The 121,896-nt window shown below is 37.0% G+C and overlaps 2 pseudogenes; one reads left to right on the top strand and one right to left on the bottom strand.

Moving 5' to 3' along the window:
* Nucleotides 1-377: 377 nt before the first annotated feature.
* Nucleotides 378-99,297, top strand: LOC144615316 (EF-hand calcium-binding domain-containing protein 13-like; annotated as a pseudogene).
* On the bottom strand, nucleotides 62,416-62,542 carry LOC144615339 (U4 spliceosomal RNA; annotated as a pseudogene).
* Nucleotides 99,298-121,896: the final 22,599 nt, after the last annotated feature.

Here is a 121,896-nt window from a genome sequence, read left to right as displayed (position 1 = left end):
AAGTGTTCATCATAATGTCTAGTATATAGTAAGCATTAAATAACATTGGGAATTGCTGCTATGTTAGTAGTTCTGTTTCTCTGGGTTTATTTGAATAAATAAATATAACTGGATTTCTCTGCCTTTTATGTCATTTGTTTTGGATTTCTCTACTTCTTATACCACAAAAGGTAAAATTAAGGTACAGTGTGATCTCCTGCGAATTACAATCTACTAACTGCTTTTTCTAGTTTTTGTACACATATATGGCTTGGGGAATATCTATTTGGTATTATACTGTGTTACATTACAGGGATAACCAGGTAGGTAAATGTAATTAAGTCTCTTAAGCAGGCATATGATTTTTTTCTTATCTTTTTTTTTTTTTTTGGCAGGAAATCCTTTTGTGCTCATTCATACTTGTTCATCAAGACCTTTGAGTCCTCAAGGGCCGAATTTATCTCTAAACTGAAAAATGGAAAGTAAAGTACCTTTATTCTGCCAGGTATTTTTTTCAAAAATAGTTCCTAAAGGCTGCTGCTGCTGCTGCTGCTGCTTCTTCTTCTTCTTCTTTAAAAATAGTTTACATTAAAAAATTAGTTTATATTTATCTCACACCCATAATCAGTAAGCAGATTCATAGAGCAATATAATTATAGGATCTTTTAATAACTAAGGTGAGTTTTGAGTTCTTTTAGTGGGCATATAATGAACTTTCATCCCAGCAATATCAAGAGGTCTGTGGTGTATGTTGAGAGTATTTTGCGGGGTAGGGGACTGGGATAATTTTTTAGGAGAATAAAGGATTTAAACCTACATAAATGGTTGTAGGTAACATAATTAATGATGTGGGAGTCTAACCAGAAGGTAATCTAAAAGATACCAAGTGTCTCTAGCCTTCTCCCCTGTGATTCAGGAGATGTTCTTATCCATTGGCCAGTATTGTGTCAAACAAAAAACAAACCCGGACTTAGTAAGGAGAGACTTTATTCGAAAGGATTATTCCAAGGGAGGAAAGGGACTATTTATTGAAATAGGAGAGGGAAGGCTGTGACCATAAGATCTTCAAGGAGCTCAAGGGCTAGGCAAAAATGGCTTTTCTTTCATGGAGAGGAGTCAACAAGGCTAGGAACTGGATTGGGGGAAGTGGGATGAAAGAGTGGCATGATGAGATAAACAGATCAGAGAATATTTTAGGGGCCTGGAGGAAGGAGGAAAGCTTAACCACATTTTGGCTAATAATCCTTTTGTTCTAATTAATCAGTGGGGTTAAAACAGTTTAGCAAATCATTTCGTAGAGCAAAGAAAAGGAATTTTGAAGATATTTGGCCTTGACATAGGTAAACAAGGGTGGCATCTGTGAGTTTTATCTAAAGCTTATGGGGGAAAAGGGTGATTCCTTGCAGCAAGCCATTTTTCAGAACACAAAAGGGTGAAGGGATTCCTTTAATCTTCACTGTTTTCCAGGAGCACAAGGCTCAGGAAAAATTCAACATTGTCAACTGAGAGTCTTAACCTTTTAAATATACGCTTTCAATGGATCTGGTGCTACCATATGACATGTACCTATACTGTAATCCGAAAGAAATTAAAAAAAAATTTTTTTAACGTTTATTGATTTATTTTGAGAGAGAGCACATGTGCACTAGAGAGAACATGAGTGGGAGAGGGGCAGAGAGAAGTAGAGAGAGGATCCCAAGCAGGCTCTGTGCTGTCAGCAGACAGCGTGGTGTGAGGCTGGATCTCACAAACTGTGAGATCATGACCTGAGCTGAAATCAAAAGTTAGGGGCACCTGGGCAGCTCAGTCGGTTAAGCATCCATCTTTGGTTCAGATCATGATCTCATGGTTCTTGGGTTCAAGCCCCACGACGGGCTATGTGCTGACAGCTCAGAGCCTGGAGCCTGCTTTGGATTCTGTGTCTTCCTCTCTCTCTGCCTCTCTCCCACTCATCTGTGTCTCTTTTTCTCTCAAAAATAAATAAACATTAAAAAAATTAAAAACAAAAGTCAGATGTTTAACCAACGGAGCCACTCAGGCGCCCCCCCACCCCTGCAAAAAAAAAAAAAAAAAAAAAAAAAAATTTCAAGGCTTCTTGCTAAGTACCAAGAAGTGTGATATGTCTATTAACCTGTTCCACTTTTTTATACCTAATACTTAGTTGATTGTATCCTCATGAGCTGATTTGGAAGAGCTGATTCTTAAAAGTTAAAATAATTAACAGCATTAATATATCATACCAGTTTGTCTTCCTTAGACTGTGTAGTTTATACTTCACAGACAGTTCACCTTTAACCACAGAATTTCAGAGATTATTTTCTTCCTTTTCTGTATCATCAAAGTTTCTGTTCACTATTTGACTGCTTCTGTTCATCTGGTCTTTGATAACAGGTTTTTGTGCCTCTCTGTCTTTTTAGATCTTCCTCCTTTTATTTTCCTGGTTTCTGTTTTGAGTCATTTTTCTCAACATCTCTAGGAAACTTTTCATCATTCCTAATAAATATTAGGGCAGCAAATCAGATTGCCTTTTTGAAGCAGGTTGTTAAAGGTGTGCCTCTGTTGTAAGATGAATGTATGCAGACCCTAAAAGTCACTGAAATAGTTCCCTTAATTTACATTTTGTGTAGAAATAGAGATTCTCTAAACTCCCTTAGTGATCTGCTTTATACATGGCCTTTGTAATTTGTTCAGGGGTTAAAAACTAATATACCTTTGATCAGCTAGATGCAGTCCAGTTGTTTTAAGCAAGCAGCCATGTTTTTTTTTTTTTTTTTAAGTTTCTTTATTTTTGAGAGAGAGAGAGAGAGAGAAAGTGAGGATGAACAGTGGAGGGGCGGAGAGAGAGAAGGAGAGAGAGAATCCCAAGCAGGCTCTGCACTGTCAGCAAAGAGCCCGATGCAGGGCTCGAACTCATGAACTGTGAGATCATGTCCTAAGCTGAAACCAAGAGCTGGATGCTTAACCCACTGAGCTACCCAGATGACCTGCAAACAGCCGCATTTCAAAAGAGTATATTTCTCACTTCATTCCTCTTTTTCTAAACATGTTCATTGCTCGTAGGCCCTAGTTCTTTTTTGGAGGGGGAGGTGTCTGTTTAGAAGAAATATAGCTGCTTTATTTTTTTTCTCGATAGACTTTTATTTTTTAGAGCAGTTTTAGATTCACAGCAAAGTTGAGTGGGGAGTTCCCATATACTCCCTGCCTCTATACATGTGCAGCCTCCTCCGCTATCAACATCCTACACCACCGTGGTACATTTGTTACAATCAATAAACCTACACGGACATATCTTTATCACCCAAAGTCCATACTTTACATTGGGGTTGATTCAGTATTGTGCACTCTGTGAGTTTGGACAAATGTATAGTGACATGTAGCCATTATTATAGTATATAGAATAGTTTCACTGCCCTATGTATCTTCTGTGCTCTGCTTATTCATTTTCTCCCTCCTCCACTGACTACCGCTGGTCTCTGTAGTCTTCATAGTTTAACCTATTCAGAATGTCATATAGTTGGAATCATATAGTATGTAGCCTTTGCAGATGGGCTTATTTTACTTAGCAATATGTATTTAAGTTTCCTCCATGTCTTTTCATGGCTTGATAGTTCCTTTCTTTTTAGTGCCAGATAGTATTCCATTTTCTAGATGTACCACAGTTCATGTACTGAGTCTACTGCCATTCATCTGCTGAAGGGCACTGTTTTTTTCCCCAAGTTCTGGCAATTCTGAATAAAGCTGTTTTAAACGTCTGTGTGCAGGTTTTTGTGTGGGTATATGTTTTCTACTCCTTTGGTAAATACCAGTAAGGTGTAATTGCTGCAAAATATGGTATAAGTATGTTTAGTACTGTCTTTCAAAGTGGTTGTACCATTTTGCATTCCCACCAGCAATGAATAAGAGTTCCTCTTGCTCCACATCCTTGCCAGCATTTGGTTTTGTCAGTATTTTGGATTTGGCCATTTTAACAGATGTGTAGTGGTATCTTGATGTTTTAATTTGCACTTTCCTATTGACATGATGTTGAGCAAATGATCTTTTCATTTGCTTGTTTGCCATCTGCACGTCTTCTTTGTTAAGATCTTTTGCCCATTTTTAAGTTGGGTTGTGCTTTTTCTTATTGTTAAGAGTTCTTTGTATATATTTTTGAATATACAGAATAACAGTACTTTGAGTAAAGCCCATTATCAGATATGTCTTTTCTAAGTATTTACTCTCAGTCTGTGGCTTGTCTTCTCATCCTCTTGATAGTGGATGTAGAGAAGAGTTTTTATTTCTTTTTAATTATTTTTTTAAATTTTACTTTATATATTTTTAATTTGCATCCAAGTTAGTTAGCATATAGTGCAATAGTGATTTCAGGAGGAGACTCCTTAATGCCCCTTACCCATTTAACCCATCTCCCCTCCCACAACCCCTCCAGTAACCCTCTGTTTGTTCTCCATATTTAAGAGTCTCTTATGTTTCGTCCCCCTCCCTGTTTTTATATTATTTTCACTTCCCTTCCCTTATGTTCATGGAGAAGAGTTTTTAATTTAATGAAGTAAGTTTAAAGATGCCTTAAGAACTAGATTCCACAACCGTTAGCTATGTTCACGAATGCTGGGCATTTTATAGCTACATAATGCACTAAGGATAGTTGGTGACATTTAGAACATGTACCTAATGTGAACTAATGCACTGATAATTAAATCCTTTTCAACAAAATTCTGTCTGGTAGCATCACTTTAGAGAAAATATTTATCTACAATGAATTATTTGACCCAGAAGGTCATACTGAACTTACCTGTGCAAAGAGAACATGGTTGACTGTGGCTCTTGGTTACTCCCCAGGCAGAAGAAAATAGCGATTTATCAGATGAAGGCTGTAATTCTCTTGCAACCAACTTGCCATCGAGACATATTGACAACAAGAAAGACATCAAGTTTTCTCAAATGACACAGAAGACAATTTCACATGAAATTAGGGGTTTGAGGCTAGAGCACAAAAAAAGGTAAGTTAAACTCTGAACTCACTTAATGGAATTATACTGCTGCAAGCTTGAGAGAACCAAAAATGTAGCTCCTGTGTTCTCATAAGGTACTAAGTGTGGAGGATCATGCATATTTGTGGCCTTTCTTTTGGTATAGTTTTAACTCCTAGGTAGCCATTCTTTTCATTTTTTTTCTCATTTCTCTCACAGCTATGTGGAAGCCTATAAGCCACCATGGGCTTCTAGTTACAGCAGAGCAATTATCCATATGCCTGCAAGTTTGTCTTTTTTGACAAAATAATGTATTTAAGTCTACAATGTGAAGATTTAATATATGTTTACATTGTGAAATGATTACCACCTTTTACTCATTTCACATGTTTACCTTATTTACTTACTATGTTGGTGAGAACACTTAGGTTCTACTCTCTTAGCAAATTTCCATTGTGCAATATAGTGTTATCAACTATAGCCATGTTATACATTAGGCCCACAGACCTTATTTATCTTTTAACTGAAAGTTTCTACCCTTTTACCAGCCTCTCTCTTTTCTTATTTCCCCCACCTCCATCCCTGGAAACCACCCTTCTACTCTCTGTTTCTATGAATTTGGCTTTTTTAGAGTCCACATATATATAAGATCGTCCAGTATTTGCCTTTCTATGTCTGACCTGTTTTACTTCACATGATGCCCTCAAGGTCCATCCATGTTGCATGGCTGGGTAGTATTCCTGTGTGTGTGTGTGTGTGTGTGTGTGTGTGTGTGTGTGTGTGTGTGTGATGACACATCTTTAGCCATTTATCTGTTGATTGACATTTATATTGTTTCCATACCTTGGCTGTTGTGAATAATGCTGTGATGAATATAGGAGTGCAGATATCTCTTTGAGAGTGTTTTCATTGCCTTCAGATATATAGCCAGAAATGGAATTGCAGGATCATATTGTAGTTATATTTTTAATTTTTTGAGGAAACTCCACATTGTTTTCCATAGTGGCTGCACCAATTTACATTCCCACCAGCAGTGCACAAGTGTTTCCTTTCCTCCACATTCTTGCCAATACTCGTTTCTTGCCTCCTTGAAAACAGCTATTCTAGCAGGTATGAGATGATACGTCATTATGGTTTTGATTTGCATTTCCCTGATGATGAGCGATTGTGAGCCATTTCATATACCTGTCGGCCATTTGTATGTCTTTTTTTGGAAAAATGTCTATTCAAGTCCTTTTAAAATTGGATTATTTATGTTATTGAGTTGTATGAATTCCTTGTATATTTGAATATTGACTCATCAGATATATGGTTTGCAAATATTTTCTCCCATTCTATAGATTCCCTTTTCATTTTGCTGATGGTTTCCTTTGCTGTCCAGAAACTTTTTAGTTTGATGTAGTCCCGCTTGTTAATTTTGCTTTTGTTGCCTTTGCTTTTTGTGTCAAATCCAAAACATTATTGTCCAATGTCGAAGAGCTTACTATGTTCTACAAGTGTTACTATTTCCTTTTCAAAATTGCTTTAGCTCTTTGAGGTCTCTTGTGATTCTATACAAATTTTAGGATTATTTATTCTACTTCTGTGCAAAAAATGCCAGTGGAATTTGGACAGGAATTGCATTTAATATATAAATCACTTTGGGTAGTATAAGACATTTTAAAAATATTAATTCTTCCAGTCCACAAACACAAAACATCCTGCCATTTATTTGTGTCTTCTTCAGTGTTTTTCATTAATGTTTTATGGTTTTCAGTGTACTCATCTTTCACCTCCTTGGTTAAATCTGTTTCTAAGTATTTTGTTTTTTGATGCTATTGTAAATGGGATTGTTTTCTTAATTTATCTTTCTGATAGTTTCTTGTTAGTGTATAGAAATACAACTGATTTTTGTCTATTGATTTTGTAATCTGTTTGACTTGGGTACAAATCAGAGGTCCCCATGACCCCTACTCAGGTTTAATTAATTGCTAGAGCATCTCACAGAACTCAGGGACACATTTATGTTCAGCAGTTTATTAAAGGACATGACTGAGTATACAGAAGAATAGTCACATGAAGATATTCATTGGGTGAGGTTTGGGAGGGTCCCAAGCACAGGAGCTTCTGTCCCCATGGGGTTGGGATGTGTCACCCTCCTAGTCTGTGGATGTGTTCACCAACCTAGAAGTTCTCCAGAGAGGGGAAGGGGACTGGAAATGGAATTAATAATTGATCCTACCTACATGAATAAGCCTCCATAAAAATCTCAATAGTATAGGCCTATTCAGAGATCTTCCAGGTTGGTAAACACATCCACATACCAGGAGGCTGATGTCCTCCCAAATCCTTGGGGACAGAAGCTCCTGTGCTAAGATCCTGCCAGACATTGCCCTATGTATCCCTTCATCTGGCTATTCACCTGTATCTTTTATCATATTTTAAAAAATAAACTGGTAAACATATGTAACTATTTTTCTAAGTTCTGTGAGCTCTTCTAGCAAATTAATCAAATCCAAGGAGGGTCTTTTGGGAGCCTCTCATTTATAGGTGATGAGTCCGAAGCACAGGTCACAATCTGGAGTTGTGATTGGCACAAGTGGGGTGGGAGCAGTCTTGTGGGACTGATCCCTTAACCTGTGGAATCTGACAGTATATCCAGGTAGATAGTGTTAGAATTGAGGTAAATTGTAGGACCCAGTTGGTGCCACACCCAGTTGGTGTGGCAGAGAATTGCTTGGTGGTGGGGAAGAATACCTCACACATCTGGTGTCAGAAGTGTTGTGAGTGTGGTAGTCATGGAGGAGTAAAGGAGAAACACAGAAGAAGAATGGGTTTTTCCCTATATTGTGGGGTATCACATTTACCTTTTTGCCTATGTTGAACCATCCTTGAATTCCAGAAGTAAATCCCACTAGATCATGGTCTATGATCCTCTTAATGTACAATTGAAATATTAGCATATTGTACTAATACTGTACAATATTAGTATTGTATTGTACTAATTAGTATTAATATTGTATTGTAATAATATTGTACTAATATAATGTACTATTGAAATATTGCGTTGAGAATTTTTGCATCTATGTTTATCAGGGATATTGGACGGCAGATTTCTTTTCTTGTAGTGTCCTTGTCTGGTTTTGTTACCCGTAGTGTTGGCCTCATAAAACAAGTTTGGAAGTGTTCCCTCCTCTTCAGTTTTTGGGAAGAGTTTGAGAAGGATTGGTGTTAATTCTTAAATGTTTAGTAGAAATCACCAGTGAAGCCATCTTGGACTTTGTTGGGAGGTCTTTGATTACTGATTCAATCTCCTTACTAATAATTGGTCTGTTCACATTTTCTATGTCTTCATGATTCAGTCTTGTATGTTTCTAGAAATTTATAAATTTCTTTTAGGTTATCTAATTTGTTGGCATATAATTGTTCATAGTAATTTCTTATGAGCTTTAGTATTTCTGTTATCAGTTGAATGTCTCCTCTTTATTTCTGATTTTATTTGAGACTTTTCTTTTTTTCTTAGTCTAGTAAGATTTGTCAATTTTGATTATTTTTTCAAAAGACAAACTCTTAGCTTCTTTTATCTTTTCTATTGTCTTTTTAGTCTATATTTCTGAGCTTTGTTATTTCCTTCCTTCTATTAACTTTGGGCTTAGTTCCTTTTTCCCTTCCAGTTCCTTGAGGTATAAAATTAAGTTGTTTATTCGAGATCTTTCTTTTTTCTTTTTTTTAAGTTTTATTTTTTAACGTTTATCCATTTTTGAGACACAGAGACAGAGTGTGAGTGGGGGAGGGGCAGAGAGAGAGGGAGACACAGAATCCAAAGCAGGCTCCAGGCTCTGTGCTATCAGCTGTCATGTGAGATCATGACCTGAGCCGATCGGACTCTCAACCAACTGAGCCACCCAGGTGCCCCTCTTTTTTCTTTATGTAGGTGTTTATCTCTATAAACATTTTTCTTAGAACAGCTTTTGCTGCATCCAATAAGTTTTGGTATACTGTGTTTTCATTTACTTTGTCTCCAGGTATTTTTTATTTCCCTTTTGATTTTCTCTTTGACCAATTGGTTGTTCAGGAACATATTGTTTAATCGCTACATATGTCATTTTTTTCATTTTTTTTCTTGTAATTGATTTCTTGTTTTATACCTTTGTGGTCACAGAAGATGTTTGATATGATTTCAGTCTTCTTAAGATTTTAAAGACTTGTTTGGTGGCCTAACAAATTATCTATCCTGGAGAATGTTGCATGTGTGCTTGAGGAGAATGTATATGCTGCTGCTGTTGGATAGAATGCTCTCTATATGTCTGTTAGGTCCATTTGGTTTCCAGTATAGTTGAAGTTCAATGTTCTCCTTCATTTTTCTCTAGTTAGTCTATCTACTGTTGAAAGTGGGGGTATTTAAGTGTCCCTTACTATTGCTGCATTGCTGTCTATTTCTCCCTTCAGATCTGTTAGTATTTGTTTTATATGTTTAGATGCTCTAATATTGGATACATAAACACTGCAATTGCTATATCCTCTTGATTAATTCACCCCTTTATCATTATGTAATGATTCTTGTTTGTCTCTTGTTGTAATTTTTGGCTTAAAAACATACATTGAGGGACACATGAGTGGCTCAGTCGGTTGAGCGTCCGACTTTGGCTCAGGTCATGATCTCACAGCTCGTGGGTTTGAGCCCCACATCAGGCTCTGTACTGACAGCTCAGAGCCTGGAGTCTGCTTCGGGTTCTGTGTCTCCCTGTCTTTCTGCCCCTAACCCACTTGCATTCTGTCTCTGTCTCTCTCAAAAATAAATAAACATTAAAAAAAAAACAACATCCATTGATGGGAGCACCTGGGTGGCTCAGTCAGTTAAGCGTCCAACTTCAGCTCAGTTCATGCTCTCACGGTTCGTGAATTGGAGCTCCACATGGGGTTCTGTGCTGACAGCTCAGATTCAGATTCTGTGTCTCCCTCTCTCTCTCTGCCCCTCCCTCAATCATGCTCTGTCTCTCTCTCTCAAAAATAAACATTAAAAAAAAAACACGTATTGAGGGGTGCCTGGGTGGCTCAGTTGGTTAAGTGACTGACGTTCGCTCAGGCCATGATCCCATGGTTCATGGGTTTGAGCCCCGTGTTGCTCTCTGTGCTGACAGCTCAGAGCCTGGAGCCTGCTTTGGATTCAGTGTCTCCCTCTGTCTCTGCCCCTCCCCCGCTCACTCTCTGTGTGTCTCTTTCTCTCAAAAATAAACAAACATTAAAAAAATTAAAAAAGCAAAAAACAAAAAATATTTATTGAAATTTATTTTGTCTAATATGACTATAGCTAGATTTGCCCTCTTTTGGTTTCCATTTTCATGGAATATCTTTTTCCATCCCTTCACTTTCAGTCTATAAGTGTCCTTAAAGCTACAGGGAGTCTCTAGGAGGCAGCAGATATTTGGGTCTTTTTTTTTTTTTCTTTTAATCTATTCAGCCACTCTGTCTTTTGATTGGAGAATTTAGTCCATTTACATTGAAGGTGATTATTGATAGGTATGGACTTACTGTTGCCATTTTGTTGCTTGTTTTCTGGCTTGGTTGCTTGTTTTCTTTGTTCCTTTCTTCCTCTTACTCTCTCCCTTTGTGATTTGATGATTTTCTCTAGTGATATACTTAAAATTATATTTTTTAACTTTTAAGTAATCTTTACAACCAATGTGGGGCTCAAACTTACAACCTCGAGATCAAGAATCACATGTTCCACTGACTGAGCCAGCCAGGTGCCCTTCTAGTGATATACTTTGATTCCTTTCTTTTTATCTTTTGTATATTTACTGTAGGTTTCTGCTTTGTGGTTACCATAAGGCTTATATAAAACATTGGGGCGCCTGGGTGGCTCAGTCGGTTAAGCGTCCGACTTCGGCTCAGGTCATGATCTCGCGGTCCGTGAGTTTGAGCCCCGCGTCGGGCTCTGTGCTGACAGCTCAGAGCCTGGAGCCTGTTTCAGATTCTGTGTCTCCCTCTCTCTGACACTCACATTCATGCTCTGTCTCTCTCTGTCTCAAAAATAAATAAACGTTAAAAAAAAAAAATTTAAAACATCTTATAAGCCTATTTTAAACTGGTAACAACTTAACTTCAAATGTATACAAAAGTTCAGCATTTTAACACCTCACTCTCATTTTGTTTTTGATGTCACCACTTACATCTTTTTATATTTGTGTATCCATTAACAGATTATTGTTGTTTTTAATACATTTATCTTTTAACCTTTATGTGAGAGTTATATGTGATTTACCTTCCACCATTACAAGATTTCAGTATTCTGAATTTAACTATATGTTTACCTCTACCAGTGAGATTTACACTTTCATTTGTTTTCATGTTACTAATTAGCATCCTTTCATTTTAGCTTGAAGAACTCCCTTTAACATTTCTTTTTTCTTTTTTAATGTTTATTTATTATTTTTGAGAGAGAGAGAGAGACAGTGTGAGCAAGGGAAGGGCAGAGAGAGAGGGAGACACAGAATCTGAAGCAGGCTCCAGGCTCTGAGCTTTGAGCACAGAACCTGACATGGGGCTCGAACTCACGAGCTATGCGATCGTGACCTGAGCTGAAGGTGGACGTTCAACCGACTGAGCCACCTCGGCACCCCCACTTTAACATTTCTTATAAGGTCAGTCTATCTAGTGTGATGAACTCCTTTAGCCTTTTTTTTTTTTTTTTTTTTGTCGTCTGGAAACTATCTGTCTTTCGGTTCTGTAGGACAGCTTTGGGGAGTAGAGTACTCTTGGTTGGCAAGTTTTTGTTTTTGGTTTTTTTTGCCCCCAGGATTTTAAATATACCATACCACTGCCTTCTGGCCTGCAAGGTTCCTGCTGACAAATCTGGTGATAATCTCATGGAGAATCCCACTATTCCTTTATGTTCAGTGACAAAAGGCAAAATAATTATTTCTAGAACATCGCAATAAAACTTGTCACCTAGGAAGGAATGGGAGATGGTGGAAGTGTTCCTTTACATTCTTTCATTAGCACTGTATAAACTAGGTTACCTGGGAGACACAATGCCCTAGGAGAATAGGATACAGAACAAATGTTTTCACTTATTCATTATTTATAGTAAGTCATCCCAATTCTGTAAAATGTTTGAGGCAGCTCATAACATAAACACACTTATACTTTAGAAAAATAATAAAGGATTTGAAAAATCATGTAGTAATGTGGAAATCATAATTATTCCAGAAATATGAAGATCTCAATGGAGATATATGGGGAGAGGATGGGTGATATAAAGTAGCAGTAGATTCTAGATTATGACTCACTTGTGTGTTATAAAATCAACTTAGGAGGTCACTAACTGGTATTTTGTTTAAAAAGAAATTTGAATAATATTGAAGACACTAGAGTGTTTTTCACATAATAAGTATTATTTTGTGAAATTACTTCAGTTCTCTCTCTTTGTATATGTGTACTACATCTCAATAGAAATGTATTTTATACTCTGGGTCGTAATCAAAAGAGTTAAAGTCATTCCCTTTGTGAGTGGAGGACTGCAGAGGAGACTAATAATAGGGCAGATTCAGGGGGGCTAAGAGCAAGGTAATGGCACTCTCAGGGCAGGAATTCATGGGATTAGATTTAAAGGGATAGAGAGTCAAAAGGGCAAGGTACCTGCTAAGGAAGGGCAGTTGAGGTAGGTGCATGATAAAAATTACCTCTACATCACAATTTTGCTTGGGGCCAAATTCATCTGAAGATGTTATAGATTCAATCCTATCATTGTCCTTTGTATTACTTAAGTAGCCCTTGTATAGCAGGTTACTCTAAAAAGGAGCCACTTCTGCTAAAGAGCTTTTAGTTTTGCTTTTAGTTCCTTTATAAGGAAGAATAAGGTATTTCTTATAAAATACTGAGTTATAGACCAATTGATGGGAGTTCTGAATAGGAACAAGCCTGTGGTTTGCATAGTGACTATCAAATTTATCTACACGTTAAAATCACCTGGCTATCTTTTTTAAGTTTTAATTTGAATTCCAGTTAACATATAGTATAGTACTAGTTTTAGGTGTACAGTTTAGTGGTTCAACACTTAATCTGTTGAAGTTAATCTGATCAAGTCTTTAAAATTCTACAACCATGGTGATATAATTAGCAAAATCCAGACTGGAAAATCTATAGTACAAATTGCCTGGCAATAGTGATAATGAGGATGATAAAAGACTTGGAAAAAGAGCCTATAGATAAAAAAAAGAGATCTAAAAGACACATCAATCAACAAACTGTAATGGTGACCTTACTGAATCCTTACGCAGAGTGTTAATAAATTTTGACATTTATGAAACAATTGGAAATTTGAACACTGACCATGTTTGATGATACTAAGAAATTATTGTTAACTTTTAGGGTGTCATAATTGTGTTTTAAATGTGGTTTTTTAAAAGAAAAAACACCTTGGGGCACCTGGGTGGCTTATTAAGCGTCTGACTTCTGCTCAGGTCATGATCTCGCAGTTTGTGAGTTCGAGCCCTGCGTTGGGAGCCTGGGGCCTGCTTCGGATTCTGTCTCTCTTTCTCTCTCTCTCTCTCTCTCTCTCTCTGCCCTTCCTCTGCTTGTGCGCTGCCTCTCTCACAAATAAACATTAAATTTTTTTTTTCAAAAATAAAAGAAAAAGCACCTTGTAGAAATTAATATTAAAATTTTCACTCATGAAATAATATGATGTTGGAATTTGCTTCAAAATAATAAGAAACTGGAGTAGGGATATAGCTGAAATAGGATTGCCTATTATTGAAGCTGGGTGATGGGTACATGGGAAGATTGTCACATTATTCTTTTTCACGTCTATTTATTTTTGAGAGACAGAGACAGAGCATGAGTGGGGGAGGGACAGAGAGAGAGGGAGACACAGAATCTGAAGCAGGCTCCAGACCCTGAACTGTCAGCACAGAGCCCAATGCGGGGCTCCAACCCATGAACCATGAGATCATGATCTGAACCAAAGTCACTTAACCGACTGACCCACCCAGTCGCCCCAATCATCACATTAGTCTGTCTACTTTTGTATATGCTTGAAATTTTCTATAGGTAAAAGATGAAAAAAAGAAAAAGTAAGAAAAAAAGCAACTCAGGAATTATTCCAATTTTCTGTGCAATTTAGGTATGAAACATCAATATTCCTCTGTGGAGAAGAGAAATCCTCTGATTTTTCAGGAGAGAAAAAGTTCAGAAGAAAGAAAAGTTTACAAGTACAGTTGCATACTGAAAGAACTGAGGTACATATGATCTGAAAATGTTTTACTTTTGAGCATTGTTTTTAGCTTTCAAACATTCCATCACATTTTAGTCCAAGTATTGAAATGTCACATCAATCAAAATCATTTTTTTTTTGAGAAGAGAGAGAGAGTGTGAGCAGGGGAAAGGGGCAGAGGGGCAGAGGAAAAGGGAGAGAGAGAATCCTAAGCAGGCTCCACACCCAGCCTGGAGCCTGACGTGGACTTGATCTCATGACCATGAGATCATGACCTTAACTGAAATTTGTGCAGACACTTAACCTACTGAGCCACCTAGGTACCCCTGAAATGTCACAATCTTAAATATTTCTTCTTCTTTCTCTTCCTTCCCCTGTTCCTCCTCTTTTTCTTCCTCCTCCTCCTCCTCCTTCTTCTTTTTTTTTTTTTTTTTTTTTTTTACAAAAAATGTAACAAGGAACCCATTCAGAAGAATATGACATTTTCCCCTTCCTTCTCCATTAGATCTTTATTTTTATTACTATACTCTCTGTTAACACTTCTGCTGTTGTAACAGTGACCCTGAGCATTCCTTGGCTGTGGCAGCATAACTTTAATCTTGGCCCCCATCTTGCTCTATATATGGTCTTCTCCCCTGTGTTTATATCTCAAGTCTCCTTCCATTTTTATAAACACTTCATTGTATATCTCATCTTGAGATCCTTAACTTTGTTCCCTCTCCACAGACCTTTTATCCAAATAAAGTCACATATACAGGTTCCAAGGATTAGGACATGGACCTATCTTTTTGGGGCCACCATTCAGCCTGCTTCATTCACTATATGATGTACTTAGATATACTGTCTATCTCATCTGGGTAATTTCTCCCATCTGCTTTCTCGTTTATCTTTCTCCAGCTGAATATAATCTCTAGTTTAAATTGTCTATTGAGAATTTAATTTCAGTGCTTATATTTTTTACCTCTAGAAACTTTATTTGGTTCTTCTTTTTTTTTAATTAAAAAAAATTTTTTTTTAACGTTTATTTATTTTTGAGACAGAGCGAGACAGAGCATGAACGGGGGAGGGTCAGAGAGAGAGGGAGACACAGAATCTGAAACAGGCTCCAGGCTCTGAGCTGTCAGTCAGCACAGGGCCCGATGCGGGGCTGGAACTCATGGACCGCGAGATCATGACCTGAGCCGAAGTCGGACGTTCAACCAACTGAGCCACCCAGGCGCCCCTGGTTCTTCTTTTTAAAAAGAATTTTTTTTTTAACATTTATTTATTTTTGAGAGACAGAGAGAGACAGAGCATGAGCAGGGGAGAGGCAGAGAGAGAGGGAGACACAGAATCTGAAGCAGGCTCCAGGCTTTGAGCTTTGCGCACAGAGCCTGACGCGGGGCTTGAACTCACAAACCGCCAGATCATGACCCGAGCCGAAGTCAGACGCTCAACCGACTGAGCCACCCTGGAACCCCCATTTGGTTCTTCTTATAATCTGCCTTATGTCGTGTTTTTTGGTCATGTTCTTTAGTTGTTTCAAGACTGATACCTGATAAATATAATATAAAGTCCCTGGTGGATCTAAATCTTCTGTTTATTGCTTTGTCTGCTTCTTACTCATTAACTTATGTCCTTGGGTGCTTTGTACTTTTTGTTTATTTTCTCATATATTGTTGATCTAAATCTGTGGGAATCTCACGTGAGTCTGGATCTAGAGTATTCTCCTCCAAGAGAATTTGAATTCTCTTCTGCACTGCACTTCAGAGATGTGATGAACATGGGACAACTTTAAATGACTTTTTTGGTTTCTATTCTCCTACCCCACATATTTAGTGTAGATTTGAGTTCTGTACTTGTGTGGGTAGATCTATCACTATAACTAATCCAGAGGAGTACTCTTTCTTCTCTCTCTCTCTCTTTTTTTTCCAGCCTGGAGCTGAGACAAAGACAGATTTTACTCTGCATACTTCTGTGCTTCAAAAGGGGCCTAGACTCCATGTAAACAAGGTTCTAGGCTCCACGTAAAATTGAAGACACCTATTATTACAGTCCTCATTTTCTAAAGTGATGCTTTTCTGTCTACCCAGCTACTTGCCACTTTTGAATCATGCTTATGCATATACATGTTAAGTGGATAATTTTCTCAGTCATGAGGATGATTTAAAGCATAAGTACCTGTGTTATTTGAATAACTGTGTTGATTCTCCACATTATTTTGCTCATCTAGTCAAAGCCCATATATGTAGCCTAGAATCTGGTGGTCTTCTCTTCACTATACCATAGATTTGCCCTGCTTTGTGAAATCCACTATTTTAAATTGACACGACATTAATAAGGTGGTTTAGTTGCATACTTAGAAAAACATGACTCTGCAAAAAAAATTCTATAGTTTATTTAAAATTTTAGTGTATGTAAACTCTAATTCCATTACAAAAAGCAATTTTACATCAGTGAGGAACCCAGATATGATTAGCTATCTTTTTAAGAGGTTTATTTTCCAGTAATGCTGGTTTACCAGTGTGATCTCAGGCACCAACATTCCTGCATTTGGCTCTAGATTGCCTCTTCCTCAGTGAAGCTGTTGAAGGAGAAGATGACTAAGAAAGAAAGGTCTTCACTCAAGTTTCCGAATCAGTACAGTGTTCACAAGACTTTATCACCCCTTTGTACATCTTCCTCAATTATTCGGTATTTAAATCATTGTTGTTGTTTTTTTTTTTTCCCCTTAAATGTTGCATTAAGATTTGGGTTTTTCTTTTCAGAATCATCTATCATTTCCACATAAAGTATGCAAAATAGTTTGTGCAAACTAAGACTATGCTCTAGGGAGGGTGGCGTAGAGCTAAGATCACTGTATGTGGAATTCAAAAACTTAACGTTGGGTCCTTATTGACCTCACTTGCTAGCTTAGGCTCTTGTACAATTCACTTTATATCTCTGGGCCTCAGTCTCCACATCTGTACAAGAATCTTGTACTAGACGGACCCTTGAGATTTCTTCTAACACTAACATTCTATGATTTGAGTTATTTACATGTTAGGTGATTAGATAAATCATCTTTTCAAAAAATTTTTACTGACAGGTTGTGGAATCTGGGATTCTTTGCTATTTAAAGATACTCTTGTTTTTCCTTTCTATAATAACTTTCTATAAAATTTGCTGTGACTTGAATTAAGAGTAGCAAAAATTGGACGACAGCCAAAGGATAGTGAATCATGGGCACTGCTTACTGACCAGGGTAAATTCTGCTCCATAGAGAGATGTCTAAAAGAAGCAAGGTGGGAATTCTGGGATGAAGAGTATATAATTCACTATCACTTGGATGGTCTTTTAACAAAGGTTTTTATGGAGTAAGAGACTGGAGAATCTCAAACTGTTGATAGGTTTGCTAATATTTTAATGGAAAAATGGCATAAATATTTTGTGTGTGTGGTGTTTTGTTTCGTTTTTGTGCTGCTTTCTAATGTGGCTGTTTCTTTGACAGGAAAAGGGAAATGGTTTCTAGCCTCTGCAAGACATCATATAATGAAGTACCTCAAGGACACTTACACTCACAAGAATTAAGCGGTAATAATAGATTCTAGAACTTCTTGAATAAATTACCTGATTGTGTACATTTTAGAAATTGTTTCAGTGATTAGTGTCGCTTTCTTTACTCCTAATGGCATATGATATCAACTAATATTACATGATGTGACAAATGCTGTAGTCTGTGAGTAAGCATAAGCAAACTAGGTAAAATAAGGATTCATAAATGTCTTTTTTTAGAAATATCTTCTGTTATATTGATAGGCAAAATGTAACATATGTGCTTATTTTAGTTAAAATATTTTGGGAAAAAAGTGTGAATATTACATCCAATGAATATATTAGTAAGCACTAGAGTCACTGATTTTACTAGGACTTAGTTCTTGGTACATAGTACCCTTCACTTCTTTTTTTTTCCCCCTTCACTTCTTGACACTGAACTCTCCCGTATCTTGGGCCTCTCCTTTATATTTATGGAGTCATTTAGCATATTTTTCCTTTCTGATCATCATATTAGGCATCTTTTTATTTTTTTTTTTTCATAAGTAATCTCTGTGCTCAACGTGGGCCTTAAACTCACAACCCTGAGATCAGAAGTTGCGTGTTCTACTAACTGAGCCAGCCAGGTGCCCCTATGTTAGGCATCTTTTCCTTTTTTTTTTTAATTTTTAATGTTTATTTATGTTTGAGAGAGAGAGACAGACAGACAGAACGTGAGCAGGGGAGGGGCAGAGAGAGAGGGAGACACAGAATCGTAAGCAGGCTCCAGGCTCTGAGCTGTCAGCACACAGCCCAATGTGGGGCTTGAACTCACGAACCACGAGATTATGACCTGAGCTGCAGTTGGATGCTTAATCAACTGACTCACCCATGTGCCCCAGACATCTTTTATCCTCCAGTTTTATTGGGATATAATTAAGATGTAGCACTGTGTAAGTTTAAGGTGTATAGCATAATGACTTGACTTACATATGTTGTGAGATGATTACCACAGTAAGTTTAATTAATATCCATCATCTCATATAGATACAGAAAAAAAGGAAAAAAAGTTTTCCTCATGAGGAGAACTGTTAGGATTGTAAACAACATCCATAGCCTTCCCTATTTTCTCATTGGAGAAGAGTCCCTTTCATGTCACTAATCCCTTCACTCTTAATTTTCTTTCATTGAATTTTCTTATGCTTCCTCAGGGACTGTGTCAATATTATACTCTATGTTTTTCAAAGAAGCTTCTTGAAAGAGTTGGTTTCCTTAATTATTTATTTACTTCCTATTTCACTGAAACCTGGTTTCCACCCCTAATACTCTACTAAAACTCCTGTTATTAAAGCCATCGTGGGGCGCCTGGGTGGCTCAGTCGGTTAAGCGTCCAACTTCGGCCCTGGTCATGATTTTGCAGTTCATGGGTTCGAGCCTCACATAGGTTGTTCTGACAGCTCAGAGCCTGGAGCCTGCTTCAGACTCTGTGTCTCCCGCTCTCTCTCTGCCCCTCCCCAGCTTGCACTCTGTTTCTCTCTCTCTCTCAAGAATAAGTAAACATTAAAAAAAACACATTGTTATCAATATGTTAGTCTTTCTCTGGTATTTAGCACTGTCATCTAGCACCTCTTTTTCTGAAAACTAAGGGTAGTACCCACTGAACTAAATTCAGTTTAATTCAACAGACATTTTTTGAGGATCTGTTCTGAAGTAGACACTGGCACTTGAAGAATGAAAAATCTTGCCCCCTAGAGCCTGATAGTTGAGTGAGGGATATTGACATGCAAGCAATCACAATACCAATAGCTTTGTCTGAGATATGTACCAAGTGATATGGGAGCATGGAAGAAGGATTTAAACATTCCCAGGGAAAATGGTGACTGCCTTTGCTATGTGAGCTTTGCATGACTTTTCTCAGTTTCTGAGAGTTGTTTAGGAAACTTGTAGACTTGGAGGTCATTAACTCTAGACATACCTAAAGAAATCATGAGATTGATTTTAAAGCAAAGAATTAGAACACAAAGACTTGCTCCTCTTTCTTCCTTTACTGATCATTGTTGTTTTTTTCATTGGGAGAGAGTGTAGCGGGGTTGACGATAATTATTCGTTTGAATTAATTAACCGTTTTGTCGTGTGTATTTAGCACTTCAGAAGGCCTGTAAAATTTTTAGCAAAATTCAAAGTGGTAAAATTTATGTGAATGATCTGCCAATGATCCATCACACCTTGAAGATTTTTATAAGTGATTCGGAAATGCAAAAGGCACTAAAGACTGTTGATATTGATGGTAAGTTTTGTGTTTTCATTATTAGTTTAAGGTTTGCAAACATGGATGTAAGTTCTATGTTGGTCAGATTAATTACACATCATAGGAAAGCTAAGCTTTATAATATGTTCTAAAAACTTTTTTTGCACATTTACGATAATATTAAAAAATTGGGCCTCCGGTACAATTGGATTGGTTGATTACTAGATTGGATTATGACATACTTTCATCAACATCTGATATTTTTAGACTTTTAATTTTTGCTACTTGCATACGATAGGGAAGATTTCTTAAGGCAAAAGTGTTTGAGTATAAAAGACCAGATTAATATATTTATGTTAAAATTAAGAACTTTTATTTATCAAAAGACACTTTAAAGTAAAAAGACAAGTTATGAACTTGGAAATATTTGCAATTCACAGAAGTGACTAGTGGTTAGTTTTCAGAATGTGTAAAGAACTCATACAAATTAGTAACAAACAATGGAATAGAAAAGTGAGTAAGACACATGGATAAGAATATCACATAAAAGAAAATATATGTAGCCAATAATCATATAAAAATATTTTCCATCCTCAGTAGTCAAAAAAATGCAAATCAAAATCCTAATAATTTTATTTTAAAACCTCTGGAAAAGTAATTGTTCTTTTGTTGTCAGTGTCCAATACTTAAAGAAGTAAATAATAAATAGAGAACTGATTACATTTACAGATCATTCCAAGCTTATTAAGGAGGAGAGATAAGTTTAGAATAAAAATGGTATAGATAAGTTGAAGGATTGGTCAGAAATAAAATAAACTTAATACCCACAATGACACAGTAATACTCTGAGGTTAAAAGCATCAAGCTACTCAAATAAAAGATGTGGATTGGTTATTATAAAAAATTTGTAGATGGAGAATACTAGGAGTCAAATGGACCACCAATAGAACGTTACTTAGCAACCTAACAGGAATTGACAAGTTACAATAGCGTGCATTCGTCTATCTATCCGAGTCACCCCAACATTTTTTGAGTGTCTACTGTGCACAACTTTCAGAGGGTATAAAAATAAAATAATAAATATAAATCTAACTTTTAGAAAGACTAAAAAGCAACTCTATTTTTTCTGACATGTTTATTTATCCATATGTTAATTCTCTTGACATATAATTTTTTGGAGATTTATTATTAAAATAATTATTCAAAGTGGAAATAACTTTATTCTCTGAAAGCATAGGAGAATAGAAAGGAGAAAATAAAACTTATGTGTAATCCCACTACCCAGAGCTGAACTTTGGTATTTTTACATATATTTTTCTAGGATTTTTCTAAGCATGTGTGTGCGTGTATGTGTGTAACTGTGGTATATACATATGCATAAACACATAATTAGAAAAAATATATGTTGACTCACATGCATACAATTTTGTTACCTTTTTCTATTAACTTTATATGTTAGGCAACTTTCCATGTAAATAAATACAGATCCACACTGCCTTTTTAAATGTTTAATAACATTTATTCATTTTTGAGAGAGAGACAGAGCATGAGTGGGGGAGGGGCAGAGAGAGTGGGAGACACAGAAGCAGAAGCAGGCTCCAGGCTCTGAGCTGTCAGCACAGAGCCCGGGCGTGGGGCTCGAACTCACAAACCGCAAGATCATGACCTGAGCCGAGGTTGGACGCTTAACCGACTGAGCCACCCAGGCACCCCAACACTGCCTTTTTAAATGGCTGTGTGCCAGGGTCCAGCCCCAGCAGGTCCTGGGGTTCCTGAAGGATTCACGGTGTCGGCGAAAATAACAAATGGACACGGACAACAACAGTGTGTTAGACTGGCCGCTTTATTGCGGCAACCGTGGCATTATGTTTGTTAGCAATTTCCTTGTAGCGTGCGTCATCTATGTTTCTTGGCTTTACCTAATTCTAAAAATGTTCCTTTGTGTAATCACCCATTAAGGGACAACATGGTTATTTTCTTGTAACGTTACAAGAAATTGATTAATTTCTTCATATTATTTTCATTATGTATCTATGTTTATTTATAGTCTATAAAGCATTTGCTTTGCTATTTTCATGAAAGGTCATCTATCTCTCAACACCTCAAGTGGAACATTTACAGGGACATGACTTCTTAATTGTTTCTTTGAACCATTTGCGTATAAGGAACAAAAGTTATTCGCTTTGGTCCGGGGTGCCAGGAGGGAGCCAAGACGGCCCTGGGAACCCACGCCTTATGCGCTCCCAGGGAGACAGTGTATACCTAGGAACTAATGAACCATTCTGTACCTTAACCCACCAGGTCCAGTTATCATCTGGAATGCCTCCTGGGGGCCAAGTGGGCCTAGGGTTGGAGTAATTTGTATCCATAGATACATTCCTTTGTTGCCAGGGTGGGGATTTCAAATCCATTTGTCCCCCTCCCTGGCTGGGAAATATATGGGGCTATCCTTCCTTTAGGTAGGGGAGTCTTTACAGGGGGTGGCAAGGGCTGGATATAGGCCCGCATAATTTCCCTGCGGAATCTTATTTCTTTCCCCCGTGGTCCTTTTCCCAGGGGGCCTGTCATGGGCAATTCCCCAACCGACAAATCCCCAGGTACTTTCATTGGTAGGGGGGCTTCCCTGACCAATGCTAAGGCCAAATTACATAAAAGCAGGAGTACGAGAAGCTTCGCTGTCGGTGCGCCGCCATGCAGTCCCGATCCGTCCACCGCCCGGGCCCTGCCATCAGGCTGGTTGGAGAGCTTGGCTTTTGGCAGCTGTGAATTATTCTGTGGAACAGATCAAAGCACAAAAACAAATTGTTTTGAAAAATAAGCTATATAACAAATAATCTAAATAAATATGTTATTTCTAATATTTTTGCTGTTATAAGCTGGGTTTTTTCTCTATCTCATCAGGCAAAAGATAGGTTACTAAAATTGAAATTGCTAGGTCAAAGGATGTGAACATTTTAAGGCTTTTAAGTAATACTGTTATTAGAAATTCAGGGGCACCTGGGTGGCGCAGTCGGTTGAGCGTCCGACTTCAGCCAGGTCACGATCTCGCGGTCTGTGAGTTCGAGCCCTGCGTCAGGCTCTGGACTGATGGCTCGGAGCCTGGAGCCTGTTTCCGATTCTGTGTCTCCCTCTCTCTCTGCCCCTCCCCCGTTCATGCTCTGTCTCTCTCTGTCCCCAAAATAAATAAAAAACGTTGAAAAAAAAAATTAAAAAAAAAAAAAAAGAAATTCAAAGCAATAAATCTTTAGAACTTTAGATTTCAAGACTTCAGATGGAGTTTCTTCCAATTACCTGGATTTACCGTTGGGGAAACTGAGGGACAGAAAGATAAAAGTCTACTCCAAAGCCATACAACCTATTTTACTTTATTTGTTTTTATTTTATTTTAATTCCAGTTAGTTAGCATACAGTGTTGTATTAGTTTCAGGTGTACAATATAGTGATTCAGCAATTCCCTATATTACACAGTGCTCATCAAGATAAGTATACTTTTCATCCCCTTCACCTATTTCATCCATCCCCTCATCCACTTTCCCTCTGGTAACCCCCAGTTTGTTCTCTATAGTTAAGAGTATGTTTGTTGGTTTGTCCTGTTCCCCACCCCCGCCCCCCACCACTTTGTTCATTTGTTTTGTTTCATAAATTCTACATGTGAGTAAAATCATATGGTATTTGTGTTTCTCTGACTGGCTTATTTCACTCAGCATTATACTCCCTAGCTCCATCCATGTTTTTGCAAATGGCAAGATTTAATTCCTTTTATGGCTGAATAATATTCCATTGTATGTGTGTGTGTGTGTGTGTGTGTGTATATATATATATACACACACACACACACACACACACCACATCTTCATTCATCTATCGATGGACATTTGGACTGCTCCCATAATTTGGCTATTTTAAGTAATGCTGCAATAAACATAGGGATGCCTATATACCTATGAATTAATGTTTATGTATTCTTTGGGTAAATTCCCAGAGGTGCGATTACTGGATCATATGGTAGTTTTCATTTTTTGAGGAATCTCCATACTGTATTCCACAGTGGCTACACCAGTTTGCATTCCCACCAACAATGCACAAGGGTTCCTTTTTTTTTTCTACATCATTGCTAACACTTGTTTTTTCTTGTGTTTTTAAATTTAGCCACTTTGATAGGTGTGAGGTGATATCTCATTGTGGTTTTGATTTGCATTTCCCTGATGATGAGTGATGTTGAACACCTTTTCATGTGTCTGTTGGCCATATGTAGGTCTTCTTTGAAGAAATGTCTGTTCCTGTCTTCTGCCCATTTAAAATGGATTATTTGTTTTTCTGGTGTTGAATTATATAGGTTCTTTATATATTTTGGATACTAACCCTTTATTGGGTATGTCATTTGCAAACATCTTATCCCATTCAGTAGGTTATTGTTTAGTTTTATTGGTTGTTTCCTTTGCTGTACCAAAGCTTTTTATTCTGTGGTAATCCCAGTAGTTTATTTTTACTTTTGTTTCCCTTGCCTCAGGAGATGTATCTAAAAAGATGTTGCTATGGCTGATGTCAGAGAAATTACTGCCTCTGCTCTCTATTAGGATTTTTATGGTTTTAGGTCTAACATTTAAGTTCTTAGTCCATTTTGAACTTTTGTGTATAGTGTAAGAAAGTGGTCCAGTTTCATTCTGTTGCATGTTGCTGTCCAGTTTTCCCAACACCGTTTGTTGAAGGGACTCTCTTTTCCAAATGCATATTCTTGTCTCCTTTGTTGAAGATTAATTGGCCATTTAACTGTATGTTTCCTTCTGTGTTTTCTATTCTGTTCCATTGATCTATGTGTCTATTTTTGTGCCAGTACCACACTGGTTTGATTACTACTGCTTTGTAATATAACTTGAAATCTGGAATTATGATACCTCCAGCTTTCTTTTTATTTTTGAAGGTTGTTTTGGCTATTTGGAGTCATTTCTGTTTCCATACAAATTTTAGGATTGTTAGTTCTAGTTCTGTGAAATGCTGTTGGTATTTTGATAGGGATTGCATTACATTTGTAGATTGCTTTGGGTAGTATGGATATTTTAACAATATTCTTCTAATTCGTGAGCCCGGAATGTCTTTCCATTTGTTTGTGTTATCTTCACATTCTTTCATCAATGTTTTATAGTTTTCTGAGTACAGATCTTTCACCTCCTTGCTTAAGTTTATTCTTGGTATTTTATTATTTTTGGTGCCATTGTACATGGGATTGTTTTCTTAATTTCGCTTTCTGCTGCTTCATTATTAGTGTCCATACAAACAATTTTAGATAACATATGTTAGTTTAAATTTTTATTCCTTAATTTTTACATTGAAAAAATGTAGACCTATATTGAAGATCTTGGTAAAAATTGCAAATACAAGAAAAAGTTTAATAACTGAATATAAAGGTTTTTTTGTTTTAAGTTAGTATTTTTAGCTTAAAGAAGTTTACAAATTACAAAACGAAAATTATCTCTTCACCTCAATCTTTCCCTACAATTCTTCATAGTACACACTTAATAATTTGGTAGGTATTTTTCCTGGATATTTGTTATATACATTTTAATTGGTCTCATATTGATTAATGGTGAAGTTACCTCTAAAATTTTTGCTATTACAAATAATGCTATAAAGAGCATCCTTGTTCATCAATTCTTGCACATTTGTGTAAATATTTTTATAGGATAGATTTCTAGAAATGAAGAAGCTGGGTCATAGGATATGCATATACCTATAGGAACATGGTTTATGTCAAGTCATGTTATCTTGTCCAGCTTTATTGAGATATAATTGACAAATATAAATTGCATATATTTAAAGTGTACAACATAATGATTTGATATACATATACATTGTGAAATGATTACCAGCTATCAAGTAAAGAACATCTCCATCACCTCACATAGTTACCTTTTTTGTGTGTGATGAGAACACTACTCTCTTAGGATATAGTCTCTCAGCAAATTTCAAAGATACAATATAGTATTATTAACTATAGTCACCATGCTGTACATCAGATTCCCAGAACTTGTTCATCTTATACCTAAAGTTTGTATCCTTTGACAAACATCTGCCCATTCCCTCCACCCTCCAGAATATGTCATATACATAGAGGTTACATTTTCTTTATTCATCTGTTGGTGAGCATTTAGGCTGTTTCCATTTCTTGGCTATTGTGCATAATGCTGCAATGTTTGAAGTGCACATAGCTCTTTGAGACAGTGCTTTTATTTCCTTTGGGTATATATCCAAAAGTGAGCTTGCTGGATGATATGATAGTTCTGTTTTTAATTTTTAGACAAAACCTCTGTACTGTTTTTGGAATTGGCTATTCCAATGGATTTTAAATTATCTGCATATTTTATAGTTTTATTGAGGTATATACTTGACATATTTAAAGTATACAATTTGAAAATTTCTACATATGTATATACTTGTGAAAACTCAATCCCATTATACCCCTTTGTAAGCCCCCATTCTCTTTCCACAACCCCCCCTCACTACTTCCCAAGCAAACACTAACCTGCTTCTGTCACTACAGATTGTTTGTATTTTCTAGAACTTTATATAAATGATATCATGCAGTAAGTACTCATTTTTTTAGTTTGATTTCTTTCACTCAGCTTAATTATACTGAGATTCATCTATGCTTTGGTACATATCAGGTTTATTTCTTTTTATTGCTAAGCAGCGTTCTCTCTTATGGATGTACCATGATTTGTTCATCCATTCATTAATTGATGATGTTTGGATTGCTTCTAGTTTTTGGCTATTACAAATAAAGCTGGTGTAAACATTCATTTATGTGTCTTTGTGTAGTCATATACTTTCACTTATCTTGGGTAAATACCTGATGGTAGGATGACTGGGTCATATGGTAGGTATATTTGAATTTTTTAGAAACTGCTAAACTGTGCTTGCAAAGCAGCTGAATTATTTTACATTGTTATGAACAATTTATGACAGTTTCAGATGCTTCTCATCCTTGTCAATCCTGGAATTGGTGAGCCTTTAAAAATTGTCATTCTAATAGATGTATGGTGTTTTCTCGTTGTGGTTTTAATTTACATTTCCTGAATGATCAAATGATTTTGAATATATCTTCATGTGCTTTTTTTGCTACCTGTATATCTTATGCCCATTGAAAATGTGTTTGTGTTCCTACTATTGCATTTTGAATGTATATATTCTGAATACGAGTCCTTTACTGGATATGTGAGAGAGAGCACAGGCAAGGGAGGAATAGAGAGGAAAGAGAATCCCAAGCAGGCTCTGCCCTGTCAGCACAGAGCCCTATGCGGGGCTTGAACTCACCAACTGTGAGATCATGACCTGAGCCAAAATCAAGAGTCGGAATTTAACCAGCTGAGCCACCCAGCCACCCCAATTTTTGAAGAATATCTTTCAACTTAAGTTCATACTTCTGAAGAAGTCTAGTCTACAACTATTTCTTGTATGGATTGTGCTCTTGATGTTTTATCTATAAGGTTTTTGTTTAAACCTAAATCACATAGAAGTCAGAAAACAAATCAAAATAATTGATTGAAATTTGCACAAATGTTTCATTGTTTCTTTGAAGGAAAGGAGAAACCACTCTCAAGTTATTACACTGAAAAAAAATTTTTGAGGTAGACAACTTGACAAATTTTCCAATCCAGAAAGTGTTTCTGTGGTTTAGAAATGAGAACAACTAAGCCTTGTCAATTTCTCTGAACGTAGAAGCCTGCAGACCACCAGAAGCACTGAAATGTTCTTTTATAAGTTACTTTGTTCAGATTACATTAATTTAAAATGTAAATTTATAATAAGTTTCTTCCAAACACAGATAAACCCTTTCAAAATTGGCCTCATTTACTATATGAAGAGGAAAATGACATTAGAGTTATTTAACTTGAAGAGTCTTGAAAAATTAAGATGTTGCTTGACACAGATCTATGCTTGTCTAGAAAATGAGGCAGAAGAATCCTGATTCTGTGTTTTGTCACACTTTGTAAATCTGGATTTTCAGCTCTAGCTGCTCATCAGAGATGACCTGTGCATTAACATGCAGAAAAAAAAGCTCCATAATTTCAACTTCTCACTCAAACCAAGCAATAATTTCTTACTGAAATTTTCATTTGTACAATTTAGATTTCTTTCTTTCTTTTAATAAATAGGCATTACTTTTTGCGTGATAAATGAGATGATTTTTTGGATGAAGATTTTAATATTGTGCAATATTTTGTGCATTTGTTTAATGCATTTTGTGTGTGTGTGTGTGTAATGAGAGAGAGAGAGAGAGAGAGAGAGAGAGAGAGAGAGGAAAGGAGGAGAGGAGAGAAGGAGATGGAATGATTTGAGGCAAAGCTTTCATTAGAGTCTCATCTGGATCTGTAATCTCCCCTAAAACCACTGGTATAGAGGGTCTTAGCTAGAACACGATGAAATCAGTCCTATTCTTTTCAGGTAAAACCATTATATATGTAAAATTGACAAATTGCATGATTTTTTTGCACCTAATGACAAGTATAAAAATTAGAGCTTTGAGTAAAGAATATTGCAGTATCTTAAATTCTAATCTATATCATTTTGATTATTGCTGGGCACTATTTACTATATAATTAAAATGTGTAATTATGTTTTTATGATAGGTTTTCTTTTTACATTCTATATTTAATGTTAATGCTCCTCTAGACTATCAGTTAATTCTATTCACATTTTTAGTTTGCATTTTTATCTTATGTTCTTAATGAGTTTGCTAATGCAGTTTTTTTCCTTCTGTTTCTGAACCATTATTATAGTTAATGGAATGCTGGATTTTTCAGATTTCCTTAAGACTGTGAATGATGTTTGTTATTTGGTCTCCCAGGATCCAGGTAAAAAAAAAAACGATTCTTCAAAATTGCAGAAAAGAATGATTTTGATTGTCACTGATTTTAGGGTGGGATGGTTATATGAATTTATGTTTTTTTCAGATCTCTTACATAGTTTTTTCCCCTGTAGCCTAGGTTGAGAAAAATTAGACACGAGTTATTTCATAAAAGGCACTAAAAACCTGTCCACCCCAATGAGTATCCTAATTTTCTATCCATAATCTCCACTTATTCCTGCATGCAACTGCTAGATTTTCTTAACACACGATTTTTGTCATATCATTCTCCTGCTCAAAAATTTAGATGCTTTTCCTGTGATGAAATGAATGTGGTCCAAACCCTTATGCTTGACATCCTCACCCCCTTATAATTTTTCTTGCCACTTTCCTCTTGGTAGAATCTTTTCCAGGCAAGAACCCCATGCTCCAGTTATAGACACAAATGTCTATACATGCCAATTTCATTCTTGTTTCCAGGCCTTTCTTTGTTCATGTGTTTTTTTCTTTTTTTCCCTTTGAAATCTCATATCTGTTTTCTTCTCCATTGTGAATAGTACTTTCTTTGCTCTCTTTGGAATCTGCTTGTATTTCTCCCTAAAAATTTCCGACACTGATGGATCTCCTAACAACTTTTAGTTTACACTCCTATAAATAGCAAAGAAAGTGATTGGAAGAAATATTCATGTTACTGATAGAAACAGTGCTTCCAATATTCTGAGATCTCTAGGGTTTGCGACCTAATTTTAACAGTTCTTTGGGTTAAAACAAATCAAAACAAAAACCAGTTCCTTGGTTTTGCCATTAGGCAAGATCAAATTCCTATGATCTGTCCTTGGGATTATATATTTCTGTCAACCAGCCTGTATTTTCTTGGAATCAAGGATATATGAATGTGATAATCTTTATATACCTGGATAAGAAGCAAGAGGCAAGAAAAACTCTTTAATGTTTATTCATTAATGTAGTGAATGTTATTTAATACATTACCGTATGCATCAGTTAGCAATATAGATGTGATGCTTGGCTTGCTTTCCCTCTTTGAATTTCTTCCTACTTGGCATTTTGATTAACTCCTATAGCACTGGGTTTCCTCTTTGTCTACTTGGTTTTCAGGTTATAGCTTTTTCTTGACTAGATTTGTAAGTGTGTTTGGGTACCTAAGTACTGCCTGCTTGTCGAGCCACAGTTGAGCTATCATGTATTCCTTTGTTTTTCAAGTTCTGGTTTTCTATTTTGACCTTATTTATTATTTATGGTCAAATGTTCTGAGACCAACCAAGAAGTGCCAAATTTCTTTTCTTCCTCTTAAAACAGTATGCCTAATTCTCAAATACACTATTTTTAGTAAAATATCCAAGCAATATAATAGTATATAAATGTAAAATACCCTCTTTAATCCTTCCTATATTAAAGTTAATGTTGACTTTAGCATCTTTTATTATATGCATTTATGAATGTATATATTTACATATTTTGTAAGAGAAAATGAGTTATCAGTTACTAGGCAGAAGAGAACTAGAGTACCTGGGTCTTATAGAGGCAAGTGAAAAGATCAAGCATACAGTTAGAAATCAAGAGACCCTAAGAAAATAAAAGGGAAAAATATGATCATCTTATACTTTAAGAGAAAGGGATCATGCTATGTACTTTGTTGTCTAGCATGATTTTTTTTTTTTTAACTGAGTAATATGTCTTGGAAAGTTTTCCCCATGCCAGTAAGTGTAGGTCAGCCTTTTACTTAAAAAAAATTGTTTTTAAGTTTATTTTTATTTATTTTGAGAGAGATACAGAGCAAGTGAGGGAAGGGCAGAAAGTAAGGGAGATAGAATCCCAAGCAGGCTCCATGCTGTCAGTGTAGAGCCTGATGTGGGGCTTGATCTTACAATCCATGAGGTCATGACCTGAGCCAGAATAGTCGGATGCTTAACCAACTGAGCCACCGAGGTGCTCGATCCTTTTATTTTTTAATAGCTGCATGGTGTCTGAAAAATGTAGATGTACTATAATTTATTTAACTAATCCTTTATTGATTCTAATTATCTTCCTATTATAGACACTTTCACAATGAATATCTTTTCTTATATTTTATATTTTATACATATTTATTTTCACATTATAGTTTATATATGTGTGCTTGTGTCCTTAAGTTCCTTTCAAGGCAAAATTAGTTGCCAGTTATTAGGTAGAGGAGAACCAGAGGGACCCCTATGTGTGCATTGGGGCATGCCTTCAACACTCAGACAGATAGTTTTCAACTCTTCCTTAGCCTTCACTTCCTGCGTGTGTATATCCTCAACGTAAGCCAGACCTGAGAGTTCAGAACCTACTCTGGTATTCCTGGGTACAGACCTGTTTATGTGTGTGGCCATCTAGATGCTCAGGAATATGTTGGAACTTTTCAAAGGCCTCTACAGATGTCTCATTTCCCAGATTTTCCTTTTAAGCTTGTTTGTTAGCCTATTATTTGCCCCAATTGTTTTTTTTTTTAATGGCATGAATCTACATTTATTGACTTGTAAATAGGTCCATGGCATATTTTTAGTGAAAAGGCAGTATACTATATGTACTGTTTTAATTGAGTGAAATGTTCACAATCGTTGATGAACGTAAAGAGACATAGAAAGGTATCCAAGTAGGATATTAATCAAAATGCATCATTTTTTGCATGCCCTGGTTGGGAAATTTGTGTTGCTTTTATCTTTCTTCTTTGTACAGTTGTGGGTTTATTTGATTTTTAAAAATCAGTGGGTCGGGGCCCCTGGGTGGCTTAGTCAGTGGAGTATCTAACTCTTGATTTTGGCTCAGGTCACAATCCCAGGGTTGTGGGATCAAGCCCCAAGTCAAGCTCCACATTAAGCATGGAGCCTGCTTGGGATTCTCTCTCTGTCTCTCTCTCTCTCTCTCTCTGTCTCTCTCTCTCTCCCTCTCTCCCTCCCTCCCTCCCTCCCTCTGCCCCTCTCCCCTGTTCTCTCTCTCTCTCCAAAAAAAAAAATTTTTTTTAATCCTAAAAAATATTAGTATGTCATTGGAAGAGCAGCAATAGCATTTAAGAGCAGGGCTCCTGAATCTGACTGGTTTTTGTTCATTTGTCTCAAGTTTTTACTTAAACTAATTAGTTAGTATATAGTATAATACTGGTTTCGGGAGTGGAATTTAGTGCTTCATCATTCACATGTAACATCCAGTGCTTGCTCCAACTATTACCCACCACTTCAGACCGTTATAATGTTAACTAATTGCCTCTGATTGTGTTTGAGGAGTACTTCCAGGGAAAAGGCTCTTTGCCTTGGGCAAGCTTTGAGTCCGGTCAAATAAGGCAGCTTGGCAAGTAGGGTCTTCCAGGGAGCCACAAGACAGGTCTAATAATGACAGTTCTTAGAGAATGGGGCTTTGAAGAAGTTCCAAACTCATTCTTCTCCATTGGCTGTCAGGCGGCTGTTTTTCATCATGAGGGTAGGCTCTTAGTTTTCAAGGCTCCTGGGAAGCTGGGATGGTAAGATGGGAATAATGGCAAGCTAAAATGCCACAAAGCTCACTATTACTGAAGTTCAGCCGTTTTTCTGAAAGAAAACACTCTTTGGATTACTCTAAGCCTTTGATTTATAGCCAGAGTTTTGAAAAAAGTTGATTCTGACAGTTTGCGTCCGTGTTCTCACAGCTTTTATGGAGGAGAGGATTCCCAGAGGTCCTTCCTCTGCTACTTTTGCTCGCCTGGTCAATAACAACTGGTTGGTTGGATGAGTGAATAATGCCCAGTTCTTCCGCCATGATTGTGCAAATCTAAGAACTTGTGGATCACTAGGCTTGTTATATCCTGAATTCTGAGAAAATGTAGTCTGACAAAAAGTGATTCGCTCTCTGAAGTTGATTATGGGAATTGTGTTTCCTTATCAAATTAAGGGGTGCGGTAGTCGGAGGATCACTTAAATTTAGCATTAGGACACAGGTATCAATCTGTTTAGATTTTAAGGAGGACATCTGTTTAGGGAAAATTCTCTCATTAATATGAATATTTTCATTTAACTGTGTTCTGTCCAATTCATTTTTAAAAAATTATTTATTTAAAGTCAAATTAGTTAACATACAGTGTTGTATTGGTTTCAGGAGTAGAATCCACTGATTCATCACTTACATATAATACCCAGTGCTCATCCCAACAGGTGCCCTCCTTAATACCCCTCACCCATTTAGCCCATCCCCCATCCACCTCCGCTCCAGCAACCCTCAGTTTGTTCTCTGTATTTAAGAGTCTCATTGTTTTTATCTTATTTTTCCTTTCCTTCCCCTATGTTCATCTGTTGTGTTTTTTAAATTCCATATATGAGTGAAAACATATTTGTCTTCTTCTAACTGACTTATTTCACTTACACAATACACTCTAGTTCTATCCATATTGTTGCAAATCTTTCCAATTCATTTTTGATGTTAAGGACTGTTAGCATAAGAAAATGAAGTTTCTGTGGAGAAATAGAAGACCTTTAAATAGTGGTTAAACCATTGCTAAACTCTTTGTAATATAAAAAATCTGAAGAGAAATTTTGCATCTATTCTGTTCTTTCTTTTACACTATTTTTTCTAAATTACATTTTAAAACAATGATGCCCTCAAATTTTAGATTAAGCTGCCTTGCTATTATAGATTATACCACTGATAGATATGAAATTATTTTAGTTACAAGGCTTAACTAAGCGGTGAATACAGAATAATCAGATAATCCAGAGCTTTTTAGCACAATGCCTATAGCTTTTAGCACAATGTTTGGCATATAGATAGCATTCAATAAATACCACCTATCTTTGCTAATATTATATCAATAGTGATAATAGCAAATATTACATTTTATATTAGGAATGTGGTCCTAATATAAATTGGGCAAATGGAATTGGGCAAATGCCTACTTGCAGGTAAATTTTTAGAAAACCCTATGCCTATGTAAAGGTATTGTACCCTGGTAGGCTGTTGACACAAAATCAGCCCCTCCAAGAAAAGCTGTTGATTCTCATGATAAAATAACTTCTTTGTTTATTATATTTTTGCAGCATTCCAGAATGCCTTGAAGATTTTCTGTAGGATAAAAAGTGGTCGAGTTGCGACTGATGAACTGGCTGCTGTTTTGGATAGCATGGATATTCCTGTAATTCCTGAAACTTTTCCAGGAAGTGATAAAACATGCTAGTATAGACAGTGAGTTATTTGAATTACTATGTAAATATACCTTTCTTGGATATCAGTGCTCTGATTCATCCTTTATCTCTCCTTCTTGATTCTTACCTCTTGCCACCTATCAATGTTGCTTACTGGTGTCTGTGGTAAGAGATAGTCTAGAAAAATTAAATGAGAAATTTCTAAAATTATTAGATTTTGGTATGTTTGATAAAAATCTAAGAGAAAAATGTATTTATTTTCTTTTCAAACTTTCCTCTCTTTTCCATTTCTTGTTTGTGGAGAGATGGTTTCTTTAATGTCAAGGGCATTGGCTTCACAAATTAGGAGACCTAAATTTCTTGAATTTTTAACTTTATTAGATAGCTTTGATTACACAATCTTCTCATGCTATTCAGTTACTCTTTGCAAAATGTAGATTTTTAAAAAAACATTATGAATATATTTAGCAGATGTTTTGTATTACATGTTTATATGTCACCAGGGGTGTCTGATAATAATGGATTGATAAATGATTGATTCATTGATTATCCATGTATTTAATGAGTCAGTCATTTAATATCTACTGTGCTTGGAACTATGCAAGGTGATACAGAGATGAATAGAACACATTTCTTTTTCCAAAGGAGTTCACATTCTAGCGTGGAAAGAGTCAAATAAAATGAAAATTTAATGTCGTATATAGCAAATACTGTTACAGAATGTAGTTAGGCTGCAAATGTATACTGGAAACACCAGGGAAAGATAATCAGAGAATGTGATGTCTGAGCTAAATCTTGAAGGATCAATAGGGGTTAGTTGGTTGAAGGTGGTAATGAAGAATGAGAAAGACATTTTAGACTGAGGGAACAGTTTGTGTAAATATGGCAGGAACATTATCAGACATGGCATCCTTTTCCATGGGCTTCCACAGGTTTTTGTCATTTGTCAGTGGTGGCTTTTAGGGGGTCTTTGGTGGCTGGGATGTAGTGTGAAGATAGAACCAGGCTGCATGGATTTTAGTAGGTAGTCATTTATGGTGAGTTCTGGGTTGATAGACATAAGTGGAGGGATGTTCTGGAGCATAAAGATGCCCATAAAATAGGGATTTTAAAGCTTAATCTCAAGTCATATTATTAAATAGCCTTTAGGGCATGCTCTACCAGAAGCAACAGAAATTACATATGAAACCACTGTGGCTTTTTTTTTTTTTTTTTTTTTTTCTTTTTTTGGCTTATGGAATTCTGGTCTGGATTTCTAGGCTTTGTACTTGGGGAGCTAAACTGAAAAATTATGCTGATTTCATAGATTGTTGTAGGAATTAAATAGAACCCATTGGCACTAGAATAGTCTCAAGAAATAGGAAGCAGAAACCTGGGAATTATCCTTGACAACTCTTGTTTTCTCTGTTCTCCTCATGCAACCGTTGTGAATTACTATTATTTTAAACTTCTAGATATCTCTTAAATCTCTCTATTTTCCACCATTTCCTTAGTCCAAGTTACCATAATTTTTCCTTAGGACCATCACTGTTCATCCTAACAAGTCCACCCACATCCAGTCTTTTTTTTTTTTTTTTTTTAATGTTTATTTATTTTTGAGAGAGACAGAGACAGAATGCGAGTGGGTTAGGGGCAGAGAGAGAGGGAGAATCCGAAGCAGGCTCCAGGCTCTGAGCTGCCAGCACAGAGCCCAACGGGGGGCTCGAACTCACGAGCTGTGAGATCATGACCTGAGCCGAAGTCGGACGCTCAACCGACTGAGCCACCCAGGTGCCCCCACCCACACCCAGTCTTATCCCCCTTAACACTATGGCCAGAATGATCTTTTCAAAACACACATCTGTGGGGCGCCTGGGTGGCTCAGTCAGTTAAGTGTCCGACTTTGGCTCAAGTTATGATCTCAGGCTTGTGGTTTCAAGCCCCATGTTGGGCTCTGTGTTGACAGTTCGGAGCCTGGAGCCTGCTTCAGATTCTGTCTCCCTCTCTCTCTCTGCCCCACCTCCCCTCTCAAAAATAAATAAACATAATAAAAAAATAAAAAAACCCCACACATCTGATCATGTTACCTCCTTGCATAAACTCTAATAATACTTCTTGGGATGAAGAGCCCTTTAAGGTCACGTACAAGGACTTGCAATGTCTGGCCTTTACCTTAGATCTCCAGCGTCATCTCAGACCACATTCTGCTTTGCTTACTGTGCCCTCTTAGAGTTTCAGTTATATACCAGGCTTCCTCCTGCCATAGCCTTTACATATATTCTTTTCTTTTCCTGGAGCATTCTTTCCCTCCTAGTGAATTACGACTCATACTTTGGATCTAAACTCCACTCTATTCTTTAAGGATGCTTCCATGACTTTTCTGACTAGGTCAAGTTCTCATACACTCTCACAGCACTAATCACAGTTGCAATTTTTATTTCTTATATTTTTAAAAATTTTTTTCATTGTTTATTTTTGAGAGAGATAGAGAAACAGAGTGTGAGTGAGGGAGAGGCAGGGAGAGAGAGGAAGACACAGAATCTGAAGCAAGGTCCAGGCTCTGAGCTGTCAGCACAGAGCCCAATGCGGGGCTCGAACTCACAAACCACGAGATCACGACCTGAGCCAAAATGAGACGCCCAACCGACTGAGCCACCCAGGTACCCCTATTTCTTATGGTTTTGTGAAGATCTGTATCTCAAATAAGACTAAATACCAAGAAAGCAGATATCATGTGTACTTTTGCTCAATATTGTATCCTCAGTACTCCATACAGTGCTTGTGGCACATATTAACTGCTCAACAAATATATGTTGAATGAATTAATAAGTCTCACCCTTCACTCCATCTCCTCCAACCAGAGAGAATAAGATTTTTTCATTTTGTCATTTTTAATAACCTGGTTGTGACTTAAGGTAAAATTCCTCATAGGGGAGGTCCTTGTCTTTTGACTAGGAAAATCATTTTAACAGGTATGTTTGATTATGAGAGCTAAAGCCTATTGGGAGATACCTAGTTTGAGCAAAAAGGTAAGGTAAAGTACTCTATATAAGACAACAACAGGAACTTAGAATACAACAGTGGCTAATCGGCAGCTGGAAGAGGAACACTGAGGGAACCTAAGATTGGATGGGGGTCTAGCAATCAATAGAGAGTGGCTGTAGAACTTTAGGACAATACTATGTAGTGCTTGCTGTGCTATAAAGAAATCCCTTACTCTCATTAATTTCAAGTTATCTAGTAAGAGTTGGTTATATACAATAGCCTTGTGTTAGTCATGTGGTGGGTGGATTTAAAGGAAAAGGGTCTGTAGGTTCTGTGTTAGGTAGGCTTGGGGTGGAGAGAAGATAGCACCTATAGGATGTGATAATGTGAGAGAGATCAGGAGTCCACGGGAATAGAAAAAACGAAAATCAACTGCCAGAGTATAAAACACTCAGGAATCTTCAAATTTTGGAGGGAGTATTGATTGCTGTTCATATAATGTATGGTGTGGGGTCGGGGCTATTTTACTTAAACATTAAAGGAAAGGACACCCTCAGACTGCCAAAAGTTTTGGGTTACCCCGGTAAGAGATATGGATTCTTCTGTAACAGAATTTTGAAGTAAGGAGTGATATAAGTCGGTTATCCTGCTAGTAGAAGTCGTAGCACCCTGGTATAGGTACTGGTTTTTTTTTGTTTTTTTTTTTTGTTTTTTTTTTTTTCAACGTTTTTTATTTATTTTTTTTTGGGACAGAGAGAGACAGAGCATGAACGGGGGAGGGGCAGAGAGAGAGGGAGACACAGAATCGGAAACAGGCTCCAGGCTCCAAGCCATCAGCCCAGAGCCTGACGCGGGGCTCGAACTCACGGACCGCGAGATCGTGACCTGGCTGAAGTCGGACGCTTAACCGACTGCGCCACCCAGGCGCCCCAATATAGGTACTGTTTTAACATCTTGTTTTTGTATTTGGTTTGGTTTTTTGGAGCAGTACTGATAACATGGAGAATATCTTCATGAGTATGCATGATGAAGAGGAATGCTGCTGGAATTTGCAAGGAAGTCCAATAAGCATTTGCTTCATTAAGATCTGGCAAGAGGAATATGGAAAATCACTTGATGACAGTTCTGGTAGTTTGGTTTCTGAGATAGGATATTGGTGCAGTAGTTTTTTCTCTCGTGGTATTTACCGATCTAGTAATTGAATTGGGTGAAAAGTAGTAACTAGTGCGATTTTTGATGAGAAGGTCTCTGATATTGTGGAGCTATTGTGGAGATTATGGAAATGTGTTAATAGTCATTTAACACCTTCAAAGTAATGTTGCCTTGAATATGACTTTGATGATTAGGATACTTTTTTTTCACATTAGATAGTTACATTTTCCAGGTTGAATGGAAAGGAAAGTTCCAATATGAGCTTCCTCCAGAAGGACAAATGTAAGAGTGGGAAGCTGTTTTGAACTTCTCTTATGAAGTAAATGCTACCTGTAACTGTACTGATTGTCTCAGTCTCAACCAGGAATTATTCATTGAGGTTTTGATAAGCTAGATAGGGGTCAAAATAGTAATTTCAGATTCTGTAATGCTTATTTGGCCACCAGAGACTATATAAATGGGTAGTATTTGTCTTAGATGTGTGTGAGAAGTATTTGTCATTGCATAGAAGAAGGAATAAATTTGAGCGAGAGCTAGTAAATCTATACATGGTTGGCTACTGCATGCTCACTGGTCAATGTTGGACCTCTTTCCAGAAAGGGGAGTTCTTTAAGTAGAGACCAGATATAAACAATACAGCCTTCTCCATTGGATTAATTTTTGGATGATCCAACAGAAACTTTACACTGATCAAATTCACGAGTTTGAGGGTTGAAGCCTTGAATTATTTTAGGACTTATGCTTTGATCTAAGAACTTGGGATATGGACTCTACAGAAGTTCCAGAAGTTCACTGGGGTGTTAGAACCACAATCAAGAACAGAATGAGAATAAATACCAAGAAAATAAAAAAACAGAATGTAAGAGTGGCGCCTGGGTGGCTCAGTCGGTTAAGCGTCCAACTTCGGCTCAGGTCATGGTCTCGTGGCTCGTGAGTTCGAGCCCCACGTCAGGCTCTGTGCTGACAGCTCAGAGCCTGGAACCTGCTTCAGATTCTGTGTCTCCCCCTCTCTCTGCCCCAACCCACTTGCATTCTGTCTCTGTCTCTCTCAAAAATAAATAAACATTAAAAATAATTAAAAAAAACCCCAGAATGTGAGAAGCAGTTCTAATCAGAAGGCAACTTAACATCAATTGGTGTAGCACTTCTTTGGTTGGGTCAAATACTTACTTGCTTTGCAGTGATTTAAAGTCCTGGACCTGACATAGCTTACCAATTTTCAAAGAAGCAGAATGAATCAATCTTACCCAACACCAAAACCATAGTGTATATAATAATTCTTGGACTCAAAAGGCACATTAAAAACTGGCATCTTCTTTTCAGGGTCTTTGCTTATGCTTATAACTGAATAGTTGATTTTTTAGGCATAGGCTGAAGAACAAACCTAGTATTTTTATAAGTAGGTAAGTCAACACCTGGTCTTTCTCACCTTGAATGTCAAGCGAAGTTAGACATTTGGAGGCAAGAACTATTGGGTGTCCAATTGGAACAACATTATTTGAGGTCACTGTCTCTGACCCCATTCTCTGTCATACACTGTCCAAGAAGGAAAATGGTTTTAGACAGAGGCAAGGGAAGGAATGGTAGAAGTTATAATTATGGGAGTGCTGTACATGTGTAAGATGCTAAGTAAATGGTTTACTGCTATCCACAATGTAGACATTGCATGATTCTTTACAGCCTTTAGTATATTTATTCATTCAAAAATATTTTTTTTATTTAATTTTTTATTTTTTTAAATTTACGTCCAAATTAGTATATAGTGCAACAAGGACTTCTGGAGTAGATTCCTTAGTGCCCCTTACCCGTTTAGCCCACCCTCTCTCCCACAACCCCTCCAGTAACCCTCAATTTGTTCTCCATATTTACAAGTCTCTTATGTTTTGTCCCCCTCCCTGTTTTATCAAAAATAATTTTTAAAAAATAATTTTTTTAAAGTTTATTTATTTATTTTGAGAGAGAGACAGTGCAAGTGGGAGAGAGGCAGAGAGAGAGGGAAAGAGAGAATCCCAAGCAGGCTCTGCACTGTCAGCACAGAGCCCAGCGTGGGGCTCGAACCCATGAACTCTGAGATCATGACCTGAGCCCAAATCAAGAGTCAAACACTCAACTGACTGAGCCACTCAGGTGCCCCTCAAAAAAATTAGTTTTTAAGTGCTAGGAAGTATATAATTTGCTAGGCATTGGGGAAACAAATGACATCCTGTACTCTTGAAGAGCTCACAATCCAGTGAGAAAGACAAAAGAGCTAAAACTTGAAATTCTACCTATAGTAAATTCTCAAAACACTATTTGTTAAATGAATGAAATATTAACCTGATTACCTAGCTGTGGAGCTTAAAATGTGACTAATTTCTTTTGATGGGAAACTCTTTTATTAAGGGAAAAAGAAAATAATGGTCTTTTATGTTTCAGTGTATACTGAGCTATTAACAATTCTAGATATTATTCACAACCTCTGTTCCTACTTTCACACATCTCTGTGTTGTTTTTGTATTAGAATGGGATGGAAACTAGATTTGTGTTCAAAAAAGAAATAACAGCACTTGAACTTACTCTTTCTATTACAGGTAACCACATGGTGGATATTAGAGATATTCTATTTATTTTGGATGAACTACAGCACCAGTATGAAGATTTTTGTAAGTGAGCTCTTGTTGCTACAGCAAGTTTTATTTATAAATAAATTGCCTTTAAATTAAATCCTAATTTGTAGGTTTTATCATATGGAATCTGAAAGCCTTCTCTGACCCCATTAACTCTAACTCTTTTAAATTTTTTTTTATGTTTTACTTATTTTTTGAGAGCAACAGAGACAGAGCGTGAGCGGGGGAGGGGCAGAAAGAGAGGGGGAGACACAGAATCCAAAACAGGCTCCAGACTCTGAGCTGTCAGCACAGAGCCCAACACGGGGCTCGAACTCACAGACTGCGAGATCACGACCTGAGCTGAAGTCAGACGCTTAACCGACTGAGCCACCCGTGTGCACCCCCCCCCCCCCATTACTCTAACTCTTTAGATAAAAGTTTAAATCCTAAATATACCTAATCAGTATTGATTATGTAACTACCATAATTTTCTTTTATCTTTCCCTTAATATTTTGCAACATGAAGTCAACTTTAAAACAAAATAATAACACTAAGAAAAAAAATGTAATTTGCAATTTGTGGGTCATTCTGACATCCTGACATTGACAGTTAAAAATTTTTAATATAGGGGTGCCTGAGTGGCTCAGTCAGTTAAATGTCCAAATTCGGCTCAGGTCATGATCTCATGGTCCGTGAGCTCGAGCCCCTCATCAGGCTCTGTGCTGACTGCTCAGAGCCTGGAGGCTGCTGCAGATTCTGTGTCTCCCTCTCTCTCTCTGACCCTCCCCTGCTTGTGCTTTGTCTGTCTCAAAAATAAATAAACATTAAAACATTTTTTAAAAATTGTTTTTAGTATATTATTCAGTATCATTCATGATTAGTTTTGTTTTTCTCCATTAAGTATGTTTTTAAAAATCTCTTCCTATTACACATGGTGTCACTCCCTTTTCTTTCTCTGTCCGGACATCCTTTGGTCAAGATTATCTATGTGTATAATTTTAAGCTCAATTTGGCTCAGTTGGTTGAGTGTCTGACTTCAGCTCAGGTCGTGATCTCACGGTTCATGAGTTCGAGCCCCGCATTGGGCTCTGTGCTGACAGCTCAGAGCCTGGAACCTGCTTCGGATTCTGTGTCTCCCTCTCTCTCTCTTCCTCCCCTGCTCACAGTCTGTCTCTGCCTCCCTCAAAAATAAATAAAGATTTAAAAAGATTAGAAAAAAGAATTATATAGTTCTAATAAACTTGCTACAAATAGAGCAGCCTCTTGCCTGATCCTTTCCTCAGTTTCTCCAGAGGCAAACATTTTAGCTGATTACCTGATATTTGTTTTCATGACTGTAAATAACATGTTTGTATTGCTTCTTGTTGATTTTTTAAAATTTTGGGTAGACCTAGTAAACTCCTTAATATGAAAAATAAGGATTTAGCTCTGTTTCATTTTCCCTGTCCCCACCATATCCACTTCCCATACCTATCCATCCTCCTAATATAGTCATAGGGTAATTGAGTAAGTTTTAATTCTGTATTTATGTTAATATATTTATGTACACACTATTCACTGCTGAGCCACATGTAAGTATCTTGTGGCTGCTTTCTCTTTCTGTACAATTTTTCCCTCTTTGAGTTGTCTTATTTACTTATTTGCTTGGTTTAAAAAAAAAGTATATATATTACTGATTGAAGCTTAGACTCTGCCAACTGTCTAAATATCCTCTTCGTAAGTTTGTCTGCACAAGGTATTCTAGTAGTTTTGTCTTCTTGAAGAAATCTTCTTTAGAGTATTTTGATGTTCTTCAGTATGAATTTGTTGCCCTCTACATTTTGTGTGCAACTGTCATCTTGAGATGTTTCTTCATTAACATGCTGGAGACTTTTCACTTCTCTCCTCCTATGACAGATTCTGTCTTCATATTTTATTGATAGTTTGGGTACAGAATTCTAGATTGTAAATAATTTTCTATGTTTTCTACTTTTCAGTATTGCCATTGAAGTGCAAAATTTTCTGACTCTTGACTTTGACACTGATTTTTTTTTTTTTCAAGCATATAGGATATTTTCTAGTCTTCTGAAAGTCTCCTTGAAAGAAGTTTCTTTGTAACGATTGTGCTGAATACAGCGTCCTTTGATTCTGGAAAATTAAAATAATTTGTTGATGATTTCCTTTCCTCTATTTTTTCTGTCTCTGTGGAACTCTTGATATTTGGATATGTGACATAATGGGATGATTCCTTTTTTTTTTAACCTTTTTCTCTTATCTCTTTGTTATGCTTTATTTATTTATTATTTATTTCATGAGTGAGAGTGGAAGAGGGGCAAAGGGAGAGGGAGAGGGAATCTTAAGCAGGTTCCACACCCAGCGCAGAACCCAACATAGGGCTCAATCTCACGACTGTGAGATCATGACCTGGGCCGAAATCAAGAGTCGGATGCTTAACTGACTGAGCCACCCAGGTGCCACTCTTTGTTATGTTTTCTGAGAGAGTTCCTTAAATTTATCTTCCAATGCTTCTATTTAGTTTTTCATTTGTACTTTTAAATTTCCAATAATTTCTTTCCCCTCTGTTATTTTATTATAATATCCTCCTCTTATTTCATGAGCATTTCTATTGTTCCACAAACAATATCTTCTGTTGCAACTAAGAACTTCTGTTGCAATGCTTTTGAGATTTCCTTTTTCATTCATATTCTGTCTCCTCCAAGGTATTTTTTTCTGTTTGTTTTTCATTTTAGGAGTGTTCCTCAAATGTCTGGTGATCTTTGGTTGTCTACTCATATTTGAGAATGGTGAACTCAAAAGCTATTTGGAAGCTCTGAGACTGAGGGCAAAACTAGCTGATTATGAGCTGTAGGATAATGATTCTTTTTTTTTTTTTTTTTTTTTTTTATTTTTTAATATATGAAATTTACTGTCAAATTGGTTTCCATACAACACCCAGTGCTCATCCCAAAAGGTGCCCTCCTCAATACCCATCACCCACCCTGCCCTCCCTCCCACCCCCCATCAACCCTCAGTTTGTTCTCAGTTTTTAACAGTCTCTTATGCTTTGGCTCTCTCCCACTCTGGCCTCTTTTTTTTTTTTTTTCCTCCCCCTCCCCCATGGGTTTCTGTTATGTTTCTCAGGATCTACATAAGAGTGAAACCATATGGTATCTGTCTTTCTCTGTATGGCTTATTTCACTTAGCATCACACTCTCCAGTTCCATTGTAGGATAATGATTCTTAACCAGAGATGATTCGGAGATTTCCCCCGCCCCCCGCCCCGAACTTCCCCTTCCCCCAGGAACATTTGGAAACATTTGGAGACATTTTTGGTCATCACAATCTGTATTACTGGCATCAAGTGGTGAGAGGCCAGGGATGCTTCTGAGTATCCTACAATACACAGGACAGCTCTCTCAATAAAGAAGTATCTGTCTCAAAATGCCTGTACTGCTGAGACTGAGAAACCCTGCTATCGGGTGGTCTGGCTGGGCTATTTGCCTGGAAAACCCTTAATATGACTGTCTTTAGGGTATATTTCCTTTTGAGATGGTCAGAGTGTTCAAAGAAACTTTGAATATCCTTCCCGCAGGTATAGCCTTGCTTCATAGAATTCCAGGTGTTAAATAAGACGAAAGACTGAAGTTCCCATTATTCAGTGTAAGCCTCCCTCCGAGTTTTGCAGGTAATACTCCTACCCTCTATTGTGTTTAGTATTCCATAATCCAGAGCCCTTGTGTTTAACCCTTTCTGATGAATTGTCACTTTCCTGCTGGAGTAGGAGAAGATCAATAACTGGCTGTGCCCAGTGGATAAAAGTGAATATCTGGCCGTGTGAAGAGACCCTAGGTATCAAATTACTACTTAAAGGGATTTTAACCAGTTCTTTCTTTTTAGCTTCACTCTTACCCTCACTTTTAGAGATACCTAAATGCTACTAATTTATGAGCTTTTGGAGTTTTTGTGTTATGAACTGGGTTGCTTCTTGGCTTTCCCCATTCTGCCTTATGGTTCAGCCTTTTCAGGTCTACTAAGTTCATCAGCTTTCCAGATTCCAAAATTTAATTGTAGTAGTTTCTTTTCCTCTTCTTTTTTGTTATTATGGATTTGTGATGTTTTAAAAATTCCTTTAGTTTATTTTTGAGAGAGAGAGAGAGAGCGAGCCGGGGAGGGCAGAGAGAGGGGAAGACACAGAATCCAAAGCAGGCTCCAGGCTTCAAGCTGTTAGTACAGAGCCTGATGTGGGGCTCCAACTCACAAACCGCGAGATCATGGCCTGAGCTGAAGTTGGACACCTAACTGACTGGGCCAGCCAGGCATCCCCAAAATTCCTTAGTTTAAATGGAGTGTTTGAAGGCTGTTCAATTTGCTATTATTACCTGAACGTTTCAAAGTTTATTTTGAATTCTAATTTTGTCTTTGATGTGGAAGTTTTTTCATTAATTTTTCTTTTCTGACATAGATATTACTAATAATCACATACCCACTCCCATGCATAATAATTCATGTTATTCATTCTTCTGAATCCTTGCTGATTTTTTTTTACTAGTTCTGTTATAGAGAAAGGAATATTGTCTCCAAATATAATTGTAGATTTGTCTATTTCTCCTTTCAGTTTTGTCAGGTTTTGGTTCATGCATTTTGAATCTCTGTTGCTAGGTGAATTCACATTTAGAATAGTTCTATCTTCTTGGTGAGCTGATTCTTTTATCATTATGCAATATGTATGTGATCACTGGTAATTTTCTTTTCTCTCAAGTTTACTTTTTCTGATTCTAATATAACTCCAGTTTTCTTTTGATTAGTGCTTAGATGGTAAGTATTTTCCATCCTTTTACTTTTAACCTTCTTATATCACCAGTTTTGAAGTATTTTGTAAACCACACAGAGTTGGGTGATGTTTTTTGTATTTATTTGTATAATTCCTGTATTTTAATTGGAGTGTTTAGATCATATGTAATGTAATTACTTATACATTCAGACCAGGTGTACCATATTATTATTTGTTTTCTATTTTTTCCTCTGTTTTTCAACCATTTTCTCCCTTCTTTTTTGGGGAGCATTTTTTTAGTATGTGAATTTATTCTATATGTATTTTCACTATATCTCTGTATTTTTCCAGTGGTTGTTTTAAGGATTATAGTATACATACTTAACCTTTTCTAGTATGCTAAAATAAATATTTTACCACTTCAAGTGGAATATAGAAGTTTTACCCTTATATAGATCTTTTTACCCTCCCTCTGTTAAGCTGTAATTTTATTATGTATTACCACTATACACACTGAAAACTTCAGACAATGTTTTATAAGTTTTGCCTTCAATGATCAAACATATTTTAAACTTCTAAGAGGAGAATAATAGTCTATCATAAAATCAAGTATTATAACATTTGAAATACTTTAAAATGTGTTATTCAAATGTAAGGTACTATTCTGAGCCATCAGATGAATTTTATAAAGGAAGCCCCAGTGGGACATTGTATTAATATTTTTCTGAAGAGGTTATTTTATATACAAACTATTTTTTCCCACAAGTACTGAGAATCTTTAGGAGGGTAAATATTTGTATTCTGATGTTAAATGAAAAACAATTTTTTTAATGTTTATTTTTGAGAGAGAGGGAGACAGAACGTGAGTGGGGGAGGGGCAGAGAGTGAGGGAGACAGAATCTGAAGCAGGCTCCAGGCTCTGAGATGTCAGCACAGAGCCCAATCTGGGGCTCAAACCCATGAGCAGTGAGATCATGACCCGAGCCGAACTGGGATGCCCAACGAACTGAGCCACCCAGGTGCCCCTGTATTCTGATTTTATAAATAAAAATTTCCCCACTCCAACTTCCTTATACTTCAGTATGCTCATAACTAAGGGATTTGTAGCTGTATTGGCATATTTAGCCTATAATCTTTCAAAATTGGCAGAGTGGGGAATGAGAACTACAACCTTCAGTAGGCTATCACTTTTGATTTGGTGCAACTTCAAATAGCTTTGGATAAAAGAATTTAAATATATTAAACCAGAAGATTATATTTAACCTAGTTAATATTTCAGTCTTAGTTATCAGCTCTGTTAGTTTTTCAACATATTAACCTTATTTAACTTTTTAAACTTTGTTTATTTAAGCAATTGATAATTTCTTGAATAGTTTTCATGAGGACTTAGTTGTTACTTTTTAAAAACTATTACAAATGGTACAGGTAAATAGAATAATTAAATATGTTTCTCTTGCTTAGCAGGTATGGAATCATCTGCCTTGGATGAATCTACCTCAAACAGAAAGTTATCAAATATATCAGAATGTTATCCACAGTATAGGATGAAAAGCAGTTTCTCTTCCAGACTACGTGAACCATCATTATTCCCAAAGTTAAATGGAAAACACCTCCAATATCATAAAATTATGGAGGATAATGATTACCTTGAACTTAAAAGATCAAAAAATCCTTTGCAAATAAAAAAATTCCTAAATGGGGTTGATAGCAGTGATACAGGATTCTGGGAACCATATTCAAAGGATGGCATAAACTTTAAGAAAAGTTCAGAGAAGATTGAAATTCATGACTCAAAGTCTACGTCACATAGCTTGAAGAGCATTACAAGCCTCAAAAAGTCTCTGGATAAAAGTGATAATTTTAGTATCCCGAAACTTCAGAAGCCAGCTGTGAGAAGGCATTCCAGCCTCCTAAAACGGGTTTCGTCGAAAGAAAAGATTGCAGTGAATGCTCTGGGTCAGTATCATATATGTAAGTCAAAATATAGGTCCTTGAGTTCTTGAGTCATCACAGAAACAAGCTGAATTAACCATTGATTAGACAGTTGTTTGCATTTCATTTGTCAGTGCTATTGAGTAATCACCACTTCTGGTATATAGATCAGTGTATACAACACAGTGGTTTTAAGTTGTGCCTTTTTAGATGGTTGTGTTCCCTTTTTCAGATGCCTAACTTTGACCAAGAAGTTTATTCAGAGATTAATTCAACTCACTCAAGTTCCCTAGAAATAGAGGGCCTGTTTTCTTTTGGAAATGCTTATTTTATAATTTTTAAACTAAATATGTAAGGAGTCTATGTGAAATTTTTGTTCAGGTTCCGTAATTTAAATATATGATATCCATATCCAACATGATATGATAATGCTTCAGATATCATCTCTTTTGGACATGGGAATATGAAGAAAGATAAAATAACTACTATTTTACAGTTTGGGTCCCCAGGGCTTTATGGTCTTTCTCAAAGATGAGCAAGGTTTTCCAACCAATATATAGTTTCCTCCTTCCGTGGTACCTCTATCACAGAAGTCCTGTGTTTGGAACTTAATTAAATACTCCTTCCTATAGTCCTTGGCTGAAGTTACTCAAGTTGTTTATTTTCTTGAAAGAAACTTATCTTTTTATTGCATTTAATATTGAAGGTAATTGTTAAAATGAGTGCTTAGTGAAATACTAGTGGTTCTTACACAGTAATACAAATTTTAAACAACTCAGTTGAACAGAAAATGTGCTCTTTTAAGGAGGCACAACAATGTTCTTTCTGATTCCTTTACTGATACACTACTATTACTCTGTGCCTCATTCCTAATTCTGAGTTCTTTATATTCCAGTAAGATTAAAACACTTGTTAAAGGAACAGTGGAATAGTAGGCATTTAGCCCATGGGTAGAAGCAGCCTGTGGAAGAAAGTGCTTATCTATCTTGCTGGTGTCGCCAACCTTTGCCATACTTAATATTCTTTGTAAAGAGAAGTGTGAAATAGTTTATCTGGTATAACTTCTCAAGATAAATTGATGGTAATTGAGCATTTCTGAAATGTGACTGTCATTTGATATACATTTTAAAAACATTTTTAACTTTTCATGTTATGATAATTTTTAAATCATAAGAATTACACAAAGGGAAAGACATTTCTATATACTCTTCATCTCGTTTTCCCAGGTATTAAGATCTTGTATAATCACAGTACAGTGAACTAAATCAGGAAATTGACACTGATACAATATTATTTACTATTTCATCTGAAGACCTTATTCAATTTTTTTCAATTGGTCCATAAATGTATTTTTCCTGGTTCAAGGTCTCATCTAGGATCACACGTTACATTCAGTTGTCATGTGTCCCTTAGTCTCCTCTGATCTAGGATAGTTTCATGACCATGACACTTTCGAAGAGTATTGACTAGTTAATTTGTAAAATGTCCCTCGTTTTGGGTTTTCCTTATATTTCTTCGTAAGTTCAGGTTATGCATTTTTGGTGGGAATTACAGAGAAGTGATACTATGCCTATCTCAGTGCATGATATTAGGGGACTCATGACGGCCATGCGTATCTACTGCTAAGATTTTATGATTTTGAAGATTGTGAACTGAAAACATGTAGCCTAAAATGATGGGAAGGGGAAGAACTCTCATTGTTTGCTTGGAATCCTGGAATTTAGACAAAACACTTTGTTGTTGTGATCTCTTGAACTCGTTCATTATATTTTAATCAGAACCAAGCAGCATTGGCTGGGTCACTGGAACAGGCTGTTCCTCCAAACAAGTAGTTTATAAACATTTATAGAACTTCAAGATTGTTTTCTGTTTGAGCTATATGGGAAATATTTAGGTATAATGTAAGCTACAACAGAAATATGAAGAAAAAAGCAGTCATATGAGGTAATAATAATTAGATAAAACTTGTTTTCTAATTGCTAAAGACTTTGGGGGCTAATTATTGCTTAAGACACATAAATTCTGTGGCTGAATAGTCTTCTACATTTTGTATATTTACAAAACATCTGTGAAGCTATCAATAAACTCCAAGAAAATTACATTGCTGCAGAAGAACTTCAATCCATTTTGCCTTCAATAGGAGTTACTTTATCAGACAAAGAGTTCAAGGAGATTGTGGCAAAGACTACTCAAAATGGTGAGACTGGTAATACCAAACTTTTTGAAAAAATTAGATACTTTTATGGGATAGTATTAAATGATGGAGTAAGTTCTCAACTAGGAATGGAACAGAATGGGCCATGCTAAAGAAGATTCTAAAAGAACAGATATAAAAATGGAAAGTGGAAAAAAAAATTCCTGGAAAATCTGCCCTAATGCATTGGTTTGGAGGGACTAGGCCTTTTATATCTCAGAATTGTTATGTAACACTCTATCACTATCCCTAGCTATGCCTTCCCGTATGGGACAGGTACTGGAAAGGCTGGCCCAGTTGTAGGGAGGTTCAGGCAATAAGAGCACAAAATCCAAGGGGTACAAAAATCTCTGAGCAAATAGCCTAAAGCATCCAAGAAGAAATAACCGGAGATTCCAAAATGGTAAGGAAGTGCTACAACTAGGAATTTAGGGCTAATGGTACTTAACCAATCAAGGCAGATGATTAGCATCTAGATGTTAAATAGCATATCCCGGTCACCAGCCTAAGTTCAAGGCAGATTTTAAGTTTCCAGGAAGAGCTTTTGTATTGGAGAAGTTGTTTTATCATTAAGTAAGACCCATCCACAACAGAAGTTCAGCTGAGGAGAGGGCAGAGGCAACATTTTGGGGAAAGACTGACTTGGGAATATGTTAGAAATGAATTCTTAGAACCTGAGCAAAATTTCTTAGCTAAGGCAAATGGGAAAGAAGATTAAAAAAAAAAAAAAAACCTAAGGTGTAGGTGCTACTAAAATTATTGAGCCCTTTCATGTTGCTTATCAGGATTGGTAGGATCACTGTGGAGGGTGTATATCTAAAAATAGGTAGTTAATTGGATCAGCTGATAGTAATGGGGACACTTGGGTCTGTCAGGATTGGTCAGTATTGTCAAGGTGTCTTAATGGATAGCATTTTGACTGGGTTTTCATGATGGTATGAAATAGACTCCTTAAGTTTCTCATGGTCCATCTATATGGTCACCTTTCCTTTTTCCTATATCTATCAAAAATTGAGGACCTAGCTCAGTCCATTGCACTTTATAATAGGTATTTAAAAATTATTGAGTAATTATCAAAATGAAACGAACTGACCTAATTCAGAGACTCATCTAGGGAGACAGGATATGAAAGGAGAAATAGAATTATGATGAAGTGAAGAAGTAATTTTTTTCATAGTTGTATGAAACTATGAATTTACCTTTTATGCAAAAATATAAAGAATGCATGATCTAAAGTCTTTATTTTACAGGAAATGGAATGGTGAAGTTAGATGACTTTATGAGCGCTCTCTCCAAGGAGCAAAGTCTTCCTGAATGTGATGGTAGGTAGGAAATTTATTTTAAAATGATTTGGAGGAAAGAAGTGGTTAGGTTGAAAAGAGGTTCAACTGAACTGAGTTTGCTTTTTGGGTAGATACTTAATAGTTCTGAAATTCTCAGGCAAGCCATGAAAACTTGATGTATTAGGGTAGTGATAGCTAACTTGCTTCCCTCACAGAATTGTTAGATGGATTTTAAAAACTGTAAAGTACTACATAAATGTATAGTAAGGTAATGAGGGATTCCAACAGGTGATTAGCCCCATTTTTAGCAACTGATGGGTGATTTGATTTTTAATTTTTTTATAAGGAACTTGTTTGAATGAAATACTGGTTTTGTTTCCCTTGTTTTAGAACATTTCTAAAAAAACTGTATTAAGCTATAATTTACATACATAAAACTCACTCATGCACTAATTTTCATGAAATGTATAGAGTCATACAATCAACACCACAATCAGTTTGTTAAAAATTTTGCTTGCAATGATTTGGGTTTTTATGCAAATAATTAAATATTTTTCAGCAAGATTAAAATGAGAAATGAAAGATACTAAGCCTTGCTGTTTTTATTTCCTTTTGTTTATTCATATGCTAAAAATGAAAGATAAGCTTTTTGTGTCTTCCCAAAGGATTTCTCAGATAGAGAAAAATTAATCCAAAGGAAGAGATTTTTCTCTTATACTTACATGAAGTCTCATGTTAAAAACTACATTATTGTGGCGCCTAGGTGGCTCAGTCCATTAAGCGTCCGACTCTTGGTTTCGGCTCCGGTCATGATCTCACAGTTTGTGAGTTCAAGCCCTGTGTTGGACTTCTTGTGGGCAACACAGGGCCTGCTTGGGATTCTCTCTTTCTCTCTCCGCCCCTACCCTGTGTGCTCTCTCTCTCTCAAAATAAATAAACTTAAAAAAAAAGCTACATTATAATTTGTCAGTTATGATGAATTGCTTAAGTGGTGTTCTTAAAGACAATATTAGCAAATTTCTTGAGTGCTTTACCTTGTAATCATTCATTCACGAACTTAGTCACCGTTTCATTGCTGTTTTGTGAAGTAGTGTCGTGGTTGTAGCCGACTTCTCCCTCCCATTTCCCCCGTTATACTGTTTTTAAAATTTATCTTATTTTAACGTTTTATTTATTTAAATAATCTCTACACTCCACATGGGGCTCAGACTGACAACCCCAAGATCAATTGTCTCATGCTCTTTGGACTGAGCCAGCCAGGTGCCCCTAAAATTTATTTTTAATGGTGGTATCTAACACGTAACATAAAATTTGTCATCTTAACCATTTGTAACTGTACAGTTCAATAACATTAGGGTTACGTATATTCACACGGTTGTACAACGAATCTCTAGAACTTTTTCATCTTGCAAAACTGAAACTCTATACCCAGTGAACAACAACTACCCATCTGTGCCTCTCCAGCTTCTGACAACCATCATTCTACTTTCTGTTTCTGTGAATTTGCCTACTCCAGATACTTGAGTGGAATCATATAGTATTTGTCTTTGTGAATGAATGGCTTATTTCACTTATCATAATGCCCTCAGGATTCATCCATGTCGTAGCACGTGCCAGATTTTTCTTTCCTTTTCGTGCTAATATCACATTGCATGTATATGCCACATTCTGTTTGTCCATTCATCCATTAATAGACACCTGTGTTGCTTCTACCTCTTGGCAATTGTGACTAGCGCTGCTGTGAATGTGGGTATGCAAATACCTCTTTGAGCCCCTGCTTTCAATTCTTTGGGATATATAATCAGAAGTGGACACAATCCAGGTTTGTAACGTTTCCTTCACTCCTAAAATTCTCTTGTGCCCATTTATCATTAATCTCTACCTCCATTCCCAGGCAACCACTGATCTGCTTTCTGTTTCCATAAAGTTGCCTTTTTTTAAAAAACATTTAATATAAATGAAATCATGAAACATGTGGTCTTTTGTGCCTGACTTCACTTTTTTTGAGGCTAATTCATGTTGTTGTATGTATCAGTAGTTTGTTCCTTTGTATGGTTAAATAAGTCCATATTACATTTTATAGGTATATTCCATTTTGTTGATGATTCACCAATGTATGACCTTTGCTTATTTGCAGTTTGGGACTGGTATGCGTAATGTTGAAATTAATATTTGCATTGCAGTCTTTCTGTGGACATGTTTCCATTTCTTTTGGGTAGATTCCTAGGAGAATAATTGCTAGTGTATATGGTAAATTTATGTTTTACTTTTAAAGAAATTACCAAACTGTTTTCCAAAGTGGCTATACCATTTTCATTCTCACCAGCAATGTGTAAGGATTCTGGTTTCTTCCTATCCTCCACATTTAGGTATTATCTTTTTGTTTATAATCATTATAATTAATAATTGTGTAGTGGAATTTCATTATGGTTTTAATTTTGCATTTCCCTAATGACTGATAATGTCAAGTTTATTTGCACATGCTTACTAGCTGTTCATATATCTTTGGTGAAATATATATTCAAATCTTTTGCCCATATTTAGAATTCCATTTTGATTTATCTATAGTGTTTCAGAGTATATCTCTTTTAAAGTTGTTGCTTCAGGTATATATACATAACTTATCACACTATTGGTGTCATCATTTTTCCAGTTCAAGTGAAATACAGAAGCCTTATCTCCATATACATCCCTCCCTCCTTTATGATATAATTACCTTAAATATTTCCTTATATATATTTAAAACCACATCAGGTGGTATTATTTTTACTTCAACCATCAGACTTGATTAAAAAATTCAAGAGAAGGAAAGCCTACTATATTTACCCATATTTTGACTTACCATTTTCTTTTTTCCTTCTTGATATTCCAGAGTTTTTTTGTTTTATCCTTTATTTTCTGTTTAAGAACTTCCTTTATCCATTCTTAGGTCTATTGACAACAAATTCTTTTAGTTTCCTCTCATCTGAGAACATCTTGATTTCCTCTTCATTCCTGAAAAATAGTTTTTCTGAATATGGGATTTTACGTTGATAGTTCTTTACTTTCAGCACTTGAAAAATATTGTGTCACTTATTTCTGGCTTCCATGGTTTCTGCTGGAAATTCTGTCATTCAAATTGGTTTTCTTTCCCTATAGTGTTTTTCTTAGGCTGCTTTCAAAATGTTCCCTTGTCTTTAGTTTTCAGAAGTTTAATTATGATGGATCTTGACATGGATTTCTTTGGATTTATCCTGTTTGAGGTCCACTTTCGTCTTGGATCTGTAGGTTAATGTCTCTTGATAAAAATTTGGGAAGTGTGCAGGCATTATTTCTTTGAGTGCCTTTTTAAGTCTCTTTTCTTCTGGGACTCTGATGGACACAAATGTTAGATCATTTTTATATTCCTACAGGTCTCTGGAACTGTTCATTTTTTTCTTCAGTTTATTTTCTCAGTGTTGTTCATTGGATGATTTCAGTTGCTTTCAATTCATTGATTCTTACCTTTCTCTCCTCCTTTTAGCTGTTGAGTCCATCCACTGAACTTTTAATTTCAGTCATCATATTTTTTAGTCATTAAATCTCCATTTGGACTTTCTGTGTTGGTGTTTGTGCAAGAGAAAAAGCAGGCAGCTCTCCCAGTCCTCACATACTGTCCCTATACAGGAGAAGACCCCCACCCATCGGCCCAGCCTGATAGGCCCTAGGCCTCTACCACCTTTTTCCTTCCCCAGGCTCTAGGACTGACAAGATAGCTGATGGTTCTTTGGGACGCCCTGAAAAAGTTGATGTGCTGGATAAACTCTTTACCTCTCCAGGAGGAAACTAACAGCTCGGAATTTTAATCTAATCCTGTGCTGAACAGAGGGGAAGATCACTGCTTTCTACCAGCCCAAGCCATCGCTTTATTCTACCCCAAATACTGGACTGTGCTAGACCCATCAGAGCTCCAAGGCTGGCAAAACAGACGCCAATCTTCTGGGGAGGCATTTTGGAAAAGCTGAATTTCTGGATATGTGGACCAAACTCTTCTTCCCCTTGGTTGAAGCTGGGAGCTAGAGTCTTTTTTGGATCATATGGTGCTGCATTGGAGGCAGCACTTGTGGGAGGGTGTCCCAAATCTCTGTACCAGCTTCAGTACGTCTGGTTTTGCATTCTCCTGGGATACAAGAGCCTGTCCGTTAGTTTCTAATTTCTCACAAAAGGAATTTATTTTTTAATTTCTGCTGAATCAGTGTGTTTGTGGGGAGAAGAAGGGTCCAGGGCATCCTACTCAACCATCTTACTGACATCACTCACAAGCTGTTTACTTTTTTAAAAAAAATTTTTTAATGTTTATTTATATTTGAGAGAGAGAGAGAACGAGAGTGGGAGGGGGCAGAGAGAGATGGAGACAGAATCCGAAGGTTTCAGGCTCTGAGCTGTCAGCACAGTGCTCAACACAGAGCTTAAACCCATGAGTCATGAGATCATGACGTGAGCTGACGTCAGGTGCCCAACCAACTGAGCCACCCAGGTGCCCAGTAAAGCTATTTACTTTTAAGTGAGAATTTTTTTCATCTAAAAATTCCTTTCACAAGATAGTATCATATATCTTGTTCTACATATTTATACATAAAAATTACCTTTTTAAGAATCATTTTAAGAATCATCTAATTCAGACATCATTTTGATCATTTCTTTGTTTAGTAATCCATAATGACATCCAGTGACTGCCTAAAGTCGATTAACTCCTGATAATGGCTTTAATGCCCTCCACTGCCCAGCTTCCTCACTTTCCCTATCCTAATCTTCTATTAGAGAAAATCTATTTGAGTTTAGTTTGTTCCAAAATTTACACAAAAACACACCCGCATGCATACCTGTCGACCCCCTTAATAATTCTATGTGTTTCTAAGTTATTTTAAGAAAATTTTATTGCATGGGCACCTGGGTGGCTCAGTTGATCGAGGGTCCACTTTGGCTCAGGTCATGATCTCGCCGTTCCTGAGTTTGAGCCCCATGTCTGGCTCTGTGTTGACAGCCTGGAGCCTGCTTCAGATTCTGTGTCTCCCTCTCTCTCTGCCCCTCCCTGACTCATGCTGTGCCTTTCTCTCTCTCTCAAAAATAAACATTAAAGCTTTCATTGCAGTAAAAATTTGTTTAAATTTAATGGAGGGAATACTGCCCAAATTTGTGAAGCATATATTCCAAAGTATCATAAAAAGACATGTGGGATAGTTATTTCCAAGTGATAATATTTATGTACACAGAAGATAAACTAAGATTAACCAGGGACTGAGCCATGTATTGCTACAAAATCTTACCCCAATTCATTATTCAGGATTGAAAGTTTTCTACTTATTTCTGTATCTGCTACCGAGAAACAGACTACTAAGAAATTTTAAATTGTTAGAAAATTAAATGGGGAAATTGTATAATATTTTTGTTCCTGTGCACTTAAATTGCAATTAAATTGGCACTTCCTTCGATACAGAGATTATAGCAAAGTAGAATATATTTTTGGCTCTCATTTTGTACTTTGTTGGTTTTCAGTATTAAAGATTCTGGTAATTCTTTTCATATATAACATTTCTGAAGTTATTTTCTATGCTTGTTTATTTAGTGTTAGAACTAAAATTCATCTTACTATTGGTGTTTTCTTTTTGACTTATATTTAATACTCATTAGCATACTGCTTTATTTTCAGTGTTGACTGATGTCATTAAAGCCATTGATAAAATTAAAGATGAAAATATTGATTATGAGGATATGAATACTTGTCTTCAGCATTTTGGAGTTTACCTTTCTAAGCCAGAATTTGAGAAGATCACAGAGTTGACTGAAGCTGACAGTAAGTGAAAACTGGGTTGACACATGTGAAAAGATGGTCACTTTGCTATTTTTTTCCCTCAGAATAATGACTTTATTTTTTTGATTAGAAAAAAGTCCATTAAAATGAAGTCAATACAGAAAAATACTCAAAAGCACAACAAAACACACAAAATCCCATGATCCAGAAATATCCAGTATTAACAGTCTTTCCAGACATTTTTTTCCTATAGGCAAAAGTACAAACAAAAAGAAAGTAGAGTTTGTGGTTTTGCTTTCTGACAAGGAAGAGGTCAGGACAGAAGTCATTAAATGGGACAAATGACTCTTTATTATGCCAAAGCCTATAATTCATAAGGAAGGTACTAGTTTTGAGTATCTCTACCCTTATAACTTAGCAGCATCTTTTCTAAAGAGAAAGGGTGGTTGTGAGATAGACAAGTGTGTGGGGCTATCGATGAAATAAGAATGGCCATGAAGAGTATGTGAAGAGTACAGGAAGAGTATGTGAACTTTTATTACAATATATTTCTTATTTTGTGTGTATTAAAATTTTTCCATAATGAAAAGCAAAAAAAGAATAGAACAAATAGAAGTTATGTGCCTTACGTGAGAAAATAAGACTTTGTTAAAAGACATTATAGAATACCTAAATAAATTGGAATATATCCCATATTAATGGACTCAGAGACCCCCAAGTCTGCCAATTCTCATAATTAATTTACTTATCTAAAGCAATTCTAATAAAACCCTGACTTTTTTGATGAATTGATTCTAATATTTGTATGCATAAACAAAGATCAAGAGTAGCTAAAACACTCTTGAGGAAGAAAAACGTGGATAGGGTGTATGAGTGGTGTTGGAGGGATCTTGCTACCCTGGATATTAAGACTCATTATAAAGTTACAGTAAGTAAAACAGTGTGAAAATGGCACAGGGATAGAGAAATTGACTGATAGGACAGGATAAGTAACTTCCAAATATATCTACACACATATAAGGAAACATATATAATGAGGTGGCAGATTACTGGGGGGGGAGGGGAAGCACCAGTTAATAAATGGTGCTGGAATAATTAATTATTCAAATGTAAAAAATAGAATTGGATCCCTACCTATATATCATATTCAGTAATGATTTCCAGATACGAACACTAAAATTCTCTTTAGAGAAAGAAGAAAAATTTTCTGACTTAGAGTTACAAGGAATTATTTTTAAGATACAAAATCACTAACCAGAAAAGAAAAGATTTATACATTTGACTACATTAAAAATAAGAACTTCTCTTTATTAAAAGGTAATACAAACAGAATGAAAATACAAGCCACAAATGTAGCAAAGATTATTATTAAAAAAAATTTTTTTTAATGTTTATTTATTTTTGAGAGAGAGAGAGGTGCAGAGTATGAGATGGGGAGGAGCAGAGAGAGAGGGAGACAGAATCTGAAGCAGGCTCCAGGCTCCCAGCTGTCAGCACAGAGCCCTAAGCGGGGCTTGAACTCATGAATTGTGAGATCATGACCTGAGCCAAAGTTGGATGCTTAACTGACTGGGCCACCCAGGCATTCCAGAGTAAAGATTATTTGTAACACTCATAACAGCGAAAGATCATTGTGGAGAATAAATAGAAAACCCCTATAAATTAACAACCCAAGAGAAAAATGGCCAAATTACAAGAACAGCCATTGCCAGATGAAGAAACATAAGTTGCTAATAATCATATGAAGTCTTTTTATACATCATAGTAATCAGGGAAATGCAAAATTTAGGTCACAATGAAATACCTTTTGATGCTGACCAAATTGGCAAAAATTAAGGTCTGTTAATTTAATTGTTGGTAAATAAGGCAAAAGTGGTGAAAGAACTTTGAAAAACATTATGTAGTATTCTGTAAGGTTTTCATACTTCATGGCTTAGAAAATCCATTTTTTAGTGATACATCCCAGAAAATCTCTGCACTGATGTGCAAGGAGACATGTTAAAAGTGCTCATAGCAGCTCTGATCCTAATAGAAAAAGGAAGGAAGGGAGGAAGGAAAGAAGGAAGGAAGGAAGGAAGGAAGGAAGGAAGGAAGGAACAAAAAGAAACAACATGATCGGTGATAGAATGTATAAATAAATTGTGGTATTTACCACTGATGCATGATGAAATACTGATAATGTGTACGTTAGTGAAAATGAACTATAGCAATATACTATATGGATGGTTCTTGGAAATATATTGAATGAAAAAAGCAAGTCTAGGTTGCTATAGTGTGATTATTTTTATAGAGCTGTAAAACAAAATTAAGGAATATTTTGTTTATCCTGTGTAAAATTTTATGTAAAAAAGCAAGACCTTGGTTAATTTTAAAAAATTCAGCAATGTTCTCTCTGTAGAGAAGCAGTAGAATAGAATGGGGGAAGCACAGACGCAGATGCAGTGGTGTTAATAATGTTCTTCAACTGTGAGGGAGAGGAAGGGGGAAAAATGTTACAGAGAGGGAGTGAGGCAAACCATAAGGACTCTTAAATACTGAGAACAAACTGAGGGTTGATGGGGGTGGGGGAGAGGGGAAAGTGGCTGATGGGCATTGAGGAAGGCACTTGTTGGGATGAGTACTGGGTGTTGTATGGAAACCAATTTGACAATAAACTATATTAAAAAATAATAAAAATAAAAAGTAATTTTGTCCTTAAAACAATAATGTTCTTCAAATGGGAGGTGGGTTCAGTGGTTCAGCTAAAACATTTGTGTATCAAATAGACATTATCAAAAATAGGGAATCTATTGCTTTAGAAAGTTATATGTTCCTGTTAGTGAATGTAAATCTTCATTAACTCTAACATTCGCCTAGAATTTTTCAAAGTCTCATTTTTTTCAAGTCTTTAAATATTTGGTTAAGAATACAAAGTAATTTGGTGCTCCTTAAAGTAAACTTCTCAAAGATTCTTTATCTTGGAAATAGGCAATAGGCTGTGCCTTATCTTTTATAGATTAGAACTGGAATTTGATTTTTTTAGTGGGATAAACAAAGGAGTAGTGTTATCAAAAGCTCATCCTATTTATATAAAACCTTTATATGCGGCCTTAGAAAATTCCTAGAAATCTTTATCCATTCTAATATTGGGATATTATATATAATCAAAGAAAGACATTTTCTAAGTATAGAATGACTATTAAAATGTTTAATAGTTTCAAAAGCATACTGGAATAAAGATAACAATGTGAATGGTAGCCTGAGGTGGGAGAAACCAGAGGTCAAGAAAGCTCACTTCTAATCTCTGATCTTGTATTTCCTTTTGTGACCTGGGGAAAAAAATCATGATATCATGTCTAAGTATTTTTTAAAATGTATAAAATAATACACTAATTCTTTACCGACATATCTTTGAGTTGTTGTCAGGCCAAGACAAGATAATGTAAGTTAAAATTAAAAATGTTGTACGCTTGTAACTAGAAAGATTTTGATTAACTTTCCTGGCATTTTTCAGTTTTACTTTCTCCTTGTGTGTTGAATCGCTTTTTCCTCTTAGAACCATATATTTTTAGTGGTATTAGCTGATGGCTATAATCATGTTATCTCCCTATAATTTAGTTTACATAATTCTATAGTTGTCATAATTAACATTTGAAGATATTGAAGAAAATATTCTTTTCTCCTTAGAAACGAAAAAAGTGAATTTTAAAGATTTCATTGATACAATGATGACCAATACGGAACGCTTCTCTGAAAAATTATGTAAGAACATCACATTTTGTGCTTTTATTTGCTTTTTCAAGTTTATTTATTTATTTTGAGAGACAGAGAAAGAGCAGGGGCAGGGCAGAGAGAGAGAAAGGGAGAGAGAGAGAATCCCAAGAAGACTCCACACTGTCAGTTACAGAGCCCAGTGCACAGCTCGATCTCACAAACCATGAGATCGTGACCTGAGCGGAACTCAAGAGTTGGACACACTTACCCGACTGAGCCACCCACCCCAACATATATTGTGCTTTTAGTGGACCAACTGGTGTGACAAACTTTAGAAGAGTGTAGCAGACTAGAAGAGGTAGTCATCTTGTAGATCATCAGCCAAACAGATGCCTGGCTTACTGCTGATGTTTGGTTTCAATCTTCTCTGTTAATGATTTCTAAATCTCGAGCACTTCCATGTGCAAATGAATTGAAAGTTTTTACGAGCTTCCTGTTTATCCTCACACTTACTATAAAGAGCTAGAACCGTGTATATAAAATTCCTTTTCGGAAGATGTAAAACGTCTTCCCAGTTTGGGGAAGTGATGCCATCTAGTGACTAGCGCTGAGTACTCATATGCAGAATTTCCTCTTTCATTTGTTTATATATTTTTTTCCATCTTCCAATTTATTCAGTAATATTTACTGAGCCATTGTTATATATGCTTTCTGTTAAGCTGATGAGCTGTTAAGATGAGAAAGACAGTCTTGGCCACTCAGAAGCTCACTGTAAAGAAATACAAGGTCTTATATGTACATTTTAAATGGAGTGAAGCTAGTTTAAAAATTGAAGCGAAAAGTAGCATTTTGTTATTTTGTGCTTAGCTGTTGGGTAATAGTGCATTTTAAGTAACAGTTATTTTACCTTACACTAGAAATCAATTTAATTTGCTTTCTATACAAGGTGGAACATAATAGATTAATTGGATGAAGAGATTATTTGCATTGTTAGTCACTTCATTTATCCTAGGAATTTTAGTTTCGTGGAGATAAAAAGTTTTTGTTTTTGTTTTTAAACATTTTTATTATTTTTGAGAGACAGAGAGAGCACGAGCCGGGGAGGGGCAGAAAGAGACAGAAACACAGAATCTAAGCAGACTCTAGGCTCTGAGCTTGTCAGCACAGAGCCCGACGTGGGGCTCGAACTCACAAACAGTGAGGTCGTGACCCAAGCCGAAGTAGGATGCTTAATCAACTGATCCACCCAGGCACCCCGAGTTAAAAAGTTTTATTATCACGGAGTTGTATAGTATATTATCTTACTCGTATCTATAGTTAAATTTCCTTTCTTGTTGTTAAATATTGCACATTTATATTCACTGCTTTCCTTTTTTCTTCATCTGGCTGCTCATTTCTTCACCAGACAGCTTATTGGTTCTGTATACCTCATTGGGACCTTCTATCCATTTATCCCTCAACTTTGTCCTTACCCACCAGTCTCCCTGTTTTCACTTTTCTTCCTTATCCACTTGAAAATCACTGGTCTGTGTACCTCGAATACCCTACAGTCTTCAGTACCCTAAATTGCCCTTTGGTTGCACCTGTCTTACAAAACTCCCAACCCTGGCTTTTCCTCGTGGCTGACATCATTTCTAGAGAAAATTATATAGCTCAGCAGATTGAACACTTTGAAATCTTGACCATCAGTGTCTGGTGGCCCTCAGCACTACCTAGGAATTATGTGATTCCCACCCTCTCCCAGTTAGTTTATTCTTTTACTCTCTGAAATAACTAATTAACAATCTCCATTCTCTCAAACTTCCATTCCTACTCCAACCTTAGCCCTTCTCACATTTAGCAGATAACTTAGCCTTTATAAGGAAAATAGAAGCCTGTCACTATTTTGAGGACGTTAAGATATTTCCCAATATTTTCTCCTAAAAGTTTTTAAGTATTTCTTTTTCATAGTTAAGTCTTTAATTCACCTGAAATTGATTTTTATGTTTAGAGTGAAATTGGGATCCAATTTAATTTTTTTCCATAAAGATATTAGCTGGTGACAGTTTTATATTAATTCTTTGAGATTTATGTATTATATAAATTGATTTGGAACCTGACACTCACACATGATGGCCTTGGGATTTAGGTTATCATTGGAGATTTTATTCCTTCTAGTCATACCTCTGGCAGAGAACAGGCTTTCTTCTTGAATTCCTAAAAAGGTGACTAAAGTGTTTTTATTAATAATTTTCAGACGGAAAGATTTTCCGGGGCCCTGTCTTTTTTGGGAAAAGTTTTCAATTAGCAATAATCGCGCCTCGGATAAACCTCATTGGCTATGATACTGCCACTGTGCAAAGCTGGGCCCTGTCTTTTTTTTGTTTGTTTGTTTTGTATTAAATTTTTTTTTAATGTTTATTTATTTTTGAGAGAGCAAGAGACAAAGTGCGAGCAGCAGATAGGCAGAGAGAGAGGGAGACACAGAATCCGAAACAGGCTCCAGGTTCTGAGCTGTCAGCACAGAGCCCAATGGGGGACTCGAACTCACAAACTGAGAGATCGTGACCTTAGTTGAAGTCGACGCTTAACTGACTGAGCTACCCGGGCCCTGGTGTTAAGTACGCACCTCTATAATTCTAGACTTGTCTGTATCAAGTAATAACAATAATACTTATTATATTACTCACATTTATTGAGGGTTTACTATGTGCCAGTACTGTTCTAAATAATTTTTATTTATTAACTCACTTAATTCTCACATCAACTCTATTATTTTTATTTTATGGATGGGAAAACCACAGCACAGAGGGTAAAGAAGTCACATAGCTAGTATGTGGTAGAATTAAGATTAGAACTCGGGTAGAGTGGTGCCTGGTTGGTTCAGTCAGTTGAGTGTCCGACTTTTGATTTTAGCTCAGGTCATGACCGCAGCGTTGTGAGATGGAGCCCCACATCAGGCTCTGTGCTGGGCATGGATCCTGCTTAAGATTCTGTCCTGAGAGGCCCTTTGTCAGCTTGGCAGAGTGGTGCCACCCCAGAACCCGGGTGTGTGGAGTGGGATCCTTTAAGACGTTGGGGTTTGAATCCCAGCTGAGTGCCTGGGAGGTGCAGGAGACTGTGGAGCGGGACAAACTGACCAGATCGTGCCTGTGCTGTGCTGTGAGGGCTGCCTGAACAGGGTGGTTTGGTCTAGGGAGGAGAAACTGCGACGATGCCATTTTCCTCCAATCACCAACATGGTGGGGCTTCAGGGAACAGGACAGCAGGCCCCCAGTGGAGGTTGGACTGCTTACACCAAACCCTGCCTCACCATGCCTGGCAACTGCATATCTGCTGGAGGGAGAATTGACCCTTACCCAACCAGAGGGTCCCTCCTCCAGACCAGCACAACCACTGGTTCCAGGGCACCATCGGACAACGGTCCGGCAGTTTTTCATTTTCTGATTTGATTTTTGGAAATACATATTTTCTTTTCTTGTCTTTTCTCCTTCTTCTTCTTCCTTCCCTTCTCTATTCTGGTTGTTAATTTGTTTAAGCAGGCATTTTTAATCTATGCATTTTACACCTCTTCTGTATCTCCTCCTTCTTTATTTTTCTCTCTCTCTCTAGATTAAGCCATATAGTTTCTCTGATTCTCTGCCTGCTCAATTTTTTTTTCTCTTTCCCTGCTTCTGTCATTTCCCTCTTTCTATGGGATAAGGCTTCTTCCACCCCCTCCCCTTTTTAATTTTTTCCAGGGTTACTTCAATGAACAAATCAAAGCACGCCTGGTGGAAAGTCCAAACCACCAGTGCGAGTAGGGGTATAAAGCAACCAGAGTCACAACAACAGAGAGCATGTGACACACTCCAAAAACACCTCCTGAAGGGTCAGGCCCTGGATAGTATATGACCCCTTTTTAACATAGTAGTACTCACAGGGGCAGGACACATAACAAACTATTAAAACACGTAAAAGACAGAAAACTAGACAAAATGACTAGACAGAAGAATTCTCAAAAATTCTAGGAAGAAATGACAGCCAGAAAAATTGCTCAAAACAGATATAAACAATATATCTAAACAAGAATTTGGAATAATAGTCATAAGACTAAGAGCTGGGCTTGAAAAAACTATAGAAGACAGCAGAGAATCTATTGCTGCAGAGATCAAGGACACAAGAGATAGTCATGATGAATTAAGAAATGCAGTAAATGAGATGCAAAATAAACTAGATGCAGAGACAGCAAGGATGAAGGAGCAGAGGGAAGAATAAGTGAAATAGAAGATAACATGGAAAATGATGAAGCTGAAAAAGAGAGAGAGAGGAAAATATTAGACCACGAGGGGAGAATTAGAGACCTAAGTGATTCAATGAGATATAATAATATCTGTATCATAGGAATTCCAGAAGGAGAAGAAAGAGACAGGGGCAGAAGGTTTGTTTCACCAAATTATAGTTGAGAGCTTCCCTAATCTGGGGGAGGAAGCAGACATCCAAGTCCAGGAGGCCCAGAGAATTCCCTTCAGAATTAACAGAAGCAGGTCAGCCCCAAGGCATGTCATAGTGAAATTGGCAAAATACAAAGATAAAGAGAGAATTCTGAAAGCAGCTAGGGACAAACGGGCCTTAACCTACAAGGGCAGACACACAAGGGTAGTAGCAGACCTGTCCACTGAAACTTGGCAGGCCAGAAGGGAGTAGCTGGAAATATTCAATGTGCTGAATAGGAAAAATATGCAGCCAGGAATCCTTTATCCATCAAGGCTGTCATTCAGAGTGAAAGGAGAGATCAAGGCTTTTCCAGACAAACAAAAACTGAAGGAATTCATGACCACTAAACCAACCCTGCAGGCACTCTGTGAGTGGAATGCTGCAAAGACTACAAAGGACCAGAGACATTGCCACAATCATGAAACCTACAGATAACACAATGACACTAAATCCATATCTTTCAGTCATAACTCTGAATGTAAATGGGCTAAATGCCCCAATCAAAAGGCATAAGGTATCAACATGGATAAAAAACCAAGTTCCATCTATATGCTGTCTACAAGACACTCATTTTAGACCTGAGGACACCTGAAAATTGGAAGTGAGGGGATGGAGAACCATATATCATGCTACTGGAAGTCAAAAGAAAGCTGGAATAGCCATACTTATATCAGACAAACTAGATTTTAAAGTAAAGACGGTAGCAAATGATAAAGAAGGGCATTATTGTCATAATTAAGGGGCCTATCCATCAAGAAGAGATAACAATCGTAAATGTTTATGCCCCCAACTTGGTAGAACCCAAATTTATAAATTAATCACAAACATAAGCAATCTTACTGATAATAATACGGTAATTGTAGATGACTTTATTTTTTTTCAATATATGAAATTTATTGTCAAATTAGTTTCCATACAACACCCAGTGCTTATCCCAAAAGGTGCCCTCCTCAATACCCATCACCCACCTTCGCTTCCCTCCCACCCCGCATCAACCCTCAGTTTGGTCTCAGTTTTTAAGAGTCTCTTATGCTTTGGCTCTCTCCCACTCTAACCTCTTTTTTTTTTTCTCCTTCCCCTCCCCCATGGGTTTCTGTTAAGTTTCTTAGGATCCACGTAAGAGTAAAACCATATGGTATCTGTCTTTCTCTGTATGGCTTATTTCACTTAGCATCACACTCTCCAGTTCCATCCATGTTGCTACAAAGGGCCATATTTCATTCTTTCTCATTGCCACGTAGTATTCCATTGTGTATATAAACCACAATTTCTTTCTCCATTCATCAGTTGATGGACATTTAGGCTCTTTCCATAATTTGGCTATTGTTGAGAGTGCCGCTATAAACATTGGGGTACAAGTGCCCCTATGCATCAGTACTCCTGTATCCCTTGGGTAAATTCCTAGCAGTGCTATTGCTGGGTCATAGGGTAGGTCTATTTTTAATTTTCTGAGGAACCTCCACACTGTTTTCCAGAGCAGCTGCACCAATTTGCATTCCCACCAACAGTGCAAGAGGGTTCCCATTTCTCCACATTCTCTCCAGCATCTACAGTCTCATGATTTGTTCATTTTAGCCACTCTGACTGGCGTGAGGTGATATCTGAGTGTGGTTTTGATTTGTATTTCCCTGATGAGGAGCGATGTTGAGCATCTTTTCATGTGCCTGTTGGCCATCCGGATGTCTTCTTTAGAGAAGTGTCTATTCATGTTTTCTGCCCATTTCTTCACTGGGTTATTTGTTTTTCGGGTGTGGAGTTTGGTGAGCTCTTTATAGATTTTGGATACTAGCCCTTTGTCCGATATGTCATTTGCAAATATCTTTTCCCATTCCGTTGGTTGCCTTTTAGTTTTGTTGGTTGTTTCCTTTGCTGTGCAGAAGCTTTTTGTCTTCATAAGGTCCCAGTAGTTCATTTTTGCTTTTAATTCCCTTGCCTTTGGGGATGTGCCGAGTAAGAGATTGCTACGGCTGAGGTCAGAGAGGTCTTTTCCTGCTTTCTCCTCTAGGGTTTTGATGGTTTCCTGTCTCACATTCAGGTCCTTTATCCATTTTGAGTTTATTTTTGTGAATGGTGTGAGAAAGTGGTCTTGTTTCATTCTTCTGCATGTTGCTGTCCAGTTCTCGCAGCACCATTTGTTAAAGAGACTGTCTTTTTTCCATTGGATGTTCTTTCCTGCTTTGTCAAAGATGAGTTGGCCATACATTTGTGGGTCTAGTTCTGGGGTTTCTATTCTATTCCATTGGTCTATGTGTCTGTTTTTGTGCTAATACCATGCTGTCTTGATGATTATAGCTTTGTAATAGAGGCTAAAGTCTGGGATTGTGATGCCTCCTGCTTTGGTCTTCTTCAAAATTACTTTGGCTATTCGGGGCCTTTTGTGGTTCCATATGAATTTTAGGATTGCTTGTTCTAGTTTCGAGAAGATTGCTGGTGGAATTTTGATTGGGATTGCATCGAATGTGTAGATAGCTTTGGGTAGTATTGACATTTTGACAATATTTATTCTTCCAATCCATGAGCATGGAATGTTTTTCCATTTCTTTATATCTTCTTCAATTACCTTCATAAGCTTTCTATAGTTTTCAGCATACAGATCTTTTACATCTTTGGTTAGATTTATCCCCAGGTATTTTATGCTTCTTGGTACAATTGTGAATGGGATCAGTTTCTTTATTTGTCAACTGATGAATGCAACTGTTGAATGCAACTGATTTCTGTACATTGATTTTGTATCCTGAAACTTTGCTGAAATCATGTATCAGTTCTAGCAGACTTTTGGTGGAGTCTGTCGGATTTTCCACGTATAATAACATGTCTTCTGCAAAAAGTAAATGCTTAACTTCATCTTTGCCAATTTTGATGCCTTTGATTTCCTTTTGTTGTCTGATTGCTGATGCTAGAACTTCCAACACTGTGCTAAACAACAGCAGTGAGAGTGGACATCCCTGTCGTGTTCCTGATCTCAGGGAAAAAGCTGTCAGTTTTTCCCCATTGAGGATGATGTTAGCTGTGGGTTTTTCATAAATGGCTTTTATGATGTTAAAGTATGTTCCTTCTATCCCGACTTTCTCGAGGGTTTTTATTAGGAAAGGATGCTGAATTTTGTCAAATGCCTCTTCTGCATCGATTGACAGGATCATATGGTTCTTATCTTCTCTTTTATTAATGTGATGTATCACATTGATTGATTTGCGAATGTTGAACCAGCCCTGCATCCCAGGAATGAATCCCACTTGATCATGGTGAATAATTCTTTTTAGAAGCTGTTGAATTCGATTTGCTAGTATCTTATTGAGAATTTTTGCATCCACATTCATCAGGAATATTGGCCTATAGTTCTCTTTTATTACTGGGTTTCTGTCTGGTTTAGGAATCAAAGTAATACTGGCTTCATAGAATGAGTCTGGAAGTTTTCCTTCCCTTTCTATTTTTTGGAATAGCTTGAGAAGGATAGGTATTATCTCTGCTTTAAACGTCTGGTAGAACTCCCCTGGGAAGCCATCTGGTCCTGGACTCTTATTTGTTGGGAGATTTTTGATAACTGATTCAATGTCGTCACTGGTTATGGGTCTGTTCAAGCTTTCTGTTTCCTCCTGATTGAGTTTTGGAAGTGTGTGGGTGTTTAGGAATTTGTCCATTTCTTCCAGGTTGTCCAGTTTGCTGGCATATAATTTTTCATAGTATTCCCTGATAATTGCTTGTATCTCTGAGGGATTGGTTGTAATAATTCCATTTTCATTCATGATTTTATCTGTTTAGGTCCTCTCCCTTTTCTTTTTGAGAAGCCTGGCTAGAGGTTTATCAATTTTGTTTATTTTTTCAAAAAACCAACTCTTGGTTTCATTGATCTGCTCTACAGTTTTTTAGATTCTATATTGTTTATTTCTGCTCTGATCTTTATTATTTCTCTTCTTCTGGGTTTAGGCTGTCTTTGCTGTTCTGCTTATATTTCCTTTAGATGTGCCGTTAGATTTTGTATTTGGGATTTTTCTTGTTTCTTGAGATAGGCCTGGATTGCAATGTATTTTCCTCTCAGGACTGCCTTCGCTGCATCCCAAAGCGTTTGGATTGTTGTATTTTCATTTTCGTTTGTTTCCATATATTTTTTAATTTCTTCTCTAATTGCCTGGTTGACCCATTCATTCTTTAGTAGGGTGTTCTTTAACCTCCATGCTTTTGGAGGTTTTCCAGACTTTTTCCTGTGGTTGATTTCAAGCTTCATAGCATTGTGGTCTGAAAGTATGCATGGTATGATTTCAATTCTTATATACTTATGAAGGGCTGTTTTGTGACCCAGTATGTGATCTATCTTGGAGAATGTTCCATGTGCACTCGAGAAGAAAGTATATTCTGTTGCTTTGGGATGCAGAGCTCTAAATATATCTGTCAAGTCCATCTGATCTAATGTATCATTCAGGGCCCTTGTTTCTTTATTGACTGTGTGTCTAGATGATCTATCCATTTCTGTAAGTGGAGTGTTAAAGTCCCCTGAAATTACCACATTCTTATCAATAAGGTTACTTATGTTTGTGAGTAATTGTTTTATATATTTGGGGGCTCCTGTATTTGGCACATAGACATTTATAATTGTTAGCTCTTCCTGATGGATAGACCCTGTAATCATTATATCATGCCCTTCTTCATCTCTTGTTACAGCCTTTAATTTAAAGTTTAGTTTGTCTGATATAAGTATGGCTATTCCAGCTTTCTTTTGACTTCCAGTGGCATGATAAATAGTTCTCCATCCCCTCACTCTCAATCTGAAGGTGTCCTCAGGTCTAAAATGAGTCTCTTGTAGACAGCAAATAGATGGGTCTTGCTTTTTTATCCATTCTGATACCCTATGTCTTTTGGTTGGCACATTTAATCCATTTACATTCAGTGTTATTATAGAAAGATATGGGTTTAGAGTCATTGTGATGTCTGTAGGTTTCATGTTTGTAGCGACGTCTCTGGTACTTTGTCTCACAGGATCCCCCTTAGGATCTCTTGTAGGGCTGGTTTAGTGGTGACGAATTCCTTCAGTTTTTGTTTGTTTGGGAAGACCTTTATCTCTCCTTCTGTTCTAAATGACAGACTTGCTGGATAAAGGATTCTTGGCTGCATATTTTTTTCTGTTCATCACATTGAAGATCTCCTGCCATTCCTTTCTGGCCTGCCAAGTTTCAGAAGAGAGATCAGTCACAAGTCTTATAGGTCTCCCTTTATATGTAAGAGCACATTTATCCCTCGCTGCTTTCAGAATTTTCTCTTTATCCTTGTACTTTTCCAGTTTCACTATGATATGTCATGCAGAAGATCGATTCAAGTTACGTCTGAAGGGAGTTCTCTGTGCCTCTTGGATTTCAATGCCTTTTTCCTTCCCCAGATCAGGGAAGTTCTCAGCTATGATTTCTTCAAGTACATCTTCAGCACCTTTCCCTCTCTCTTCCTCCTCTGGAATACCAATTATGTGTAGAATATTTCTCTTTAGTGCATCACTTAGTTCTGTAATGTTCCCCTCATACTCCTGGATTTTTTTTATCTTTTTCTCAGCTTCCTCTTTTTCCATAATTTTATCTTCTAGTTCACCTATTCTCTCCTCTGCCTCTTCAATCCGAGCCGTGGTTGTTTTATTTTGCAGCTCATTTATAGCATTTTTTAGCTCCTCCTGGCTGTTCCTTAGTCCCTTGATCTCTGTAGCAATAGATTCTGTGCTGTCCTTTACACTTTTTTCAAGCCCAGCGATTAATTTTATGACTATTATTCTAAATTCACTTTCTGTTATATTGTTTAAATTGTTTTTGATCAGTTCGTTAGCTGTCGTTATTTCCTGGAGATTCTTTTGAGGGGAATTCTTCCGTTTGGTCATTTTGGATAGTCCCTGGAGTGGTGCGGAACTGCGGGGCACTTCTCCTGTGCTGTCTTGAATAACTTGCGTTGGTGGGTGGGGCCGCAGTCAGACCTGATGTCTGCCCCCAGCCCACCACTGGGGCCACAGTCAGACTGGTGTGTACCTTCTCTTCCCCTCTCCTAGGGGCGGGATTCACTGTGGGGTGGCGTGCCGTGGCCCATCTGGGCTACTTGCACACTGCCAGGCTTATGGTGCTGGGGATCTGGCGTATTAGCTGTGGTGGATCGGCAAGGTGCACAGGGGCGGGAGGGGCAGGCTCAGCTAGCTTATCCTTCCGTGATCAGCTTCTGGAGGGGCCCTGCGGCACCGGGAGGGAGTCAGACCCGCCGCCAGTGGGATGGATCCACAGAAGCACAACGTTGGATGTTTGCGCGGTGCAAGCAAGTTCCCTGGCAGGAACCGGTTCCCTTTGGGATTTTGGCTGGGGGATGGGCGAGGGAGATGGCGCTGGCGAGCGCCTTTGTTCCCCACCAATTTGAGCTTTGTCGTCCGGGGCTCAACAACTCTCCCTCCCGTTGTCCTCCAGCCTTCCCGCTCTCTGAGCAGAGCTGTTAACTTATAACCTTCCAGATGTTAAGTCCTGCTTGCTGTCTGAACACACTCCGTCCAGCCCCTCCGCTTTTGCAAGCCAGACTCGGGGGCTCTGCTTGCCCGGCGGGCTGCCCTTCTGCCCTGACTCCCTCCCGCCAGTCTGTAGCACGCACTGCCTCTCCGCCCTTCCTACCCTCTTCCATGGTCCTCTCGTCTATGCTTGGCTCCGGAGACTCCGTTCTGCTAGTCTTCTGGCAGTTTTCTGGGTTATTTAGGCAGGTGTAGATGGAATCTATGTGATCAGCAGGATGCGGTGAGCCCGGCATCCTCCTACGCCGCCATCTTCCCTGTGGATGACTTTAATACTCCACTTACAGTAATGGAGAGATGACCTAGGCAGAAAATTAATAAAGAAACAACGGTCTTGAATGATACCCTGGACCAGATGGAGTTGACAAATATATTCAGAACTTTTTATCCAAAAGCAGCAGAATACACATTCTTCTCGAGTGCACATGGAATATTCTCCAAAATAGATCACATACTGGGTCACAAAGCAGCCCTAAATAAATATAAAAGGATTGAGATCATACCATGAATATTTTCAGATCACAATGCTATGAAACTTGAAATCAACCACAAGACAAAATTTGGAAAGCCTCCTAATGCATGGAGGTTAAAGAACATCCTACTAAAGAATCAGTGGGTCAATTAGGCAGTTAAAGAAGAAATTTAAAAATATATGGAAGCAAATGAGAATGAAAATAAAACATTCCCAACCCTTTGGGATGCAGCAAAGGCAGTCCTAAGAGGAAAATACACTGCAATCCAGGCCTATCTCAAGAAACAAGAAAAGTCCCCAAAACAGAATCTACCCTCACACCTAAAGGAACTAGAAGCAGAGCAGCAAAGAAACCCCAAAGCCAGCAGAAGAAGAGAAATAATAAAGATTAGAGCAGAACTAAACAATATGGAATCCAAAAAAACCCAAAAAACAAAAAACACAGTAGAACAGATCAATTAATCTAAGAGGTGGTTTTTGGAAACAATAAACAAAATTGATAAAACCCTAGCCAGACTTCTCAAAAAGAAAAGAGAGAGAACCCAAATAGATAAAATCACAGATGAAAGAGGAGAGATCACAACCAACACCACAGAAATACAAACAATTATTAGAGAATACTGTGAAAAATTATATGCCAACAAACTGGACAATCTGTAAGAAATTGGACAAATTCCTAGACACCCACACACTACCAAAACTCAAACTGGAAGAAATAGAAAATTTGAACAGACCCACAACCAGTGAAGAAATTGAATCAGTTATCAAAAATCTCCCAACAAATGAGTCCCAACAAATGGGCCAGATGGCTACCCAAGGGACTTCTACCAGACATTTAAAGCAGAGTTAGTACCTATTCTTCTCAAGCTGTTCCAAACAATAGAAATGGAAGGAAGGCTTCTGGACTAATTCTATGTAGCCAGCATTACCTCGATTCCCAAACCAGACAGAGACCCCACTAAAAAGAATTACAGGCCAATATCCCCGATGAACATGGATGCAAAAATTCTCAACAAGATACTAGCAAATTGAATTCAACAGTATATTAAAAGAATTATTAACCATGATCAAGTGGGATTCATTCCTGGGCTGCAGGACTGGTTCAATATTCGCAAATCAATCAATGTGGTATATCACATCGATAGAAGAAAGGATAAGAACAATATGATCCTGTCAATAGATGCAGAAAAAGCATCTGACAAAATACAGCATCATTAGTAAAAACCCTCCAGAAAGTTGGGATAGAAGGAACATATCTTAACATCATCAAATCTACATATGAAAAGCCCAAGCTAATATCATCCTCAATGGGGAAAAACTGAGAGTTTACCCACTGAGATCAGGAATACAACAGGGATGTCTACTCTCACCACTGTTGTTTAATATAGTGTTGGAAGTCCTAGCCTCAGCAATCAGACAACAAAAGGAAATAAAAGGCGTCCAAATTGGCAAAGAAGTCAAACTTTCATTTTTTGCAGATGACATGATACTCTACATGGAAAACTCAAAAGACTCCACCAAAAAACTAGAACTGATACATGAATTCAGCAAAGTCGCAGGATATAAAACCAATGTACGGAAATTGGTTGCATTTCTATACACCAAGAATGAAGCAATAGTAAGAGAAATCAAAGAATCGATCCCATTTACAATTGTATCGAGAACCATAAAATACCTAGGAATAAGTTTAACCAAAGAGGTAAAAGATCTGTATGCTGAAAACTGTAGAAAACTTATGAAAGAAATTGAAGAAGACACAAAGAAATGGAAAGGCATTCCAGGCTCATGGATTGGAAGAAAAAATATTGTTAAAATGTGGATAGTACCCAAAGCAATCTACACATTCAGTGTAATCCCACTCAAAATTGCACCAGCATTCTTCTCAGAGCTAGAACAAACAATCTTTCAAATTTGTAGGGAACCACATGAGACCCTGAATAGCCAAAGTAATGTTGAACAGGAAAACCAAAGTAGGAAGCATCACAATCCCAGACTTCAGCCTCTACTACAAAGCTGTAATCATCAAGACAGTATGGTATTGGCACAAAAATAGGCACATAGACCAGTGGAGTAGAATACAGAACCCAGAATTGGACTCACAAAGGTATGGCCAATTAATCTTTGATGAAGCAGGGAAGAGTATCCAAGGAAAAAAAGAAAGTCTCTTTGGCAAATAGTGCTGGAAGACCTGTACAGTAACAAGCAGAAGAATGAAACTGGACCACTCTCTCACACCATACACAAAAATAAACTCAAAGTGGATGAAGGGCCTAAATGTGAGACAGGAAACCATCAAAACCCTAGAGGGGAAAACAGTCAACAACCTCTTTGACCTCAGCCACAGCAACTTCTTACTTGATACGTCTCTGAAGGCAAGGGAGATAAAAGCAAAAATGAACTATTGGGACCTCATCAAGATAAAAAGTTTCTGCACAGCCAAGGAAACAATCAACAAAACTAAAAGGCAACTGATCGAATGGAAGACGATATTTACAAATGACATATCAGATAAAGGTTAGTATCCAAAATCTATAAAGAACTTACCAAGCTCAACACCCGACAAACAAACCAGTGAAGAAATGGACAGATGACATGAGCAGACACTTTTCCAAAGAAGACATCCAGATGGCCAGCAGACACATGAAAAGATGCTCAACATCGCTCATCATTAGGGAAATACAAATCAAAACCACACTGAGATACCACCTCACACAGGTCAGAGTGGCTAAAATTAACAACTCAGGAAACAACAGATGTTGGTGAGGATGTGGAGAAATGGGAGCCCTCTTGCACTTTTGGTGGGAGTGCAAACTGGTGCAGCCTCCCTGGAAAACAGTGTAGAGGTTCCTCAAGAAATTAAAAATAGAATTACCCTACAACCCAGCAATAGCACTACTAGGAATTTATCCAAAGGATGCAGGAGTGCTGATTCATAGGGGCACGTGTACCCCAATGTTTATAATAGCACTATCAACAATAGCCACATTATGGAAAGAGCCAATGTCCATCCACTGATGAATGGATAAAAAAGATGTGATACACACACACACACACACACACACACACACACACACACACACACACCAGAATACTACCGGCAATGAGAAAGAATGAAATCTTGCCATTTGCAACAACATGGATGGAACTGGAGGGTATTATGTTAAGTGAAATAAGTCAGAGCAAGAGAGATATCATGTTTTCACTCATATGTAGAATTTGAGAAACTTAACCAAAGACCATGAGGGAAGGGAAGAGGAAAAAAATAGTTTCAAACAAAGAGGGAGGAAGGCAAACCATAAGAGACTCCTGAATACAGAGAACGACTGAGGATTGATGGGGAGACTGTGGGGGAGGGGAAAATGGGTGATGGGCATTGAGGAGGGTACTTGTTGGGATGAGTACTGGGTGTTGTATGTAAGCGATGAATCATGGGAATCTACTCTTAAAGCCAAGAGCACACTGTATGTTAGCTAACTTGACAATAAGTTATATTTTAAAAAAAAAAGCATTCTCTCTCTCTCTCTGCCCCTCTCCCATATGCACACACTCTGTCTCTCTCTCAAAAAAAAAGGCAACTCATGGGGCGCCTGGGTGGCTCAGTCAGTTAAGCATCTGACTGTTGATTTCACCTCAGGTCATGATTTCACAGTTTGTGAGCTCAAGCCCTGCATCAGGATCCATGCAACGGTGAGAAGCCTGCTTGGGATTCCCTCTCTCTGCTCCTTCCGCATGCCCTCTCTCTCACTCAAAATAAGTGCATTAATTTTTAAAAAAAGCAACTCAGAGCTTATGTTCTCTACTTATGCATTATACCATCTGACTGCCATGGCGTCAGCTCAGGCACACACACAATAATTCTTCCTCACTTCTGGCATCTGGTGATTTTCCTTTCTATTGAGCTTATCACTCAGTTGTTTAGGCTGAAAAGTTAGGAGTCATTCTTGGTCTTTTTTTTCCTTATGGCCCTAGCTCCACCACTTCCACTTCCCTGATTCAATTCATCACCAAATATTATTTTTATTGATATTTTAACTCAGTATAGAGTGTGTTTTGCATTGGAAATTGAAGGGGAATCTGGCTATTGTCATTCTATATTGCCAGTTCTCTCTTTATAGGGGGCACCTGGGTGGCTCAGTCGGCTAAGCGTTGGACTTTGCCTCAGGTCATGATCATGCTGTTCATGAGCCCTGTGTCAGGCTCTGTGCTGTTTGAGCTGTTTGAGCCCTGTGTCAGGCTCTGTGCTGACAGCTCAGAGCCTGGAACCTGCTTCAGATTCTGTGTCTCCCTCTTTCTCTGCCCCTCTCCAGCTCATGCTCTCTCTCTCTCTCTCTCTCTCTCTCTCTCTCTCTCTCTCAAAAATAAACATTCAAAAATAAAAAATAAAAACACTCATTCATGGGGTGCCTTGGTGGCTCCGTTGGTTGAGCATCCAACTCTCGATTTTGGCTCGGGTCATGGTCTCACAGTTTCGTGGGTTCAAGCCCTATGTTGGGCTCTGTGCTGACTGACAGCATGGAGCCTGCTGTCTCTCTGTCTCCCACTGTCTCTCTGTCCCTTCCCTGCTCTCATTCTCTCTGTCTCTCTCAAAATAGAAATAAAATAAACTTAAAAAAACCCACTCATTCAGGTTTTTGACCTTGACATTCCACCTTAGCTTTTTACAAAAGTTAAATCTCACTTTGTTAACTCCATTTGCCAATTTTCTATTTTCATCTTATTTACCTCTATAGTTTTTTTTTAACTCAAGTGTAATTAACATACAGTATTACATTAGTTTCAGGTGTGCAGCATAATGATTCAACCATTATTTTTAATTTAATATGTTTATTCTTCAAAATTCTTCTCCTTATGTTTTCTGTGACACCGTCATCTCATTTTTTCCCCACCTTATTGGCTCTTCCTTTTTTTTCTTTAAAATTGAGATATAATTGGCATATAACATTGTGTGAATTTAAGGTGTACAAAGTGTTGATTTGATACACTTATATATTGCAATACGATTACCACCATAGTGTTAACTAACAGCATCATCACATCACATAATGATCATTTCTTTTTTTGTGGTGAGAACACCAAGATTTATTCTCTTAGCAACATTCAAGTATATAGTATTGCTAACTATAATCACAATGCTGTGCCTTAGATGCCCAGAATTTATTCATCTTCTAATTGTAAATTAGTACCCTTGACCAGCCTCTTCCTAATTTCCTGGTAACCACCATTCTACTCTGTTTCTGAGTTCTGCTTTTTCAGATGTGAGACCTTATAAGTATTTGTCTTTCTCTGATTTATCTTACCAAGCATAGTGCTTGTCACTCTTTTGTCCCTAATGTCAGGATTTCCTTCTTTCTCATAACGGAATAATATTCCATTGTAGACCTAGCTCTTTTTTGGTCTTGTTTTCTGGCTCCTTCTTTTCTGACTGGATTTTATATTAGCATGATCCCAGGATCCATTCTGAGTCCCATTCTCTAAGCCTCTTCCCGAATCATCTTATTGCTTTAAATAATATTGCTGTTCTTTTGACTCCCCATGTATCTCATACTTAATATGTATAAAAAAGAATTCTTGCTGTCCAACGATCTTATTCTTTACCTAGGCTCTCTTACCTCAGTTTTCGACACCACTGTCCACTCAGCTGCTAAGTTCTAAACCTAGGAGTTCTTCATGGCCCCAGCTTCTCATTCAATTCATCAGTAAATACTCTCAGTCTTGGGGCACCTGGCTGGTGCAGTTGATAAAGCGAGCGACTTTTAATCTCTGGGTTGTAAGTTTGAGCCCCACAATCAGGTGTAGAGATTGCTTAAAAATAAAATCTTAAATTAAAAAAAAATTTTAAAAATACTTCCAGTTTTATTCTCCAAACACGTCCTATGTTTGTCCACTTCTTGTTCTCATCACTGTTACCCTTGCTGAAGCCACTGTCATCTTTTTCTCTGAACTAGCTTCCTAACTGCTTGATCTTCCAGAGAGTCTGTTCTCTATACAGTAGTAGAGTGATCCTTTTACACATTGGTAATGAGATAATTTCACTCCCTGCCCCTTAAACCTTCCAAAGGTTTTCCATTGGAATTAAAACCAAAACCAAAACAAAACAAAAAACCCCACAAAATTTCTTTCCATGGTCTGCAGTAGTAGATTGAAGAGAAAGTAAGATCCAGGGAACGATGTTCGGGGGAGATGTAGAGCAAAAGCTATTTTGGTTTTATGGTTTAATTCATGGTTTAATCAGTTGGAGTTGTTTATGAATTCAGACTTCTGTAAATCTATAAGTCAATGAAAATGACTCTTTATATTGGTTATTCAGCAGTGGGTCACTATAAGTTCTTGAAATATTTCAGAATCCTCAAAGAAACACTAATTTTGGTGTTCAATATTTTATTGTGTTTTAATATTTGAAAATTGGCAATCATTTATAACGTATTTGTTATTCTTCTTAGCCATAAAAACCTTAATTCCTGACTGTTCCAGGTAATAGTTTAACTGTACTAACTTCTTGGACAAGGGTGTTGTAAAACTTGTGTGTGATCTACCTTTCAGTATTGCCTGATGCTATTGAAAACCTCCATAATCTCAGCAAAGGGAAGATGAAGATTTCTCACCTGTGGACCACTCTGTCTAACTTGAATAGTAACTTGAAAAAAAATGAATTCCTAGCTGTGCTGAAATTAACAACAGTGGATGGTAAGTATTCCAAATATTACAATTAAAAGATACATAAGACTGTCGGTCTGCCTTTCGTCAATCTTTTTTTTTTCCTTGTATCTTGTACTTGGTTGATATGCCAATATATACACTTAGAAAATATAAAGAAACCTCAGATTGTTTGGTTGTCCAACAGAAAAAATGTTAATATCTAATTTATTGTTACTCTAAATTGATCAAATATGCATTGATTACCTTCAAGTTGTGTAACATGTAACTGGAAAATGGCATATCCCGTGAACACAGAGGGGACTGTTAGGAAATGTTAAGAGATCTATTCCCGTTTTTTTATTAACATGACTTCAGATATCCATACTGTAAAATAGACTTTGTGGTGGCCACCACCACTACTAAGTTAGCAAGTAAAAAAAGATTCAAACAAAACAAAAATGAGTTTACAAAGTAAAACAAAGACCATGGACTATAATTTTTCTTAAAAAATTTTTTTTTAGCATTTATTTCTGAGAGAGAGAGAGACAGAGAGACAGAGCAGGAGTGGGGGGAGGGGCAGAGAGAGAGGGAGACACAGAATCAGAAGCAGGTTCCAGGGTCTGGGCTGTCAGCACAGAGCCCGTTGTGGGCCTCAAACTCATGAACCATGAGATCATGACCTGAGCCGAAGTCGGACGCTTAACCAACTGAGCCACCCAGGCACCTCTACAGTTTTTCAAATAAGACTATTATTTACTGCTGATGTTCTGCATGTAGGAGACAGGTAGTACACAACCACAGGTGAACATTTCCACTCCTTCGTATTTTTCATACCTTGAAGTTACAAATGTACTGTTACACTCTTTTATGTGAAATGTTTATGCAAAACTAGCCTCGTAACAAGAGCATGCTGTCTACGGTCTTTGTCAAAGAACTGTCTTTCCCTGTGAGGATTACTTACCCCTTTTTCTTCATTAAGCTCCTGTTTAAGTGAGACTGGTAATTTTGAACTTTAAGTGTGTTGGTTGTTTTGTTTATTAACATATTTGAGATGAAGAGGGTTGATGAAAATATGATACTACCTGATAATAGCGATTTTTTTCCCTCTCTTTTACTGAGACCTTTTATTGGACCTTCAGTACAATGTGATTTAATTCCTATTTTAATGCAGTGGTTTGCAAAGTTTTGAACCTTGTTATTTTTGGTTTTGTATTTATATTTGGTGCTGGTAAAGCAGTAGAATCCTTTTCTTCTAAATGAAATCTTACAGAGTCCCTCAATATATAAATCATAAAAGTTGAGTTTCTCTGAATAAAGTGGGGGAAATGACCAAGTGAACTGCTTAAGTATTTCAACAGAGCTTTAGAAACGTGAGAAAGAACGTAAGCATTCCCGACCTAGGATCCTCTTTTTGACCATGGTGTATGTTAAAAAAGGAAAAAGGCTGGGAGGGTGGGGGTGTGCCTGAATGGCTCAATCAGTTAACTGTCCAACTCTTGATTTCAGCTCAGGTCATGATCTCACAGTCGTGGACTCGAGCCCCTTGTCTGGCTCTGTGCTGACAGGATGGAGCCTGCTTGGGATTCTCTCTCTCCCTCTCTCTCTTCCCCTCCCCCCCCCCTCAAAATAAATAAATAAACTGAAAAAAAATGTTTTTCTTGCAGAAGATGATGAAGTACAAATAGAAGAATTTGGACAAGTGGTAAAGGATATTCGTGATGCCTCCAGGTTAAAAGGTAACTAGTAAATTATTTGTGACTGTTAAATTTACTTTTATTGAATGGATGTCTTTGTGTTTTGTTTTTTAGAATTTCTAGTTCTGTTAATTTCTGCTTACCATGTTGGCATTGATCTGTTTTAAGGCAGGCAAAACTTGATTTTGATTAAAAGTTGGCAGCATCCATGATGAAAGAAAAATGCCTTTTTCTGGAATGGGGCCTGTGTAACCTATTTTAAATCCCTTTTTTTGTTGTTGTTATTTGTGTGTGTGTGTGTGTGTGTGTGTGTGTGTGTGTGTGTGTGTGTGTGTTTGTTCTGGACTTTATGTAAAGTCAGATACTAGCTTTACAATTTTTCAGATATGAAAATTTTCTATACCATTTTTAGCCTCAGACTTAGGACTCTACCCTGTGTAAAGGCTTATATATTATAGAATTTCTCAGAAATCTTCTACCTCTTCCTTTAGTAGACATTCCTCATGTTCCTTTCTTTGGATTTTGTTAACATACAAGAGTGACCATGTGCATTTTGGTACCATGGCTATTTCCTACCACTTGACTTCCATTTTTGCTTAAAAGTTAAATCATAGACCTAAAACCAATGGAGATCATACTCATGGAGTTTGTGTACTTTTCTATTGGGAAAATAAGTTTAAAACTTAATTATCACTGGTAATTTATTTGAATAACATTCAAATGACTGTTTGGTCAATGAGCGCTGTCAGGAGAAGAATAACAACATAGGTATATGTTTAGGAAAACGGAAGCGGAGTCATTTCTGGGTGTAAAGAAGTAGATAGATACTTTTCAGATTTTTCATAACCACTCTGCCCTGGTATAAAATTTTTAACATCATTGTTTCTCTTTTAGGTTAAGAAAAGTACTTAATAATTCCCTGTTGACATATAAATATGTTACCTGGGTCACGTAACATAATTAGCATCAATATAGTATAGTGAAATAGATTAGCCGTGCTATAGGAAACAATGCACACAGGTAGAAAAGAACATGGGCTATGGAGTTTGATACATGGTGGTTTGTGGGTTTTTGACTTACCAGCTGGGTAGTCTCTGTAGGTCATTCTGGTTTCCTCATCTTTAAAACAAGGAAGCTAATAAAATCACGTTTCTCCTAGAGTTGTCAGGATCAACTGCAAAAACACATATAAAGCACATAATCTAATTATTAGGCACATACTATATACTTGGTAAATGGTAGTTAATTTTGAAATCAGAAAACAGAGTTCAGAAAGACTGGTATTCAGGACAGATAACTTTTTATGTGGAGGAAGGAAAAAAAAAATGGAAACTAAACCATTGAGAAAGGAGAACAGTGAAAAAGGAGAAAGGTGTAGTTTAGGTACCTGAATCTGGGAGCTGGTCATAATGATTGGGGGTTGACACTGGAATCTGTCAGCCAGTGCAAGAAAAGGCCAATAATTACAGGGAAGAGTGAGGAAGGGCCACCCTGGAAGAAAAGTGTTAACATAGCAGGCCTGAAACTGCTCTTTTTAGAAAAGTCTCCTTGCAAGGTTGACTGTCATATGCTCAGACTGTTCCCTTCATTACTGACTGATAAGGTTAGTTCACTGTGCCTGGACTATTTGTTGACAAACTTGGAGGGGCTGAGAAAACAGGCATATTGTGGATCAAGTTCTATGCTTTCCTTCAGTATACACACAGTTTTAAGGGATTATGGTCAGTGTCTGATCTTGTAGCTGAAGATTTTAGAGGTTGGGCAGGCAGTTCTAGGTATTGATGAGGATTAAGGATAGCCATTGATCTGGATGACTTTGGAAAGGAAGTGAAAGTTTTTGGAGTTGAGAGGTCAAGGTCATTCTTATTGTCATCAGATGATAATGGGAAATGGGGCTGAGGGAGGATTATGAGCAGGGTGACCAAAGATCCTCCAAGAAGGTGAAAGAGTGATCAGAAAGTCAGTAGATGATGGTGTCCGGAGGGTAGTGTAGGTCAATGACAGGCCTGAATCTCAGGGGAGGGATAGGTTTGATTGAAGGTGGAACTAAAATAGCCAGACAGCAGAATCTTAGGAGTGTTTCTCTGCTTCCTGGTCCTATGTGGAGCATGGGAGGATGAGCAGACTCCTCTTAAGGTGTCTGTGCAAAGAAACCATATTTTAAAGGGAACCAAGCTTTAGGTAAAACAAGCAGAGCTGATACAGGTTTTTAGGTGACTGTCATTTGCAGTTGCCTCGCTGAGATGTTAGGGGGACAGAAAGTGAAGCGGGATCGAAGGTACTAAGAAGCTGTGATTACTGTTTGCAGCTATTCCTGAAGGCTTAATAATAATAATAATAATAATAATAATAATAATAGTAACTTTATTGCTATTAATATGACACTTAGTGTTTGCTATATACCTAATGTTGTTTTAAGTGTTTTTCATACATCATATATTTAATCTCCATATTAACTGTGTGAGGTAGATAGTATTATTAAATTATTTTAGATATAAGACTACTGAATTTGATAGAGGGGTTAAATAGTAATAATTTGCTCAAGGTCAGATAGTTTCAGGTCACAAATCCTGGAGCCAGGATTTGAATGTACTTAACACTGCCTCCTTTGAAAGGGCTGGAAATAAAGCAAAATTCCAGATGCCAGAGTACAACTGGATCTTGGTAGAATTGAAAAGAAAAGGTGAGTGAGTCTTTGTGATACTTGTGTTTACAATTTTACATTTCTCATGATTCTGAAATCTATTTCACTTCCACCAGGATGAGTTAATTTTGTTTGCTACCATTAGAGCTCTAGTTTAAAATAACTACTTTGTGTCATTGCAGTGAAAAATTCAGCCATAGCAACCATTTTGGTTGTGCCAATTTTATATTAGCACCAAAGAAACATGGCAGACCAAGCATATTGTTTTGCTGGACTTAGAATTTCCTGAGGGCTGGATTCTTCACTGAGATTTCTTATTCAAGAGGTGATCATAACTCATGGACTACCACTGACAAAAGTCTTGAGTGATGGCTACTGTTGTTTTTTAAGTCAGAGGTTAGTTCAATTACCGAATCACTTTTTTCTGTTTCTAGAGTTACAAGACATTGTCTTAGCTCTTGATGGGCTTGAAGGTGACATGATATCTGGGAAGAACTTGGAGAGCTTTCTAGGCAATATTGGGATTAAGTCACCTGAAGAAGAGGTAGAGAAAATTCTTCAGTCAGATCTTGTTTCTGGTAAGCATTTAAATATTATTATCCATTTTTTTGTTTTGGGTAGGAGTAACTGAAGAAAGTGTGCAAGGTTTTTGTTCAAGCGAATAGGGCTCCTTTGAGCTAATATCTATAGGTATTTGCTTGTATTGCTGTAAATGTCCTTAAAGAGGAGACTTTCTTTTAAAGTCCTTTTTTACAGTTAATGAGAATACTCTTAGCAAGCAGGTAGAAATTTTGTGGGGGAGTGGGCTCATTGGTATCCACTCTCTTTAGATAGATCTTGATTTAGTGACTAACACATAGTTTGGAAATTCCAGCTCTGTGAATAGAAAACCTAGCTTTGCTGGTTTGTACCAAGTAAAGTTATTGGACTTACAACTTTCTTAGTAGGTTAGTTGCCTTACAGGTAGAATCAGAACTAGCGTATCTACAATCTTGTAAGGTTAATTGCAAGGCACAGTGGGTGAAAATGAATCCCAAGTATCTTGTATGTAAAGTAAAGAAATTGTATGCTGGTTTTGATTTTCATATGAGCTTTTTAATATTACGTTTTCCAGGGATTCTTGTCTGTTCCCCTCCCCTCTCTCTCTTACAGATGACAACGTGGTGAATGTTAAAGACTGTATGAGGGCTTTGAAGGACACTCAGAAATTTTCCACTTTTGTTGGTAAGAACTTTATGGTAAAACTGTTGAATGGCAAACAACACAGGACTCATTCAGAGGTCACGTAGCCAAACATTATATTTGGTGCTCAGATCTTCTTTGTAGTATCTGTGCCAAATGTTTGTTTCATCTACATTTGAACTCTTCCAGTTATGGCAAACTTGATTACATTTGTTTTTCATTTAAGAATTTGTATTTGAATGGAAAAGATTGGGAAAATGACAAGGTTATGATGTTTTCCAATAGCTAAAGTAAGGACATTTTATTATATAATAATGGTAATTTTGAAACTGTTATAAAAAAATTTAGTGACCAGAAATGTAAGAGATATAAAGTGCAAGGCTCATGTAATGTCACCTTCTGGAAATATCCCTGTTAAAGTGTGGTAAATATCCCTTTAGCCTTTTTTATTTGAATCTATGAATATTTGTGTATTCTGATATTATTTAAAAATTAGACGCACTTGGGTGGCTCAGTTGGTTAAATGTCTGATTTTGGCTCAGGTTATGATCTCATGGTTTGTGAGTTCAAGCCCCACATTGGGCTCTCTGCTGTCAGCACAGAGCCCACTTCAGATCCTCTGTTTTCTTCTCTCTCTGCCCCTGCTTGTTCTCTAAATAAATAAATCAATTAATTAATAATTAATTAATTAAAATAAAATTACCATGGGGGCGCCCGGGTGGCTCAGTCGGTTAAGCGTCCGACTTCAGCCCGGGTCACGATCTCGCGGTCGGTGAGTTCGAGCCCCGCGTCAGGCTCTGGGCTGATGGCTCAGAGCCTGGAGCCTGCTTCCGATTCTGTGTCTCCCTCTCTCTCTGCCCCTCCCCCGTTCATGCGCTGTCTCTCTCTGTCTCAAAAATAAATAAAACGTTAAAAAAAAAATTTAAAATAAAATTACCATGTCCATAATATTCCACGACTTGCAGGTTTAAAGAAATTAACAGTGTATCTTAGATATTGTTCCATGTTCCATTGTATCATAAACAACCTCATTCTTTTTTTTTTTTTTTTTTTCAACTTTTTTTTTATTTATTTTTGGGACAGAGAGAGACAGAGCATGAACCGGGGAGGGGCAGAGAGAGAGGGAGACACAGAATCGGAAACAGGCTCCAGGCTCCGAGCCATCAGCCCAGAGCCTGACGCGGGGCTCGAACTCACGGACCGCGAGATCGTGACCTGGCTGAAGTCGGACGCTTAACCGACTGCGCCACCCAGGCGCCCCGCAACCTCATTCTTTTTAAAGACTGCAATAATATTCCATTTGGGGGATGTACTGTCATTTTATCCACAACACTTTTGATGATATTTGCCAATTAAAAATCTGAAAATTTGCCAATTTTTCACCACTGAAACATTTTGATGAGCATTGTTGTATGTATATATGTGCATAAAGTTCTCCTGGGGGATAAAACCCTCAGAAGTCACACTGCTAGACTGAAATATATGCAGATGTGAGATGTTAACAGCTACTGCTTAATTATCCTCCAAAAAGTTTGTAAAAATTCACACTTTTATCAGTAATGGATATTATTTATTGAAAATTCTGCTGGTAAAAGAATTCTATTATTGTTTTAATATGCATGTCTTTAATGACTAGTGAGGTAAAACATTTTTCATATGATTGTCGAATATGCTTTTCTTTTATTTTAATTAGATTGTCTTTTTCATATGAATTTATAAATAGCTCTTTTTTTTTTTTTAAATAGCTCTTTATATATAAGGGACATTAATGTTCTGTCTTGTCTATTGCCATTTTTTTTCTAGTTTATTATTCATCTTTGACTTTGATTTTGGTGGACTGCTTATTGCCATCCTCTGTTTTATTTTGTCAGTTTTGGTAATTTTTATTCTCCTAGGAAATTTATTTTATTCAAGTGTTTTTTGGGAATATTAGTACAATCCTATGCAGTGATAATTCTTTTGATTTTTTTGTGTCTGGTTATTTTCTCATTCTTAAATTTGTATATATATATTTGTGTGTGTGTGTGTGTGTGTATATATGTGTGTATATATACACACATATATACACATATATATATATATATCTTCTTCTAGATTTCCTAGCAGATCTTTTAATTATCTCTCTTTTTAAAGCTCTACATCTTAGATTTATCTTTAGTGTTTCTATTTGTAGTAAAAAAAAAATTCTGCTTTTATCTTTAGGATGTCCTTTCTATTGTTCCCTTTTGTCCATTTTGTAGTTTTTCTAAGTTGTTTAAATTATGAACTTACTTTTTTCTTCTTACTGAGAAATAAATGTTTAAGACTATCAATTTTCATTTCAGTAAGACTTTGGTTTATCAAAGTCTTTATTCTTGTTTTTTTCTAAGCATATTCAGTTGTATTTTGATTTTCTCCTTGATGTAAGAGTTGCCTAAGAGAAAAACCTTAAATTTGAAAGCAATTATTTGAAAAATTTTAAATGAATTTAAAAATTTTAAATTTGAATTTGAATTTCATTATTGTCCTCTCTTTGTTGTTTATTTTTAGTTTACTGTGGTCAGAGAATGAGGTCTATAGTAGAGGATTTGATAGTTTCTGTGTTAATTAGATACGGAGTTTTTTCGATTTTTACATGTTTATTTAAAAACCGCATTAGGGGTGCCTGGGTGGCTCAGTTGGTTGAGCGTCCGACTTTGGCTCAGGTCATGATCTCGCGGTTTGTGAGTTCGAGCCCCGTGTCGGGCTCTGTGCTGACAGCTCAGAGCCTGGAGTCTGCTTCAGATTCTGGGTCTCCCTCTCTCTCTGCCCCTCTCCCACTCATGCTCTGTCTCTCTCTGTCTCAGAAATAAACATTAAAAAAAAATTTAAAAAACACATTAGTGGGCTTCAGGGACAGGCTAATCGTAAGGGACACTCATCCTACTGTTTGTCTTGGAAATCCTTATGACTCTTTGAAGCAGCGCATTCCATAATTTTTGGACAGCTGTAGAACTAGTCAATTGTTCCACATATTTGATGGAAATCCTGCCTTATAATTCCATTCCCAAACTTAACATTTGGACTCTTCCCCGTCAGTAGCCCTCCAGGGATGGGAGGAGAGCTCTTATATTTTCTTTCTTTTATGTTGAATCATCTTTTCTCTGGACTCAGATTTCCTTTCAACCATTCCTCACATGGCCTATTTTTGAAACTTCTTACCAATGACTAATGACTAACTCATGGAACAACATAATATATTAAATTATACTTTCACATAAATTAGCTAATTTTAAAGTAATTTATTATATATTTCTCTTAATGAATTCTGAAAGATTATTTTTTTAGACATGTACTTTAGAAATGTGAAGAGGTTTTTGTTTGTTTTAATTAAGGGGGGGGTGGTCAGTCATGGATTTCCTAGTTCAGATGTTTGATATTATCATGCTAAACATAATAGGCTTTGCTGATTCTCTAAATTGGGTAAAGTGAGCTGACAGGAGCAAGGGGTGTAGGGAAAGAAAGTAGAAAGGGAAGGATTGGAGTTTGGGAGCAGGTGTGACGAATGGAGGGTATTTTTTATGAAATGGTGAGCTCGTTAATAGAATCACTAGAGAAACTTTGGCATACTTTTTTGTTCATAAAGGAATAGCCCACGCAGAACCCAGAGTTTTAACAAAATAATTTTAAGAATAAAGATAAGGGGCTATAGAAAACTATAGTGGAGAACGGATTGCTCTACCTTTTTAAATGGCCACATGTGGGTAGTGGCTGCCATTTTGGACAGTGCAAAACTGGAAGAATCCATCAGTTTTACTGTTATGTTCCAAAAATTTAGATCCATGGACTGAATTACATGTTGCATGTATATTCTCTGTGTTTGTAGTATTGAATGACATCATCGGTACATTGGAATGTATGGAAGAAAGTGATCAGTCTGGCAAGGACAACTATGCAGATGTACTTGGAAACACCAATAGAATTTATTTCACTGATAATAGTTTTCAAGAAGTGTTGGATGATTCCTTGCTCGACGGTGAGTTGATTGAGCAGATAACCAGCAACTTGTAATAAAAATTTCTTCTAAAATTTTATCCAAGGTTTTAAAATATTTTACCAAATACTAATTAATTAAATCTTAATACTTAGTTCCTAAATACTACTGTAAATGTATTGAAATGCAATTTACTACAGATCAGATTTAGAGATATATCTTATATTCTATATTCACGGAGATTTAGTTATTACAGTATCAAATTCCTGGATGATCTCTTGGACTGCATTGTAAACTTGGTCTGAAAGTATTTATATACGTTGTCATATGGCTTTAAAATGTTTCTTTCTAGAGTAATTTCATTTCAAAGTTAATCCCTTTCCTTTTATGAATTTTAGAGAGGTCCTAATAGTTGTCTAGCTTTCTTTTTCTTTTAGGTGACAGGCTCTTTGAAAAATACAAGTTATTGTTGAACAATTAAACCATTGGTCTATATAACATTCTGTGTAAGTGTTGATCTGGCTATTTGCTCTATTTACAAAGAATTTACCTGATCCATCCATATTCTTATCTGGGATATACCCAGATGGGTTTTATCAATACTTGGAAAGCCATCCCCTGCCTTTAAATTTAACTTCAGCTAAAAAATGAGATCAGATCTGTGTCTCAGGGAAAACTGGCAATCTGCAAAGACAGTTTAGATTGTCAAAACTGATGGGGGAGGAATGCTGGGATCTGGTGAGTAGAGGTGAGGGATGCTACTAACCACCCTATAATGTATAGGACAGCACTCCCCCACATAATTAGCTGGCCCCAAATGTAATTTTGCTCAGGTTGAGAAATTCTGTTTTAGAGTTATCTTGTAAAATTGCCAAACCTACTATTTTGAAAGTACTTTTTAATAGGTTAGTTATATTTTTTTAATCCTGCTTGGATCACATTTTAAAAATTAATGTAAATATAATGTATCTTGATTCTAACCTCCTTTTGCTTCAAGGTAATACCTGTACTAGTTGTGAGTTATTCTAAACTGCTCTCTAACTGCGATGTGGTCCATCTATGCAAATGGACATATTTTGTTTCTATCACTTGTCCCTCAAATAGATCTCTGTATCAATTTGCATTTGTGTAGAAAATGTATAGGATGAAGCGTATAACTGCACCTTGTCCTTAGGAAAAGCTCCAGAATTAGATAGATAGGTAGGCAGGCAGGACTAAAAAAGGACAATTCAGACTAATAATTAAACACGTTATTGAATATATGAGCCTGGGGATTAAGCTGTTCTCTTAGGGATAAAGGAAGCATTTGTAACATTAGAATCTCAGCCACATTTAAGAAGCTTGGTGGAGCTTGACGAATCCATGGAGTCTAAGAAGTAAGAGGAAGATGAGTAGAGAACGTTATTCTGGAAGCTAGTGGAGGATTTTGAGAAGAAGGGGATGGTCAATGCTAAATGTTATTGAGAAATGAAGTATGTAATTTATCCATTGGTTTTCTTCCAAACTGGGTAAAATCAGGATGCTGTTCCTTATGGCATAATCTCTCTATTTAAATTTGCAGACTTTAGGAAAGAGGCTTTGTCTTCAAATCTGAAACTACCAACAGCAGATGGTAAGGACTTTATATATGTATACAAGAAAGCATTCCCTATGAAGGAGTTATTTTTTAGGATCATTGCCAGGTGCCAATGGATTCCTAGTCCATTCTTCCCACTCCAGCCAGAGTAATTTTTTTTTTTTCAAAAAAGTAATCTGATTGTGTGATGTCCCCCTATTTTCAACTCTTTAAACATTTTTCATTGTTGTTAAAGATCAAAATCCTGCATGTCCTAGCTCTCTGGTATAATTTTGTACCATTACCCTTGCTTTCTGCATTTTCAAGTACAATGGCTTTCTTTCATTTCCTTAGAACTCCAACTACAAAGCTTTTGCGTATTTTGTTCCCTGGAATAGTTTTCCCTGACACTCTTTGCCTAGTTAATGTTTACTCATCTTTCAAATGAGTGATGGGGTGCCTGGGTGACTCAGTTGGTTAAGTGTCTCACTTTGGCTCAGGTCATGATGTCGTAGTCTGTGAGTTTGAGCCCTGTGCTGAGCTTTGTGCTGACAGCTCAGAGCACGGAGCCTGCTTCAGATTCTGTGTCTCCTTCTCTGTCTCAAAAATAGACATTAAAAAAAAAATTGAATGAATGTCAATTTCCTCTAGGGAGCCTGTCATTATCTGCTAGTCGAGGTCAGCTTCTTTTATTATAAGCTTTCATTAAACTATGTCTTTTTCATAGCATTTACTTCATACTATAAATACCCATTAATATTTTTTTAAATGACACTAGAAATGCTCAATATATTTTAGCTTATATAGTGACAAAAGTAGGAGCATCTGACTGGTTCAGTTGGTAGAACATGCAACTCTTGACCTCAGGGTCATGAGTTCAAGCCCCATGTTGGGTGTAGAGCTTACTTAGGAAAAAAAGTAGCAAAAATATTAGAGAACTTTGAATTATCTTAATTCATTAAGACCAAAATAATATAATTTCTCATTAAACTTTTTTTATTTGAGTACGGTGGACACACAATGTTATATTCGTTTCAGGTGTAGTGATTCTCTATACATTTTGCTATGCTCACCACAAACATAGCTATTTGTCACCATACAACAATATTACAATATCACTGACTATATTCCCTTTCCTGTGCCTTTTATTCCCATGACATAGTCATTACATTCCTGGAAACCTGTATCTCCTACTCTCCTTTACCCCTTTTACCCATTATCCCCCTTTCTCTCCGGCCACCATCAGTTTGTTCCTGTATTTATAGGTCTGATTTTGCTTTTCTTTTTTTTATTTGTTTTTTAGATTCCACATATGAGTGCAATCATATGGTGTTTGTCTTTCTCAGTCTGACATATTTCACTTAGTATAATACCCTCTAGGTCCATCCATGTTGTTGCAAATGGCAAAAAAAATCTCATTCTTTTCCATGGTTTTGTCAAATTCCATAATATACCACATCTTTATTCATTCACCTATTGATAGATAGTTGAGATACTTCCATATCATGGCTGTTGTAAATAATGCTGCAATAAACATATAGGGGTGCATATACCTTTTTGAGTTAGTGTTTTTGTTCTCTTTGGGTAAATACCCAGTAGTGGAATTATTGGGTCAAATAGTATTTCTGTTTTTACTTTTTGAGGAACCTCCATACTGTTTCCACATCAGCTGTACCAATTTACATTCCACCAACATTGCACAAGGGCTGCTTTTTCTCCACGTCCTCGCCAGCACTTGTTACTTCTTATGTTTTTGATTTTAGTCATTCTGACACGTGTAAGGTGATATCTCATTGTTATTTTGATTTGCATTTCCCTGAGATTGGTGATGAATATCTTTTCGTGTGTCTGTTGGCCATCTGTATGTCTTCTTCAGAAAAATGTCTATTTAGGTCTTCTGCCCATGTTAAAATCTGGTTGTTTTCTAGTCACATTTTTGATTATTTGGTTAATGATTCTTTTTCTTACGTGCCTGGAAGCATCATTGGGCCAAGAACCATGTTTCCATTTTGCTACAAGTCCTAGCATTGTTTCTCCAGATCCTAGCACAATTTTGGCTTTCAGAAGCCCCTTATTAATAGCTAATTTAATAGCTAATATTAGATGATATTTACTGTGCTAGGCATTGTTTCAAATCTTTTATATTATTGACTTATATAATTGTGAATATTTATGGAATTAAAGAATGACAATAAATCTGTCTTCTTATCTCATTAGCCTCATCTCTCATCACTTCTGCATTTGTATTTATTCTGTAACCATATTACTTATTATAATTTAAATTGGTTCCATATCTTCCATGTGCTTTTGGTTCCGTATATTTGCATGTGCTGTTTCCTTTCTGTATATTTTCTGTCAAACAAATTCACATTTTCCCCCCAAACTCAGCTCAAACATCACTCCTCAACCCATAAGACTTTTCAGAGTTATAGGTTAGGTGAACTGTCTCAGTGCTTTATATCTGAGTGCTCAGTGCTCATATCTGGCACACATTTTTCTCATAGTACCAACTATATAATGTATTATAATTTTATTTACAGACATGACAAATTCAGTCCCTGTCTTCAAGGAATTTAAAGGAAACTCTTTAAGAGGGCTGAAATTTTCATTGTTGGTCTTAGTAGCTATAAAATAAATGTTAGTAAAAATGAATATAGGTCTAAAATGGTATTATGGTATTCTTTCCAACTGAAGGTTTAGATCTGTTAGTATAATGCAACGATTTTCGGACTGTGGAAACATACATGACAACTCGTTTTGGGGTTGAGAGAGAAATGGGGTGAGAAATGGTATTGACAAAAAATTGAAACTCCCAGTAATGATCATGTTTTATATTTTAAATTGGTGTGGTATCAACAGGACTACATTTGGTTGTATGGGTTGTGCTTGCACAAAGATGCCTGGTTGAGAGGGTACAAGTAGAGACTGAAATGCATTCTACATTCCACTGTGCTCTCCAGGCTAGGACCACCAATGCTAGATTGCAGCTACCTAGAGGAAGGTATGCCTCTTTGTAATTGATACATAGAGAGGGGTGCCTTTTTTCAATTCACACAAAAGCACAATATAGACTGGTAGTGGCCCTGGAGATCAAGAGCTTTAATCTCAAATTTTAGCATTTTTTTTTCGTTTATTTCATCAGTTGATAGAAGTCTTTAGATCTACATGTACAGGATGTTACTATTATTTAAGAAAGGGTCACAGCTTACTCAGTATTTAATGGATGAGTGGATTCAGGTAACCCATCATATTCTGCATATAATTTTTTGGTTTAATTTTTTCTTTTCTTAAAATGTTTAGTTTTAAGAGACAGAGAGAGAGAGAGAGAGAGAGGGAGAGAGGACAAGTGGAAGAGGGGCAGAAAGAGAGACACAGAATCTGAAGCAGGCTCTAGGCTCTGAGTTTTCAGCCCAGAGCCCAATGCGGGGCTTAAACCCAGGAACCATGAGATCATGACCTGAGCTGAAGTTGGATGCCTAACCGACTGAGCCACCTAGGCGCCCTTAATTTTTTTAAATGCTGCTTGAAATAAATAGGTTGTCAGTTACAAGTAGAAAATACTTTGCTTTTTTTCTGCAGAGATTTTAGTTAAATATATATAGTTAAATTGAGAGTTCACCTATAGTGGACTCTGGACAAACTATTTTGCATTTTTTAAAATAATAGTATCTTATATATATTTATTTATCTTTGTAGCAGTTAAAGAAGCTGCTTATATCTTGACAAGTGTTGATAATGGCAAGATTGGCATACGTAACTTGGAGCATGCCCTGAAAAGTTTGAATGTTAATTTAGCTGAGGAGGACGTCAGTGAAGCCCTTAAATATTGTGACATCGGTGGTGAGCATTTTTTTTGGCTTGAGATTCTGCTCATTTTTTCCTGTTTATAGGAACCAGTTTTAGAGTGTTTTATATGGAGGTAAAATGCTAAAGGCAGTCGCAGTGAGGCCTAGGTTGATATAAATTAGAGCCAAAATAGTCTGCTAATTTATTTACTGACCGTATCTATCTGTTCATACTCTACATATGCTTATTTAGATAATTAGCATTCATTTCTTGTAAGCATGGGTGGGAAAATACCATTATGTAATAAAACAAAGACATGACATCAGCAGCTTCATTTTGATCTGCAGTCTTTCTTCAGAGGAGACCCAATTTCACCTTTTATTTTGCTTGTCCCATTCTGCTTTTTTAACCAAAGGAAATACCCAAGGTTTCATTACATCTCAGAAGAATAATTATTTAGTCTTGATCATTGTTTCCAAGTGGTCACATATTTATCTTTGTTTTCCATCTTTGACTTCATGTATTGTGAACTTGATCTCCTTTCCTATTTACATCCACTCTTAAGTGTCAAATCGTGTGGGAATACTTCTAGAAGCTGGTGAGTTTTACCAGTTTTAGGTGGCTTTTTATTTGGGGTTTATCTTAACCAGCTTGTTTTTTCTATGGGAATCCCATGAGCATGTCTTAGGTTTAAGAGTACCTCCCCAGCATTGATTGGTTATTGCTTTTGCCATAGATTATTATTGACCTCAATCAATTTTTATGTTTTGACCTGGAGTTTTTCATATCATGAGAGTGGTATAAATTTAGACCCTAAGCCCACATGAGTTGCAGGAGATTTTTCACAGGTGATCTTTTTTACCCACTGCCTCTCAAAATTGGGAAGATTTAGGTCACCCTGGTGTTTACATGGGCCAGTGAATATAATATTTTAATCTCCCTTTCACTGGATTGAAATTCTTTAAGCATCCCAGTTTCATTTGGTATCTAAATTCAAACTCTCCGTGTAGCAGGACCCAAGATTTCTTTTATGAATATGCATGAACATTTAAATCAAGCACCTTGCTGCTTTTGGATCTAATATGTATCCCCAAATAGCTGTAGGCTTAGTATTCACTTGGTTTTCCCCTCTGGATCTCTGTGCCCACTTAACGTTTTATTATTTCCTTTTCATACAACTTGATAATGCATTTATAGAATAAAGTATTTCATACAGCATCTTTAGGAATTTGTAATCATTCCTGTGCTACCCAGCTTGCCATTTTGTTATAAGTTAAAGTCTTTTCATTGTAGGTATAGCCCTATATTTTCTGCTGTGGTTACATTACTGCATTTTATTTCCTGTGTGTGTGTGTGTGTGTGTGTGTGTGTCCCAATAGTTAACATTGTCACCTCTGGCCTTAGACTGCCTTAGTTCAAATACAGCCTCGAGCACTTTCTGGCTCTTGTGACCTAGACAAGTTATTTAATTTCTCTTTGCTTTCATCTTTTAAGGATAGGCACATCAAGCATGTTATAGAATGAATTCTTGTGCATATTTTAGTTAATAAATGTGAAGCATCATAAAAGGATACTTAGTATACATAAGGAACTCAAAAGTTATTTTAAGTTCTTACTTTTGAGTAAGAAGTCAAAAAAAGTGAACTATTAATATCATTAACTGATCAATAGGTGTGGTTCCTGAAAGTATGAAAAATTACATTGAAATAGTTTCAGCCATTTGAGAGAGAAAATAAGGTAGAATGAGATTTTAGGTATTGTTAATCAGAGCCTTTATTTTGTGTACTGACTGAGTATCAGGGTTTTAATGACAATATGCTTGATTTTGATATTTCCAGATAATAATGAGGTGAATTTAAAAGATTTCTTTGAAAGAATTAAAGGAAGTCCACCTTTCAAAGAGTCCGTAGGTAAGTGAATACTTCCAGTTTAAAGAAGTGACTGTAAAATAAAGATAATGAAATCACATTTAAAAAAAATCACTAAATGGATTTCAAGTGTTTAATTTGTAGTCTCTATAGTGTCAAAAAGGATTTCAAGCAGCTTATGCGATATAAAAAAAAAAAAAAAAAAAAAAGTGAAAATGGGACAAAGTTATAAAGGAGGGAAAAGAAATAAAACAGGGTCGAAGAAGATACACAGTAAATACCTTTGCTGTTAATATAAAGTCCTTCCTCAAGAGGAGATAAATTTTTCTTCACTCAAGGGGTTCTGGATCTATGAATTAAATCAGGTGTGGAAATTGGGTGAAGGACCACTACCCTCTGTGCTGTCTCAAGACAGGCCTTTGGAGTTTTCAGGTTTACCCAAATGGACTGGCCATTGATTTCATTTATAGAAATCTTAGCTTCATCTATCTAGTTTCTTTAAATGCTTGGGCCATTAATCCCTGTATCATTCTTACTACCATGTCATTTCTGTGGCCTAACCACATCATTTTGCCCCTGCTGCATAAAGACAATTGCTTGGTCTTTGTCCCCAAAGTTCCTCTCGTGCTCCTTGAAATTAGGGAAACCATTTCAACACCAGCATCTTTCCCTAAACGCCCATGTCTACAGAGAACACCTACCAAAGAACTCTCCGCAAATGCAGACACCCCTGCCAACAATGTATTTCTAAATGCGTTGGGGAAACAAATGTCTTTTTTTCTTCACGTTTGAATATCTCTAAAATTAGAACACCTTTATAATCAATGGCATTATTTATCAAATGTACATTTTTACTGAGATATAAATCACGTACCATAAAATCTCATCCTTTTTTTAAAAAAAAAATTTTTTTAATGTTTATTTTTGAGACAGGGAGAGACAGCATGAACGGGGGAGGGTCAGAGAGAGAGGGAGACACAGAATCTGAAACAGGCTCCAGGCTCTGAGCGGTCAGCACAGAGCCTGATGCAGGGCTCGAACTCACGGACCGCGAGATCATGACCTGAGCCGAAGTCGGCTGCTTAACCGACTGAGCCACCCAGGAGCCCCAAATCTCATCCTTTTAAGGTGTTCAATTCAGTGGTTTTTGGTATATTCACAAAGTTGTGCAACCATCACACTCTAATTCTGGGACATTTTCATCACGTCAAAAAAACCCCTGTACCCTGTAGTGCTTATTTCCCCACTCTCCCCAGCCACTGACAACCACTAGTCTGCTTTCTATCTGTGTTGATTTTTGAACATCATATAACTAGAATCATATAATTTGTGGCTTTTTGTGTCTGGCTTCTTTCATTTGGCATACTGTTGTTTGTTTTTTTTTTTTAATTTTTAATGTTTATTTTTGAGAGAGAGAGAGCGAGGAAGGGACAGAGAGAGAGGGAGACACAGAATCTGAAGCAGGCTCCAGGCTCTGAGCTGTCAGCACGATATGGGGCTCGAACCCACGAAACCATGAGATCATGACCTGAGCTGAAGTCGGCCGCTCAACCGACTGAGCCACCCAGGCGCCCCAGCATACTGTTTTTAAGGTTCACCTGCATTATAACATAAATGAGTACTTTATTCCTTTTCGTGGTAGAATAATATTCTGTGGTTATACCACATTTTCTTTGGCCATTTATCAGTTCATAGACATTTGGGTTGTTTCCCTTTTTTGGCCACTAAGAATAATGCTGTTATGAACATGTGTACATTTTTTTGAGTACAGGTTTTTGTGTGGACGTACATTTACATTTCTCTCAGGTACCTACCTAGGAATGGAACTGCTGGGTCACGTGGTAACTTTACATTCAACTTGAGGAGCTGCTGGAACATTTTCCAAAGCAGCTGCCCCATTTTACATTCCCAACAGCATTGTACATTTCTTTAAATCCTTGTCAGTACTGGGGTGCCTGGGTGGCTCAGTTGTTAAGCGTCCGACTTCGGCTCAGGTCATGATCTCGCGGTCCGTGAGTTCAAGCCCCGCGTCAGGCTCTGGGCTGATGGCTCAGAGCCTGGAGCCTGCTTCCGATTCTGTGTCTCCCTCTCTCTCTCTGCCCCTCCCCCGTTCATGCTCTGTCTCTGTCTCAAAAATAAATAAAAACATTAAAAAATAAAAAAAAAGTTTTTAAATCCTTGTCAGTACTTGTTACATTGTCTGTCTTTTTTATTCTAGCCTAGTCTCACAAGTATCTCACCGTGGTTTTGTTTTGCATTTTTCTGATGGCTAATAACTTTGAACATCTTTACATGTGTTTACTGGCCATTTAGAGATATGTACCCTTTGCTTATTTTAAAATTGGGTTATTTGTCACGTTGTTAGGGTTCTTATGTCCTGGATACTATAGCTTTATCAGATAGATGATTTGCAAATCTTTTCTCTAATTTTATGGGTCTTTTCGCTTTCTTGGTGGTGTCCTTTGAAGCACAAACGTTTTTAAATTGGGTGAAATCCAGTTTATATTTTCTTTTGTCACTTCTTTTGATATCATGTCTAAACATAATCCAAGATCATTAAGATTTATACTAATGTTTTCTTCTAAGAATTTTATAGTTTTAGCCTTTTAATTTCAATCTTTGATTCATTTTGAGTTAATGTTTGTATGTGGTGTGAGATGGGAGTCCACTTTAATTCTTTGGCATGCAGATAGCCAGTTACCCCAGCATCATTTGTTGACAAGATCATTCTTTTCCCCCTTAAATAAATGGTTTTGCCATCCTTGTAAAAAATCAATTGATCAGAAATGTATGGATTTATTTCTAGACTCCCAGTTCCATTCCATTGATTTTTATTTATTCTTATGCCACATGGTCTTAATCACTATAGCTTTGTAGTAAAGTAATAACCTAAACAGTAATTTTCAACCAGAGCAGGGCATCAAATTTACCTATAAAGCTTGAGTTACCTGGTTCTACTTCTGACTATGATGGAGTAGCTTATGTGAAACCAACCCTCCTGCTGAGAACAGCTAGTAAAATGTGGATTAAATTAAACAGCATCAACAACCACAACTGTTTGAAGGCATTGGAAAGTGACCAAGGCTGTCAAGATTTGTGGGGCTATAAGATAAATATAAAGAGCACGACTTACAGAAACAGCACCTTCTTCTTCTTCTTATTTTGTCTCTGTAACATAACTTTAAGTGAAATAAGGCAATAAAGTTTTGATGTAAACTTCTTTGTAATGCTTCACAATTATTTCAGGGTCCACATATGAAGTATTATGTAGCTGTAGGCATCATGGTTGACCAGTTACATACGTCTACTTGAAAGGCACAGTAGTTAAGAGCATGGGCTTTGGAAATATCGTGCCTGGATTTGAATCCTGGCCCTGCCACTTAATACCAGTGTATTCTTTAGTAAATCACTTAACCTCACAAACCTCGGGGCGCCTGGGTGGCTCAGTTGGTTAAGCGCCCAACTTCAGCTCAGGTCATGATTTCGCGGTTAGTGAGTTTGAGCCCCACGTTGGAGTCTGTGCTGACAGCTCCGAACCCGGAGCCTGCTTCAGATTCTGCATCTTTGTCTCTCTCTGACCCTTCCCCGCTCGTGGTCTGTCTGTCTGTCTGTCTCTCTCAAAAATAAATAAACATTAAATTTTTTTTTTAAATCTCACTAACCTCAATTCCTTCATCTGAAAAATGGGGATAATAATGCCTATCTTGGAATTATTATAGGTAATAATAGACTTAAGTAGGTAAAGTAGAAGTACTCAGAAGAGTCTCCAGCACTTAGTGTTCAGTAACTGCTAGCTGTTACAATACACAATGGTTTTTTTTGTTTTTTTTTTTTTTTTTTTTTTTTTTCAACATTTTTTATTTATTTTTGGGACAGAGAGAGACAGAGCATGAACGGGGGAGGGGCAGAGAGAGAGGGAGACACAGAATCAGAAACAGGCTCCAGGCTCCGAGCCATCAGCCCAGAGCCTGACGCGGGGCTCGAACTCACGGACCGCGAGATCGTGACCTGGCTGAAGTCGGACGTTTAACCGACTGCGCCACCCAGGCGCCCCTACACAATGGTTTTTAAAACTACTAGTAATTTCATGTAAAGTTCTTTTATGCAACTCAAGCCCATTAAGTGAAAGTGAACAATGTACTCTTATTTCTGCTGTTGAAGCACGTTTTTGCTCTTTTTTTTTTTTTCTCAGTTACACAGCTACTCTTCATTACTATTCAAATTCTCCAGAATGATCTAATTGATGTCTCTAGCCTCAAGGCATTATTGATGAACAATGACTTTCATGCAGCTAATGTTTTACTTGATGAAGTATTAAGACATGGACCTGAACATGGTTAGTAGTCTGAATGCATCTAGTTGTAAAGGCCATCATCTACCAGTGGGGATGGGAGATGTATGGATGGGATATACAGCAATGGAGGGCACCCTGGGGGGGGGGGGGGCGCTGCAGTGAGATGACTGGTGAGCACCAGTGCCACCATAGTGTGCCAAGCCTGAGCTCTGTGAAACTGAACAGATGGGTGAGTCTGGGCCTACTTTATCCCTGTGGGTGGTGGTACTTGGGAGATGAGGTCACTTTGTGAACTGACTGGCACGGGCAGTATTCAGTCAGAATGCCATGCACAGAGTACAACAGAGTCCGTGAGGCCCTTCGCCACGTGTTAACCCTTTGGAAGGTAAACTATGCTGATATCCAGGAATACCTCAGGGGGTGTTGCCTGCGGCATTGGCTCAAGGAAGCAGATGTTTATAAATGTACAAAATAACTGCGTTATTTTAATGACTGGTATTGTTGAATATCATTTTTGTTACGTTTTCAAAAGAGTTGGGGAATATTCTTTACTTTCCTATTCTCTGTAAGAGATTTTTTTTCTTCCTCAAATGTTAAGCAGAACTCACAGGTGAAGCCTTATGGGCCTAGAGTTTTATTTATGGAAAAATTCTGGACTATTGATTTAATTTCTGAAATTGTATGGTATTACCAAGAAAATATTCTATTTTCCTGTCAATTTTGGCAGGCTGTGTCTTTATAGGAATTTGTCCACTTCATCTGACTTTTCAAATGTATTGGATAAAGTTGTCCTTGACATCTGCTTTTTATCTTTTTTGATTTCTGCTTCATCTGTAATGATACCTTCATTTTCATCCTCAATATTAGTGACTTAGAGCTTTTTTTTCCCCCCACTCCACCTCCACAGAGTTTTTCTTTTCCTTTTTGTAAAATTGAGATATAATGGGCATATAATAACATTATGTAAGTTTAGAGTGTCCAATGTGTTGATTTGATACATTTATATATTGCAATATAATTATCACTGTAATGTTATCTAACACCTCTATCACATCACGTAATTATCACAATTTCTTTTTTTGTGGTGAGAACATTTAAGATCTAGTCTCTTAGCAACTTTCAATTATGTAATACAGTATTAGATCAGCACAGCATTAGATTTCCAGAATTTATTCATTTTAACTGCAAATTTGTACTTTTTAACAGTATCTCCCCAATCACCCCACCCCCTAAGTCCTTGGTAACCACCATTCTGCTCTCTTTCTGTGAGATCGGCTTTTTTAGATTCCACATATTAGCGATATATACAACATTTGTCTTTGGCTTATCTCCTCTAAGCATAAGGACTTCAAGATCCTACCATCTTGTCGCAAATGACAGGATTTCTCTCTTTCTCATGGCTGAAAAATATTCTGTTGTCTATTTTCACACTACCTCTGTTTATTCATCTGTTGATGAGCACTTAGATTGTTTCCATATTTTAGCTATTGTGAATAATGCTGAAATAGACACAGGAGTATGTCTTCAAGATCCTGTTTTCGTTTCCTTTGAATATACACTTGTAAGGGGAATTGATGGTTCATATCGTAGTTCTATTTTTAATTTTGAGGGGAATTTCTATACTATTGTCCATAGTGGCTGCACCAATCTACATTGCCACCAACAGTGTATGAGGGTTCCCATTCTCCACATCATCACAAATCCTTATCTCCGGTCTTCTTGATGATAGCCATTCTAACGGGTTTGAGCAATATCTCATTGTGGTTATGATTTGCATTTCCCTGATGGTTAGTGATGTTGAACACCTTTTCATGCACCTGTTGGTCATTTGGATGTCTTCTTTGGGAAAATGCCTATTCTATTGCTCTGCCCATTTTTAAAATAGTTCATTTGCTTGTTTGTTATTGAGCTGTGTGAATTCTTTGTTATATATTTTGGATAATAATCCTTTATCAGATATATGGTTTGCAAATATTTTCTCTCATTCTGTAGGTTGCCTTTTCATTTTGCCGATTGTTTCTTTTGCTGTACAAAAGTTTTTAAGTTGAATGTAGTTCTGGGGTGCCTGGGTGGCTCAGTCGGTTAAGCGTCCGACTACAGCCAGTTAAGCTTTCGACATCAGGTCTTGATCTCATGATTCTTGAGTTCAAGCACCATGTCGGGCTCTGTGCTGACAGCTTGGAGCTTGCTTCAGTTTCTGTGTCTCCCTCTCTCTCTGCCCCTCCCTGCTCATGCTCTGTGTCTTTCTCTCTCACAAATAAATAAACATTAAAAAAAAGAAAAATCTTAAATGGCATCTAGTTCTACTTGTTGATTTCTGCTTTTGTTGTTTGTGCTTTTGGTGTCATGTCCAAAAAATCATTGCCAAGACCAATGTCTGAAAGCTGTTTCCTTATGTTTTCTTTACAGTATCAGATCTTACAATTAAATCTTTAATTCATTTTGAGGTAATTTTGGGGAGTATCCCAAGTGGTTATTCAGTTTCCCAACACCATTTGTTGAAGAGACCATCCTTTCTCCATTGAATGTTCTTGGCTGCCTCGTCAAATATTAGTTGAGCATATGTGGGGTTTATTTCTGGGCTCTGTCACTTCTGCTGTAAACTTTTCTACTTTTTTTTTTTTTTTTTTTTGCATTGGGTTTTTTTTTTTTTCTTCCTTTTCTCTCTCCCCCTCCTTTTTTTTTTTTTTTTTTTTCCTTTTGGTTCTTTTCATGTCTATCCTTTATGTCCCTTACTATAGTTTGTCATATCCATTCTACCTTGTGTACCTTTACTTTACTTGAGTCTTTATTTTGGAGCTGACTTGGTCTTTCTACACAGTCTATTTTCTGAGTTGTTGGCTCCCATCTCAGATCTTCCTTTGTCCATTTCTATCCTGATTTGTTGAAAGAGTTGAGGGTGTTGGGTGGCACATTCAGTGTGGAGCTCTGTCTTCAGTTTCTACTGAAGTAAATGAAGTCCGTTTACTTTAATGGCACCTTTGGGGCAGAGGGTGGGAGGTGGGGGTAGTGAGCCTTCTGACATTTTGATACTGTTTAGTAGGGACTTCATCTTTAACTGCTTCTTTCTTTTCCTTCACCACCAAATTCTGTGCACTGAGTTCCACATCAAGATGCCATCTTTGGTCCTATGGATTTCTAAGCCTTTTTCTTAGATTTCTCCAGAGTAAATTTAGGTGGTTACCATTATCCTAAAAGTAGTGTTTCTTAACCTTTAAAAAAAAATATCACTCCCCTAAGGAGACTTTTTAGACATTTTTGTCTTTTTCACCATCCCACACGCTATGAATGTTTAATGCCAAAAATAAATATTTGCTTATGTACTGTGGCCACAAACCATTGTAATGGCTAAGATTTTTTCCCCTCCAAGAACCTGTTTTCCTTCCTGAAAGCCTATCACCCTCAGTGAAAATGCATGTCCTAAAGGTATCTAGAACTTTAGTTTCTGCTTATACTGCTAAACCCTATTTTCTAGAATTTCACTTAGATGTTAACACATTTGTAAGGAATATTGGCCTATAGCCTCTTTGCCTGCCCACCGTGTGTTTGTTTTGTTTTGCTTTTGTAGTTTTTGGACAAGTAGGAGCTACTGAAGGGTTTTATTCAGAGGAGTAACCAGATTTTTTTTTTAAAGAGAAAGACCTCTCTTGCTGCATTGTTTAAAATAAATGGAGAGAAATGAGACTGATGCGATAGATTTTTAGCAATGCTATTGTAATAGCATAGGCATTAACTAATATAGTGATATATTCAAGCAGTATTTGGAAATAATTGAATAGAAATTGATAATCATATGTATGCAGAAGTTAAGGAAGAAGGAACAGTACAGGCTGACCCCCGGGCTTTTCACCTTTGTTATAACTTGACTATTAACTGCTGACAGATTAATTCAGAAGCAGTAATTCCTTCATCTACATTTTACTTTGCATTACAGAAAATGGCAAGATTACCTTTGAAGAATTTTTTTATTAAGTTCTGTGATACATTGAACATGCCTAAAGCCTCAGGTGAGTTCCACTTAATATGTATCTACTGGCTCTGTGTGGAAGGACAGGCAGTGGTTTTCATGTTAAAACAACACAGGATTGGGGCGTCTGTGTCACTCAGTTGGTTGAGCAACTGACTCTTGACTTCGGCTCAGGTCATGATTCCAGGGTCATGGGCTCAACCTGCATCCATTCGCGCTGAGTATGAAGCCTGCTTAAGATTTCCTCTCTCCCTTCATCCTTCTCCCCAGCTTGTGCTCTCTCTCTCCCTAAAATAGTAAACAAACAAACAAACAAAGATGTTTTCAAAAAAAAGATGTTTTTTAAAACATCTTTTAAAAAACACACAGGATTAGATAAAGCACAGGTAAGTAAGAAACAATATAAAGATAAAACAATATAGGGGCACCTTGGTGGCTCAGTTGTTTAAGCGTCAGACTTCGGCTCAGGTCATGATCTTGTGGTCTGTGAGTTGGAGCCCCCCATCAGGGTCTGTGCTGACAGCTCAGAGCCTGGAGCCTGCTTCGGATTCTGTGTCTCCCTCCCTCACTGCTCCTCCCCCACTCGCTCTCGGTTTCCCTGTCTCTCTCTTTCTCAAAAATAAACAAACATTAAATTTTTTTAAAGATAAAACAATACAGTATTAGTTTATATAACTTGTGTTTGAATTATATGGCAAAGACTGCTAAATTTACCCCAAACTCAAAGTTATGGGTGGTTTTACTTTGATAGTGCTAGAAAAATATTAGATTATATACTGTTCTCTGAGATTATTCACTAGGTATATCTGACCTGAATTTATTAGAATATTATAAACAATGAGAAAATAATTTTTAGAATGCAAATTGGTGCAGCCACTGTGGAAGACAATATGGAGTTTCCTCAAAAAGTTAAAAATAGAACTACCCTATGACCCAGCAATTTCACTACTAGGTATTTACACAAAAGGTATACAAATACTAATTTGAAGGGCCACATGCACCCTGATGTTTATAGCAGCATTGTCAACAATTGCCAAATTATGGGAAAAACCCAAATGTCCATGGATTGATGAATGAATAAAGAAGTTATGGTGTATGTATATGTATATGTAATGGAATATTACTCAGCCATCAAAAGAATGAAATCTTGCCATTTGCAACAATGTGGATGGAACCAGACTGGATTATGCTAAGTGAGATAAGTCAGGCAGAGAAAGACAAATACCTATGATTTCACACATGTGGAATTTAAGAAACAAAACGAATGAACATAGGGGAAGGTGGGGGAAAGAGAGAAGCAAACCATATGAAGAGTCTTAACTATAGTGAACAAACTGAGGGTTGGTGGAAGGAGGTGGGCGGGGGATGGGCTAAAAGGATGATGGGTATTGAGGGCATTTGTTACGTTGAACACTGGGTGTCATATGTAAGTGATGAATCACTAAATTCTACTGAAACCAATAGTACACTATATGTTGACTAACTAGAATTTGAATAAAAATTTGAAAAATAAAAAGAAGACAACTTTAAAACTTTTGACCAACCTAGCAAAGTGGATTTTATACCTATCTTTTCTGTTTTTATGTATTCTCAACTACTCTCTTGACTATATTTTTGAGGAGCAAATTTATATTTATTGCAGTATAACTTGCGTGTAGTAAAATTCACCTTTTTTTAGGTATATTGTTTTTTGAATTCTTAAAAATAATGTCATGTAACCATTACTAAACAGCACATAGACTGTATCACCACAGAAGTTTCTTTGTGTCCTTTTGTAGTCCATCCATTTCGCTAACCCTCATTCCTGGTGACCCCTGATCTATTCTTTGACTCTAAAGTTTTGCCTTTTCTAGGTTGTCATGTAAATGGAATCATAACATATGAAGCTCATTTGAGTCTGGCTTCTTTCACATAGCATATTATACTTTACATTCATCAACTTTTTGCATGCAGTGTGTTTATTTTTATTGATGAGTATTATTCCATTACATGAATGTAATGTTTGTATATTTACCAATTGATAAACTATTGAAGTTTCCTGGGTTTTGGTGATTATGAGTGAAGCTGCTATAAATATTTATGTACAGGTATTTGTGTGGACATATATTTTCATTTCTCCTAGTTGAATACCTAGAAATGGGATTGCTGGGATATATATTTAAATTGATAGAAACTGCCAAACATCAATTTATGATAGATAACATCCATTTATGATTAAAAAAAACCTCTCAACAAAGTGTGTACAGAAGAAACATACCTCAGCTTAATGAAGGCCATATACGAAAGGCCACATATATGCTCAATGGGGAAAAACTGAAAGCTTTTCTTCTAAGATCAGGAACAAGACAAGGATGCCTATTCTTGCCAGTTTTTTTGTTTTGTTTTGTTTACTAAAATATAGTTTACATAAAATGTTATATTAGTTTCAGGCATACAACATAGTGATTCAATAATTCTATGTATTGCTCACGTCTCACCATGATAAGTGTAGTTATCATCTGTCACAATAAAATGTTATTACAGTGTTATTGACTATATTCCCTATGCCGTAATTTTTCTCACTACTTTTACTCAACTTGTGTTCATAGTATTGGAAGTCCTACCGAGAACAATTAGGCAAGAAAAGGAAACAAAGTCATCCAAATTGGAAAGAAAGAAATAAAACTGTTACTATTTGCAGATAACACAATATTATATGTAGAAAACCCTAAAGGCCCTATTAAAAAAAAACTGTTAGAACTAATAAACAAATTCAGTAAAGTTGCACCATATGAAATCAAATAGAAAAACCAGTTGCATTTCTATTTGCTAATAAACTATCAGAAAGAAATTAAGAAAACTATCCCATTACAATTGCATTGAAAAGAATAAAATACCTAAGAATAAATTTAACCAAGGAGGTGAAAGACCTGTACACTGAAAACTATAAGACATTGAAGAAAGAAATTGAAGATGATGCAAATGAATGGAAAGATATTCCATGCTTGTGGAGTCAAAGAATTAATAATGTTAAAATGTCCATACTACCCAAAGCGATATACGGGCTCAATGCAATCCCTATCAAAATTCCAATGGCATTTTTCACACCTAGAACAAACAATCCTAAAATTTGTATGGAGCCATAGAAAACCCTGATAGCCAAAGCAATCTTGAGAAAGAACAAAGCTGGAGCCATCATACTTTCTGATTCCAAACTTTATTACAAAAGTATAGTAATCAAAACTCTATGGTATTGGCATAAAAACAGACATCAGTGGAACAGAACAGAGAGCTCAGAAATAAACCCTTGCATATACGGTCAATTCATTTATGACAAACGAGGCAAGAATATATAGTGGGGAAAGGACAGATTCTTCAATAAGTGGTGTTGGGAAAACTAGACAACCACATGCAAAAGAATGAAACTGGATTCCTATCTTAGACTATGATTAAATACTTGCTCTTGTAAGACCTGAAACCATAAAACTCCTGGAAGAGGAGCGCCTGGGTGACTCAGGTAAGTGTCTGGCTTGGCTCAGGTCATGATCTCGCGGTCTGTGGGCGTCGGGCTCTGTGCTGACAGCTCGGAGCCTGGAGCCTGCTTCGGATTCTGTGTCTCCCTCTCTCTCCTCCCCTCCCCGGCTCATGCTCGCTCTCTCTCTCTCTCTCTCTCTCTCTCTGTCTCACAAAAACAAATGAAAAATGTTAAAAAAATTTTTTTAACGTTTAAAAAAAATCTAGGAAAAAACATAGGCAGTAAGCTCTCTGACATCCATCTTGGAAAAAATTAAAAAAAAAAACAATTTTATCTATTAATACAATATCATAGGTAAAGTCAAAGAACAAATAACAATATGGTAGAAACTATAATGTATATCACAGAAGAAAAATAGAAAAATGGGCAAAAGTCATGGATATATAAATCATAAAAAAGATCTTAAATGGCTTATGAACATATTAAGAGATGTTTGATTTTACTCATAATAAGAAATATGCAAATTGAAATGGACATACAATTTCTCACCCATTAGATTGGCAAAAATTGAAAACCTTCACAACTGTTAGGTTGTAGAGAAAAAGACGTTTACCTATAGCTGGTGGGCGTTTAACATGCTACCAGTCTAATGGAGGGAATTTGGCAATGTCTAACAAAACTACATATGCCTTTACCTTTGGACCCAGCAATCCTGCTTCTAGGAATTTTCCCTGAAGATACCTTCCAACAATGTGAAAATATAGATACATAAGATTATTCATTACAGAATTATTTGAGATGGCAAAAGAATGAAAATACTTAATGTGTAAACATTGGAGGTTAGTTGAATAAACTTTAGTTTCTATGTACAGTAGAGTATTATACAACTCTAAAAAAGAATTTTTTAAAAAGGAGTTTCAGGGGTGCCTGCATGACTTAGTCGGTTAGGCGTCCGACTTTGGCTCAGGTCATGATCTCACGGCTCGTGAGTTCAAGCCCCGTGCCAGCCTGGAGTCTGCCTTGGATTCTGTGTCTCCATCTCTCTCTGCCCCTCCCCTACTCATGCTCGCAGGCGCGCTCTCTCTCTTTCAAAAATAAACATTAAGAAAAAAGAATTTCATACCACTACTTTTTGTACTACTGATTTTATACCTTTCCAGCATTTAAAACTACAAATTTCCCTCTGAGCACTTTCACAGCATCTCACAAAATTTTATATGTTGTGATTTGATAATCACTTATTTAAAATATTTTCTTTTTTTTTTAAATTTTTTTTTTCAACGTTTTTTATTTATTTTTGGGACAGAGAGAGACAGAGCATGAACGGGGGAGGGGCAGAGAGAGAGGGAGACACAGAATCGGAAACAGGCTCCAGGCTCCGAGCCATCAGCCCAGAGCCTGACGCGGGGCTCGAACTCACGGACCGCGAGATCGTGACCTGGCTGAAGTCGGACGCTTAACCGACTGCGCCACCCAGGCGCCCTAAAATATTTTCTAATTTACCTTGTGATATCTCATTTGAAACATGAGTTATTTAGAAATGTACTATTTAGGGGCACCTGGGTGGCTCAGTTGGTTAAGTGTCCAACTTCGGCTCAGGTCATGATCTCATGGTTCCTGGGTCGGAGCCTCGTGTCGGGCTCTGTGCTGACAGCTCAGAGCCTGGAGCTGCTTCGGATTCTGTGTCTCCCTCTCTGTCTGCCCCTCTCCCACCCACGCTCTGCCTCTCTCTGTCTCTCAAAAATAAATCAACATTAAAAAAATTAAAGAACTATATTATTTAATTTCCAAATATTTGGACATGTGCTAGGGATCTTGTTACTGATTTCTAATGTAATACACCTTGGTCAGAGAATTTATTTCGTACAATTTAAATTCTTTTAAATTCATTAAGATTTGGTTCAAAGACTAGCATGTGGTCTACCTAGGTGAATATTCCATGTGCACTTGAAAGAATGTATATTCTGTAGTTGTTGGGTAGTGTTCTATAAATATCATTTGGTTAGATTGTTTGCTAGTTTTGTTGGATATTCTAATTTCTGATTCTTTTTAAACATTAAAATTTTTTTTGTTTTAATATTTATTTTTGAGAGAGAGAGGGAGGGAGGGAGGGAGAGAGAGAGAGAGAGAGAGAGAGAGATAGAGAGAGAGAGAGAGAGAGAACGAGCAGGGGAAGGGCAGAGAGAGAGGGAAACACAGAATCCAAAGCAGGCTCCAGGCTCTGAGCTGTCAGCACAGAGCCCAACACAGGGCTCTAACTCATGAACTGTGAGATCGTGACCTAAGCCAAAGTCAGACACTTAACTGACTGAGCCACCCAGGCGCCCTTAATTCTTCCTGATGTTTATTCTAGTTGTTCTATTAATTACTAAGTGCAAGATTTTCAAATCTGCAGTTCTGATTATGGGTTCATGCATTCCTCCCTTTAATTCTGCAAGTTTTTGCTATATTTGGAAGGCTCTTGTTAGATGCATGCACATTTGATATTGTTGCAAAATTTAATGTATATGACCTTATGAAATGTACTTTGTCTGTTGCTCTCTTTTGTCTTATTTTTGCTGCTCTTCTGTTTCTTTCCCCCAGTTTCCTTACTTATATTTATACATTTCTGTGTACCTATTGTCACCTATTTTAAATTATTGTAGGTACATAAATAAATACAAATACTGCCTTTTCTCTTAAGTATAATTTTATATCTTGGGAGATTTTTTTCCCCACTTTTTTTTAAATATAAAGGAGACGGGTGTCTGGGTGGCTCAGTCGGTTGAGCGTCTGACTTCAACTCAGGTCATGATCTCGCGGTCTGTGAGTTCGAGCCCCGTGTCAGGCTCTGTGCTGACAGCTCAGAGCCTGGAGCCTGCTTCAGATTCTGTGTCTCCCTCTGTCTCTGCCCCTCTCCAGCTCATGCTCTGTCTTTCTCTCTCTCTCTGTCAAAAATAAATAAACATTAAAAAAAATTAAAATATAAAGGAGAAACATGAAAATTCCTTTCTAACTGAAGGTGATTATCTCTTCCCAGGAAATAAAAATCAATTTTACAACATCAACATTTACAAAAATGAACTTAAAGACATTCCTGTACTTCAGCAAAATTTAAATGCCATTGGAATCTATCTAACAGATGATAAAATAAAGGAGACTTTGGATAACACTAATCCTAACGGTGAGTAATTATTTCAATTTAAAATAACAAATTTTGCATATTTCAGAAGTTTCACTCTAAATGCCAAAGGAAATATACTGCCATATATCTTTTAAAAGAGAAATTAAAAGTTGTTTCTTGTCTATCAATTTACGGGTTTTTATCAGAGGAATTGATGTTCAAAGTGCATCTCTGACAGCTTTATTTTAGGTCTATTCTGCATATCACATGTGTCACAATAGGATTACCAGTCCTCTCCATTATTTTTGTGTTTATAGCTCTGGTGTTATAACATCAAATGGTCCTTTTTACAATAATACCTAAATTCTTTCTTTTTTTCTTTTTTAAAAAAAGATGAAGTGGTGAGTTTTAAGGATTTCATCAGAGAATTGAACAACAGTGATGAATTTATCGAGTGCCACAGTAAGTATGAAATTCAAAATGCATATGAACAGAAACTTCATTTTTGGGGGTTGGTGTATGTATAGGTATGTGTGTATATAGACTTTATATATACTCTACCAAACCCCCCTTTTATGCATTTTCTCATTTAAACTCAGTTCATGTTGTAAACTCTAGGTTTTCACACATAGATGCATATTTTCCATACTGTAATATTCTTGAATTATTTAAAAAAATTTCTGTTGTCTCTCTTTCTTCCTTGTCATGTGTTTTATTGCTATATTCTTTCTTTTGTCCTCACTAATGCTGATGGGGTTATCCATCTTATAATCAAAGTAACAGGTTTGCTTTTTTAAATCACATCTAATGACTTTTCCCCTCTGTATTCTTATCTTTCTTGTTTATTTCTTCATATATATATTTTTTTACATTTGCTCTCTATCTCCTTGTGAAAAACACTGGCTAAATGCTTAACTTTTTTCGGTTTGTTTTGAAATTTCAGCACAGTTCTATCATGGGGACACTAAAAACAGCCTTGGACCACAGACATTGAGATTGAGAACTGTAGTCCTAAAACTGGGGTTTTAAAAGAAGTATTGAAATAAGTGGATTCTCTCTAAATAATCTGTACTTGGAATGCAGTTCCACTCACTATCTCAGGATAAGTTTGGTGGGAACCTTGACAAATTAATGCTATATTCATTATAGAAGATTATAGATCTATGAATAGCTAAGACCCTTTTGGGAAAAAAAAAGATAAAGATCTTGCTTTGTCACATGTTAGTACATAGCATAATGCTGTTTTAATATAGACCTGTGAAAATAGACCAGTGCATCACAATATGGAACCCAGTAGAGACTTCTATTAATGGGAACTCGGAATGTGATAGAAATGACATCATCAGTTAGTGGGGGAAAAGATGTATTATTTAGCTTCTGATTTGAGAAAATTGCCTTACAATGCAGAGAAAATGAAGTAGAATCCCTATGTCATACCATATACAAAAATAACCTTCAAAGAATCAAATGAATGTTAAAATGGATCTCAAAGATTAAACTATAAAGCTGTTGGAAGAAAATGCAAGAAAAACTATTGTGCCTTGTGGTTATGGATGCCTTCTTAAAGATGTTACTCCCCAAAAGCACAACCATGGGGTAAAAAAGGATTTGATCACATCAAAATTAAGGATTTCTGGTAAATGAAGGACTCTAAAACATGTAACAGACTGGAAGAAGATAATTACAAGATAACTAACAAAAAATTAATATCTCAAATATAAGGGAATTCTGCAAATATTACAGTAGAAAGAAAGAAATCAACAGTAGAAATCAACAGTAGAAAGAAATACAAATCAACAGTAGAAATCAACAGTAGAAATCAGTGCAAATCAACAGTAGAAAGAAAGAAATCAATTGGAAAAATAAGTAAGGATATAAGACTTAGTATACAGGAGGAGAAACCCACATAGCTAAATATGTGTATGAAGAGAGTTGGCAATACTCACAAATTGCTAGTGAGTAGGTAAAATGGTACAGCATTCCAGATTGCAATCTAGCAGTACTTGTCAAATTCAGTATGCATATTTCTTATGATCCAATAATTCTATTGTCAGATAAATAGCCCAGAGAAGTTTCTTGTAGAGACATGTACAGGGATGCTCCCTGCAACATTATGGGAGGGAAGAAATGAAAACAATCTATGAGTCCATGATTTGGGAAATGGTTGAATAAAATATGGTCCATACATACACGTCATAACAGTAAACTAGATTTACATTTGCACCAGAGAGAGACCTCAGTAATAATACGGTTCCATGAAGAAAGGAAAAAATGGAATACGTGTATAACAAAGAATGCTTTATATAAGTTGGATTTCTACTAATGCCCATAAAACACAACCATATTTATATCTATTTCCAGGTAAACACTGAATTCTAAATAGATAAGATTGAAATAGACGGATTGAAAGAAATTGAGAAAGAGATTGAGATTGAAGTGACAATATTAACAAAGTTGACTTCAGAAACAGATTAGAGTACTCTGTATGCTAAAAACATACACATTCTTTTCAAATACTTATGGAATATCCACAAAAATAGATGATGTATTTAAGCCACAAATAAAAATTTCAGTGAATTCTGAAAATCAGAAGTCATTCAGACCACATAGTCTGACCATGATGTTGTGACATTAAAATTATTTGTGACAGAAAGGAAAAGTGTTGCTTTTAAGATGAAAAACAAATTGCCTTGTAAGTAATTCCTTGGTGGAAGAATAAAAGAAACCTGAAAGATTTTAGAAATGATGACAGTGAAAGCACTATGTATCAAATCGTGTAGAGTGTGACCAAAACAATCTTACAGGATATTTTATAGCATTAAATGCTTTTATTAGAAAACAAGAAATATCAAAAATAATTTATCTTTTTTTAAGTTTATTTATTTTCGGAGAGAGAGTGCATATGACGGGGGGGAAGAGCAGAGAGAGAGAAGGACAGAATCCCAAGCAGGCTCCTTGCTGTCAGCGCAGCTGACATGATCATGACCTGGGCCAAAATGAAGAGTGGGACGCTTAACCGACTGAGACACCCAGGCGCCTCCAGAACAATTTATCTTAAACGTTCAGTTTACAGAGCTAACCAGCAGCATAAACAACAAAAGAGCAGTACAATCCCCCTGAAAAGTGCTAGTCAGGAGCTAACAAAGTGGAAAGTTGAAGTTAGTGAAATAGAACACACACACACACACACACACACACACACACACACACGCACTTATCCATATAACCAAAAGTTGGTTCTTTCAAAAGACTAATAAAGAACTCTTTAGGAAGTATGATGAAGGGGAAAAAATAGGGAGGACATAATAAAGAAGACAGTTGTAACTTGGATACAAGGGAGATTAAAAGATATAAATGAATAACACTTGAGTTAGTAAAGCAACAAATTATTGGCATGTCATCAACAACACTGTCATTCTTTCCAAATGTTTAGATAAAGACAGAAAGGGCTGCCTTTTTTTAAATGTTTGTTTATTTATTTTTGAGAGAGAGAGAGTGAGCGAGCATGAGTAGGGAAGGGGCAGAGAGAGAGAGTGCCAGAAGATCTGAAGCTGGCTCTGCGCTGACAGCACAGAGCCTGATGTGGGGCTCGAGCTCACAAACCGTGAGATCAAGACCTGAGCCAAAGTCAGACACTTAACTGACTGAGCCACCCAAGTGCCCCCTTTTGTTTCCCCATCATGGCACTATTTTCTTAGAGATAATTTTGGTATTTTGTTGTTTTGTTTACCTTCCTGTGTTGAACTAGTAAGGTAAACTATTTCAGTGTGTCTTGTTTTCTGATATAAGCATTGTAAACCTATAAATGTTGTAGAGCTTTCAGTTTGGAGAATATTTCAGAGAGGCAAAATCTCTCAAGACTGGGTATTCTAGAAAATGAATACATCTCACCCAAATCAAGTTGTTATGTGCTTCTCTGGATAGACTGACCAACTAGATATCTTTGTATTTTGTCATGTCTCTGTTTAGGAATAGAAGATGCATGTAACGTTGTTAATAGTGTCTTTGATAGGAAAGTTGAAGTTAAAGACCTTTTATCTGCGTTGGAGGGCCTGGAGAAACCTTTAAATGAAGAAAAACCTGAGGTGTTACTGAACTCTGAAACAGATGGTGAGTTCTTGAGTTACCTCTCAGTTTTCCTGTTTAGACTATACGTGTTCATGCTGGCTCATTTTTTTTTTTTTTTTTTTTTTTAAGAATACTAATACCATAGGTTTAGGAAGATTGTTATGGGACTGCTATGTTTATAAACTGGTTACTGAGAATTGTTGTAACCCTTTTGGAAAGTGTGTGGATACTCTTCTTTATTTGGAGAAGACTAGTAGAAACAAGTACTGTTTTTATCCAGGTTTTAAAATCAGATACTTCTTGGGGTGCCTGGGTAGCTCAGTCAGTTAAGCGTCCAACTCATGATTTTGGCTCAGGTCATGATCTCACGGTTTGAGATCACGATCTCACAGTGCTCTGCACTGACGGACGGAGCCTGCCTGGGATTCTCTCTCTCTCTGCTCTCTGCCCTTCCCCTGTTCTCTCCCTCTCTCTCTTCCTCCAAACATAAATAAATAACCATTAAAAATGTTTAAAAAGATGTTTCAAACATTTTAAAAAATAAATAAAATCAGATACTTCTTTTTTAAAGATTTTTAAAAATGTTTTTATTTATTTTTGAGGGAGAGAGAGTGGAGGAGGGTCAGAGAGAGGGAACACAGAGTCTGAAGCAGGCTCCAGGCTCTAAGGTGTCAGCACAGAGCCTGACACGGGGCTCAAACTCATGGACCACGAGATTATGACCTGAGCCGAAGTCAGACGCTTGACTACTGAGCCACCCAGGCGCCCCATCTTTTTTCTTTTTAGGTCATTTATGCTAGCGGTTTGTCAATTTTAATAACTCTTAACTAATTCCTGGCTTTCTGATCCTCTCTATCGTGTTTATTGTTTCCTCAATTTATGTTTTCATCTGTATCATTTTCTTCTCTACCATTGATTTTGTGACATTTTGTATATATATTTCACATATAGAATGAAATGATCACAACGATAGATCTAGTTAACACGTCACCATGCATAGTTAAAAAGGGGTTTTTTTCTTATGTTGAGAAATTTTAAGATTTACTCTCTGAGCAACCTGCGAATATGCAATACAGTATATTTTTGGATATATATGTATTTTCTATTCTTTTAATTTCACTCTTTCTGTACTCTTCTAAAAAAAGATAAATTTGAAAACATGTAAGGGAAACTAAAATTTGAAAAGAAAGAAACAGGACTTAAAGAAATTAAAAATATAATAATTAAAATTAATTAGCAGACAACAATATTAGCAGATTAAACATAGGTGAAGAGAGAAATATGAAGTGCAAAGGAGTTTGAAGAAATTATACAGAATGCAGCATAGAAAGACAGAGTTGGAATATAGGAAAGAGGTTAGTGGCGCTGGGGTGGCTCAGTTGATTGAGTATCAGATTTCTGCTCAGGTCATGATCTTGTGGTTTGTGAGTTAGAGCCCTGCATTGGGCTCACTGCTGTAAACATGGAGCCCTCTTCAGATCCTCTGTCTCCCTCTCTGCACATCTCCTACTCTCTCTCTCTCCCCCAAATAAATAAACATTAAAAAAAAGAAGAAGAAGAAGCTAAAAGGAAGGCAGAATGAAGAGGTCTACTTATTGTGGCAATCAGTTTGAAATATATATGTGTATCTGATTACGTTATATATTAGTTACAACTAATATAATGTTACATGTCAGTTATATCTCAGTAAAGCTAGAAAAAGAAAGAATGAAAAGATGTGATATATAGCCACACAGGAGAGAAGAGACAGAGTGGTTGCAGAGAAAATATTTGGAGAACTATAGCTGAGAATTTTCCAGAATGAGAAAGACCTAAACCTACCAATACAAGAATTCCAGTGAATCCCACATAGGATGAAAGGAAATCCATACATAGGGTTATCATGATGAAACTGTGACATACCAAAGAGAAAGAAAAATCTTAAAGGTAGCTAGAGAGAAAAGTCAAATTATCTATAAAGGAGGAACGTTTTCTTATTCTTGATATTTTTTTCTGGGTCTTGAAATCTAGAGAAACATTTTTGTAAATTGAGGATAACCACCCCACGTTCCCCTCCACTTTGGGAGGAACTTAGGCTTTGTCTGAGCCTTTGAAACTACAAACTAAAATTCATCCAATTTTGTTTTGTTTTGTCTTTGGCAAACACTCTTTGGGTAAAAACAGTCGCCGTGTTTCTGGATTACAGCCTTTCATCAGTTGTTTGGTCTGGGAATTTCTTACTTTCTTGGCAACACATTGATGAATTCAAGATTTTTAAAAAATTTTTTTTTTTAACATTTATTTTTGAGACAGAGAGAGACAGAGCATGAGTCGGGGAGGGTCAGAAAGAGAGAGGGAGACACAGAATCTGAAACAGGCTCCAGACTCCAAGCTGTCGGCACAGAGCCCGACGCGGGGCTCGAACTCACGGACTGTGAGATCATGACCTGAGCTGGAGTCGGACGCTTAACCGACTGAGCCACCCAGGCGCCCCAAGATTTTTTTTTTTATAGCAATAATTTTATTTAGAATTTTTAGTTGTTTTTAGTAGGAGGGCTGATCCAGATATCTGGCTACTAAATACCAGAAATTGAAATCATTTTTTTCTTTCAATTAAATTAAATCAGACCCTGGGGGCAGGGTGGTTGATTACTGGCACCCTCTCCCATTCCAAAGTCACACCATAATGTGGGAGACAGAGGAAGAGCTTTTAAAACTTCCTTGCATTGTGTTTCTACTGATGCTTTGTTGTTGGAGCCTGTGGTAATCCTGCATCTGTGTGAAGGGAAGCTCCCACAGGGTAATTCTCACTCTTTCCCATCAAACCTCTAGTCTCTCAACCCCTCCCTGTCCCTCTCTTTCCTTCTGTCTCTGTCTCCAGACAAACTCTTCCTCTCTATTTAGGCATTTGGCATATTTTCTTCAATGATTCTAGGTTTTTGCAAACATAGTCCCTACCAAAACTCTCAGTCTACAAAAATCTCAGGAGTGAGGAAATATTTAAGGCCAAGCTAACTGCTTCGAATAGGAAAGATGGGTCAAATTATCCTGCCACTTCAAAAGGTATAGTGCCATAGCTCCAATATTTGCCATTTAGATAAATTACAATAGACTTCAATAGAGAAGGGTAACTTTTGAATCAGGCTCTGCAGAGTCCGCTAACTCAAATGCCTGCGGTAGCCAGGCACGTAATGCAAAATTAATAAAATGAGTTGGCTGTAAGACAAAAGGAAGGGGTGTGGACTGTAAGGTAACTTGAGAGCATGTGTCCTAGATGAAGATAGTTAAATTCAAATGGAAAGAAAACCCCACCACTCCCTAGGACAATGGACATGACTGACTCTCAGCTATATTCAGTCTGTGGGCTACCAGCCTATGACCCCTGAAGCAGGCTTCTGTAGGAGTGGGAAAACAATCTTTTCCTTCTGCCCTTCTAGGTTCCCAGCTGGAGCTCTGTAACAAGAGACAGATCAACAAGAGAAAAGCATTCAAAGTTAATATAAATTTTACATGAAAGGGAAATATTCATAAGGAGTTGTTAAAGCTGAATGTTTTGGTGTTAGCTTTGATGAAGTGTGGAAAGTGGTAGAAAACTGTGATAGGACAAAATGAGATGAGCTGAGCGTGGTAAACCAGGGGAAACTTAGTAAGGTCTGTTCGTTCAGATTCCTCTTGGTGTCCCTCCAACCCTCAGTCTTCAGAGATAAGGATGCACCCTCCCTCTGGGTATAGCAAGGGCATCTCTCACATGAGTGTCTTATGACCTGCCTCGGGGCAGGGGATGGGAAGGTCTGAATCCTAACTGTACCTTGCAATTCCCAGATTGTGTTTCCTTGCATTCCCTTTTTGTGTGTGTGTACGTGTGTGTGTGTGTGTGTGTGCACACGCACATGCTCATAATCTAAGTGTATTTCTTACCATGCATTATGGTCACAGAAGTTTGAAAGCTGAATGAAATTGAAACAATACCAGATCCCTGCTTTAATGAGCTTAAAATCTATTTAAATTCCATTTTATTTCTTAACTTTGCAGAAAGTAAAAAGATCTTAAAAGATGTAATTGATGTTTTCATTAATTCACCTAAACCATCAACACCATTCAATAGTAAGTATAGTAAAAGAATGAAAATTAAAAGTAAATTTCTAAGATCATTCAATGGTATTCTTTTTCTAAAATATAGTTTGTTTTCCCCTGTATTTTTAATTCCTTAAGTTTTCTTTGCTGTATCAAGATGTTATAATCTGCTTTCTTATTCCTTATCATATTTAATCTGTGCTTTGACTGTAATGAATTATTTAGAATTACATTCCTAGAATATGCTTTCTTAAAGCAAAATAGTTTGTCTCAGTATATGCTCCAGTATAAGGTACACATTTTCTCCCCTGGTGAATCTAATACAATTTTCTCTCACCTCCGATAATTTCCATATGCTTCTTTTTCTCACCTATAGTGAAACGTTAAAAAAAAGTACAAAAAAAAAAAAAAAAAAGGATTTACTGCATGTAATACTAGTAGGTAGGCTAGCAAGAAAGAGAGGCTTTCTAATGCCTAGGAGAGGGTGTGACTGTTTTTCAGAGTATAACAGATTTATATTTTTCAGTTTTCCTTTTGCCAACTAGCTGGGTTCTATTTTTGATATTTGACTTCATTCTAAGAGCTATTTATTATCAAGCTGTTCTTGAAATGCTTTACAGTCTATGAAAGACTGGAGCATGTAGTAGAAAAACCTTTGAGGAGAAATAGTTAATAAATAAAAGCAAACTTCTACAAAATGTTGCAGAAACTCAACTTTTAGCTGGCTAGGGGTATGTTAAATTTTGCTTATTGTTTAAGTGACTTCTGAAAACAGAGCCCACTGACATGTTTTGAAAGCCCTCTAACTCAGAATTCCTTTTGTAATGCATCTACTCTGTGCAGGTTAGGGTGTTAAGTCTAAAAAAGGGCTTTGCCTCAACTTCCTCATCACTTCTCTATTCTTGACATGTTTACAGATTTATTTAAAGAGATTACAACTCTTGATAAGATCAGAAATGATAAGATGCCTATAAATGAGCTGAGGTCCCAACTCCGGAAGGCTAGAATTCTATTAAGCAACAAGACGTTCCAGGAAATTCTGGGTCAAGCATCTATTGATGGTGAGTCCTTTTTAAAAGAACAATCTCTGTTGAAGTCCTAGTTTTACTGTGTGCTTGGGATATGTTTTATATATGTATGTTTTAGATAAACTAGGTCTTAGAAACATAATGAGAATGTAGGCATACTGAGAACAAATTAAAATTAATATTTTTTTACTCTTGGAAATATTTTTAAGAGTCACCCTCTGTCTGGCATCACATTTGTAAAATGTATACATCAATATTTAATTAAGACAAATAATACCGTTAGAATTTTTTCTTGTTTTAAGGGAATAGATTCGTGGTAAAATTATTTTAAATTGATTAGTTTTTATCTGGCTAATTTTCAGACATTAACAAAATTTGTCCCCTCCCCCCCCCCACCCCCCCCCCCCCCCCACACACACACACCATTCCCTGTCATGGTTATTTTAATGATGATTATTAATATTGACACCTTGCCATTTTATAATCCTTATACTTTACTTTTTAGAAAATAGTGAAGTAAGTCTCAAACAAATTTTGGAGGCTTTGAACACAAATAAGCCAGCTCCTGAATTTGAAGGTGGGTCATATTTCCCATTGCCTTTTGTTATTATTAAACAGTATTGTGAGCTATAAATGATATTCAAAAGCTGTATATTTTTATAATTAAAAGTACACAGTTTGACATATGCACACACCTATAAATCTGTCATCACAATCAAGGTAATGAACACATCCCTGACCTGCAAAACTGCCTCATGCTCCTTTGTAATCTCTCCTGCCTTTTTCCCATCCTCTTCCTCATCCGTAGGCAACGACTGATCTGCTTTTTGCCAGTATAGATCCATTGGCATTTACCAGACTTTTATAAAATGGGTATATTCTTTTTTGCTAGATGCTTTCATTCAGCATAATTATTTTGAGATTCATCCACGTAGGATGTATCAGCAGTTCATTGTCATTTATTACTGGCATAGCACTCCATTTTGCTGATACACTGAAGTTTGTCTACTTACCTGGTGCGGCTCGTTAGGCTATTTCCAGTTTGGGGCTCTTATAAATAAAGCTGTTATGAACAGTTGTGTACAACAATATTCATCGTATGAATATATGCTTTCCTTTCTCTTGAGTAGTTACCAAAGATTGGCTGGTTCACATGGTAGGTGTATGTTTCACTTTTTAAGAAACTGCCAACTGGTTTCCAGAGTGGCCACACCATTTTACATTTCCACCAGCAGTGTATGAAGAGGTCCAATTCCTCCATATCCTTGGGAGTGCTTGGTGGAGTCAGTCTTTTTAATTTTAATCATTCTAATAAGTGTGTAGTAGTATCTCATTGTGGTTTTAATTTGTGTTTCCTCACTGATTAATGATGTTGAGCATCTTCTCATGTGCTTATTTGTCATCTGTGTATCTTTATAAAGTGTCTGTACAGATCTTTTTTAATGTTGGATGGGGGGGCGCCTGGGTGGCTCAGTCAATTAAGCGTCTGACTTCAGCTCAGGTCATGATCTCATGACCTCTCTAATATTTTTATTTATTTTTGAGAGAGAGAGAGAGAGAGAGAGAGAGAGAGAGAGAGAGAGAAAGCACAAGTGGGGGAGGGGCAGAGAGAGAGGGCGACAGAATCCAAAGCAAGACTCCAGGCTCTGAGCTATCAGCACAGAGCCTGAGGCGGGCTCAAACTCACGGGGAGATCATGACCTGAGCTGAAGTCGGATGCTTAACTTACTGAGCCACCCTGGCACCTCTGGTTTTGTATTTTAGCTCTGTGATCTATTTTGAGTTAATCTTTATATGTGGAATAAAGTATGGATCAGAGTTCCTTTTTGTTTTGTTTTGTTTTTGCATATGGACCTTCATTTGTTCCAGCACCACTGTTGAAAAGATTGTATTTTCTCTATACTTTCTATACGGAAATTCCTTTGTAGTTTTGTAACAAATAATATAAATATACATATATATTTATTTCCTGGATTCTCTCTTCTGTTCTATTAATCTTTGTCAGTTTTTTTTTTTTTTTTTTCAACGTTTTTTATTTATTTTTGGGACAGAGAGAGACAGAGCATGAATGGGGGAGGGGCAGAGAGAGAGGGAGACACAGAATCGGAAACAGGCTCCAGGCTCCGAGCCATCAGCCCAGAGCCTGACGCGGGGCTGGAACTCACGGACCGTGAGATCGTGACCTGGCTGAAGTCGGACGCTTAACCGACTGCGCCACCCAGGCGCCCCTCTTTGTCAGTTTTTACACAAACCACATTGTCTGACTGCTGTTGCTTTGCAATAAACATTGAAACCATTCAGGTAGTATTGGCCCTCTAACTTTGTTCTACTTTTAAAAAGTTGTTTTGACTGGGGCACCTGGGTGGTTCAGTCAGTTGAACGTCCGACTTCAGCTCAGGTCATGATCTCATGGTTCGTGGGTTTGAGCCCCATGTCAGGCTCTGTGCTGACAGCTCAGAGCCTGGAGCCTGCTTCGGATTCTGTGTCTCCCTCTCTCCCTGCCCCTCCCCTGCTTGCTCGCTCGCTCTCTCGCGCTCTCTCTCTCTCAAAAATAAACATTAAAAAAATGTAAAAAAAAAAGTTGTTTTGACTATTCTAGGACTTTTACACTGCCATGTGGATTTTAGAATCAGTTTGTAATGTCTACAAAAAAACCCTGCTGGGATTTATTGGAGAAATAAGGCACTCATGAATTAGGATTTGTTGGAAAATGTCTTATCTAATAATGTCTTACTAAATAGTACAACTCTTTCCTGCAATTCTTTTGAGTACCAGTACTTTGCCTCCTTTTAAATATTCTCTTAGATAAACTAGAGATTATAATCCAAACAGTGACCTTGAGTGTACCATGATTTGTGGGAGTCATTGAAAAGGCAGACAGAGGCTTGGCTCTAATCCTAAGGACCCCATTTAGAAGGGAAAATCCCTAGAGGTTTTAGATAAGAGCTGGGAATGGGGCACCTTAATACTCCC

This window comes from Panthera onca (genome assembly GCF_046562875.1).
Source record: "Panthera onca isolate mPanOnc1 chromosome E1 unlocalized genomic scaffold, mPanOnc1 haplotype 2 h2.Chr16_ul_11, whole genome shotgun sequence".
In the NCBI taxonomy this organism is placed as follows: domain Eukaryota; kingdom Metazoa; phylum Chordata; class Mammalia; order Carnivora; family Felidae; genus Panthera; species Panthera onca.
The sequence above is the reverse complement of the archived record's forward strand: the minus strand, read 5'-3'. Positions and strand labels throughout refer to the sequence as shown.